The sequence below is a fragment of the Medicago truncatula genome, chromosome 5, assembly GCF_003473485.1.
Source record: "Medicago truncatula cultivar Jemalong A17 chromosome 5, MtrunA17r5.0-ANR, whole genome shotgun sequence".
Taxonomy (NCBI): domain Eukaryota; kingdom Viridiplantae; phylum Streptophyta; class Magnoliopsida; order Fabales; family Fabaceae; genus Medicago; species Medicago truncatula.
This window is the reverse complement of record NC_053046.1, coordinates 40233993-40366483: the sequence shown is the minus strand read 5'-3', so window position 1 is coordinate 40366483 and position 132491 is coordinate 40233993. Positions and strand designations below refer to the sequence as shown.

General features: G+C 31.7%; 9 protein-coding genes, 3 non-coding genes and 1 pseudogene across 20 annotated transcripts; 6 read left to right on the top strand and 7 right to left on the bottom strand.

The window, feature by feature from the left end:
• The first annotated feature begins 10934 nt into the window (after nucleotides 1–10934).
• On the top strand, nucleotides 10935–12363 carry LOC11423325 (zinc finger CCCH domain-containing protein 15). The gene is made up of 4 exons (XM_039834050.1): nucleotides 10935–11211; nucleotides 11306–11350; nucleotides 11908–12113; nucleotides 12229–12363. The coding sequence occupies exons 1-4, from the start codon at nucleotides 11173–11175 to the stop codon at nucleotides 12245–12247; spliced, it is 309 nt and encodes a 102-aa protein (XP_039689984.1). The 5' UTR covers nucleotides 10935–11172; the 3' UTR covers nucleotides 12248–12363.
• A 1072-nt stretch (nucleotides 12364–13435) lies between these two features.
• Nucleotides 13436–14568, bottom strand: LOC11433507 (60S ribosomal export protein NMD3-like; annotated as a pseudogene).
• Nucleotides 14569–19205: 4637 nt separating this feature from the next.
• On the top strand, nucleotides 19206–26715 carry LOC11429942 (probable magnesium transporter NIPA6). 2 transcript variants are annotated; one of them, XM_003617244.4, is made up of 9 exons: nucleotides 19206–19484; nucleotides 19595–19651; nucleotides 20755–20845; nucleotides 20952–21112; nucleotides 21188–21315; nucleotides 22604–22741; nucleotides 25317–25409; nucleotides 25509–25629; nucleotides 25736–26715. In XM_003617244.4, the coding sequence occupies exons 1-9, from the start codon at nucleotides 19355–19357 to the stop codon at nucleotides 25864–25866; spliced, it is 1050 nt and encodes a 349-aa protein (XP_003617292.1). In that variant the 5' UTR covers nucleotides 19206–19354; the 3' UTR covers nucleotides 25867–26715. The 2 variants fall into 2 exon arrangements, with proteins under 2 accessions (XP_003617292.1, XP_013454353.1); XM_013598899.3 differs by having other exon boundaries at nucleotides 19339–19484; nucleotides 20726–20845.
• Nucleotides 26716–27460: 745 nt separating this feature from the next.
• On the top strand, nucleotides 27461–30548 carry LOC11426738 (mitochondrial fission 1 protein A). The gene is made up of 5 exons (XM_003617243.3): nucleotides 27461–27657; nucleotides 28282–28423; nucleotides 28529–28650; nucleotides 29945–30008; nucleotides 30132–30548. Exons 1-5 carry the CDS (start codon nucleotides 27556–27558, stop codon nucleotides 30215–30217), a joined length of 516 nt encoding a protein of 171 aa, XP_003617291.1. The 5' UTR covers nucleotides 27461–27555; the 3' UTR covers nucleotides 30218–30548.
• Nucleotides 30549–39907: 9359 nt separating this feature from the next.
• LOC11437034 (GTP-binding protein At3g49725, chloroplastic) lies at nucleotides 39908–44499 on the top strand. Of its 2 annotated transcripts, XM_003617239.4 has the most exons (13): nucleotides 39908–40269; nucleotides 40343–40407; nucleotides 41010–41072; nucleotides 41443–41532; nucleotides 41636–41748; nucleotides 42185–42253; nucleotides 42686–42830; nucleotides 42910–42965; nucleotides 43061–43111; nucleotides 43230–43284; nucleotides 43398–43454; nucleotides 43660–43779; nucleotides 43865–44499. In XM_003617239.4, the coding sequence occupies exons 1-13, from the start codon at nucleotides 39954–39956 to the stop codon at nucleotides 44330–44332; spliced, it is 1668 nt and encodes a 555-aa protein (XP_003617287.2). In that variant the 5' UTR covers nucleotides 39908–39953; the 3' UTR covers nucleotides 44333–44499. The 2 variants fall into 2 exon arrangements, with proteins under 2 accessions (XP_003617287.2, XP_024638934.1); XM_024783166.2 differs by lacking the exon at nucleotides 43865–44499 and having other exon boundaries at nucleotides 43622–43762.
• Nucleotides 44500–44775: 276 nt separating this feature from the next.
• TRNAE-UUC (transfer RNA glutamic acid (anticodon UUC)) lies at nucleotides 44776–44847 on the bottom strand. Its single transcript has one exon. It is a non-coding gene; the product is annotated as a tRNA-Glu (tRNA).
• Nucleotides 44848–49123: 4276 nt separating this feature from the next.
• Nucleotides 49124–55189, bottom strand: LOC11431478 (GPN-loop GTPase QQT1). 3 transcript variants are annotated; one of them, XR_003012201.2, is made up of 11 exons: nucleotides 55080–55189; nucleotides 54800–54960; nucleotides 54625–54704; nucleotides 53944–54018; nucleotides 52201–52304; nucleotides 51963–52119; nucleotides 51772–51859; nucleotides 51419–51491; nucleotides 51199–51329; nucleotides 49455–49563; nucleotides 49124–49346 (listed from the first exon to the last, which is right to left on the bottom strand). XR_003012201.2 is itself a non-coding variant. In XM_003617237.4 (11 exons), the coding sequence occupies exons 2-10, from the start codon at nucleotides 54934–54936 to the stop codon at nucleotides 49506–49508; spliced, it is 903 nt and encodes a 300-aa protein (XP_003617285.3). In that variant the 5' UTR covers nucleotides 54937–54960; nucleotides 55080–55189; the 3' UTR covers nucleotides 49124–49346; nucleotides 49469–49505. The 3 variants fall into 3 exon arrangements, 2 of the variants coding, with proteins under 2 accessions (XP_003617285.3, XP_024639636.1); XM_003617237.4 differs by having other exon boundaries at nucleotides 49469–49563; XM_024783868.2 differs by having other exon boundaries at nucleotides 49469–49563; nucleotides 55086–55134.
• Nucleotides 55190–58102: 2913 nt separating this feature from the next.
• Nucleotides 58103–58174, bottom strand: TRNAE-UUC (transfer RNA glutamic acid (anticodon UUC)). The gene has a single exon. It is a non-coding gene; the product is annotated as a tRNA-Glu (tRNA).
• A 3399-nt stretch (nucleotides 58175–61573) lies between these two features.
• LOC112422316 (U1 spliceosomal RNA) lies at nucleotides 61574–61741 on the bottom strand. The gene has a single exon (XR_003012683.1). It is a non-coding gene; the product is annotated as a U1 spliceosomal RNA (small nuclear RNA).
• A 6865-nt stretch (nucleotides 61742–68606) lies between these two features.
• On the bottom strand, nucleotides 68607–78065 carry LOC11425815 (PH, RCC1 and FYVE domains-containing protein 1). The gene is made up of 10 exons (XM_024783865.2): nucleotides 77622–78065; nucleotides 77472–77523; nucleotides 75635–75721; nucleotides 74339–74428; nucleotides 73737–73817; nucleotides 73390–73584; nucleotides 71155–73287; nucleotides 70282–70428; nucleotides 69502–69875; nucleotides 68607–69130 (listed from the first exon to the last, which is right to left on the bottom strand). The coding sequence occupies exons 1-10, from the start codon at nucleotides 77633–77635 to the stop codon at nucleotides 68998–69000; spliced, it is 3306 nt and encodes a 1101-aa protein (XP_024639633.1). The 5' UTR covers nucleotides 77636–78065; the 3' UTR covers nucleotides 68607–68997.
• Nucleotides 78066–86858: 8793 nt separating this feature from the next.
• LOC11432917 (homeobox-DDT domain protein RLT2) lies at nucleotides 86859–92788 on the bottom strand. 2 transcript variants are annotated; one of them, XM_003617230.4, is made up of 8 exons: nucleotides 92487–92787; nucleotides 91680–91787; nucleotides 90948–91601; nucleotides 89321–89400; nucleotides 88367–88909; nucleotides 88188–88271; nucleotides 87978–88066; nucleotides 86859–87294 (listed from the first exon to the last, which is right to left on the bottom strand). In XM_003617230.4, exons 1-8 carry the CDS (start codon nucleotides 92491–92493, stop codon nucleotides 87225–87227), a joined length of 1635 nt encoding a protein of 544 aa, XP_003617278.1. In that variant the 5' UTR covers nucleotides 92494–92787; the 3' UTR covers nucleotides 86859–87224. The 2 variants fall into 2 exon arrangements, with proteins under 2 accessions (XP_003617278.1, XP_039690287.1); XM_039834353.1 differs by lacking the exon at nucleotides 86859–87294 and adding an exon at nucleotides 87355–87754 and having other exon boundaries at nucleotides 92487–92788.
• A 6713-nt stretch (nucleotides 92789–99501) lies between these two features.
• On the top strand, nucleotides 99502–104276 carry LOC25494937 (uncharacterized). Of its 4 annotated transcripts, XM_024784514.2 has the most exons (5): nucleotides 99502–99852; nucleotides 100453–101131; nucleotides 103196–103251; nucleotides 103460–103576; nucleotides 103731–104276. In XM_024784514.2, the coding sequence occupies exons 2-5, from the start codon at nucleotides 100958–100960 to the stop codon at nucleotides 103741–103743; spliced, it is 360 nt and encodes a 119-aa protein (XP_024640282.1). In that variant the 5' UTR covers nucleotides 99502–99852; nucleotides 100453–100957; the 3' UTR covers nucleotides 103744–104276. The 4 variants fall into 4 exon arrangements, 1 of the variants encoding a protein (XP_024640282.1); XR_005646335.1 differs by having other exon boundaries at nucleotides 100453–100524; nucleotides 103460–104276; XR_003012409.2 differs by having other exon boundaries at nucleotides 100453–102789; nucleotides 103460–104276.
• Nucleotides 104277–117799: 13523 nt separating this feature from the next.
• LOC11429877 (uncharacterized) lies at nucleotides 117800–118583 on the top strand. The gene has a single exon (XM_003617227.4). The coding sequence runs from the start codon at nucleotides 117850–117852 to the stop codon at nucleotides 118477–118479; it is 630 nt and encodes a 209-aa protein (XP_003617275.1). The 5' UTR covers nucleotides 117800–117849; the 3' UTR covers nucleotides 118480–118583.
• Nucleotides 118584–132491: the final 13908 nt, after the last annotated feature.

The window sequence follows — 132491 nt, the reverse complement described above, 5'->3', positions numbered from 1 at the left end:
AGGGCGGATCTAGTGTTACTGTTAGGCATGGTGTGGAGATCTAATAGACCGAAAAGATAATATATATCATATAATTGGACAATGTTTCACAAATCAATGCGTGGTTTGGTGGTAGATAGTCCTTTATCTAAAGTCACATCCGTCACCGTTTTTAACTTTTTTTTAAGAAGAAAATCATATTATAAGGAGAAAATCATCAAAAATGTAGTGGATGGGATTTGAGCCCAAGACATAGAGATGTAACAAACTTGCTTTAGCCACTTTGCTATAGTACTTTTTCTATTTGACTTTTGCATTATATATATATATATATATATATATATGTCTAGATCCGCCCCTGAGGGTATTCAATTGAAACAAAATGGATTAAGTATATGCTAAGGAAGACGGTGAAGATGGAAATGAGAAGCATCCAAAATTTCCGCGAGGTAGCTTTTGCTCTCATCATAACCCTAAAAAATGTTGTTCTAAATTTCCAAGGTTGGAGCCTATCATTGAAGAAGGATCCGAGAGCTTCCATACTATGCCAAAGAAGATGTTGTTTCTTGTTCCCACTTTCATTTCTTGTGTCACATACTTCTTGGGTTTAATTAATACCATCAATACCTGTTACACATGCTTCCTGGGTTTCAATGTGAGTATCACTCAAGCAGGCATGTTGGTTTAGCGTGTTTACGGAGAACGAGTAAGAAAATCTCACCGTAAGAATTATTATTACTAACTAATCATGATTCATGACCATTAATTAATAGGAAAAGGTTAACAAGTGCTCTTAGGGTATTGTTGAAGCATCTAAAATTAAGACTACCTACATCCTTATATATAAGATCATTTTGTCAAAATCATGGGAACTAAGAAAGTCGATATTTGTATTAAAGTTATTTGTAATCACTATTGTTTTTACAATTTTATCATTTATTTTTGGCTTAAATATGTTTTTAATCCCTGTAATTATAGGTCGTTTGATTTTTCATCCCTGAACTTACTAATCCTTCCATTTTGCCCCTGTAATTACTAATCATTTGAAAGTTCGTCCCTCTTCCCGGATAATCACTGCCACGTCATCAAATTAGCAAAATGGCATGGGAATTGACAAAAATACCCCTGGCTTATTTTTAAAAATTTAAAAATCTGAAAATAATTTTTTGAAATATGAAAAAAGTATAAAATTATATAATTTTTTAAAATCTGAATATATAATTTCGAAAATTATTAAAAAATCTGATTTTTTTAAAAATCATAATAATAATTTCGAAAAAATTTACAATTATATAATTTTAAAAAATATATTTTTTGAAATATGAAAAAAAAAATGGAAAATTATATATTTTTTTTAAAATCAGAATATATAATTTCGAAAATTATTAAAAAATCTGATTTTTTTTAAAGATTTTTTTAAAAATCAGAATATTAATTTCGAAAAAATCTGATTATATATTTTTTAAAATTATGTGAAAAATTATTTCATTTTTTTTCGAAAAAGTTATTTTCAAAATATTTTTAGAATTTTTTTATTTTTTAAAATTATTTTCAGATTTTTTAATTTATAAAAACAATTTTCAGAATTTTAAAAATAAGTCAGGGGTATTTTTGTCAATTCCCATGCCATTTTGCTAATTTGATGACGTGGTAGTGATTATCCGGGAAGAGGGACGAACTTTCAAATGATTAGTAATTACAGGGGCAAAATGGAAGGATTAGTAAGTTCAGGGATGAAAAATCAAACGGCTTATAATTACAGGGATGAAAAGCATATTTAAGCCTTTATTTTTTGATGAAAGGAAGGGCCGAAGCCCGGAAAAAGAAATTACATCTTAATCAAGTGCGGAAAAGTAACTCTCGCTTGATCAGCAGCTAACAAATGGTTAATTTGAGTCGGACATGACTCATAAAACATCATCTCATTCCTCATGATACATCTAATATTAGCTAACGCATCAGCGCACCTATTTGCTTCACGATACGAGTGTTTAACCTTCACTTCCCATTCCATTTGAAGAAGTTTTCTAATTTTTTGAACAAGACTCCTACCACTCGCATTGCTTTCCTTCCCACTCGTAATAATATTCACAACCACCAAAGAATCCACATTTAATTCTACTGCAGTGAACCCCATACGTTTCGCACACCGGAGACCTTCCAAAACTCCCCATACGTTTCATTATCATTTAGAGAGAGAGAGAGAGTTAATTTATGTTTTCAACATGTTATTTATTGATGATTTAAGAAAAAGATGTATAATAATTAGGGACATGTATGTAAAGAAATAATTAATGTAGTTGGAAATAACAAAAATGTTTTATAAAAAGGGACAAATAAAATTCTCAAAATGGTCTTATAATTAGGGACGGATGTAGTAGCTTTTACCTTGGAAATTGTGTAATTATAACTTTTATATATGTTTGACTTGTATTTTCAAGACAATTTTTTTTTTTTTGGGTTCCTTAAATAATGTCCTTAGGCCATTTGTTAAGAAGACCCTAATTAATATTACAATCAAAGGTCCAATTTTTTTTTTTTTTTAACGTTTATTAAAGGTCCAAATTTGAAGTAACGGAAGAGAGGTACTTCTGAAGTCAACGGATCCCTTCTCATATATTTTTTTTTTATATTTATAATTATAATCCTATAAATTCTCTCTAAAATATTTCCCTCCAAAACTCTAATTCTATTAATTAATCATTAAATTAGAAAAAATTAAATTTAAATAAAAAAATAGAAGAAAAAAAACTCATATATCTCCACTAACTCGCATTCCTAACACATACATCACGAAAAATTGGTATGTTATATTTTATCTCTCTCTTCTCTCATTCTCAAACCCTAGCCGTCACTCTTTTTTTTTTTTTTTTTTGAGAGGGGTGATTTAAATTGACCCTAAATCACCCCTCCGAATTATTTTTCCTTCTATTCTAATTGAATAAGTGATTTCACATATTTTCTGTTTTCTTTCGTTTGTTTTTGTGATTTCGTCGTCTCTGAACGACTCTGTTTGTTTTGATTTCCCATCTTTGTGCGGAGTGTTTTTTATTTCCCATCCTAGTGCGGTGTTTATTTGATTCAGGTTGAAAGACTAGCTTTGAGCAAGTGTAGATCCGATCAATGACAATGACTTTGGCGTCGTCAACGTTGCAAATCCGGATACATGAATATAGTCACATTAGTCATATTTGTAGATATATGTACTTTGTCGTTTTATGCTATTAACATGGATGTTGTGAGTTTGTTCATAAATTCATTCTTTTTGTTTTTAGCGAATTTGGATTTGTATTGTATCGATGTACTTTATCAATTTGAATGAATGAATATCGTTTATTTTTGTCAAAAAAAAAAACGAAAAATAATCGTATTATTCCACTAACTCACCATTCTCATGATCAATTGATCTACAAACAACATCACTAATAAATACACAATATACATGAGTAAAGTTCAACAACTTATTCACTCATTCTTATCACATGGTATTGCTTTCTATAATAACATCCTACAACTTCTACAACTTCTTATGTCGGAGAAGGCAGACTATCCATATATATTTACATCCTGCAACTTCTACGATAACTTTTTATCCCTTTCTCTTATTATATTAATTAAATTATATATAAAAAAATTAGTTATAATCATATAGAGACTCAACCTCCACTATCCATATATATTTACATCCTGCAACTTCTACGATAACTTTTTCTCCCTTTCTCTTATTATATTAATTAAATTATATATAAAAAAATTAGTTATAATCATATAGAGACTCAACCTCCACAATCCAATTATTATAATCTCACAATCCTTCAAAAAAAATTATTATAATCTCACAAGTTGTACCTTAATTTTTCTCTTTAAAGCTCTCATTTTAATATTTTACCTTTTTTAGTTTTTTTAAGGAAATTTTTAAGTTTTATAATCCTATAAATAATCCCATAAATATAAAATCATTTCTTGTCAAAAAAAAAAAAAATCATTTATCTTAATGTACTATTTAGTTGTGTGTGTAATTTTTTATTAAAGTCATATGTTCAATAAAGTTATGAAATACTGAAAGTTTTTTTTTTATTTTTTTTTATAGAAAATATACTAAAAGATTATCATATTTGTAATTTACTGTATGATACATACAGTGTATTCTTATTTCCTCATAAGATATAAAATATTAAAATGTTGCATATTTTTAATTACAAAAGTTTCTTATACGCGACAAAAACGATTTAAACGAGCTCTACAAATTTCATGACTTACCTTCTATAATTTAAAAAGTTTTGTTTTTATCCTATTTTCATTCCACTATTCTACCTCTCTTCTACTTCATTTATTTTTCATTTAAAGTGCAAGAGACATTAAATATTTTAATTTCATTTATTATTTAATTTTATTTGTTTAAGAGTGATTTATTTCATTTATTATTTAATTTTATACCATTTTTATTTTCAATAATCAAATAATGTTAAAAAATATATTAAAACAATTAACTTTAATTCTTGCTTAAAAAAAACTTATATTATAAGTTGAAAGCAAAATCAATATAATAAACGATTCATATCAATATCAATATTATATATAAAGAGCATGGAGTTTTGGGCTAGCTTTTTAAAAAAAATTCTAATTATACCCTTAAATAAATTTTCCTATAATAATGTTATATTGTTGATGTTATTAAAATAGATAATAATTTTTGTTATATTTGTTATATTACTGTTGTCATTGAAAAAGATAAATATGGTTTGTTTGGTTTGTTACATTTGAAAATCACAAATACATATACTTATAATTTATAAAAAATTATATAAAACATTTTGTAATTTACACACAAAATTAAAATGTTATATACCTAAATTTTTCAATTTAATTTTTATTTGTATTTTTTGAATTTTGTTTTTGGTACATTTCTACTTTTTTTGAATTAATCTACTTAATAGATAAACATCGGTTCAATAATTGTGTAACAAAATTTTGAACAATTTCCAACAAGGAAAATTTCACTCCATTTCACATTAATATAAGAGAAATGTTAACGAGTGCCCCCGGAGCACTGGTTAATAAATAGTAACTTTTTTATAAAAAGTTGTGCAATCAGTGTATTGGAAATTGAAAACTTTTAAATTTTGAAAGGATAATTACTTTATTTAGCATCTTAAAGAGTGCCTCGGAGACACTAGTTAACAAGACCGTTGATAAAAAAAGAAACACTAAGCAGGGTTGAAGAATTCATCAAGATATATAATGGACCAGAAGGGAAAGAGCGGAAAAATACATTTTGTTGTTACTCTTGTATGGGTTTAATCCACCATTTAGGCTTTGCCCTACGATTGAGAGAGTGAGAACATTCAAATATGTCTACAAACAGTTGGAGAAGATGGCATCCACCAAGTATTTTTCAAATAATTTTTCTGAAGCTGCAAGGCAATCTTTGTTCATATTAGACAATCCAAAATTCTGATACTCGTGCATTTGAAAACTTTCTTATACAAGACCGGTCGTGGCCAACTCGTGTAGAGGTTTTTGGGACTGTATAACGACCGTGGTTGATCGTCACTCGGTAGTTTTTTTCAACCCGCTGACCGGAGAGTATTTGACTGCACCGATTGTTCATTCATGCGATTCGAGATATTTTTCTGTTGGTCTTGGATACGCTGAACCAAAAAAGCAATTTAAATTTGTGTGAATCTCATTCGAAAAACTTGTGCAACCAGCTCTTGTAAGGTTTATACCATAGGCACAACAAAGAAAAAGGGAATTGACACTTTTACATGTGATAATGTCAGTTTAGCTAACATTAGTGATTCATTGTGTCTTGTCAATTGTATGTGTAACACCCCGATTTTAATATTAATTTATTAATATTATTATTATATAGTATTAGTATTAATATTAATCTAATTATTCGTATTTATTGGAAGAATAGGTAAGGAGAAAATAGATTGGTGGGTTAGTCGGTTAAAGAGCGAGAGAAAATAATGTTTAGGAAGAAAATGATTTTTTTAGAGAGAATAAGAAAGTAGAGTGCGAACGGAGGTGGATTAGTAAATTTTGGATAGAAAAGATGTGTAGTTAGTGAGTTGGGTAGTGTTTTAATGATTTAAGCGGAGGGAGGTGTGAATAGCTAGGTGGTAACAAAATTTAGAGGTACAAATAGTAATCTAAAAAAGATTAACAAACCTATAGTACATATAGTAATCTATTAGTAACAAACTCAATTAAAGCTTATAAATAGAGAAGAGAATTAGAGAAGAAGGGTTATCGAGAAAGAGAGAAACAAAGCGGCAAAAGAAAAACTAGGATTGTGGAGAGAAGATGCAAGGAGAGATTTCACCATAGAAAATCATCAATTTCGCAAAACTAGAGGTAATGGGGGAAGTCTCTATTCATCATAAGGGTTGTGTACTCATGTGGGTAGTGAAAGATTGTTAATTTTTATTGTTTTCTTAATCCTTTGATAAATCTATAATTAAATTCGTGTTCTTTTATGTGGTTGCAATTACGTGTTTGATTTTTGTTTCTGAAATATAATGTTTTCATGCTAAATTCGTGATTTAAAATATGATTATGTTTTGTTTTGATTTTTGTATCATCTTTGAAGTTTCAATTATTATTAATACTGTTGCTTAAGAATATAGGGGTTGTTATAGAATATTTGATTCGGCTTGACCTCCATGTTGCTATTAGAATTTTTGAATTTTGCTTGTGTTGGTTATAATATCCACGACTCTGTTTCATTAACTTCAGGATTGAAGGTGATTTTAGTGCAGTGGCGTAGCCAGGATCCTAGAGTAGGGGGTTCAGACCTTTCAACTTTATCAGAACTATGAAAGTTTTGTGCAGTTATATTTTTCTTTTAATTATCATTTATTTATACTACTAAATTTATAATTTTCGTCATTTTTTTCCAATCAAATATCTATTTATTTATTTTTGCATAAATGTTTAATTATTATTTTTTATATTTTCCATATTTTGTATAAATTTTAAATTTCAAAATCTATCAAATGAAAGTAAGAATTTGTGTAAATTATAAATTTATAATTCTAAAGCATAATAATTTGGTGTATAACATTTTGTGTTGAAATATGTTTTATGGAAAGAAGTAAAAATAATTTGCATAAGTTATTGGTTACGGAAAAAATGTGAGGAAGAGTAATTTGTATACACCTTGCATTTGAGTTCATGAAAATTGAGAATAAGTAAGATTTATTTTATTTTATTTGGAAAAGATGACATTTGAAACCAACTTGATTAAATAGGGTAAACATTTGTCAATTTTATTTATAATTTGGGACAAAGAAAGTGAACTTTTCGTTAAAATTTAGGATGGTGGGAGTATTAAGTTATGAAAGAATATAAAATATTTAGTAATATATATTATATTTGCAAGAATTAAACTCTATGACATACTTGGTTTAGTGGTAAAAACTTCTTAAAAGACTTTTAGGATTTGTGTTCTATCTTCAAGCACTTTATTTTTACTTTACAAGGAATTCAATTATTACAATTACAATCATTAATAAGAAAATAAAAGAAAACAAATGTAATAGGAAAAGCCAAATGGAGAGTTGGCCTTTTAAAAAAAATAAAAATAGAGTTATATAAAAAAGGAAGTCAATTATCTCTAGTTAAGCCAAATACTGTTGTGCTAACATAAAAATGAGACTCGTGTCATTCATAGGGTGAGAGAAACTTGGGTTATTGGTGCAAAATGTTTGGCTCAATTGCAATGTTAAAATATGAGGAGGTTCATCCTTAAAATATCAGGAGGTTTAAGCACTAATAAAACAGTGCAATCATGTGCAAATTTTAAAAGTCCAGGGAATGCAAGTGCATCCCCTCACTTATATGTGGCACTGGCACCGCCACTGTTTTAGTGGATCAAAATGTATTTTGTAATGCTGGTTTTTCTATCATTATGATATCAAAGAATATGTTTCAAGTACGGGCACACGTATTGTTTTGCTAGAAAAGACCCACTTCTTTTTATGAAAGTCTATTTCAGCAAGATGCATTTTTATTTTAGACCAAAATATCCATTTTTTGTTTTTTTGGAGAAGAGAAAAGTAAGGGTCAAAATTGTAAGTAATGTTTAAACAAAGACAAGGACCACAAGGACCTAATTGAGATTTTTTTTTTTTTTTTTTTATAAAGATAATGGCTAGTTTGAAATATTAATAGAGTCAGAGACGAATTTGAAAGTAACTTACAGAAACAGAGACCAATTCAATGATTTCTTTTTCGTTCTTTCAAGTATTATATATCATTGTAATGTATTGGAAATAATGTTATATGAATATATACGATTCAATAGGATAAGTAGTTTACACTTTTGTTATCAAATTGAGAGTCGGTAGAGAGACTTTAAGCATAAGTTTCAGATTTTTGAATCATAAATTAACTTTCAATAAGGCCATGGGACTTAGCACAATTACATTTAGCGGGCAGTAGTTAATTGCCATTGATAGCGGGCAACAATTAATTGCTACTGGGGTATTAGTGTATTTTTGAATTGTGAATGAGGAATTTCTTAAGTGAGGAACAATTTTCTTCTTTTAACTATTTACGAATGAATTAAATATATAACCTATCTGATATGATCTAAACCATATTTTTGTACACACACCCGATGTAATGGAAAATGGCTTAGAATTTGCCAAGTTGGGTTGATAGCTGCACCATACTGGCCTGTCCACTTCAAGTTGAGAGTTGGCCAAAAGGACCTAGGCGAAGACTCGAGTCTCCTTGGTACAAGACTGAAGGACATTGTGCGAGGTTCGCTTTATAGAGTGGCGAGTATGCCCCGTGAGCCTAGTCACCTGAACTACTCTAATTCCATTATGTTTCTTGATTTTTTTTTTTTTTTTTTTAAGGGATAGTTTCTTGAATTTATTTGGCCTAATTTATGCAATACTCCTATATACGAATAACTGTTCAATTACTATTCTTTGCTTTGGGTAGATAAATATTTATGTATTTTAATCTTAGTTTAACTCGAAATTTTAACAACCAATGGATTTAGGTTATTGTTATTTCAAGTTAAGAACATTTGTCTGGTCTAAGTTTTTATGAGTTGACAATACTTTATGAAACTCCCCTAAAAAATACTTCAATGAAACTGTAACACGTTAGAATCTCTATTAATTCATGTTATTATAGGTTTTGACATAATGTAATCTGTTAAAACTTAACATTTTAATAGATCTCATATAGCATAGCTAAAGCATCCTTATCTCATCCTAGCCTTCATATCTTTTATATTGTTCCACATGATGTGTACTCTATAATTATTAATGAAATGCATTAATTCTACTTTTGCTAAAAAAAATAAAAATAGATCTCACATCATGAATTGGTATACCACTAGAAACTAAAATTACTGTGATTCATGTATTCTATATCAACTTTTAAGGTTGTCATATGGAAATCCAAACACAAAATAATTTGTGTCATAAATTTATATGCAATTTAGATGTGATGATATACCTCCCCAGATATTATATTTTTATTTAACGTGCCATGTGTTATGTTATAATTTTTATCAACACAAACTGCATATTACAACTTTAATGATATAATTATCAATTCATAAATTTGAAATTACATGTGTCTATTTGGATTGACGTTTTCTTGTCCATACACACATTTAAAAGCCATCCCATCGTAAAAACCAGAAACATTTCTGGTTTTTGCGTAAACGTTATTTTTAGCTGCAGTTTTGCTTTTTGTGGTGATTTTTAAACACTTAATCAAACACAAACTTGGTATATTCTTTCAAATTACCAAGTTTTCTATTCTTTGAAATTCAAATCCCTTTTATTACACTTAACCATCAATAAAACAATTAATGATTTTCTCAAAAGAAAATCCATTACATATAGTGCTAGGATGAGCCAGGTTAGAGTCCCACATAGAGAGGAACAATCAACTTGAAGCAACCTCATCATCATGGTTCATAATCATAGAAAACATATCAACTTGAAATGTTGACCCCACACGTTACATTTGGCTTACATGGAATGATTCCCATATGCTTCTTCTTACTTTTTAGGAATAAGACACGTGTACACGCTGTCCAATCTGGTGTACTACCACACATGGCAAGTTTACCGTGAGCATGCACGGCAGCCATCCACTGCATCGCGTTCTCATTACTTTCCTCCAACAACGTCGTAATCTCGTTGGACAAGTTCTTTAATAAGTTTTCAAAAAAAAATAAGTTCTTAATAAGTTGTAATGTTGTCAATAGGTCACTCAAAATAAGTATATTTGACCAAAGGAATCTAAAGCAATTTCTCTCACATACCTACATATTTTTATTTTATCTCTCTATTATTTTGAATTTTGTATCGAATGTATGATTATTTTCAAAAATTGTCGTACAAATAATTGCTCGAATAAAACACTTCTTAACCAAAATTAATGCATCAAGATTAATTCCATGATATAACTTAGTGTGAGCTTATATATTACAAAATCAAAATCTACCTTAAAGCATGGGAAATTTTAAGTATTTATCGAAAGCGGAAGTAACACAAATGCAGTCATGGAAACATATCTATTTTTTTGTTGAACTAGAGATAATGTACCCATGATGACAAGTAAAAACCTATATACATATTTAAACACATTAACTTTTAAGACCGGAAGCAAAGTTAAAATTTTCCAAAACTTGAGAGAATTTAGCTTTAGAAAACTTGACAGCATCATCCACGGAAAAGAAAAAAGTGAGATAAGAGGTGACCATTTTTTGATTGGACCTCTTCATTGATGGTCAAGGATAATTCCTCTATACAAATCACAAATAGCTAAATTATTAGGGGGAAAAAGATTACATTGGCGCAAAACCTCCACTAGGATGGAAGAATGAAAGCTTTTTACCATTCAATAAAATAGACACAATGCATAATAAGATGCACATTAATGTTGAAAAATCCAAAATCTTGCCAGCATTGTCTTTTCTCTAAACAATGGTCTTTTAAATATTTAAACAGATTTTTGTAAATTCAACTTTGCAGAACTTTACATTGTTATAATTTAGGACTCTATCACTAAAGAATTTAGAATGTTCCAATGTTGAAAAAAAAATCGTACATTTCTAATGTTAATTTTTCAAACCGTACATTTCTACGATTTTGCAGAATTTAGGATCTTTAACATTATTAAAGCATCTTAATGGATGTTTGTTAATTCATGAGCAAAAAACTCATGAATTTAGATAGTTCCAACAATGTACGATTTATAATGTTTGTACTGCTAAATTATAATGTTTCCTCTATGAAATATGGTTTGTGTATTGATGTTGGTTATGGTTTCATGTGTTTAGAATGCAGATTGGGCTCAACAAGACTCTCTGAATCGTGTCCAACTGGTATGGGTTTTTTTGTTGTTGTAAATATGAGGTATTGTCCACTTTATTGATTATTATTTTGATTTAATTGTGTTTGAGGACTTTCTGTAAACACAGTGTATTGTGTTTTTGTTACAGAGGGATTTGTGATGGTCCGTTTATAAAGACAGTGCAGTTTATGTGATTATTTGGTGAATTTGATTAAATTGAACAGGAATGAAACTATAGTTTTGGACAAAATTGTTTTCTTTTGTTGCCCTTGATGTACACCTTCTTTGTAGATATTGCTGCTTGCTTGAATTGTTTGGCACCCGTTTATATCATATCATACTTATGACAGTGGAATTGGGTTTTCACAACTGTTTGGATTATAGGAGTTGCCTCAAAATGAATGCCTTTTACTCAGAAAAAACAAACATTTATTTAGATTTTTTTGCTTAGTAATATCATTTTCCTTGATCCTTGGAAATTCCAATATGTGCACTACATTTTCTCTGTATAGTAAACTGAATCATTGCTGTATTATTTGGTTATTTATTATTATTTTGAAGTACTTGAGATGGTTTGTGTACAACCAGGGGATGTTCAAGACTGGCACATGCCCTTATGGAGACCACTGTCAATTTGCTCACGGCATTGGAGAGCTTCGCCAAATGATCCGCCATCCACGCTACAAAACTGAGGTCTGCAGGATGGTCCTTGCTGGGGTTGTGTGCCCGTGTGGCCATAGATGCCATTTCCGTCATGCACTTACTGAACAAGAGAAAGCTATGTTTTTGTTGAAGTTAGTGTTCAAATTGTAGCTAAAGTTGATTGTTTTTGCAATATGACAGACTCAATTTCTTCTGTGAAAATTCCAAGACAAAAATTATAAATTAGTGTTATCAAATTGAATGTAGATGTTCATTTACAGTATAGCATGGTCCTCTTGGGTATGTCTTTAGCTACTCTATTGCTATAATTACAAGTTCATCTCTGTCAAGTATTGTAAAATGTTTAGTAACTTATTTTATAAGTGGAATTTGCATATGTATGCTTCATTGATTAATTTAATCCTCAAATGTAGCTTTCATTAGTGAAATTAATCCATAAAATTATTACCAAAATATAAACTTAGTGATTTTTTTTTTTCTTTTCAAAAATTTTGTTATGTTGAGAATTATAATATAATGATAATGCCTCATATATTTATGAATGAAAATGACTATTTACTTCCTAAGAATATCATGGCCTCATATATTTAATGGTTAAATATGTTTTTGGTCCCTATAAATATAGCAACTTTTTATTTTAGTCCCTCTAAAAAATTTCAACTTTTTGAAATTGACAAAAAAATTTGCAACTCACACCACCATGAATTCAACGAGGAACCTCTTTATGCCCTTTTCTAAATTCTAAGGTCATTTTATTCTTTTAATTTCAAACATATTTATTATTCTTTTCATTCATTTTCAACACTTTTAAGGGCTACATGACTTGCACTTAGGGTCCTTGATCCATTTTCTTATTCCACAAAACGATTCATTGTTTTTTTTTTTTTTTAAAGGATTATCATTGCTCTTGGATGCTTCTAATGTTTGGTTGTCCATTTTCCATTTTTCAATTCAAACTCAAGGTGGTCGATCAAGTGCAAACTTATCAAACACCATGGGTTTGTCTCAGATTAGTAAACTGTAGTGGGGAGACGGGCTTAGTGAGAAAATATGCATTTTGATCAGCAGCAAGGACATGATGTACTATGAGATTCCTAATTGACTACTTTCTCTTCATCAAAGATTTAGAGCTTCATATGTTTGGTCCTAAATATGAAGCACTGCATTATGTAAATCATGTAATAGGGATATAATACTTAGGTTGTCGCAATAAGTGATAGGAGTTTGGAAATTCACTTTTAAACTCAGTAATCAAGGACGACACCCACAATTTCTGCAAGCAGTACTGACAATGTTGATGTAATTTGACAATTTATTGCTTTAGCAGCGACTCAGTTTCAAATACTAATAAGTTTTAGCAATAAACAAATTTTGATAAATATTTATAATGTTTGTGCAATATTCAGTAATTTTCTCATTTTTCCTTCGGAACAAATTTTAAAAAAAAAAATTGCAAATTTAAACCACCTATGTCTTGTTCTTGTTATTGGAAAGTAAAAAAACATAAACATGAAACAGAAATTGCAAATTGAAAGAACCTAATATAAATGAAAAGCATCTTCTTGTTCTTATTATTATTGGAATAAAAAAAAAATCAACATAAGTTATATTTTTTAATCTTGCAACTCCTCCAATGGAACGGAGGGTCTTGTAAAGTGTTCTCTGATGGCCTCACCAGATGAGGGGTGGTAGGTTTGATTCCGGTACATTGCTGCTACTCTGAAGGTGAGACGAGTGTCTTGTTGTAGATCTTTTAAAAAGAGTTGATAATCAGATTCCCACTTACCCTCAACAACAACAACAATTCTACCATTTTCTTCATCATAACTACTCTTGGTAATCAAAATTGCAGCAGGAAGGTCGCCATTGATATTGGTGTTAGCTCCTCCTCCTTCTTTACGTCCAGACAAGTCATAACCAAGAGCATAGTCACCGGATTTTAAAATATGACCTAGATGAGTTTTGATTTGAAAAGTTGTGTCATTATTTCCAAAATCTTCCACACGAGCAACCACGGCATCAGCTAACCGATATTTTTTGGCAGCAGCAGCAGCAATCTCCTCCTCCTCCTGGAGGACAATATCAAGAACAACATATTTCACTAACTGAGTCCTAGTGAATGAATGCGTGAAGGGTGCATTCCAGTACTCATCAGCCTTTAAGGAAAAAGCAGTCAAGGTAAATGGATCAAGTAAAGTAATTTTTTTGGCAACCCTAGTGCATATAACAATATTTGCACCGAGAGTAGCAGCAATATTAGGGGGCAGAAAAATCAAATCTCCGCAGAAAATTGGGACGATTTCAACAAAAAAATGGTATTTAATCTCAGAAGGAATGGAATCACAACGAGTCTTGATAGGAACTGTGCGCCTTATACAATCCACAAGATGTCCAGCACGAGCTACACTACACTACTGAAATAGAAAGAAAAACCTTGATCGTTGTGAATGATTCTCCTAACACCAACAAGGCAACTATAAACGTTGGTAACGAGGATCTGCTCCAAATGAAAGAAAGTAGATGAGAAACATGTTGTTGACGAACCTTCACAACAATATCACACATATCATCATAGGGGTACTCCATCACCGCCTTTTTGTTTTTGACCTAGGCGTACGGACGATCGATCTCTTCTTTTGCAAAAAACTAAAAACAACTTCAAATAAATAATAAATAGATATTAACAATAGTTTTTCAAAAAATGGATGTTTTTAAAGGGGGGAGAACTAAGTAATTTTGTAACAAAAAATTCAGTTTATATATAGTTGTATTCAAAGAAATAAATTTTTCTTAAGTGGTGATTGTTATATATTAGGATAAACAAACACAAAATTAATTATGCTTTTACATAAAATCTCTAAACAAAACTCTAAATTATTGAAAGTCAAAAACATTTTTTTTAATCTATAGAATACAAGTCATGTATTTCATTTGCTTTGATAATTACACGCTGAATAATTATGAAAGGTAATGACTGGCAAAAACACATCATCTTAATCATTTGACACATCATCATATTTTAATCATTTTGTAACAAAAAGTTCTGTCCAACTGAGAGCAAAAATATCTATCAAAAGTTTGAGATTATTTTGTAACAATATTTTTTAGGGAAATGCTAAATAGTGCCCTTGGAACATTAGTTAAGATGATAAAAATAGAAACATTGTATTGGAAAATGGTGAAAAGTAAAAATTTAACTTTTTAAAAATCAAAACATTGTTAAATTCAATGTAAATATATTACTTTTGGTTTTCTTAACCATTGCCCTAAGGGCATCAGGGCAATGGTTAGCAAGACTTACAAAAGTTAAAGAAGAACAATCAACTTGAAGCAACCTCATCATTATGGTAGCATTTAATTTGGGAAAGGAGACTTCTTTCCCATCATGGGAAAATATTTTTTTACCATTAGATCAAATATAGACCATAATGTTATCATAGACACTCACCACAATATTTTATTCACTCTCCTCCATATCTCTCTCACTCACCACTTAGAGCAACCTACTTAACCCATTTAACAACATTCAATCCATGGAAGAAACCCAACAAACTCCTCCTCTTCCCTCCCCGGACATTCAATTCCTGCAATAACAAGATCCAATCATAATCAACAACAAATTCATCATATAATCATTTCAGAAAAGAAAAAAGAACAAATAACAAAATCTAGGTATTTAGATTCATAGGCAAACAGCAAAAATAAAAATAAAAAACAACTTGTGTAAAAGTAACCTCAAATAGAAAACTATTAACTTCTTATTTCAATCGTATAAACACATGTCCTTTAATTTTCTTTTATAATTTGATTCCATCTCCACTTTCAGCTATATATCACTCTTTTATATACAGTACTTTTGTAATTAAAGTACCAGCTAGTAGCAAGAAAATATTAACTAATAAGCATATTTCAGAGATCAATGATGCAAGAAGAGAAGCAGCACATAATTTATGGAGGTTCCAGTCCGTTGAACAAACAAGGATTAGAACATAAGAAAATTAGAATAAAAAGAATTCACAAGCATGAAGCCATCGTTGGATGGAGGGAGGCGAGAAAGAAAGAGACGGTGGAAAGGAGATTAAAACAGTCAGGTCAGGTGAGATGGTGCTGGGAAAAGGAGGAACATGAGTGGTTAGATTTAATATTGAGAGTCCATAATAAAGATGTATTCTACACTTAATCCAATGGTCAGAAAAAGCTTTTCCATAGTGGGAAAAAACTAGTTTTTCCCAAATTAAATGCCATGGTTCATAATCAATCAACCAACAATAACAAAACATGTGTACTGTACTTTTCATGTGATAAATGTTCAAATGTTGACCCCACGTTACATTTGTCATTTGGCTTCCACGGAATGATTCACGTATGCTTCTTCTTATTTTTTCATTGGCTAGCTCAGGGATACGACACGTGTACATGCTTTCCAATCTGGGGTACTACCCCACGGGTGCGGTTATGGTGCATAAGAAAATCCTTATGCACCCTGCATAAATTTAGAAATGGTTTTGGAGTATAACTCACAGAAACCATTTCCATAGCAAAATGGTTTTAGCATAATTGGGCTGGAATTTATGCAGAGTGCTGGAAACCATTAATTACATCTAATGGTTTTGGAGTACAGCTCACAGAAATCATTTCTGGATTTATGCAGGGTGCATAAGAATTTCCTTATGCACCGTAACCACAGCCCTACCCCACATGGGACTTCATCACATTCTCATTACTTTCCTCCAACGTCGTAACCTCGTTGAACAAGTTTTTTTCTATTTTTTTTTAGGGACTTCGTTGAACAAGTTCTTAATAAGTTGTAATGTTGTCAATAGTCAGTCAAAACAAGTGTATTTGACCAAAGGAATCTAAAGCAATTGCACACGTAATACATGGGATTGAAGACACAGCGTAATTATATGTACAACCATTGTATCACAATTTTCTCTCACATACTCTTATTATGTTTTTACTTTATTTCTTTGTTGTTTTGAATTTCGTATCGATACATACTATTCTTTGTAAATACATGGTTATCCTAAAAGTTGTTGTACAAATAGTTACTCAAATAACACACATCTTAGCCAAAGTTAATGTATCAAGATTAATTCCACGATATCAACTTAGTTTGAGCTTGAGGCCTACATTACCTCTTGATGAATTAGGATAATATACGTAAAAAGCTATATACATATTTAAACACATTAACTTTTATGAAAATGTTAACTTCTGCCGTTAGGGCACTTGTTAAGAAACTTAAAGTAGAAATTTTATCTAAAAAATTATGTTAATTCATTTTTTTAAAGATTGAAAATTAATATTTATATTAAATATTTACTATTTATATAATCCTTAACATGTGTTCCAAGACAAGCTAAAATTTTCAAAAGCTTAAGAGATTTTAGCTTTAGAAAACTTGACGGCATCATCCACGGAAAAAAAAAAAAAAAAAAAAGTGAGATAAGAGGTGACCATTTTTTGATACAAGAATTGGATGCCATTTTCTTTCTTGGACCTTTTCATTGATGGTCAAGGATAACTCCTCTGTAGAAATCACAACTAGCTAGATTAGGGTTAAAAAAGATTACATTGGTGCAAAACCTCTACTAGGATGGAAGAACGAAAGCTTTTTACGGTTCATTCATTCACGGTGTGTTTGGTAAGCGAGAGAAGCTGGGATGAGAAAGAATGCAGAGATTTTTTGTTTTTGTTTTGTTAAGTAGTTTAGTGACTAAAGCTCACACAATTTAATTGTAGAGTGTCTGGGGTTCGAACCCCAGCTCCTGCATATAATATGCAATATCCCTACCAACTGAACTAAACTCACGGAGATATAATGTTTGATCACCGTTCATAATGTGAAAAAATTGATCACTGTTCATGTTTGGCATATCAAAGAAGAAGTAACTAAGAGAGAATACACATGACTAGGTCCGACATGTTTTTTTCTTCTCTCCAATATAGCGAAGAAAGTGGAGAGAGCACCCTTCAATTTTTGTTTTTCCAATATTGTCCTTTTGTCTCATGTGTTTCCCACACATTGTTATGTAGTTTTTGTTATTAGACTTCAATATCACGTACCACCACAATATGATTAACCGATTGAAATAAAAAATTTAATATTCATTAATAGTTAACTTAATTATCTAAAATAGTTATAATTCAAATAAATAGAAAAAGGTAAGTCGAACAATTTTATATTAAAATTAAAATAGCAAAAAAATAAATAAATTAAGAAACGTTTTAAATCAAGGTTATTTTTGTACTTTTATTAACAATCAACATTTCTCTCCTCTATTTCTCTTATCCTTCTCTTATACTAAATACTACATCAAATCTATTCTATTTCTCATCTTTTTCTCTCTCTTCTCACTCTCTTTTTTACTTATTTCTCTCTTCACAACTTCTCTTTCTTAACCAAACACACCCTCAATAAAATTAAAAGAGAAGAGGATTGCTACAGAGTCACAATATGTAATAAGTTGCAAATTAGTGTTGAAAAATTCAAAATCTTGTAAGTATTGTCTTTTCTTTAAACAATGATCCTTTAAAATGTAGATGAAGATGAGGAAAAAGAAGAAAAAAGTAAATAAATTAGGTGTTGGTGATACACTATAAAATTTGATAGGCCTCCGTAATTCAACAGTCTTTTTTTTAAGGGATTAAAATATCAAAATTGGACCAAATTGAATAAAAGAAATAAGTTAAGGGACGTGTTTGATAAAGTTAAGACTTATGAGACTAAATTGAATAAAAAAGTTAATGGACCAGCAGATCAATTAAGCCTAAAAATTAATATTTAATTTCTTTTTTTTTTTTATAAAAATTCTAAAATATTATGTAAGAGATATTTTTATAAAAACATAGTATTTTTTAACTCCACTATTAGTATGAGAATCTTATTTGTAAATAAAATATATTGAAAAACAATTTTTATTTGATTGATAGATAAAATAATAAGAGTTATTGAAAACTCATACACATTGAAAACTCATACACATAAATGAAAGAATCGAAATTCAAACTCCAATCACAATGTCACGTCTAGCAATATCGATATTTGTCGATTGAGCAATGACATATGGATTTTAGAGCCAATTTTAAAAGAAATAAAAAATGAAGTTTGGTGGTCAAAGTTGAAAAGAATTTAATAATGTTTGCATTAAAATATATACCCAATAAATAAATGCATATACTAAATGGGTCCCACAAATGTGCTGACGGATAATTAAGTTGATTGAGGTTGTTCGCACCCAATCATTTCATTTCCAGCAAATAACGAACGAACGATGATGATGATCTGAGTTAACCTCGTTTGTCTGTCGGAGCTCATCAATGAAAGAAAAAAACAATCACAATTACAAGAAAGTAACGATTTTTCGAAATGGGTCTGTCGAATGAGAATGTAACAGGTCTCATTTTAGCGTTGGCTTCAAGTTTGTTTATTGGTTCAAGTTTCATTATCAAGAAACAAGGTCTTCGAAGAGCAGCTTCTACTTATGGTGTTAGGGCTGGTCGGAATTTTTCTCTTTCTTCTTCTGAATTCTGAATTCTGAAAAAAAAAAAGAATTTGTTTTTGTTGATTATTATTATGCATGGTTTTGAATTTTTATTTATTTTGTAGGTGTTGGTGGTTATTATTATCTATTGGAACCTCTATGGTGGGTAGGGATGATCACAAGTAAGCTTTTCCTTCTTCCTAGGTTTCTTGTCAATTGTTTTTTTCTTTCGGGTAGATTTTGTTGTTGTCTTCATTATTGATTTTGATTTCGTCCAATGAATGTATGAAATTAATTGGATTTAGTTTTATTGATATATACATGAGTTTTTGAATCCAAAAAGTTAGTTTTGAAGGAGAGGGCTTGAGATCCGGGTTCGAGCCCAACTAGTGCCCTTGGAGGAGGAAGGTAAATGTAAATACCTTGTGTAAATGCTCTTTGAGCCGGTCTTCTGTGCCTTGGACTGGGGCACCGTCCCATCACCCTAAATTTCTGTTATCAACTAAAAGTTAGGTTTGAATCTAGGTAGTCGATCCTGGATAGCAGCGTGGAGTGGCCGACCCCAATAGTGGGATTGCAGGATCCCCGGTAGCGGGGTCACAAAGGATAGATTGTATAAGAACAGAGGAGAGAATGTATTAAAAACAGAGGAGAACAAAAAAATATATGATAAAACAATTACTAGTTAGAGATTTAATGTAACAGAGGAGAGATTGAATGTGTCTTTTATTGTCTATTCAAGTAGTAGCTGATTCCAATGTAACAAACAAAAAACCATATGATAAAAAAACAGAGAACATGTAATGAATGAAAGGGTTTAGGGTTGAAAACGGTAAATTTCTCTTTAGACGGTTCAAATTTTAAGGGTAAAATCATGATTTTCTTGGATTGTGAAACATATGTATATAACGTGACCTCTTTTTAGCTTTTATCTAAGATTGTAAAACATAGTGTTATCAAATATTGACCATGGCAGATTGCGGCGCTCTAGCCAATTTATGAAGAATGGCAGTGCCATGACATTTTATGGTGGCTTTATATGCCAGATTTTTGGATTTCCGCCATCCACCACCAATAACACTGTCGTGTACACATATTTGCAACATTAATGGACTAAGAATGAAAGTCTGTTCAAATTAAGGACCTGTTTGAAAATTCAAATCAAGTTAGAGGGCCTCTGGTGTAGCTTTGCCTTTAGTTTATTTTCAAAGTTTATTTTTTTCTTTTCCCATTTTTGTGTTTCTGATTTCTTGCAGAATCTTTTTCTGTATGGTCTCTTGTTCAGTGATTGTAGGAGAAGTTGCAAATTTTATTGCATATGCTTTTGCTCCTGCTGTTCTAGTTACCCCTCTCGGTGCATTAAGTATTATTGTGAGGTATTCTTCGCCTTAGTTTTCTTTCTCAATTGAATTACGACAATATTGACTACTAACTTTGATAACATGATTGTTTTTTCAATGATGTTTTCATGGTATCCTCTAGTGCTGTTTTAGCCGACCTTATTCTGAAAGAGAGGCTACACAAGCTTGGGATATTAGGCATTGTGATGTGCATTGCTGGTTCTATCATTATTGTTATTCACGCTCCTAAAGAGGAACCTATCACATCTGTTCTGGAGATATGGAATATGGCTACTCAACCAGGTTAGATTCATCACCTTTTCTTTTTCAAATGCCATATATTATGGTTCTTTGATAACGGGTATTCTCTGCATGCAGCATTTCTAGCATATGTCGGGTCTGTAGTAGTACTGGTCTTCTTTATGGTTTTCCATTTTGCACCAACATGTGGACATACCAATGTCCTAGTTTATACAGGCATTTGTTCGTTGATGGGTTCCCTCTCTGTAAGTAAATTAAGTGCTGTCCTTTATGCTCACTTTTCCATTTCCCTTTAATAATTGATCTATACTTAGCAGATTTGTTTCCTCAGAGTTATTTAGTTTAAAATATACTCCCTTCGTTCCTTTTTAGTTGTCTTCTAAGATTATTTGTACATATCAAGAAAACAAAAAAGTTTGTTACTTTTGATCAAACTATGTCATTTTCATATAATGCCATTAACTATTTATTATCTAATTCCACATATTTCTCTCTCTGTAATAAATAGTTAATGGTGTATTATTAACAACTCAATAGTTAAAGTTGCATTAAACTTTAAAAACGATAAGTAAATAGAAACAAAATTTTCTACTAAAGTGACAATGAAAAGGAGCTGAGGGAGTATATGACAGGCGGAATATTATTTCTTGTTGCAAGTAATTGGGTCTTTGCTATTCGCTAACATTATCTCGCAAAATCTGGATTCTAAGCTCTAACTTATAGCAGTGAATTTCATAAATGAAGATTCAGCTTTCTTGTAACTTTATATGTTTTATTTATATGTACTATTATGTTTTAAGTTCTTTCACCAGGCTTTATTCATGTGGATTTGTTGGCCACTTATTTACAACTAATAGAGAATTAGGGAAGAACTGAAAGGTGAACCTAATTATTGAAATTTTAAGAATTGAACTTGAGATTTGAATCACTAAAGTAGGTTTGGTTTCTCGAGGAACAAATGAATAATCACAAAGATTAATGAGTTAATCCAATTTCAATTACCACGACAGTAGGATTTGGGTTAATTGGGCACGGTTCTTGTTTCTTGAAAGAGAACATTAACTACTATAGGTTGCCTTCAACCAGGGTTCAACATTAGCAAAAGGGTAGTCAATTTTGGATCATAAACTATCATTTTGGTAAACCCCAATCTTGGAAGCTTCCTTATTATTATAACAACCAAATTAGTTTTTCTTGCAATTTCGATAACTTTATTCTCTATTGATGCGTTACTTTTGTGATTGTTACAACTTTCAACTTCACCAAATTATTTGTTCTGTTTAATTTAATTGAATTATAACAATTGGTACTAATCACAGTCCCTGTGATCCGATATTTTACTAGACAAAAAACCGTACACTTGCGGATTTCTCACATCAAGTATTTGGCTTCTTTCACCCTCTCCCCCAGTTGTAAGGATAACTATGTCTATCCAAATAACTGACGATGTTTGCTGAAAAATGTTTTCTTTTAGTTACTAACTAACAATGCAATAATATGGTGTCTGATGTATGTGAATTTTTTTGTTGGCAGGTAATGAGTGTCAAAGCACTTGGAACTTCTTTGAAGTTAACTTTTGAAGGGAACAATCAGTTAGTTTATCCACAGACTTGGTTTTTCATGTTAGTTGTGGCCATATGTGTCGTAATGCAAATGAATTATCTTAATAAGGTTTGTTACTTAGCTTACTGGCCCCATCCTTCCAATTGTTATTTATTAGTATATAAGTAGAAAATCATTTCATCATTTTTGTGTTTTCCATCTATTATATCACAATCCATTCATTCTATAGGATCTCCAATTTTTTGTGGTTAAAGAAAGGTTTATTAAAGAATGAAGAGAAAAAACTAGGAAGGAGGGTATCAGTGAGCATAAGAGGCTCAAAAATGCAAATGTAACAAAGCTGGTTAATGAATATACATATCTAGGAGAGTCCCTATAGCGTAGCGGAATTTTAACAAACCACTATTGTTCTGTGATATGCAATTTAGTACAAAGCGTTGACAAATAGCAGCTATAGCGTTATAGCATAGCGAAATTTAAGCAAACATCTATTTTCCGTGATCTGTGATTGACAATATTGAAGCAAGGTCATAGATGCGCAGCAATCCCATCCAATAACACGTGTAAGGAAGTTAGGGCAGAGCAACCCTTTGAGAAATACACATCAGTTTTATTGTTGTGTGATATATATATATATATATATATATATATATATATATATATATATATATATATATATATATATATATATTTTAATTCTTGAAGGTACAACATGGTTGTGCTTAGCAAGATTGAAGATAGTTTAGGATTAGAGTGTAATTTGTTGACTTTTCTTTTTGAAAAGTTTCTTTCGTTATTGATGTGCATGCTAGATATTCAATGTTTTTTTCTCGTATTAGCTTAAAGATATGATTTATTTTTGTCCTGGTCCTTGTTAATGATATACCACACCCTTTAATATGTGACCAGCGGGTTATTAAGTGCATTTCTAGAACTTGTGGACATCAATGTATCAATCATTCATGTCATAAAAGTACTCGATGGAGTTTCACACTATCTATATGGACTACATATCACGACTCTACTTTTTATTCATGCTTGAGATAGGATATGTAAAGTTTGAGGAAAATGCTCAGCAAAGGGGAAGTTGTGGAGATAACCTTTAGAATCTAGGAGTTCTCAAAAATTAAGACAAAGGATACGAATTGTATGTTCATTAAGATGCGAGTCACCACTATTTCTAGGTGAAAATCCGAGGTCACGCCATCCTTTCACATCATACCGCAGGTTTCAGAGTTGGTCAGGATGTAACACAAGGCTCAAATTGGGTGGATGAAATAGAGAAATGCGTGAGCTGTGATTTGTGGTTGCTGATTACCTATCAATAAAAAGGAAAGTTTTAACAGGCAACGATAAAACCAGTGATATTCTTTACTGGTGAATATTAGGCCACGAAATGCGAACTATTGTAGGGTAAAAGTGTAGTGGAGATGGGGATACATATGTATGCAGTATGCAGGAAAAGACAAAAAGATTATTAAGGAGTAATACCAAATGAGTATTACTTTGGGGAAAGTTGAATTGTTGGAGCAGTAACGATAAAGGAGAATATTGTTGAAACTTGTTGAAGTTAGTTTATATTTGTGGTTCCTGTTCTGGTACGACTCGTTTGCAAGGATTGATGTTTTTTATTTTATTTTGTAGTATACGGTGCGCTAAGGAAAATAGAGACACCAAGATGAGAAACATAAACGACAAAAGTTGGCCCAAATATAAAGCCAGACAATCTCTCACTTTAAGCTTGAAACCCCCAGCCCACTCCACTCAACCCCAACATAGCCCACTAATTTTATGGCCTCAACTCCATTTGATACCTAGCAAAAATTGTACATATGAGCTCTCATAGTTTGTTTAGTCTTAGGCTCCCTAGCTTTAGGCCTCATTGTCCCTTGACCGGACCTAAATGCATTAGTGTTGGATGGATCCTGTACTCCCTGTATATCAATGATTCTTCTTGATACTGAAGAAAATCCTTTGTGAGATATATTTCACTGTGTTCGTACATAGTCTGATTGACTATTTTATGATAAGACAGACAATTAGCTTCAGTGATAGACCTCAGATCGTGAGAGATAGAGACATCCAAAACAAAGTCTATTTCTAATTGCGTATTTACTGGATATTTATGCTCTTCCTAATATTTTTCACATTAATACCAATAACCATAACCATTGTCTGTTGCAAAATATGTGTTTTGTGAACATGTAAAACAAATGCAACTACTTCATTTATGAGAGACACTAGGGCCTTCCTTAGCCCTTACAAGTAATCATAATTTACTTTTATACTAATAGAACGAACATGAACAAGTTCATTAGTTAGTCCTGACTAGATGGTAACTTTTTCCTTTTCTTTCGTTGTTTTCTCGTACTCTCTTTGCCTTTAGTGTTCTTTGACTGATTAATGACATTATTGTTTAGAAATTTAAAATGAAAGAAACGATGTTAATGAAAAATACTAGCATTAATGTTGCTAGATCAATGGTACTGGAATCGTTCCCCCTCGACTGAGTGATTTGTTGTATTCTGTGACTTGTGTGTGTTTCCCTTTTCAAATTGACGCCTCAATCGTATCCTATGGAAAAATAAAACTAGGCTCTATTTCAGATTTGTTTAGTACATTATAAAGTTTGTTTGAAATTCCAAACCAGATATGCTTCACTAACATGATTATAATATTTCAGGCGCTTGACACCTTCAACACGGCAATCGTGTCTCCTATATACTATGTCATGTTTACAACACTTACAATATTGGCCAGTATAATAATGTTCAAGGTACCGTCAACAAGTTTTTGCAATTTATGTCGGATGCATATGTTACTGGTGTCTATGAATTGTGCAAGAGTCTAATTACATTTCAAATTATTCTTGCAGGATTGGGATGGCCAAAGTTTTTCAACTATTATGTCAGAAATATGTGGCTTTATTGTTGTACTCTCTGGCACAATAATGTTACATCTGACCAAGGACTTCGAGAGAAGCCATTCTTTTAGAGGTATGGTCAAATTTAATCATATACCGAGTACTACTTAATTTAGCTGCTACTGACTCGCCAACCATACTTTACATTCTTTCATGTTACATATATGTTGAAATTGCAGGTGGCGGCTTGCCTTCTTCGCCTACATTATCTGTCCGGCTTTATACCGGAAATGGGGACTCGTTACTTAAGGATGATGAAGAGAACGAATCTCCTGAGGATATGTTCTCAAGAAGACAAGATTTATGTTAGATGGTTTTATATGACATAAAAAAGGTCTTAATTAGGGGAAGTTGAACCTTTCTCTGGGAAACTGAATGAGAATCCCATCAGATTGATACCAATACCATGCAGCTGCAGGTAGTAATGTAACCATAGAACGATGGGAGGTTTCCGAAGCTATTCTTTCATGGATTTAATTGATATGCACTAACAATGTAAATATTTTTTACTCTGTCAATCAATCATAACCATTGGATCAATAAAAATATTTGACTTCAATCATACATACCTTAAAAGTCATACAAATGATGGTTTGTGATTGGTTAATAGTGTAAAAAGTTTACATCGACGGTGTATTAAAATTAATCTCTTTCTTTTATCAACCTAAATTTTAGTCTGAATTTTGCAAGGTGCATAGTGTACAGTGTGTCCTCAGTTGCTTTGCTTGTGTTAGAGAAGGTCATTGGATTGATATTAGTACTATCTGCATATATACATTTTTTTTAGATTGAGATTAGTTTTCTTTTTGAGGCTATTTTTACATGAATGAAGAAATGGAGGATAGAGATTAGTATGTTAGAACCGTATACATATGGTGGTTTTGTATTGGCTTTTATAATATTTATGGTTTTGCAATTTGGCTTAGCATACAAGATTCATTTGTGGTTTGTAAGTAGACATATGTAACAGGAAACTAACTAAGAAATTTCTCTGTTTAGAATTGTAGTTTCCTATGAGTATAAGAAATATATTCTCATTTGTAAACATGTTCTAGTTCTTACATGCTCAAAAATCCTATAGTTTTTGAAGAACAATGATAATTGTACATTCAGCACAAGTAGATGTAAGGAACAATAAAAGGGACCTTCAAAGCTTTAACTTCTTTGAAGAATCCAAGATCCTGAAAAGGGTGGTCATGATAGTTAGGCATCATGCAATTTCCTAGCTGTCTCTTTTATTTGTATTAATCTGACTCTTTTATTTGTATGGAACAATAACATGGCCTTGAGGTAAGACAAATATAACATTCTTTTATTGTGGATGTTAAACGTTTCGTAGATCAACCATAAAAATGTTCCATAGATTTATTTTTTACTTTTTTCTAATTTTTTTTTTTAAGGAACTAACTGGAAGTAATTCAATAATTCTAATATGAAATAGCACTATATAAAATTCTTTTTTTCCAACGTACGTTAATCAATTGATTAAGCAGTGCCGAGCTTATGGAAGAGGACCATTGTTCAATCCCCGCATAATACATTTTTTCTTTTAATTGATTTTCATGGTGTATCATATTTTTGTTATAATTTTTTTTTTTAACAAAGAATATTTTAAAGAAAACTTTCAATGAAAAATAGTTTTGAATAATTTCTCTTAAAATATCATTTTAAGTATTTTTATCATTTTCTTTTAACTTTTTTAGATAATCAATTTTAAAAAATCACTAAAAAATAAATAAATTATATAGCTTATCATAAAAATCATTGTTAAGTCATTTTTTTTTTCATCTTAAAATAAATAAGTTTAAAATAATTTTTACTATTTTTTATAAGTTTTTACGGCTCTATAAACAGTGTGGTTCATGGTGGTAAATCTCTTAGCCCCAATGAAGTCAAATTATTTGCTTAACTAGTAAGACACCGTGTCCTAGTCCGAGTCGGTGTAGCGAGTAGTATTAAGTCTGTGTGCTCTCTCTCTCTCTCTCTCACAGGTTTATCAATGGCGAAACTCGAAGCTAAGCTAGGAATGATCGTTGACAAGGTTGGACAATTCTTCTCCGGCAGTGACCTTCTTCCCTCCTGCGATCCCGATATCATCGCTGTACTCTCTTCCTTCTCTATCATTTATTAAACGCACCGTTTCCCCTTTTCTTATTATAGACTTTCTTTTTTCTTGCATTAGACTCAGAATTTAGCTTCAATTTTAATTACTTTCTAACTTCTTAATTCAATTAAGCTGAAAAAAAAAGCTTCTCATAAGCTGTTTTCATAACTTCTCCCAAACTGTCTCACAAAACTTGTGAGCACTGACTCTTTGGGATTGCTTATAAGGAAAGCTCTCTAGGCTATTTTATGAACAAAATTTGATTTGATTTTACATTTTGTTATACAAAGCCCGTTTGGATTGTGGCTTATTTTTTAGCTTATGCAAAACAACCTATGAAAATAAATAAGCTTGTCAAGGTAGTTTATGAAAAAACTGATTATGAAGATGCAATTTTTATTATTGAGAACTTATGAATTAACACAAAAGCTTATTTATTTGCATAAGCTATTTTTCAGAAGTTCAATAATAAGCCAATCCAAACGGGGTCATAGTTTATACATAAGCACTTACATGACAAGCACAAACACTTAATAAATCTGCTTATTCAAACATGGGCCTTGATCCTATCCATTTCCTTTTGCTTTGCCGCTTTTAAATTTGATGCATGTATATCTGTAGGGATGTGAAAGAGAGGTTGCTGAGGCCGAGAAACAACCTGCCTCTGATGAGGCTATGCAAGAATCTCTCTTGCGTTTATCATGGGCTCTTGTCCACTCAAAACGTCCAGAAGATGTGCAGCGTGGGATAGCAATGCTTCAATGTAAACCAATCTATCTCTCTTTTACTTAACTTGCAAGTGTAAATTGATAAGCAAAATTGTGTTTATAACAATGACGTTGATAATAAAATTACATGTGTGTGGCAGCATCATTACCGAGTACTGTTGACCCGCTGAAACAAAGGGAGAAGCTTTATCTTCTGGCTGTTGGATATTACAAAAGTGGTGACTATTCAAGGAGCAGGGAACTTGTTGAGAAATGCCTAGAGGTATGTTTTTCTCGCTTTGGCTTTAATGTTACTTGGTATCTAGAGAAACATCAGAACTGAGCCTTAATGCTTTCATCAGTTCCTTTTGTTTATAAAAAAAATCATATCCGGGTGTATTCTTCCATTGTTTTAAATTATGTTCCCCTGATTTATGACAGAGAAACTGGGTCTGGTAATCTGGCTACTTTCTAACAATATTTTCAATTTTTACTTTATATGTGGGTGGATGACATTTGCTTATGGATCTTACTTTTTAATTGTGATAGTTTAAAGATGAAAGCTAACTAGAAAGTATGTGTTTCCGTAAACACCGAAAATAATGTTTTGATTTTTTTTTTTTCTTCTGAATTTTAAAAACTTTCATAATGTCTTCTCTAATATTCATTTTATTAGAGGAAATGGAAACAGGAAACACCCGAAATAAACAGCCCCAAGTTGTATAAGGTGTATGTGCCCCTAGCACCGCACTTGATATATCTGTAAATCTTAAATTTTATTTTAGGGTGAATAGGTCATTTTTGGTTTCCCCCCTGTAAAAATTTTATTTTATTTTGATTTACCCCCTGTAAAATATTTTTGTTTTGATTTACTCCCCTAATAGGCCAAACAAAAACCAATTTTATTTATTTTTTTTCAAAACATGTTCGTTTTTGTTTGGCCTATTAGGGGGATAAATCAAAACAAAAATATTTTACATGGGGAAAACCGGAAATGACCTATATTACAGGGGGGTAAAGACCTATTAACCCTTTATTTTATAACTAGTTGACGTTTCTATCCTGCATTGTATCTTCAAAACACATCAGATTTTTAAAAAGAATCTGACTTCTATAAATGCATTTTCTGTACATTTCACTGTAACAGCTTGTAGAAATAAGATATGATTTTGTAAATTTTGTTGTCTGTTAGGACTTTTCTCACTCGGTATCTCTACTAATTTGAAATTTAGTGAATAACCTTGAACATGTCCATTAGTGGTTGAAACTGGTTCAAACTCTCTGAAATTACGTAGCTTACGACAAGAATCATGTTTATCATTTTTTTCCCTCTTTTGTTTTTCCATATACTTGAGCCTTTGATTCCACTGTTTAATTGAAATTTATAGAGGAAAAAAAATGTCAGACTCGCTATCTATATATCTTGGCTTTTTTTCTTTACCCTCCAAATCTAACCATTAATTCTAAGTGAAGATGAAGTACACCATCAAATTTTTCATTCCAATTCCAATCTATCCATTAACACCAACACAACACAGCATCCCATGTGAAAATGATTACAATTTTTTCTTCTGCAGATTGCATCCGACTGGAGGCAGGCATTGTCACTTAAGGAGGCGATTGAGAGTCGGATAACAAAAGGTTCTCATCAATTATTGATCTTTCCCCATGCATTTTCTTCCCCTTATCATGTTGAGACCAATGGGAAGGGGCTTGATTTGTGCTCTAAATAACACTGACATTATTTCTATTCCTCCATTGTAGATGGTGTCATTGGCTTGGGCATTGCTGCAACTGCTGTTGGACTGATTGCAGGTGGGATTGCAGCAGCTGTGTCTCGTAAAAAGTGACATAATCCTTTCTATTAAACATATGATAGCAGCTGATATGTAAGAGGCAAACATATATGATACTGTGAATTTGCTGCATCTTACTGTTTATAAAGGAGGGAGCAAACAATGATGTGTACAAAGTGGTGGAGAGATGTTGTGTGTTTCATGTTTTAAAAGACTTCAATATTTGCATGTCTTTTTTTCCTCCTCTTCTCCATCAATTTTCCCCCATCTTTCTTATGATGCAATCATGTTGATCAAATACGAGTTTGACATTGCGATTAAACTCCTTGAATGATGATGTAAGAATAACCGTATTAGTAATTGCAATTTCCAACTTTGGACAATACATAGGTGAAAGATTTCACTCAAAATAAAGACATCTGTGTGAGGGTTGAATCCAAAATTTTGTTTATATCAAACATGAAAGATCATACCTATAAGAAATCTGGGAAATATTACAAAAGTTTGGCATCTCAGATTACGTGTCATCTATACTAGTGCTGCTGAGTCTTTTCTAGTTGTTAGGTTGTGATGTCAAATAATTGTGTAAGATTTTTACATACGCCAATTCAAGAAGTGTGCTAGACTTTTAATCCCTTTTGGAACTCTTATTATATATTTCAACCTAATGATTAATATTAGTATATTACTTAGTTCAGTAAAGAAAGAAATTCCTACGTTTTCAAAATCATATTTTTGAAGGAAACTACTCCTGCGAAGAAGAATTATGATACCATGACTTAGACCAAAGTTACTTTCTTAGGAGCAAGCTGCCCTTAGTAATTTCCTTGAAGCTACGCAGTAGCCTACACGAATCGACATATAAGGGGCACAATTAAACGAAGGAAACTTCCTAAACTAAAACCTCAAGTACATTGGCCATTATAAACCATGGTAAGAGTATATAGTTGTGTTTGAATAGGTTTTGAAAAAACTTCTATGAATAACTAATCATTTTAAGATTAAAACTAATTTTTGTAACCATTTAAAAAAAAATCGGAAACAAACACTATTAAAATAATAAAAATGAGATTTCATAATTAAAAATAATTAATAATAATACATAACAAATGGACTCTTTGTCATGTTTTTTTGTGACATGTAACTTTTGTTCATTATAGCATTTCTCTCCTAATTATTTGACATGTACATCTAGAAAAAGAAAAGAGAATAGAGAAAACCATGATAATTATCCATCAAAGATTCTGTTTTATATAGCCACTCACCAAAATCACCATGTCATCTTCTTAGCAATTTCAGTTTTGCAATCACAATTCTTATTTTTAGCCTAAATATTAAGAAATTGCTTGCGGTCCCGTGTATGTTTTACAACTTTTAATTTCACAATAACTTGTAAACAATTCAGACAAATACGATTTTTTTACTAAATAGTAATTTCTCTCTATTCATTTTCGACCACAACCATGAAACAACAACCACATTCATACATGATATATTCATCAACCATAATGTTATTATACAAATCATATTTTGAATAGACCAAACATTACAAAGAAGAGATATTTATTTAATACAAAGTAAAACAATGATTAAATTATCCAGAAGTCCTAGCTCAACTGGTAAAATGTCGAAATTGTTAGGCCGGATGCCATGACCGGGGTTCGAACCCCGGTACCTCCACTTGTGTGTGTGAGTTTATAATGGCTTTGACATTTCGTCTATCTACCAAAAAAAAAAAAAACAATGATTAAATTAGAGAAACACGCTTGATCATGCCTTCGCCATAAAAGCAATGTAGGCAACGAGAAAAAGAATAGAAAGAAGAATCATAAGCCCGATTATAGATCCGATGCGGGAGACTGCAAGGGCTGTGATGATGGAGAAGATGAAGAAGCTCAAGGCCAAGTACTGGAACAAGATGATATTCTCGGTGTTGTATGGGCTTGTGATTAAGTTCCAAACAACTGCTGATGCCATAATGGAGGAGTAAAATGCAATTCACATGTTTGATTAAACCAAATATCAAAGAGAAAGTCTTTCTTGGTTACAGATACAACACATTCTAAATGCTTTGCTTTTAATTTTAAACCAAAACGTTCACATTACCGATTCTAGTAATAAGTTGGTGACATTTACTATGGGCAGGTACTGTATTTTTCCTATAGTGGGAAACCAGTGAATGGACCAGATTTCATATAAACCAATGTTAAACCTGATATATCATAAATAATATACTCTCCAAAGTTCAGATGAAAGTTGTGCGACTTAAATACAAAACTGAAAAACATGACATTGTTGGTAATAATATGGTCATTCTATTTTTACCTCACAAGTCACAATTCAATTAAATATATGTGTGTGTATGTTTGGTCATGTAATGTTGCATTGAATGTTGTTATTTTTGTACGTAACATAATATAAATTTGTATAATTCATAGTTTTGAATGGGATAAACTAAGAACTAAATTTTAGAAACATTGCAAAATCCTTTCCATTATATTTAATTGGAAAACTTAAGCAAAGGAGAAATAATAGAGACAAATTAGAAAAAGATGAAACAAACCCTTTTTATTTCCTTTCGAAAAGCCAATGAAAAAATGTCATATTAATAAGAAATATGGCATAAGATATGTCTAGATCGGTAATAATTTTTTAAGGTTGTTTGACATGGTAATTTTAGTGAAGAGTGTGGAGTGTGAAGAAGTTAGAAAACTGCTAGCCAGGGTTTTGGTTTTGTGAGAAAGAAGCAAAAAAGGAAGAGTTAAGAAAGAGATGTGATAATGGAATAGAAAATTAAGTTTGAAAATTGCTCTTCTCCCATACAAATTTGTTGAGTTCCACATTAACCGACCAAAATGCACCGAAATGCTTCCAACTTAAATTAACTCATGTTTGGTATATCCAACGTGAATTAACACACACTAATATGTATATCAGCGTGAGTTAACGCACGCTGAATTCTAACATAAATTAACTCACGTTGGGTTGCATTCAAAAATCTTATAAGGGCTACTCGATCCAAAATTCAAGGTGACAAGTGATTACAAGAAGCAATAGATTAATTCTCTTACGCACTTTTCAGTCTCAAGATCTTTTGGCTAAATTTTGTCAATATCTTCATCTAATATAAAGTTGGTGGCATTTCACATGGGAAAGGTGAATCCTTTCCCACCATGGGAAAGTTTTTTTTTACCATTAGATTAGAGATGAACATAGATTTTATGATGGTCCTACACTATATATTTTTCCCTCATCATCTTCATCAATTTGCTCTTAAAAAACCCAAAATTATAATCCATATCCATATTCAGCTTCATCGGTTTGCTCTTAAAAAACCACCAAAACCAAGAGACTACAATCCATATCCATCTTCATCAATTTGCTCTTAAAATAAAAACCCAGAATATTAAAATAAAAAACAATCCAAAAACAATATTCATGTAATTAAAGTAAAAAAAAAAAACACGCTTTTTAAGGAACAACAACAAAAATTAAATTATAAGAATAAAACAAGCACAAGGTGTGCAAGTATAGGCAAAATACAAAGGTTTACCACAAAAATAGGTGTGAAATTGATTGATAGCGGCAGCCCCCCACAGAAAAATCCAAAAAAATTAGCCAACCTTGGGTAGAAATACACTGATTAATAGGAAGTGGGATGAGATGTTGGGCGGAAGCAGTTGGTGGGTTTGATGTTGCCGAGCAGGTGTTGTGATTGATGTTGTTGGTGGTGGGGGAAGGAGAGAAGGGTGGTGGAAGATGTAAAAGAAATAATATAGTGTTGCAAGTGTATAATAAGATCGTACTCTTCAAAATGATCTAATGGTTAAAGTGAACTTTCCCATGGTGGAAAAGAATTCACCTTTCCCATATGAACACACACCTATAAGGTTTTCCTAAAATAATAATAGCTAGGGAACTGTGACGTGTTGCTAAAATGAAAATTAGCCATTTGATTTTTAACTTTAGTGGGTTTGGTACCAAACATGAATGAATATTGTTTTTTTCCTCGGTTGAAATACTAAGTTTACTCCTATAAATCAATAAAATACTCCCTCCGTTTTAAAATATAAGCAAAATTTATTTTTTAGGTTCATTCATTTAATGATGTATGTGATCCATGAACCACATACATCATTAAATGAATGAACCTAAAAAATAAATTTTACTTATGCTGATATCCAACATGAGTTAACTTAAGTTGAAAGTATTTTGGTTAGTTTACGTGAGAGATTGAGAATGAGTAAATTTATATGGAGAAGAGCAATTTTATATAGATTATAGATTTAAATCTTGAGAGGCCATAAGAAAACAAAACTATGGTTTTGAAACTTGAAAATTCATATGCAAAAGAACCGAAAGAGCATAAATACAACAACGAAAAAAGATAAAGAATCAAATCATTATCTGAAATTAAGTTGAAAAACCATTAGTGTAATTGTGCCTATTTTTATTAATTTATATAAAATTAATCTATTTTAATGGTTTAAAGTATAATAAATAAATGAAATACTCTAATGTCACTCCATATTAGAATAAATTGCATATCATGACAATAGCGGATACTCATATATCATAATATGTCATGCCATGATCCAATAGCCATGAATCTAATTGTATAAATTTAGGACACCATACATAATTTTACGATAAAAAAGGGGTGAGAAAACTTATCTCTTGAATCTAATTGTTTTGATTGTTCTGTTAATATATTTTTGTTGTGGCCTCTTAAAAAAAATAGTTTACTGATACATTTTGCTTTGACTATGGTCTATTATACCATTTGGTAGTTATTTTTGTTGGTAAGTGGTCAAGTGGTTAGAGTTTATACATTTTAAATGCGGAGAAGTGGGGTGTTTGGGGTTCGAACTCCAGCTCCAACATATAATATGCAGTATTCCTACCAACTGAGATAAACTCACGGGGATGATAGTTATTACTCTACCATTTTTAGATTCTTTTTTTTTTTTTTCCTTTCTAATAACATTAATAAATGATAATTTTGTAAAGTAAATTATAATTTCTCTTTTTCATACAATATCAACAAAATTTGTGAGAAATTATTTCTTTGACATATAATTTGAGAAAGATGAAGAATTTTGTAAATTTGATTGACGTACTAAATTACTATCGTTTTCGTTCAAAATTATAAGTCATTTTATTTATTTCACATAAATTAAAAAATATAATTAATCTAATATAGAAAAGAGAAATTATGATTCATTTTACAAAATTATCCTTCATTAACGATATCAAAATATAAATAAAAAATCCAACCCCTGACGTATTCCTAAGAAGACCATCATAGCAAGAACAATCTGAGTTACCAATAGAGCTCTCATCCACATTGATTTTGATCACATTCTCATGTGGGTGTTTCCAAGGAACTAGTCGGGGAGTCTTGTCGAGACTAAAGTCACAAAATGTAACATCCCAGACGACTTTAAGCATTGCCGATTGACCCTACAAACCAACATGAGTCTTTCTAGCGTTTTTTGTCCTCTCTCGCACGCTTACTTTCCCAGTAGGTCACCCATCATACGACTACTCCAAGTCAAGCACGCTTAACTGTGGAGTTCTTATGGAATGGGCTACCAAAAAGAAGATGCATCTTGTTAATATAAGTAGTATCAAACAATTCTTATAAGTCTACCTTCAACCATGTAGTCCCATACCTACACGGCCTCATGATCCCTCTCATTTCGATGTGATTCAGTTCCTCTAGAAGTTGTCAGGAGCCGCTCATTGTCGTGCCTTGTGCACCGGCGATCACTCCCCACCCTCGTCAGCCTTGGGTGTTACACAAAACACCTTAGAAACAATTCATTTATATATGAGGAGTTAAATATGTTTTTGTCCCTATATAATTATATACTTTCAATTTAATCCCTAAAATTTTTTTATTCACTTTTAGTTATGATTTGCATTTAATAGAGACTATTTATAAGTCTTATTTGTTTTATAAGTTGGAAATATGTTGGTTGAAAATTACTCGGAAATTCTTTTGTTGTGACTTTGTCAGATTTTTTGTAACAAGTTTTCAAAACAATGACTATTCTTAAAAACTACGATATTATTTGTACAAAAAAAAAACTACGATATTATAAAAGATTAAAATTACAATAGCCTTTGAATCTCTTTTCTTTTAACGATTTTTCTATAAAAAATTATAAAAAGTAAAAAAAAAAACGTTTACAAGCCATGATGTAACTTACTTACGTAACGTACATGCCGAATTCGTTTTAGTTCAATTTATTTACATACATAAAAGTACAAAACTTCAAATGTTTGCTTCCTTAAACAATTTTCACAAATCCACAAACTATTCAATGCATGCAATTTCATCCGCAACTTGAATTTCTCCATCGCATGTTGCATCATTTTAATTTGTCTTTTTGCCATTGAATTGGATAATTAACCCTTCACCTACCTGAGATCTTCATTATGCAATAACTCTTATTTTCCATTTAAGTGTTGGGAAGGTATTGAAATACCTACTTTCATTCTTTATTTTTACTAAAGATTGAACACATTAATTTTACATAGCTTTTTTTAAGGATAATGTACTTCTTTATCACCCCTACCTATTTGAATCTTTTTTATTTGGGAAAAAACCCATTACTACTATTTTAAAAACTAGTCGAGTAAATAAAGGACACTTTCATACGAATGTTTTAGGATTTTTTTTTTTATGTTATTAAATAAATTTTCTCACTTCTTCCTCTAAACCCACAAGAATCGGAAAATGATGATATTCAAAGCTAAAAATGAATCACAAAATGCAAGATTGTAAGTAACAAACTACATATATATGTTAATCACAGAAACAAAGACTTGTTCATTAATTTGAAATATGATGATTATAACATACATAAAATAGTAGTGAAATAAAGTAAACCAACTAACCCTTTAAGTCCCCTTTGCCATAACATTAACAGCGGTGTAAAAACGGAAAGCAAGAAATGTGGTAAGAAAAGAGAAGGAAAACATAGCAGCAGTAGCAGCAGGGAAAGTGTGGTGTATCATTCCAAAATGATTCATTAGAGCCATTTGAACGAAGGAAAAGAGAAGGAGTATATGGCCGCACACGTATCCAATGTCGGAGACCACGAGCATATGGAGGCGGAGGCGGAAAACGGAGAGATGTTGTGGGAGGGCTGATGCGTAGGAAAAGATGAAGCAGCCAAATGCCATGAACGCGGAGAGATTAATGATGTTGATCATGGTAGGGATACATGTAATTGTAAACATGGAAGCACACACAGGCTGCTACTGATGAAAAAAATAATTTCATAGATTCTGGTTCATCATGATGGTGGTGATAGGAGATGATATGATACAATGTTTTGATTACACTTGTTTTAGTGCAGAGAGACAAATACATACATTTTATAGTTAAGACCTGGGGTCTTAAGTGAGAAAAGACACAACTCAACTATCAATAATTTTATATAATTATATATAAAATTTTAATATTAAAAAGGTGTGAATCCCACTTAAAATTGAGGATCTTAAGTGAGATCCGGGATTTTATAGGACCTCAAAAAAGATCTCCATAATAAGATACATATTAGGTACCATGTCTTAAATAGTTAAGACCATATGATTGTGGATGCTTTAATGTTGTTATTTTTGTACGTAACATAATATAAATTTGTATAATTCATAGTTTTGAATGGGATAAAACTAAGAACTAAATTTTAGTAACACTGCAAACTGCTTTCCAATATATAATTAGAAAACATAAGCAAAGGAGAAATAATAGATATAAATTAGAAAAAGATGAAACAAACCCTTTTTTTTTTCTTTCGAAAAGCCAGTAAAAAGATATCATATTAATAAGAAACATGGCATAAGATATGTCTACGATCGGTAATAATCTTTTTAACACTATGTTTCATTCGCAAGATTGAGGATGGAAAGCACACCGAAACCAAAAATTGTTTCACAGTTTGGTTCAAGGGAATAATGAGAAAGGAAAGAAAGTTATGTGGCACCCCCCATGCCTAAAAAACTTTCCGCTCTAATGTGGATGGAAAGATTGAGAAACAACTATATTCCTTTAGATACGTGTTTATGCTTTATTTTTTTATGGAACATGTTTATGCCAATTAATAAATATGGATCTTTCTTTCCTTTAATTTTCTATTCCACTTTCTTTTGTACCAAACAACCAAAACAATCCCTTTACTTTCTATTCTTTTTCTTTTCTCATATAATCTTTCCTAACTCTTTCTTTCTTTCCTTACTCTTTCTTTGATAATCCAATCAAAACCTTAAGGTTTGACATGGTAATTTTAGTGAAGAGTGTGGAGAAGTTAGAAAACTGCTGGCCAGGGTATGGGAGAAGAGCAATTTTATATAGACCATAGATTTAAATCTTGAGAGTCTATAAGAAAATAAAACTATGGTTTTGAAACTTGAAAATTCATATGCAAAAGAACTAAGAGGCATAAATACAACAACGAAAAAGGATAAAGAATTAAATCGTTATTTGAAATTAAGTTGAGGGACCATTAGTATATTTGTGCCTATTTTTATTAATTTATATTAAACTATTTTAATGGTTTAAAGTATAAGAAATAAATAAAATACTCTAATGTCACATATTAGAATAAATTGCACATCATGACAATAGCGGAAACTCATAAATCATAATATGTCATGTCATGATCCATTAGCCATGAATCTAAATGTATAAATATAAGATACCATATAATTTAACGATAAAAAAAAGTTGAGAAAACTCATCTCTTGAATCTAATTGTTTTGATCATTCTGTTAATACATTTTGCTTTGAATGTGGCCTATTATACCATTTGATAGTTTACTCTACCATTTTTTTATTTTTTTTCTTTCGTTTTTTTTCGTGGTCCGGGTTCGAACCTCAAACCTTACATATATTATGCAATGTCCATACCAACTGAGCTAAACAATGATCTCATTTATAATGTAAAACGACTTCAACATATGAGATGGATTTTTCTTATGACCCCGAATCATTATGCGTTGACTATACGCTGAAGTCGTTTTACATTATCGATGAATCATTAACGTAAGATCCTTTTTTTTTTTTTGGTAGATGGACGAAATAGCAAAGTCATTATAAACTCGCACACACACACAAGTGGAGGTACCGGGTTCGAACCTCGGTCATGGCATTCGGCCTAACAATTTCGACATTTTGCCAGTTGAGCTAGGACTTGTGGATAGATCCTTTCTTTCTAATAGCATTAATAAATTATAATTTATAAAGTAAATTATAATCTCTCTTTTTTCCTACAATATCAACTAAATTTGTGGGTAGCCTTCTATTTTGTTCATGTTTTGGCCTTTTGGCACTCTTGTAATTGACTCTTTTAGCTATGATTTTGGCACTCCTTATGCTGAAATCTCCAGGCTTTCGGTATTTTAATCCATTTTAGTTTCTTAAAAAAAAAAAATCTAAATTTGTGGAAAATTATATCTCTGACCTATGATTTTGAGAAAGAGGAAGTATTTTGTAGTAAATAATTGAAGTATTAAATTATTTAAAATTATAAGTCGTTTTATTTATTTTACATAAATTAAAAAATATAATTAATCTGACATGAAAAAGAGAAATTAGAAGTCATTTTGCAAAATTATCCTTCATTAACGATATGAAAATATAAATAAAAAATTGTGGAAAGTAAAAATAAAATTATCCTTCATATTATTGAAGGGTATTACTGTAATTGTATCCCACTGCGGTTCGAATTGCGTGGATGGAAGAAGAAACGCCGAAGCATAGAGCAAAGAGAAACTAACAATGTTGAGAAACTTGTCTGCAACACTAGAATCTACCAAGAGAAAAATCCTAACTTCTTCAAAATGCCGAATTTACCCTCCTCCTTCTCCCTACTCCACCGCTCCCGTCGACGACGCCCCACCGAAGCTTCTGGTGGTTCAGCCTCGTCTCCGTTCCGAAAAGCTCTTACAAGCCAAACTCAACGAAGCACTGTGTCTAGCCAATTCACTTGAAGATCAACGTGATGGTTATTTTCACACTGATTTCTTTGATTTGCCACTACCACCGCATGTTATTGTTCAGAATCCTTCTCTTAAAGGACATAAAGCTCGTGCAGGTTCGGTTTTTAACTTGTGTTTTTATTTTTTATTTTTTTATGTAACCCAATTTGGATATTTCATGTTTTGCAGATACTTATTTTGGTCCTGGAACAGTTGATACTATCAAGTGTCATTTAAATGCTGTAGAATCAAAGGTATTAACTTCGTGTTTCGATTTAATTATTTGAGTTTATAAACTGTTGGATATATATAGAGATTTATTAGATATTGTAAGACAGATGAACTTTAGAATTGAATGAATGAGAAAAAGTTGATTACAATTGATGTAGGAAAACACTTCATATAGTGATTATAACTAAACTTGTTAAACATAGTTATAAGTTGGTTAGTATTGGTTTAAAATTAGTTGAAGTTTGTTAGTATAGTTAGGATCATTGTGTAAATGGTTTCCTACACCAATTGTGATTAACTTTTTCTCATTCATTCAATTCTAAATTTCATTTTTTTTCAGCTCACTTTTCTACTTGTTGGGCTCTACCATGCTTCTGACATGAGAAGTTATGAAAACCGCTTATGACATGTGCATTAGTTGTTTTTTAAGTTATTCACGATAGCTTATGAAAACTGTTTATAGCTTATATGAAATTAATTTGACTATATTTTATGTTTTGTTATAGATAACTTGTACATAATCACTTATATGATGAATGGTTATGCTATAGGCGCTTAATTAGGCTATTTATTCAAACATGGTCTAATTTAGATTTTGATTGGTGTGTGTGTGTGTGTGTAACAGGGTGAAGTGGATGCTGTGTTTGTTAATGCAATATTGTCTGGTATTCAGATAAGAAATATGGAGGTGAGTTATGCTTGTGTAATTGTTGTTCAGTAAACAATCATTTTCGTTGTTGAATGTGTGAGTTATTGTCACAATAGTCCTTGATTCTATCAAAATTACAAAAATACACATTAGTGCATCTTTTGTTGGTTAGTTGGTATTCAAACATGTCTCTTGTTAGTTAGTTTAGTCATCGAATGTGGTTTCTCTTAGTCAGTTTGATCCTTAAAATTACTAATAATAAAAGACACGCTTTCGTAATTTCAATACATTCAAAGGACTACAGTCACATTGCATCACACATTTAAGGGACGAAAATGACTGTTTTCTCAGTTTTCATTTAGGAATTGAAAATTGTTAAATTTTGATAATGATGTCTTGTTATTGTTAGAGAGCTTGGAATAAACCGGTGGTGGATCGTGTAGGTCTTATAATTGAGATTTTTAATGCTCATGCATTCACCAAGGAAGCTAAGCTGCAGGTATGTTTTGTGGTTTCATTCAACAATTTGATTGATGCTTGATAGTATTATATCTTAAATTTGCCTTGTAACTGAGAGTGAGCTTTGACATCTGAGTGTGTAGGCTGAACTTGCAGCTCTGTCATACAAGAAGTCGAGACTTGTTCGTGTTTTAGGCCCTAATGGTCGCTTAACATTTGGTGGTTCTGGAGAAGCTGAAGTTGTCAGTGCCCGAGGGTTGGACTTCTCTCTTTTTCTTTCCACTAATTTTCTGTTGTTTGATTCTATTTTTCAATTGGAAGAAATGATTATTGTTTTGTTTTTCTAATGTTAATTGATGAATGGGTTAATTGCAACTATGAAATTTGAACTCTGATCGGATCTTTTACTTTTTTGCTTGGACATATTGTTTGGATCACCAAATATTTTATTACTTCACATACCTATTAAGTTTTCTGTTAACACTTTACATATTGCTATTATGAGGTACAAATGGGTTGAAAACTGAATTTAATTTCTATCACTTTCTTCACCCACTCTTTCTCTTATGCACAAATTTCTGGAAGAATGTGTAATTCTGTAAATCTATGTATGCACCTAATCTATAGTATCAGTAATTAGTAAATTGTTGAATACAATTACAGCATCTTACTATAATTCTTGTCAATATCAGGAGAGGAAGTGGAGGGCAAGGTTTTATGAGCGGTGCCGGAGAAACTGAACTTCAGCTTCAGCGGCGAAGGTATAATTGTCATACTAAATTTTCAAGATACATACATTTATTCTCAAGCAATCTATTCCTTCCTTTTCTTGGCATCTCTTATGGTTTCCTCATTAATTTGTGTTATTTTTAAAGCTGGTTTTTTCACTTTCTCTCTGCATTAAGTCATTGAAAATATTCACTGTAAACGTGTTTGTGGCCACAATAATATTTGGAAGGCACGAATGCCAAGAAAAAAATGTATGTTATGGGTTTTGTGGTGTTTCAAACTTCCATGCATGCAGATTGCAGGCTTATTTGACATTTACACGTTCTTGTCATTATAGTGTAGTTTTGCTGGATATTTTTGTCCTGTCTGTGATGCATGAACCACTTGTTAATGTGCAATTCCAACATTTTTTATGATCACCTTTTATTACATAATTTGGTCACTGAATTGTGAAACTCTCTTAGACTCTTAGATAGGCGAAACTATCTACTGACACAAATTGAAGAGGTTCGCCGTACCCGTGCTGTGCAACGTGCTGGTCGGAAGAGGCAGGGGGGTTCATCTGCACAACGCTTAGCCACTATTGCTGTTGTTGGATATACAAATGCTGTAAGTCGTATAAGTATATATGTGTTTGCTATTTACTGTAATTAGACAGCATCGCTGATATATGTCTTTGTTTTATTAGGGAAAATCTACATTAGTTAGTAATCTAACGGACAGTGATCTGTATAGCGATTGTCGGTAAAACCCCCTGTACTTGTATACATTTACATCCTTTATTTTTTTTTAATATTTACTTTATAATGTAAACTTTTTTCCTGTTGCATGTATTGCAGACTGTTTGCTACAGTCGATCCTAGATTAAGAAGTGCTGTTCTTCCTTCGGGGTAATGTGACCAGTAACTCAATATTCTAATCTCTTTTTCAGTTCTCTTCTTTTTTCGTACTCTGGATGATAACATTTGGTACACTTACATATACGTCACTGTCGAATTTTATTTATAGGAGGAAAGTGCTTTTTAGCGACACAGTAGGATTTATATCTGATTTACCTGTAAAGGTAATGACAAAGGCATGAGCAAATTGCCATGTCAGCATGTTTGTTTATTGATCTTGTCAATACAATTCGTTAACAATGACACAGTTGCCCTTTTTCTCTTTTAAATTTTGAAGTTGGTGGAAGCGTTTCATGCAACCTTAGAAGAAGTGGTGGAAGCAGACCTGCTTGTGGTATGATTTTGCATCTAATTCTTACACCAGTTACAAAAACTCACAAATCCCTTATTTGATTTGTCTTCATCACACACAACAGTCTCTACATCATTTCTAGCTTTGTGTGATTACTTTTGCTCAAAAATATATAAAAGATATCCTCTTGGAATTGGTCATTTGTGCAGCATAAGCAACACAACTGACAAATCTATCCTTTTTGAAGCATGTGGTGGATTCTACTGCTCCCAATCTTGAAGAGCACCGCACGACAGTGTTCCAAGTTCTTCAACAAATAGGCGTGTCACAAGAGAAGCTTCAGAATATGATTGAAGTTTGGAATAAGGTAAAATAATTCATCTCCCCTTCTACCAAAATGCAAGTAAAACAATCGAATGTATATATATTCACTCAATCTCTGAAACGTTCAGATTGATGCTGAAGAAGAGTTCACGGATGTTGATGAGAATGTTGATGAACATCTCAATGAAGATGAAGAGGCTGATGAAACTAGTAGCATTGATGGAGAGGAGGATGTGAACATTGAGACATTAACGGAAGAAAAAGAAGACTATTCTGATGGTTGGTTGTACGAGGAAGATACCGTGCTTAACGAAGGCGATTTTTGTTTGCCTTCATCTGCGGCTGACCAACAAATTGAGTCCTCTAATAAAGACAATAGTGTGGAAAATGCCGGCGCGATGTTACCGTCTAGTCCACATGTGAAAACATCTGCCATCACAGGAGTCGGTTTGCAAGAGTTGATGGAACTAATAGATGAGAAATTGAGTAGTCAGGATGAGAAATTGAAGGGTGCACAAGTGGTCGAAAGAAATTTGTTTGATAGAAAATGGAGGCCCTCACATACACAAGATTCTAGCATTGTAGTAGAAAATTAGCTTGTTTTGTTGTGTGCGTTGGTCGTAATTTTTTTGCTACATCTTTATCTTGTTAACAGTTTTGCCATCATTAAAAAAAATATAAATAATTTACGGAACACTTATTTTAGACGTTGCACAGGGCATTATATGTAATATTTATTAGATTGGCTTTTTTTTCTTTACTATATTATATGTTGATAGGTCCATCTATCCATGCAATTGTTTACATTTTTATGCTTAATCGTAGGATACTTGTATGATGTATTTGTCATATCCATGTGCAACTGAAAATTTGAACATTAAAAATACGGATCACGTTTCTCTGCATTCATACTTACAACATTTTATCAGGATCGAAACGGTCTTAATTTAATTTTGATTTTTGAAAATATAAAACAAAAATTGAGAAGATTGTACGATTGTCATATATGAAAAGAAAAAGAAATAAAAGTTTAAAAAGTTTCCATTGCCGGGAATCGAACCCGGGTCTCCTGGGTGAAAGCCAGATATCCTAACCGCTGGACGACAATGGAATTGATGTTAGATTCTGTATCAAAAATTATAAAACGAAATGAAAATTTGTTTTAAATTTTGATTTGGCCAATAATTTTGGCAACAAAACAATTTCAATTATTCCTTCAAAAAAAAATAAAAAAAAATTCAATTACTACCAAATTCAAACATATTTCAATTGTCACCTGAGCTGAAATTTCATAATCTTACTATGAGAATACTGTTTAATTTGATTAACTAATTGATCAATAAAAAATATTCTTCTCACCTATAGTTTATGCAGTTAATTTTTATTTACGGCATATTTATTTACTTCAAAGATATTGAAAAATCACAGTACTAATAAAATACATGTTTTCTTTTATCTAATTGATTAGTAAAGTGCAGTCTTCTAACTAATTGAGTATTGAAAAGCAGGTATCATGTATATGATTTTTTTTTGTTTCTTTTTTGAAACATGGTATCATGTATATGATTATAGAGTAAATTAAAATCAGTGTATTATAAAGTTGCTCAAATATTTTTAGAAGATATTGAGATAACACAATACTAATTGACCAATGATAAATATTTCCCTCATGTATAATTTATAGTCGTAGGTATTATAATTTGCTTCAATTTTCATTTTCCTTTCCGAAAAAAAAATTGCTTCGTTTTTCATGTAGACGATATTGAAAATATACAGTACTAATGACCTGCATATTTCTTATTAAACTAATTGAATTGTAAAAACCCATTAACGTTTGACCATGGGAATTTTTTATTTTCAATGTATGATTTATATATTAAATTATAATTAATATATTATAATCTTGTTTAAATTTTTATTATTTATTTAGAAGATATACACATGACACAATACTAATTAAATAAATATTTATTTTTAATTATTTGTTTTTTTTTTGAGAGATTTTTTAACTATTTGATTAAACACGGACTATTTTATAATGAATTGACTAATGAAAAATATTTTGTCTCACCTAATAAAAAATTAGTTCTATTCTTTACATATGAACAATAAAAATTTTCATTCTATTTTTTACTTATGAGTGATCTAAATTTATCTTCACCTATAGGTTGCTAAAAATTAGTTCTATTATTTACTTATGAATGATCTAAATTTGTCTTCACCTATAGATTGCTAAAAATTAGTTCTATTATTCACTTTAATTTGTGCTCCAAACCAAAACCTAAATCTAGTTCTTCTCAAACTCAAATTGTCGTTGATACTCATTCTTTTGTCCTAATCCTTCACCACTTGTGCCACCACGCCAGTCAACAAGACTAAAGCAAAGCATCAACCATCTCATTTACAAGACTATATTAAAGAGTCAATTGATATGAACAAGGCAAGCACCTCATACCATTATTATGCTTTACATAATGTTACTCATTAAATCTTTGCTCATGATTTGGGATTAAAGTCCATGGTAAAAAATAAAAATGTTCGCAGCTTAAAGCTCTTTGAACCATACTTTTTTTTTTTGACAAAATTGAACCATACTTATTTAGTAACCAAGTCCGAGAAAGATTATTGAAAAGAGGTTGAAAAAAAATCAATTAATGTGTATTTACTTTTAGTACCTTAAAAAGGTTTTTTTGTACGGATGAGGTAAAAATGTGTTGGAACAATTAATTTTGAAGACTAAAATCACAGTAGGTAGTATTAAATTGTGCCAATTTAGGTAAGTAATTATTCTAATTTTTCATATTCTAATTGTTGTCAAAGCATTTTTGTGAAATGGACCAAAACACCTACGATCATGAGAGCACAATGACAACTTTTGCTTAGGAAATGCAAGAAATTTTGTTCATAAGCAGAAGAATTCATGGAAAACTTCTCATAAAATCAGAAACCTCTGCAGATTTATCGTGAGAATGGGACGTGCCATAACTTCACAAACATCATTGCCAATATACCATCGCACAGGCTAGGAGAGTAGGAGTAATTACAAATTAATTCAATACTTTACCAGATTTTGAATTATTTTTCTGTTCATCTTTACACTATACTGGCTTGTATATTGTTTTTAAAAAGAGTAACTAACTTTATTCTCAATAAAAAAAATTGATAGTAGAATTTATTATAGTTAAATATACAGTTTATCCTTTTTCATCATAAAAAAAATAAGGGCATTATGAAAAAAGTCTATTATAAAAAAAAACTATTTCTTTAAGAAAAGAAAGATAGTAAAAATAAGAACTTATATTTTATTGGCTTAATAGATCCTCCGGTCCTTTAACTTATTTTAATTTCTCAGTTTGCTCCCTTAACTATTAAATGTTTCAATTTGGTCATTATCTTTGTTTTCCTCATCAATTTGGTCCTATTTTATTAATTTTAAATCCCCAAAAAAGTAGACCATTGGATAAAGGAAGTTCATCATATCTTACCGTGTATCACCAACACTTAAGTATCTGAAATTTAACTTTTAAAAATTCAAAAAATAATATAAATTCATTTATACTAATTTAAAAAAATTGAAAATTAATTTTTGAAAATAAAAAAATTCACGATATTTTTTTTAAAAAAATCTGGAAAATTACTTTTAATTTCGAAAGAAAAATCTGAACTTTGTCGGAATATATTTTCTAATAATTAGCCAAAATCGATTTTTGATAATTATAATTCAGATTTTTTCCGAAATTAAAAAGATTTTAAAAAAATTCTGAAATTTAATTTTCAAAATACACAAAAAGCAAAAATTCAAAATTTTTAAAAAAAGAGGAGATTTTTTTCGAAAAAATGTTTTTAAAATTTTTTTCTACAAAAAAAAAATTGAAAAATATTTTAACTTTTAAAAATCTGGATACCAGTTTAGAAAAAATTCAGATAATTTTTTTCAAAAATTTTATTTCAGAATTACGATTATTTTAAAAATCATTTTTTCTACGAAATTATGAAGATTTTACGATTTTGGCTAATTATATATTTTGAAAAAGTTCATATTTTTCTTTTGAAATTAAAAGCCATTTTCCAGAATTATTTTTAAAAAAATATGCAAAAAAAAAATCCTGAATTTTTTAGAATTCTTTTTATTTTTGAAAATTAATTTTCAATTTTTTTTATTTCTAAATTAATATAAAAGAATTTTTATTATTTTGAAAAATTAAATTTCGGATACTTAGGTGTTGGTGATACACGGTTAGATATGATGAACTTCCTTTATCCAACGGTATTCTTTTTTAGGGATTTCAAATTAATAAAATAGCACCAAATTGATGTCGAAAACAAAGATAAGAACCAAATTGAAACGTTTAATAGTTAAGGGACCAAACTGAGAATTTAAAATAAGTTAAGGGACCGGGGGATGTATTAATGCTATACTTCAAGAATAACATCATTATTAAATACATTGAAAATGATTAAATAAACTTTGTGAAATGGACCAAACACATACGATCATCATGAGAGTACAATGAAAACTTTTACTTAGGAAATGCAGAAATTTTGTTCATAATAGAAATATTCAGGAAAAACTTCTCAGAAAATTAGAACACTTTGCAGCTTTATAGTAAGAATGGAAATGCCATAACTTCACAGACATTATTGCCAACTCGATTGTATTTCATAAACAAAATTTACTAACTTTCTACTACTCATTAAAAAATTGATAGAATTTATTAATTGGAAAATAGTTAAATATACAATTTATTTTCTTTTGATCTTAAAAAGAATAAGTGCATTTTCTTTTATAATAACTTTTTCTTTTAAGAATAAAAAAGCGATATTTTTTTTGGTACAATAAAAAAGCAACATTTTATTATAATTTAAGAATAACACAGTGAAATTAATCACCAGAATAACATCATTTTTTTAGAGGACCAGAATAACATCATTCTTTTTTTTTTTGAAAGAAGAATAACATCATTCTAAAATACAGTGAAAATGATGAAATAAACATATTTAAAATAACCAGATACGATTTTTATTCATACTTGAACATATAATTAACATTACACTTTTGAAACAGCTAGCATGAAAAATCACCATCATCTTCTTCTAAGCATCATACCGGAGGCCATCCTCCGGCGCTGCATTCGCTGCTGCCGCCTCTGTCCTTGGTGGTGGAGCCGGTTTGCAACACTTGAAAAGGTTGGGAAAAGCTGCTCCTAACAAACAGATCATCAAAAGAAGCATAAACAAAGAACTTGCTACGATGACAACGATCCCCCAAGCAGGGATACCACAACCATGATGACCATTATCAAGATCTTTGTAGTGATCAAACCCTGGTGGGAAATGATTTCCAAACCATGACATGCCACAATAATTTACAGCAAAACTACACTTCGGAAAAATTCAAATGAATTGACTTCAAATAACAACAAAAATATCGTTCAATACTAAAACGAGGTAGGGATTCTATACAAAGTCGAGCCTAGTACGCTTATTCTTGTACTAGCCTGGAATTAGGTAATAATAATATCATGAAACTAACTGAAAGCTCTTCTGCTTCCACCATGTTCTCAAAATCTTGGATGAGAAAAATACAGATGCTGTCACAATAGTCGATGTCTGAAATGGGAATCACAGACTATTAATAATGTTCACATTGGTTTCAGAACTTACAGAAGCAGAAGTACAAAACACAAATGCAACTTAACATGAATGAAGTAAAATTACCAGGTGGTCATTACCTTGCACTGCTGCAAGAAAATAATAAGCGTTTCCACATCAATCATCATCAATATTTTCATCATCCTTCATGTACTTCTCTTGCACTGCTGCAACTGTAGATAGCTGAGTTAAGGGAAGCTCATCATTATTAAAAATTAGGTCCGGGAATAAGCAACATAGTGGAGAAACTTGTGATAGCCGGAACACTAATTAACCCTATAGCATTATCGGCTCCATTGCTCCAAAATGTAATCTAAATATTATTGTTATACACAAAGGACTACATAAAAACAAGGGCAAAAAGTACCTGCCTACCTGAACTAGTCACATAGTTCATTATTAAATTGAAAAGATGCTTAGAGAGTAAATACTAAATAGCACTACACAACTGCATAGAGCCATGCCTTCTTTCAAATAGGACTAATAAATAATAATGGCATTCAAACATTGGTTGGGAAAAAAATATATTTTTGACCTGTTTTCAAATGCTGCCTGCATTTCCTTATTCCATACAACGCCATCTCCTAACAACTGATTCACAAGTCTGGTAATCTTCCCATAACCATGAACGAAGTACCCATAGTAGCTCGTCAAGTCTAAGAACCCTCTGAATCCTTTTGTATATGTCGCTGTAGGCCATAACCACATACAATACAAAGCTTTGATTTAATAGGCTTCCGACATAATGTGTGGCCTAAATACTCCAAGATGGCTTGGCCAAAAGTACACTTATTTTCAGTACTCAAAGGCCCATTAACTTATTTCTATATATTTTGCATTTTGGGCATATCAAAATAAGAAGACCAGAATAACCCCTTTTTCAGAGGAAGAACCAGTTTCTCCACTCAGCCTAGCCAAAAAGTATTCACTGATCACTCAAAAATTATTACGACCCTTCTCGGTTTCCTCCCCCAATAAATATCTGCTATATCTCTAGATACTTTTTTTCCATCTGCCCATGCTGTTATGCTCTTCTCTCTCTCTTTCCTTCCCTCAACAGCAAATGCCATGTGTTTCTTTCTTCTTTCATACACAACACGAGTAAGCTTTGTTTCTTAGACCCAGTTATTCCTTCTACTATTCTCACGCCCCTTCTTCTCCCCTCCTATATACTTGCATCATGGACCAATTGTATACAAAGAATGAAAAACATTTCTGGATGGTTAAAAGATTCACAACTCTCTTAATTTCCTCACTATATTTCTTATATCCTTTCCTCTCCTAGCCTTGAGCCGTCGACCCTTTTTGTTCTTTCAGTAAACCAACTATAACATTAGTTACTAACTTACTGCCTGTAACAGTAGTTGGTTTGTTAAATGTCTAGAACAGTCACCTACTAAACCCCTTTAAAGACTATTATTGGCCAATACATTTCCCCTAACTCTCCTCTAATTAAGGGTCTCGGCCTATTGTCGTTCTGCCAGCAAGAACATTTTCTAAAGAGCTTTTACATAAACCCTTCAATTCAAGTTACAATCAGGCATTGCCGCCAACTAATGGAATGAACTTGGGAGTCCAAAACTATTGCGTTTATAATAGAATACCATCATCACTTTTGATACTAGAGAACTAAAAAAACAGTTCAAAAACAGTATAAGCATTCAAAGAAAGAGTCTATTCAGATTCCAAGTGTAGAATGGTAAATCTACAATGAAATTGATGAGCAAATGATGTTATTTACTATAGTTACTTATCACAATGTAAAAGATAAATCAGTCAGAATAGTTGCATGAGAAAAAAAAAAGGATATCTATAATAATCCCAATCAGGAGCTCCCATAGCAATCTTGCTAAACTCAACTGCACTTGCATCTATGCTAGCAAATATGTACCCATTGGTTTTGTCTATCAGCTTCACCAAATTCCCTACACTCTCTTTGTCCTGTAAAAGGAAAATCCAACTTAAGAATTTCAAGTTTCAACATAACGTTTGATACAAACAAATGAAAAAACTATGCATATCTGGCGTACCTGAATATCTAAGGTTGTAAAATTCACGAGACCGTAGTGTTCAACGACTTCACACAATTCCTTTGTGAGCTTCCTGCAAATATAACACATAATTCTTCTAAAACATTTGCTCAATAAAAAAAACCGTGTACGTAACCTAAAGGATGAAATCAACAACTATTTAACATGGCATTAAATGGCTAGCATAGTCAACACAAATAACGAAATACAACTTAGAAAGCTACACTTAAATAAAGAAAACAGTTCAAAAGTTCTAACAAGTACAAAACACAACATTCCTATCACACTCAGAAAAACTATTACACTCAGAAGAATGGCGAGTAGGTAAAGAATCTCCACACAACAAATCACACCTGAACTTAGCAGAGTGAGGATCTCTATCAAGTTTGTCTTGCAAATATGACAAGTCTTGCACGTCTGTATAAAAATCAAGGTTGAAGGCTGCAACAATCAAACAGAAAAATGAACATACAAATTTGTCAACCAAAATAACCAGCTTAGAAAAAATGCATTTTAACCCCTGGCACTCAAGTAATTACAGCACCTAGCTTTCCGTAGCTTTCAATTAAATCAATTTTTGACAAGACATTTATGTGGGGGAGTTCCATATGTAGCATTGTGGATAAGGTTAGAAGCAATGCACTGATGTACTTCTCAGGGTCACTACAAAGATGAGCATCTACCAAATGAACTGCCGCTAACTGCATATAATGAACACACAAATTAGTTCTTAAAATAAGACATGGTTTGACACTAGCAAGACGTAAAGAACAGAAATATACCCTCAAGTTTAATTTCTTTATGAGTTTCATGATGACATTCTTGGCATTTGAATGAAGAAAAAATAGTTCCACTTGGCCAGGAAAATCAAAGAGTAAATAATGATCTGAAACAGTGAAACGTGAATAATATTGTCAGCAACTATCACATAAGTGCTAAAAAAAACTCATCTAACTAACAATGCAATGAACAATATATAGATCATCTACTGAATGTTTAGCTAATATGCGACTAATTATCTATAGCTGAATTGTGACTTTTGTTATGGGACTTTCTGTGTATTTTTTTATCATTAGAACCTTACCATTAGTAAGAAATACATATAGCATAAAACAAACACTATATCTACTACCAAGGATCTTCTCTTGTTTTATGAAGCTTTGTATTTTGAGCTCTAGAAATGGGAAAAAGCTTAAACCCAATGCATCTTTTGAAAATCAAGTTTTGTAAGTCTGTCAAGTCAAATTGAAATACAAACACAGGATTCATATTCTCCTAAATTACTGTATGTTTGGTTTTCAGTTGATAATTTCCAAACATTCGTCCAAACAATATTGAATGTTGAACTCATTTTTTTTTAAGAAGTCAAACTAGTCCCACCGAAATTGGCATCGATGAGAATCGAACACGTTGAGAGGAACACAATCCAAAGTCCCAAGCCAATGATGAAACTCATCTTGGAGTGTTGTTTTTGCAGACTCAGTTTACTTCAAACATGCAGAATTTTGCAAACAGAGTTGTTTTTGCAAACTCATCTTCTCCTAAAATAAATCTTGTTTGTTTTTCATTTCAGTTTGATTGTAAACAGAATTTTTGTGTTGAAATTCATCTTGAAGAGTTGTTTTTGCAAACTCAATTTACAAAATGCAGTGCATTAAAATCTGAAATTTGCAAATTAAGTTCAATTCAAAATTGAACAATTCTACAAAACTTTACAAGAATCCCTATTATTTAAACATCATAACAATAATTTTAAGTGGTTGATAACTGAATTTGATCAATGACTAAAACTATGACTTTAGATAAAACTTGTTGGAACAACAACTAGTATAGAAGTATAAAAGAAACCAAAATTGCAAGACAATGAGACACAGTCTTTGTTCACGCAGTTTGACAAATGGTGCCTACATGGCTACATCTGCAACTATAGAGCAGTTATAGTTTCGTATATTTTTGTAATGAATTAGGTTTTACAGTGTTACAACAATACCCCTGAACCGTACCGTGGGGCATGATAGACCCCCACTCCCACCCCTGACAACAGTTGGGCCTAACACACGTTTGACCCAAACACAAGGGCATGGGTGGAGGGAGCTTCGCAACAGTACGCTAGCTCAGCTCCTTCACCACCCTTTGCCCCTCATCTGAGTCTATATACGAGTCATACTCAACGAAGCTCATAACCTCTATTAATTCATGAATAAAATTTCACCAAAATTTCCAATGATTGACACTTGACTATATGCAATTGACTTTTCTAACTCAGTTGCAAATTGTAGTCCGTAACTACAATTGTGGTCACAATACAAATGTTTTAGAGATCTCAACAACAACATCACAATCACTATTTGCGAAGGCATCGATAATAATTTAGTGCTTTAAACAACAAAATCAAAGTTCACATCCTAGCCACAACCACAATTTAAAACCACACTATAACTATTAAAATTACTAGTAGTTTGTGAGTGTATTTAAGGATGATTTAGGCTGTAAATCTAAAAGATAAAGTATAATAATGCAATAACCTTTCAGAAGAGGTTTCAATTTTGCTTCCAACCAGTCAATATTTTTCTCTAGATAATCCATACAGTATACAAGACCTGCTTGTACAACGCAAGTGAAACTTCAGAATATGAATACGGTAAGACACGAATGCCTAGTACTAGTGAGATTGTTGGATGAACTTATGGAAAACAGTTAATGACATGTTCATAAGCTGATAAGCTCTCCATAAAGCTTATAAAAATAGTTTATAGTTTATTTGAGAACAATTTGACTTTATTTTATCTTTTGTTATAGAATTAGCTTATACATAAGCACATATATTAAAAAAGCTTATGCTATAAGCGCATAACTAAGTTGTTAATCCAAACAGGGTTACATTGACATGTAAACACATGTAATAGTTTTAGAAAATAAAAGTGAACGGACACCCAACACGTGAATGTAACTACATGTGTCGGTGCCGGACACTCAACACACTTTCAATATGAAGTGTCGATGCTATATACCACCTCCCAATAGTACTTTTGGACTTTGGTTATGACATTAAACAACAATCAAACCATATCCCACTAAGTTAGGTCGGCTACATGTATCAAACGGCGCCATAATGTTGTATCATATATCAAATCCCTATCCAACTGAGTAATCTCTAGATCCTTCAAACATACTTAAATGAACAAAAAAGGAATAGACTTAGTTACCCCCATTAGGACCAAGAGAATGTTGCATCATGACATCACTAAGTTTGACAAGATCCTCAATGTTGACAGCACATTCATATCTATATTCAATAATATCAACTAATTTAACTAACTATATACAACTGAAAAAAGACAAGTTTAAGAATAACAAGAATGTCTGAAAGAGGACACATACGGTAATGAATCATTAGCTGGATCCAAATTGATAACAGCAACCTTCCTTCCAATAAGATTGAGGAAATGAGAGATGCCATTACAGTAAGTAGTTTTTCCAGAACCAGGAGGACCAATTACTACTTGCCCAAACACCATTTTTGTTCCTTCTTTTCAATTATGCTGCAACAAACAAGTATGAATGAGGAAATTGTATTAACTATATACATGTTCAATTCAATTAAAAAATGGTTAATATCACAGTTATTGGGATTTAGGGTTTTTGAGAGAGAGGAACTAACCCTCACCGAGTTCTAGCGCGCTCTCAGTAGAAGTAGAACTATCCAACATTTCAAACTGAGCGCTACCTCCTATACAATTCAAAAAATGTTATTATAAAATCCAACATTTTATACACATTTGTGTCAAAAAATTATATGAAAAATCGATTTGAATAATTTAATTTCAACTGTATCAACGTAAAAATTGAATTTGTTTATGATAGGGATAATCCGTTTAATAATCATTTTAACTCACTACTTTAATATGTTTATATTTTGTGTGTTTTAAGTCATTGTTAATAGTTTCTGCTGTGTTGCATCTGAAAATTTAAATTTTAGGCGATTTTAATTATTTACTTCAAAACTTACATAGAAAAATCCGAAGAAGTAAAAAAAAAAAATCAAGGAATGGAACTTTTTTTCTTCATATTCTCATAAAACTTTTATAAGCTTTATTTGTTTTTTTATTTTTTGGTATTTTTATATTTTTTTAGAATTTATTCGATAACTTTTTTCGGTTTTTTACTTTGCTTTATGTGATTTTTAAAAGTCAAATTTGCAACAGTTAAAATAACACGAGATTTTGATTGTTGCTTATATATAAGTATATTTCAAAATATACAATTTGAATCGTATTTTTTATTCGGATAATAAAATTCAAACGAGTAAAAATGAAAATTTTGGATTAGCTAACAAAATACCTGTGCATTGGCTCATTTTTGCTTGATAGTTAAGACTTAAGACTGACATTATATCAAAGTAGACAATATAAAATTGAGAGTGGTAATAGACTTCACTCAATTTTTATTTAGGAATGAAAAATTGTGTAATTTTGACAATGATGGTTGGAAGGGGATAAATAACTCTGTGAATCAACAATTTACTTATTTCTATATCATGAAAAAGTTAGTAAATTGTTGATTAGAATAAAAGCATTTTTATCTTGATACTTGAGAAGAGGAAGTGGAGGCCAAGGTTTTATGAGCAGTGCTGAGAAACTGAACTTCAGCTTCACGGCGAAGCTATAACTGTCATACTAAATTTTCAAGATACATACATTTATCCTCAAGCATATATAAACTTTACTGTTTTAATCCCTGTCTCTTTTGAAGCGTGTGGTTTATTCTTCTGTTCCCAATCTTGAAGAGCATCACACATAATATTGAATGATGCTAACCAGTTAGAGATGTATGTGCAACAAGCCCAGAAGCAGATTTAATTGGATCAAATAACCAGTTACTTGCAAATGGATCAAACACATTCATTAATCACAGCATGGAAGCCATGGTATGAGACTTGAAGACCATTGTTAGGTTTTAACATGAGCAGTTTTAAGTTCCATTCCGCCGTGAGTTTAGTGGTGTTGGTTATCGTAAAGGAGTCGAGTGAAGAAGAAGTCTCGACTTGGACACCAGGGTTTTGCAGATCCCGCGGCAATGTATATCCATGCAAAGGAATATACCAAAAATATGATGAAGAAAAGAACACAGCAAAAGCGAGCTCTGGTACTGGCCATGGAAAGAGGTTAGGGTTAGGGATAATGTTTAGCCTTTGATAATGCAAGAAAGAGTAATTGATATTTCTCTCTTCAGGTATACTCCCTCCGTTCCAAAATATAAGCAAATTTTACTTTTTAGATTCATTCAATTAATGATGTATGTGGTTCATGAAAAGTAAAATCCCTATACATCATTAATTTAGATTCATTTTAAGACTTTTGAAATTTAAAGGACTTGGTTGAGACTTTTGAAACTTAAAGGAACACTTTGGGAAAAACGAAAAACTTAAAGGATCTTTAGATGCATTTGACCTTAAGTTTAATCCCTATGAAGTTTTAATTGTAATTTTAGTCCTTCATAATATTATATTTTTCAAGAATAGTCCTTACTTTAAAAATTTGTTACGAAAAATAGATACTTTTAGTTTTTCAAAATAGTCTCTATAAAATGTAAATCAAGACTAAAAGTAAATATATTTTTTTAGGAACTAAACTTGAAAGTATATAATTTTAGGACTAAAAACATATTTAACTTTTAATATATAAATGAATTATTTCTAAGGTGTTTTGTGACTCTAGTCTCGACAAGGCTTCCCGACTAGTTTCTTAGAAACACCCACCTGAGAATATGATCAAACTCAATGTAGATGGGAGTTCTATTAGTAACTCAGGTCGTTCTGGTTATGGCAGTCTTCTTAGGAATTCGTCAAGGGATTGGATATTTGACTTTTCCGAACGTTGTGGTTTTACATCTAATATTAATGTTGAGCATCAAACCATATCCCATGGTCTTGATCTAGTTTGGACTCATGACTATTAAGATATAATTTGTGAATTTAATTCTTTCTCCGCGGTCAAATTTATCAAAGAGGGAGTTTCACATACACATCTATGTGTTGTGATTGTTGATTACATTCGATCCCTCTTGAGTAGGGACTGAAATATTGTTCTTGTGCACACTTTACATAAGTGAAACTCTTGCGCTGATCAATTGGCCAAATTCAAAGCTGTTCTTGATAATGAGATTAGACGTTTTCAAAAAAAAAATCAACTTTATTGATTAATATCTACTTACCTGATATCGAAGTATCTTTCATCAGAACTTAGTGTTAACATTTTCTACTAGTTACATTTAGAATAACTAATTCTTATTTATCAAAAAAGTGTTAGAGAAATAAAGTTTTGCTTTTATGAATTTTTGATATTTATTATACAAGTGTTACTAAAATCTTACTCTTATGAAGAAGCATTTAACACGGAAGCAGAAGAAGACGATGGGTTGAGCTGTTGAGAAAGACATAGTTTATTAAAGGATCGGTTGCTTTTTAACTCATATCATCACCCTGCTTCTCCTTATCTTCATTTTGCAATAAGTTTTCAATTCAATTATGTAATACTTCTAACTCAATTTATTGTACATGATCAAGCAAGCATATTGAAGGAACGCATGTATTCAAGACTGATTGTACTTGCTAAAATTATACTCTGTATATCCTCCAAGAAAAAAGTGAAATTTCTAAAAAAAACAAACAAATTGTAAAAATAGTTCCATTGCCGGGAATCGAACCCGGGTCTCCTGGGTGAAAGCCAGATATCCTAACCGCTGGACGACAATGGAATTCTTGTTAGATTATGTATCAAATACAATACAATTAATCAAAAGTAGTTTTAATATATGTTGATATTAATAAAAACAGGTAATCAATCAAAAGTTGCGATCTCTAATTCAACTATTAATATTTTATTTGACAAATAATTTGATTATTTTTATTCTCTTAATCATGGTATATTTCAAAATTAATTTATTTTTAATATTCAACATCGACTTACTTTTGTCAAAAAAATAAAACATCGACTTACTAAAACATGAATTTAGATTGTCTACAGTAATCCAAATAAAATTTGCAGCACAAAATGAACATTTTGAGCCGTTTAATCTTGTTAAAAATCAAACGATCTACATTACAAATTTAATAAATATACATCTTATCGTACAATCAAAATTAATAGCTAAGTTTTTTTTTTGGCACATATCAAAGGACCTTCCAACATTTTAATGTCCCTATTCAAATCACAAGCAATTGGTTAAGATTGTGAATTGCTTGAATGTGAGTATGTGTAGAATACTCGTGTAAGATGTATTTTGTGTTCGCTTTCGCATTAGAAACAGCTTGAACGCACATTCAAAGTGATAGTTGTTACTTATTAATTTAGGCTTCTCACTGAACCATAACTTTGCAAGATGAGGTTGACATCACCAAGGGTGGTAATTGACTAGGTTACCCACAAAAGTATATGAATTAACTTATTAGAGTTTCCAACTACACCAATTTTTTTTCTTTAAAGAGAAATTGATTAGGTTGAAACTTTTTCAGAAGACTATTTACGTAAAAATAAATTGCTTAATATTACGAACAATAATGACAAGAATGAAAAACAAAGAATTGATTGGCAATTCACTCTTGATTGAACCCGTCTCCAATTGTTTTAAAAACATGCATGCATCCATTGTGTTATGTAACCTCTTTGTTGTTTTTTTTTTTTACAAACATGTAACATCTTTTTTTTTTTTTTTTTTTAAGGAAAACATGTAACATCTTTGTTATCTATCATAAATCTAACTAAAATGAAAATGGATCATCTTCATTTTTTTTAGCAAATTTTCTCAAGTGTCGATATCTCTGCCCTTAAATCCCATTTCTCTAAATCTGTTTTTTTTCTCCTTTATGATGAAAATTTTAATGGACTCTCATGATATATGGGAGAATCGTTCCCAACCAAAATAGCGTTTTAGGAAGTTGTTTAATTTACCATGGAGAAAAAAAAAGTTTTGTGAAGGACATGGTGTTAAGAATAAGGGTTGAGGAAGGCTGTTGGAGCTGGAGAAGAAACTTGTTTGTTTGGAAGGTTGAGTTGGTGGATGAATGTAAGTTTTATTATCTAGCATTTCTTTGTAGAATAATGTGGAATATACTTGGTTTGAGATCTTAATCTCGATGGTATGTATTATGTTATAGAAGTTTATAACTTGATATTTAATTTTGAAGATGTAGCAAATTTTCTTCTATATAAGGTCATTTGTAACGGTTTGGTTCCTTTAAGATTTTACTCTTTGCTAGGAGATTACTTCATAATCATCTTCCCACAAAATATAATCTAGTAAGAAGGGGATGCAAAATTTAGTTATAATATCATGTGTGGTTAGTTGTAATATGACCGAAATAACTAATCATTTATTCATTGATTGTTCTGGTTCTAGAAAGTTGTGTGTAGATGTTTTATCATGGTTAGGAATTAGTTGTGTAATGATAAATATTTTTTTTGTCATGCAGTTCAATTCATAGGTTTGGTTTCTCAAGGAAAGAAAGTGAATGAATGATTTCATGCGATTTGATTGATAAACATTTACTCAATTTAAAAGCATCGTAAGTATGTGGTGTTTAGTAATTAGGATTGTTTAACTCATACACACCTGAACACAGTATAACTCATATGGTATGATCATGGATTAAGTCAAAAGCTGAAGATTTTTCATATGATTTTATAACAATGAAGCACTCAACCACTCATATTCCTATGAATAGTTTATGTGTAGTTTGATTTTCTTTTCTTTCTTTTTCATTTGGAAATTCCGTTGTTTTCTGTGTTGTCTTTGTATTAGTTAATGGTGTAGCCTTTCAATCCTGACACTTTTTGTGCTTGAATTGTGTGATTTTAATATAGGAAACTATTACATGAACACCTTTTATTCATACATCTAATTAGACACCCATGTATTAGGAATATTTTGGTAAATTCATCTCACAACTACACTTTATCTTCTATTTGTGTGGGGTTTAGGTTGCCACATGTCAGAATCTTGTGTGGATGTAAATGATATATTGTCACACTTTATCTTCTATTTGTGTGGGGTTTAGGTTGCCACATGTCAGAATCTTGTGTGGATGTAAATGATATATTGTCACATGGGGTGGTACATGTATCACCACTCTTTAATATATGATCTTTTTGGCATTTTCAAAAGAAAAAAATATTAAGCAAGATTTGTAGTTAGTTTTTAGTTCCTTAAATAATGGTGTGGATTTAAATTTGATATAATAAGTAAGGTGTTAAGAGTAAATTTATCCCAAAAAAGTCCAACAAAAATTAGTTTTCAACTGTAGACCATTATTCTTTTAAAAAAAAAAAAAAAAACTGTGGACCGTCATATTATTTTGACAAATATAAGCTATACTAATAATGTCAAATAATTCATACTTTTTAATAATAAAAATAGGGCAATGCTAACCGGTGTCTCCGGGGCACTGGATAAGGAACAATAAATAGTAATTAAATAAATGAATCTCACTTAATTTATCTCAATTAAAGTATAATATATGTCAACTAATTAAAAATAATAAAAGTTATATTCAATACTCTTTCGATATTCAAAGGCACAACCATTATTATAGAGACGCGTCATTTCCATTCCATCTGTTTACACAACCGTATGACTGCTATCTATCATCTCTCTGCCATCATCAGTACTACTACATCCGTCCCTAATTATAAGACCATTTTGATAATTTTTTTTGTCCCTTTTTATAAGACTCATTTTCTATTTCCAACTACATTAATTATTTCTTTACATACATGCCCCTATTTATTATACATCTTTTTCTTAAATCAGCAATAAATATAATGTTGAAAACATAAGCCAACCCTCTTTCTTAAAGGATAAAATTGTAAAAACAATAGTAATTATAAACATATTTAATACAAATGTCCACTATCTTAATTCCCGCTATTTTTTTAAAAGAGCCTTATAATTAGGGACGGAGGTAGTATATTCTATTCTACAGGTATTATTCAAACTTTTTTTTTCTTGTTTTTATATGTTATTGTTTTAACATCACCTAAAAAAAAATCCCTTGAGTAAAGTTTGTCCTTATCCAGTGCCTAGCAGCACCCATAAAAATATATCATGTACTACCAACGCGGGATCCGCATAATAAATGAAATGATTGAACTGAATAAGAGAGGGATCCGCGCGGACGCAGCACCCTCACTACCACAAATTACGACGTAGGTACTACCAACGTTGGGTAGACCTTAGACCAATTCCCTTCCTTTTTAGTGCAATGGAAGTCATCAGTCTAAGTCATGGGCTTCCTTGATCACCCAAAGACTCCGTCCAGGTATGTAACTATTTCTGTATCACTAACTTCTTATTTATAACCAACCTATCACACTCTTTCACTTGATCTTCCCAATGTGGGACATATAATATATACGCTGCGCTATGCTATGCTATTAAAATAACACACTACTTCACTCATTCGTTTCTTCAGTTTTTATCTCTTGCTTCTTTCTCTCTCTTTTTCCTTCAACAAGTAACAGCTAAAATGCTCTCTATGTAGTATATAATAGTCTGCAAATGTGAAATGACAATAAGGTTCAAGTTCAAGAAAACCATGTGATGCATATACTCTCCATAGTTCAAAAATCACATGTTGTGTGTGCTTATCACGTGGTAGCAAGAATGCCTAAAATGGAAAAATGAAAAAAGTCAGACATTTCCTTGTTGGCTTAATTTGGTTATTCCATATTATATTTTGACCTCATAATTCAGTTAAATACTTATTACTCAAAGTTTCAAATGAAAACTATGTTTTAAGGAATAAATAAAATATGTTTGAAACTATGTTTTTTAACAGATTAAAATTGGATCACCTAATACAATGGTTTTTCAGGTCTGGTTTCCTCCCATAACGTATTTTACTAGTGGCTGGAAGTTCAAGTTCGAATGCTACTTTTCCGATTTGCTGCAGTAGCTAAAATGGTCTGTGGTAGCATTTGGCATACTTTTGCAGGTGTTTTTCGGAAACTGATGACCTTAACTTCACAAAAAGAAAGTCGTCTGGTTTGAATGTGTGAGCTTCGCAGTGTCGGTCTGCATACGCTTTCATATCAGATTGAGCTTTTATGAGCTTTTTTTCAGGATTTGTAGGACTTCCTCTTGGTCTGATAATTCTTGGTTCAGGACCTGCTGATTATGGAGTTGGAAACATAGTGGGACAGGGTCAGGGAGGGGGGTTTGCGACTATATACAACCTGAAACGCAGACAAACTTGTGGCAGAGTGACTTGCAGTATCGTAGTGCCACTCAGCCCAATGTAAGTATCGCCCCCAGAGTTTAGGCTTGTCGTGCACAAAACATCGTAAGTACTGCTGAAGCGTTTTGTTGATGATTTCTATCTACTATCGCTTTCTAGATGATACGCAGTGGACAGGCGTAACTTTGTGCCACTAAGACGAAACAGTTAACGCCCAAAATGACTGAGAAAAATCGGGTCACGGGCAGATACAAGTCTGCAACTTTGACAGCAGTGAAATTGGTCGGCAGCATACCAAATTGTGAAGCCTTTGAGAGTCGACCGACCACCACTAATATCACTGTGTTATTTTGAAAAGAAGGGAGCCCACCACCCCAATCATTTCATCTCAGCTTCAAGGTCTTTCTGTAAAGAAGGCTCAATGGTCACATTCTTAATTACTTTTTTTTTACTATCATCGTTTGGTCAATAATGTTTCTTATTATTCAAGAAAGAGGAAAGACAATTCAATTAAAAATCCAACATAACAGTTAACCACCAGAAACGTAAATTTTTTAAACCTTTAAACTCTAACAGAACTTGACTCCTCAACATCTTGCACCCAATAACACCAGCACTAGACTCATCCACTTTAAATTTACTCAAGTCACGTGTATAATTAAATTTTTGGATCATCAAGTTGAATGAATTTGGACTGTGACAGTAAAGATCCTCTCCATTTCTCAAAAGGAATGGAAAGTTCCATTACTATAATGAGAGCACCATGATTTTTGGATCCTTTTGTGGACGCGTTTCAAAATGCATGTAATGCAGATACGACATATTAGCATCAGATTCAAATAAGTGTGGTCATTTGCCTATTTTTCGATGGAATTCATGATTATTCACTTTGTGATTTATATTAGTTTTATGCCTCTTATGTTGCTAAGTTAATTTTAATGTGTTGTATGTACATTTTTTGCTTGACCTTATTTGATTTGAGCCTTGATAGAAGATATACACCCTTATTTGTATTAAGTCTTTAAATTTGATTAGTTTTTTACCTCTTACCTCTCAATTCTGAATCTCTTTACCTCTTCACGTCCGTCGGCACTTGAATTGCTAATGAGATTAATGTTTTTTATAGTATTTAGTGGAAATATCCAAGTCTGTCTCTAAGCTAAAATATGATTGTTGAATTGGACGGTGCTATCTGCTTGCATAGAACTTGTATTTATATCAGGATTCTTTCTAGGTTAAATTCATGTTCAGTTCAAGAAGAGCATGTTTATTTTTATTTTTTCCAGACTACATTGGTCTTTTAAATTTCAAATGTTTTTAATAAGGCAAAAACTATAAGATGGAGAAACTTATAAAGCTCATTTCCATTCTAAACTTTATAAAAAAATTCTAGCCTTACACATTTTTTAATTTGTTTCTTTTTTGTATAGATGGTTCTTATTGAGTTTCTTTGATTGAAAAAGATTGCTCGCATCATTCATTGTACTTCAAATTTTATTTGTGTTGTTAGGAGGCAAAGAATCATATGGATTAAGAGGAATCTGACAAGTTGAAGTCTTAAGTCAATGACTTCGATGCTATGCAGACAGCTTTCTTAGTGTATTTGATATTATTATGATAATCTTGCTTCAAATTGAACAAAAAACATTTTCCCATATTTTGCTGCATGATGATTACTATTGGCCACAGCTTCTCATTTTAGTACTTATTTTGAATCCTAAACGTGATTTTATTTTTGATTTGCAATTTGCATTCAATACAAGCCCTCCGCTCAGTATCTTACTTCAAAAGTATACGATCTGCAACTTTTTCTCATTCTATGGTATTATTTATCTATGTGATGTTTATTTGTTTTGTTAGTTCAAAGATTTTTCACAATAGATAAGCAAGTGTTAATTTTGGTAGTGCTAATAGAGTGGTGAAGCCTGTGAGCTAGCATTTTTTTTTACTAGCTATGGTCTGCAGTAGCGTTTGGCAAGCTTTTGCAGGTGCTTTCCGGACACTTATGTTTGTCTAGATGACCTTAACTTCACAAAAAGAAAGTCCTCGGGTTCGAATCGCGATGTTGATCTGCATACGCTTTATGAGCTTTTTTTTAGGATTTGTAGGACTTCCTCTCGGTCTGATAGTTCTTGGTACAGGACCTGCAGATTATGGAGTTGGAAACAGAATGGGACAGGGAGGGTGGTTCGCGACTATAAACAACCTGAAACACAGACAACCCTGTGGCAGAGTGACTTCCTGTATTGAAGTGCCACTTGGACCAATGTAATTGTATTGCCCCCAGAGTTTAGGCTTGTCGTGCACAAAACACCGTAGCTACTGCTGAAACGTTTTGTTGACGATTTCTATCTATCCATCACTTTGTGGATGATACGCAGTGGACAAGCGTAACTTTGTGCCACTAAAATGAAACAGTTCACGCCAAAAACAACTGAGAAAATCGGGTCACGGCCAGATGTACAAGAGTCTTCGCCATTCTATGTAGCTTGCATATATTTGAGCAAACAACTTTGCAACTTTGACAGCAGTGAAATTGGTCGGCAGCATACCAAAGTGTGAAGCCTTTGAGAGTCGACCGACCACCACTAATATCACTGTTATTTTGAAAAGAAGGGAGCCCACCCCCTCGGTCATTTCATCTCAGCTTCAAAGTCTTTCTTTAATAAAGACTCAATTGTCACATTCTTAATTACTTTTCTTTTTACTATCATTGTTTGGTCAAATATTGTTTCTTGTTCTACAAGAAAGAAAATTCAATTAAAAAAAATCCAACATAACAGTTATTATCCATCAGAAACTTAAAAAATTTAAATCTTTTAACTCTAACAGAACTTGACACTTGAACATCTTGCACCCTAACCTCCATCTCACCACTACTCTCGTTACCTCCCTTCCGCCAACCGCACCTACCTCTCGACCACAAATCTTCTAGCTCTTCTCAAATAACTTACTACACCCTACACCTAATACTACCTCTTTTTTTCCCTCATTCACTTCTTTAGACACACCATCCCTCTCCACCAAAATCTTTTTGCCTTGTTTGTCACTCAACCAATTTTTTAAATCATGTTTCTCACTTTTCACCCAATCTTCATTTAATTCCTACACACACCAAAGTATCAATCTTACCCCCTTCTTTATCCAAACCACAAAAATCGAGATAACCAAGGCTTTAACAAGAAACATAATCCAGATAAACTCCATGTTGAAAAAAAAAGTGCAAGATTGTACAAACTATGATAATCACACAAACAAACTCTTGTTCTTGTTCATTAATTTAAAATGATGATTACATAAAATAGTAGTAAAATAAAGCAACTAACCCCATAAGTCCCCTTTTACAACCTCATTTTGCTATAAAAACATAGTACAATCGGGAAGCAAGAAATATGATGAGAGCAAACAACGATAAGAGAGCAACAGCAGAGAAAGTGGTTAATGAATTCCACTAAAAGACGAGTTGTTCATAAAAACCTTAAATTAATTTTTGGTTTGATAATTCTTGACCAAACTTTACTTACTTCAGGATCGAACTTTGAATTATTAGTGCATCTTTCCTTAAAAATCAAAGTGATAACACCCAATAATTTTACTTATATTTTATTGCAAAAATATGAAGTAAACTTTATTTATAATTCATTCGGGAGTAACAATTTTTAAATGTATTTATTATAATTACACTTAGTCAAAATATAACCGTTATAATGAGACAAAGAGATCTTTAGTCAAACGATATCTTAAATTATATAGTTACTCCTTCAACTTGAAATGCCAAACATTTTAGCCGGACTCGTTCGTCATGGTTCATGGTAACCCTATAAAAAATTCAATTGTTCTAAGCACTGCATTTAATATCAAAGCTCTCATTTTCTTCACTTTCCTGGTTTTGTGGTTTGTATGAAAATGAACTTGCTAATCAATTAACCAACCTAAAAATGCAAGAATGTTATTAATCTTAAGAAAACTATAATACAAGTGAACCAAGCATGTTATTGCAACCATTACGATGGGAATAGTCCATTTTTCTTTTTATACTTATCTGTTCAATGACTCAATGAGCATCAATAATCTTTCTTACTCAAACTTTTGTATAGTAATCAAATGAACCGAATCAAAATTAAATCACATGATTTAGAAGGTTTCATTCATTCAAAAAAGGGAGCAGATTGGCATGTGCTTCTTATACCAATTTTTGCTTGATTGAAGGAATATGCCAAAGACACATTTCAATTCTCTATTCAACAAAACAGAACAATAGCATAAAGTGTATTATCACATACTCAGTCAAAAGACACATTCCATGGCTGTCTTTGGTTCATCTCTTTGCCACACCTTGCCGCCACATCTCTTCGATCGCCTTGCCGAAATTTCAAATAATGTAGAGAATGAAATATAAGGTTCCTCTATAATATAAATGAAAATCCAAATAATCATAAGCTAACAAGGATATAAAACCTTAACACAAAGAAGCATCATTAATCAAAGGAAGTAACAAACAAAATAATTTCATAATAACACTCCTTCCTTAAGGATATTCAACTATCTCATGTATTTAATAGATAAATTTGAGTGTGTTACAAGTATACAACGGAATAAATAAAAATGTGCTAACTGTGTAACAGAATACAACAGAAACCTAACTCATTATCTCCTATATGTCAATTATAAACGCTATCACAGACACCAAAGACAAAGTTGCACACAAGTGGAAGTCCATTGCTAGCCTATAGTGGTCTAATATAGAGATCTACTGTCACATTATTCAAATCAAATTATACAAATGTGAAGTGAATGGCCCATGGTGACAAATATAATGCAACCTAATGAATAATTAATAAGCTAATGTTCAACCACAGTCCTAAACCACAACCACTCATCTTTGCTGATCCCAACCTGAAATTGCTAATGCAACCTTGTGCTTTCTGTTGTGCCCAACATGAAATTGACTGATAAAGTCTTTGCTCTAAATTCTAACACACAAAATACAAAAACAGTTCAAACTAGCTTTGAAAACATATGATATGTATCAGAAATCAGAAGAGTGCACGAACGAAATAGGAATTACGACAAAATCTGAATTGCAAACAAATGAAGCAAATACACCAAACAGAAAACAAATTGTGTGCATCAGTCTACAATGCTACAAACCAAGCAAATATTCACATACTTATTCAACTAACTTATTTGATTTCACTAAATAAGGGTGTTATTAGAATAAATTGCATGCATATTATGTTTGTTTTTTACAATAGTCAAGAGTTATTGTATGAGTACATTAGGAACCAATTTGTGAGTGAAATCTCTGAATTATTTCAACTTGAAATATTTTCTACAAATACGCTGGTAGAATTGTTTATAATTTTGACCACGTGCTTGACAATTGTCTTTATTTTGGAAGGAAAAAAAATTAACATGATGCATTAGCTATCATGTTTAAGTCATATAGTTTCAGGTACTTTATTTAAGCGAGTGTAAATTTTGATTTAAGTCGTAACATGAATATGTACAAATATTTTTCATTTTTTACTGTGTTTATGTGCATTGTGAGAATTCTCATGTGCACTTAGGTGTGTGTCGCTCTTAATAAAAAAGAACAGTTTTTTGTTAGACAAACCAAGTTTTCTAGTTAAAATTATATCTTTCTTTAAATAGTCATGAAATATCAGATATCCTTTGAAACATAACTACATAAACTAATTAATCAAACCAGATAGGACGACATTGTACGACAAAACTCTCCCTAACAAAATTTAACCCATGGACTTTAAGGTAATCTCAAAGTGACATGAATCATCTCATCCAAATGTTCTTGGATATATCAACTTTTAATTCAACCAACAACTTTTGGTCTTTGGTTATGTTGTTTAAATTTACTCAAGTTATGTGTATAATTAACTTACACCATTCATTAGATATTATCCCTACTAGATATAGCAATTTTGAAACAACAAATTTGCCAAGACTATTCTATATCAACTACTAAGTGTCATGGCTGGAGAATTTATAATCCCTGTAGTTGAAAACAAATTTGTAAATGCATTTGCTTATGAAATTTACACTGCAGCTCCTTTCAACCAGAGCCTGTAACCTACTAAGAATTTACATTTCTCACCCTCAACCCCCACACAAGGTACATATAGGGGGGAAAAATGGAAAATGAAATCAAAATGAAAAGAAAAAAAAAATACAAAATCACAATCAATCCCTATTCTCTTCTAACTATGCCAGTCCCCAGCTTCCTTCAATGTTTTATATTAGATGGAAACCAATGTAATTGATCCGTATGATCTTGCTCTAACTCAAGCCGAAATGAGGAAAAACATCTCATTTACAGGTTGTCATGTCAATTAGCCAGGTCCTCACTCCCAACACCAACACTGGACTTGTCAACCATGCGAACATTGTATTGTTCATATACTCTTACGCGATTCTCAGCCCACCAATTTTCTGCTTGTTTCTCACTAAACCGCTTCCGACTGCATTCAACAAAGTTAAAACTCAGATTATAAAATTGCTAATCATGAAATACTGTATAATTATCTTAATTTGTCCCACCAGATACCAAATTGCAGAATAAAACATTATGATTTTCAAGATATGTTGAATATGGCAATAACTACCTGTATATTCTTGACATTATTCTGTCCCCCACAGATTAGTGTTTGCTGAGGCAAACAGTGGGGAACTGAGCAAAGAAAATGAATCATGTTGCTCCAAAAATGGCAACATGAATGTCATATTCTACCATTTTTCCTTTTTCTTAGAAGTATATCTTATTCTTTAGTACCAAATTTTGCAGATGACGTTCTGCAAGTTAACAGCAAAATGTCTGCAGAGCAATACATACCTGAAGCGAACTCTCTTAAGATCTATTACACCTCCTGGTAGGGACGTGAGTGTAATATATACACCAGGTTCATCTTGCTCAACCCATTCAGTCTCACTACGGGATTCACTATCCTTTGTTCTGCTCCCATTTCTATTAGTTGAATCTGATTGGCTCTGTTTATTCTGACCTGTACTGCGATTACTAACGGTGCTTGATCCATTCGAAAGTAACTGAGTATTTGATCCAGTTAAATCTGCTTCTGGGCTTGTTGCTTGAATATTTAATCGATCAATGGCAGCAAAGCTAAGTTCATTGGAACCAAAAGAAGCAATAGAAGGTGATTTGACACTCTTAGCTGTCCCAACAGGTAGCCTCTCAGCCATGTCCTTCAACTATTCAGCGCAAGAAACAAAAATGTTGGATCAGTAAGCCACAAAACTAGAAACGACTAAAAGACATAAGCTTGAAAATTAGAAGTTGCATTATTTTGGCTTAAAACTGATATTGGGCCCGACTGTATTGTCTCTTATTCTCATGATTTTATAATCTTATTTTGGTGTCATTAGTAGATCAGTGAATCTTAAGACTAAAATACATATTGCTTTTGAAAATATATGTTTTTCTTGAGATAATGGCTGATTTACAACAATTACAACAAGAAAAAGACAAGGTTCCCCGTTCCCACCGATTATATGAAAAGTTTTTGCTCCCCTTTCTGTTTACTTCATGAGTGTATTTGGCTGCAATAGCAGTCTAATTGTTACTTGTTAGAGTGGTTCAAGGGATTAAAGTTCCTACCTGGGCAGTAAGTGACTTGATCACTTCCTTTGCTGCTTTACATTTGGCAGTTTCTTCCCCAGCAATTGCTATTGCATCTTTTAGTTGTTTAGAAGTTCTTTCCAACTCGATTTCTTGAAGTTGGGCCTTCCGTGTCAGGCTTTCCACCTATAAAGGGAAAAATAATTATCAGGCCCACGACAAATAGACAACCCAGTGAATTTACATCCTTGTTGCAGGTTCAGAAAAATAAAAGGGGGAAGGAAGGAGAAATCAGCCTATGAAAGTAAATTATAGATATCAGTCATCCTTGGTATCAAACAATCAACCCTTTATGATAAAAAAAATGTATTATTGACAGGTGATGGGAAGAAACTCTCTAAAGTTGAATAACTGAACCATCTAAAAACATGAGGGCAAAGAAAAAAGTGCACGGTGAAAATCAAAATCAACTCACTGTTGATCTAATTTTGAATTACGAAATAAAAGATTGAGCCACACTATCACAGAACTGACTACCTTCACAACAGTGACAGTGCCAAATATTCTGCATTGTAATTAGTAAATTAAAATTTAGATGGAAATACTACATCTCTAACATGCGCATTGCAATTGAACATTGACCTGAATTCTAAATTGCAATTAAGCTCTTCAGTATTACCAAACAATCCAACAAGTTACAAGTGAATTACTGAATTATAGTATGAATTAGCCTATAATTCCCTTGTTGTCCTTTTTTCTACATGTTGTTTGGGTCATTTTACCAGACACAATTCACATAAGTTTATGTCATATAAAATAGGGAGCCAGCTATACATCCATTTTCGTAAAATTCAATTTAAACACTTATTGCAAGAAAGGGGATACTGTCACTGAATGCATAAAACAAGATACCTGTGATCTTAATTTAATAACCTCCTGACTGAGGCTATCATTAGTCTTCTTAGCATCATCCACAACAATTTTTGGGGTTGTAAGACCTCCCAGTGTTGGGGTTGGAGTAGTTGAACGAGGTGGGCTAGGCCGTCTAGATATTGGGGATGTTGCCCGGGATACAATTCTAGATCCAGGAACAGAAGCCGAGAAAAATTTCTTTGACGATCCAAAAACAGGATTAAAGGATTTAGAAATATTCAGTGCTCCCCGTTGTGAACCTCCATTTGGAACAGGAGAGACACGGCTACTGTTGAACTCCAATTTCTTGTTTTTCTTTGAAGATCTGCTTTCCACTTGTTTGAAGGATTCCATCGAAGAAAATCTGGCAAGTTGATTACGAGATCTGGTATCCAATTTATCATCCTTATCAATCAACTCAAGAGACCCCTGATTAATACTTCCTCTTCTGCTAACAGAAGAATGAGATGAAGAATCAGTTTCTAAAGTTTTCCTAAGTTTATTAAAACAACCATCACATACACGATAAGGTTTGTTGGGGTTTGGAGCCATTGAAGCCTTAAGAGACTTCTTACTGCTACATGAATGGCAAAAAACAAGTCCACAATTATAACAATTGTGACGTTTTCTTTTGAAATTAAATGGCAAACGACAGCCTGAACACATAGACTGATCAACACCAGATACCCACTTATGTAAACAGATAGCTGCAGTGAAATTAGTTCCACAAGCAATACTTTTTACATGTTTGTCTTTCAGAGCATCTACTAGTGTTGGATTATTTCTATCATCTGTATCCCCATGGCCTAAACGTCCATTTGCACCTTTCCCCCAGGTGTAAACTTCATTCCTTAAAGTTAGAACTGCAACATGATATGCACCACAAGCTATCTCCTCCACAAAACTCTTCAACAGTTTTCCTTCCACACGGGTGGGTAGCTTCCCATCAGCTTGAGGATTTCCTAACTGGCCATAGACAGGACTTCCCATCGCATAAACGTGGCCTGATGTGGTAAGTGCAACCGTGAGACTGTGTCCACAAGCAACTTGACAAAAGTTATGTTCAACAAGGGCAACACAGGTTGGAACAAGTTTTGCTTCCTTATCACCATGCCCGAGTCGACCTTTGTCTCCATCACCCCAAGTAAACAGCTTCCCTGAAGAGCAGTTGCTGGAACTTGAATTTCCAACCATGACTTCCACAACAGCAGCAGTATGCCAAACACCGCAAGAAGCCCGCATAGTACGAAGACCTTTGAGGGACTCGACTTCCCTTGGCAATGAGACACTTTTTCGGTCACCATGACCCAAAGCACCAAATGTGCCGTCGCCGAAAGTGAATAATTGCCCAGCAGATGTTACAACAGCGGTATGCCATGGTCCACATGAAATATATGAAACGTGTATGCCTTCTAGGGGGCCATTTACTCTCTTTGGGACCCAGTGGCTCACTTGATTTCCATGCCCCAGAAGACCATAATTGTATGCACCATTACCCCATGTATAAAGATCACCTGAAAGTGTCACAGCACATGTATGATACTCCCCACAAGCTACAAGCTCAATGTTTGTATTACTTAGAGCGTCTATAAGCTTTGGATGGAGAACATCAGAGTCTACACCATGCCCAAGCCTGCCTCCCGATTCCTCTCCCCAAGAGAAAATTTCACCTTGTTTGGTCACTAAAGCCGCATGTCGTCCACCACAAGCAATATTCTGCACATCGAGAACTACCGCAGATTCTAAGGCTTTTGGGAATAGAGAATCAATTTTTACACCCAAACCACTCCCAACTCTATGATTACCACCACCAACAACACCATCACCTGTGCCTTCCCCCCAAATGAAAACATCCCCTAAAGCATCACCATCATCATGACCAGAACCTTGGCTAGATGAGCTGACAGCACTTGATAGACTAACTCTAAAAGCATCCATACCCATTGTCTTCATGTGACCATGCATACTGTCTGATCCTCCGGATGATATAGAGTGGACAGAAGCACTGGCAGAATCCAGAGGGAAGAAACTTTTTTGAGGAACGGCATACAAGACCACATCTAATGCTTTATCCAAACCATTTTTAGGGGGGCTCTCATATGGGCTATGAAGGCGAAGGTGATCCCCACTATCCTGAATAGAACAAAAAAAAAAACATTCTCTTAACAAACATCTTCAATAGTGAAGGAGTAATATGAGAAGAAAATATAAGGGATGTAGATAATATGTTAATACCTTCTGAGAACTCTCATTACTACCAAATGGAGAATGTAAAGGGGAACTTCTTCTTGTGTATGTTCGAGGACTATTAGCTTCAGACGGAATACCATCACTTCTTGACTCTGTTCTCCACTTCCGGTGATGGCTACGTGAAATTAATGCTTTCAAACCACTGAACCAAACCTCAGCTTCATCTTTATCCTTGCATATCTAGTAAATAAGAATCAGATAGCTAGATTGTGTTAAGCTTTTATCGACAAACTACATTGAAACTGTTCACGATATCAATGACATGTAAAAGCAAGGCAGTAGGCCACCCGCAGCTAAAAACCCAAAGGGGGGAGAAACAAAGAAATTCGTACCAAGTCCAATGACCTATCATTGTAGATAAGAGAAAATGACTGGTATTCCTTCTCAGGTCGCGGATATCTTTGAAAGATAGGCTGAAAAAAGCAGGAGCCTTGTATTATCAATCATGACAGAGAGCATTAACACTCGAAAATGTGTCAATAAGGAACTATGAAAATGTGTCAATAAGGAACTACGAAAATATTTATATTTATTTAACACACCCATGCACATGAGTGATGTCTTTTTACATTAAGTTTCAGAATATGACACTGAAGCAATACAAAGCATCGGCACATTTCTAAAGTAAAAGACAAGCCAATAGCTGCCGTAAACAAGTATTATATTGGAAAATATTCATAATACCGCAAAAGGCAAAGCCTTTTTACCAGTAGATGGATGATAAAAATGATATCACATTTATATGCTTTGACTGCAAGCAAATAGAGCTCACAAGATTGCATACAGAAACAAGCAATGCAAACTGTATTAATCATATAAATATCAAGTAGAACACTACTATCTAATATCAACTAATTGTCTAAGCAGGACATGACATTGTTGGCTAAATGTGGAGAAGCAAACAGTCATGATTTCTAACAATTTAAAAACCTACCGTGCGTTGTCCAGATATAATTCTAGAGACATGACTCAGTTTAAGGTGTTTCTCTTCTTTCCCTGAGAACCATATCAAAACAGATTCATCCTGAAAAGAAGAATAGTAAAAAAAAATTAGCAATTGGAAAATATTTAAAATCAAACGCCCAGTGTAATAAAAACAAATAATTAATGAAAAAAATAGAAAATAAACCATGAACACTATTATGGCATTAACAATAACAAAATAATCATGTGACTTTCATACCATAAAAATAGCATGAAGATGATTCTATTAGTTGCATGCATAATCACCAAATATAGTTAGATATATGGTGTGTGTGTGAGGGTCAACAAATAACATCTTGCTATCCTTCAAATTTACATTCTAGTTGTGTGGATTAGAGTGATAGCAACAACAAGATTTGGCAAAATAATTGGAAGGAAATCTTTCCATGTTTTAATATTGGTCAAATGGGTTTCTTAAGGAGATCAAGTACACTGATAGTAGTTAGGCACAACAGTTAGCTCAAAAGATAGATCTTCCTGTAATATTTTCTTGTATCCTCCTTAATTATAAGCCCCTTTCAAATTTCTAGATACATCTATAATTTTTTCCAAGTATACTCCTTTTTTTTAATGGCAAATGTTAGTAATTAGTTGTTAGAATAGTTTTTCTCCTTCAGTTGGGTTTGAAAACCCAGGACCTCCAACTCCTTATCCCAAATATACTCCTTATTAATACTAGCCCACCCCAATTGTGGGATAAGGCTTGGTTGCTGTTGTTGTATACCCCTTATTAATACTACTAATTCATCTTGGGAGATGAAAAGTTAGAGTTAGGTGCATTTGTACATAAAAGGGTATTTTAGTGATATTCATACATAAAATAGACATAGACACATTAAATACATTGCTTACTGTTCGCAATATATGTGAAAAAAAATAAAAAGGGGCTTATAAAAAGGGACAAATGTATTTTTCACTGTTAAGTCTGTTCGATGAATACTTTGCAATTCACTCCTCTCTACCACAAATTATTCACACTGTTTGACTTTCAGCTTTGAAGACCCATGCTATATCTCTCCCTACTGCTTTTTGAAGAAATATTTTCACCATTATTTACGGAATAAATAAATGCAAAATAAAAAGTAGAAAGACCAAGACTCTAAGCTTGGTTTTAACTTTTAAAAATATATATAGGGACCAAGTTACTACTGTCAAATACATTATACAATTCTTTAAGAAAAACAAAAATGAGACACACTTTAACAAAGATTCATTTAAATATAGCAAAAAGGAGTGCAACTCTCACATTCGAAAGTCGAAAGGGGCAAAACTTGGGCTTTCCCCTTCTTCCATACTTGAGCAAGCAAGCCCCTTTTTTCAATGCAGTAATGGCCTATCATCAAGATCAACAAAGGATTTCAGTAAGCATAAGAAGATTTATAACAGAGAGGAAACAATGAATAAGCATAGCACATGGATAACATTTGACTGATGAGAGCCAAGAGTATCCTATATCTAACACTCTTATCTATAAGTAATTAGTAAATATTTTCATTACAGAACACTACATTCACCCTGTATTTCTGTCTGTAAGGAAAAAAATAACCAAATACTTCCTTTGCATCACTTTAATCGTTACTCTTAGAATCTTAACTTGTCCTGGATTATTTACAGTTTTTTTCAATAATATGCTTATTTAACGGCATCTCAATCCACCCTGTATTAATTAGACCTTCTACCTAAATCCTAGTTCAATAAAAGTATTTTTATTCAAAAAATATTATTTCGCCATGGAAAGGAGTGTAATTAATGATTTTCTTCAGATGTGTACAAGGGCGAGTAGAAAACACAGAGCATATAATAATCCACAAATAATCCTATTAGTGAGACATAGATATAAAAGGGTGGCCCGGAGCACAGGTTCCCACCTGGTGGGATCTAGGAAGGGTAGATGTATGCAATCTTACACCTACAAGCAAGACAATGTTTCCAGGATTTGAACCCGTGACCTCTAGGTCACTAAATTACAACTTTACCGTTGCAACAAGGCTCATCCTCCAGTGAAACATAAATATGAGGGGTGCCGGGGGTAATGCCCGTATACTCAAATTAGCATCCAAAACTTTGAAAAGCACTAGAAATCCCAACACATACCTAATGTTTATACCAAAAAAGCCATAAAGTAAATTATAATTAAAAAAATATATTCCTAGTGAAGGCTAACAATCAGAAACTTTCACTGCTATTCATAACACCGAGTTCTGTCCAAACTTGCTGAAGCTGATGATGCAGTCAAATATTTAAAAAGCACTACAAATCCTAACACATATCTAAAATTTAGATCAACACTCCTTAAGTAAATTATAGTTAAAAAGAAAAATTCCTAGTGATGGCACATAACCGGGGATTTTTCACTGCCATTCATAAAATTGAGTTATGTCTAAACTGGCTTGAGCAAACGACGCACGCGCATAGCTGGCAGTCAAAGAAAATTAATGAATCAAACTTCTGCAACTAGACTTCAACTAACATGCCAGAAATTTTGCACTCCAAGCAAAACTATGCCAATCACCTATTCCCTCGTCCCAAACTTGTATCAAAAACCGAATTGCGCACAACCGTTATCACAATTAACAGAAAATAAAAAAAACATCACTAACATTGTACACTACACAATACGCAAAATCCAAAAGCAAAAATAAAATAAAAAAATATATATTAATAAGAATTAAAAATTATATATATAATTCTATTGCGTATAAAATTTATGGTTTCGATTGGTGCAAACCAAATCACCTATTCTATCAACAAAAGCAAAAAAAAATAAAAATAAATCCAAATAAATGTTCAAAGCAAACTATGAGTCAGTTTGGATTGACTTATTTGAGTTTATCTAGGGGTATAAGTTTTATGAGACTTTTTTGGGAGAATTTATGAAAACAGCTTATGACATTGTTCATAAGCTATTTTTAGCTTATTTTCATAAGTTCTCCAAGATAGCTTATGAAAACAGATTATAGCTTATACGAAAACAATTTAACTTCATTTCATATTTAGCTATAGAAATAGCTTATACATAAGCGCTTATCATGATAAGCACTTATGCTATAAGCTGCAAATAAGTTGTGCCTATACATATATACCTGCTCAATGTCTCTTTCAACAGCACCAGTTCTGCTAAGATCCGAATTCATTCTATTCACCAAAAACAAAAACAGAAACACTAATCAGAAACAATTAATTTCAAAATTAAACACTAATCAAATGCATAATTATTCACTACATTTTCATACCCGAACCCTTCCATTCATCAATTCAACTTCAGAATATCCACAAATTTGGCGCGCTTCAACAGCTCAAAGTCTTCACCACCGCTCAAATCCACCATTCGTGAACTCGCCGCAACCATAACACTGCTTCCGAACTTCACGCAACACTGAAACAACGACTCTAGCGTGTAAACACGACTGTTACTTCAACTTCCGGCGCCGATTAACGGCGGTGGGAGGTGGTAGGTAGCGGATGAATGAAGCGATCGGAGAATGAACGGATTCCGGTGGTTGAGAGGTCGGAGAAGTCCGGAAAGTGCGGCGGGGGAGAAAATCGAGGTAGGAAAGTGCGGGAAAAACGGAATGAGAGAATCTAATAGAGAACTATGATCTGTGAAAATTCAGTTGCAGAAGAGAGAGAAAATGAGGTTTAGAGAGAGAAAGTGAAGGAGAATTATTATTATATAATAAAAGAAATGAATGTAAAAAGGAAAGAAAATACTGTGTTTCTGTTACTGAAGAAAAAAAAAATCAGAAAGAAGATAAAAATGGAAATTAAAAGGAAAAGTGAAAAAATTGGTGGGAAAATTGTCCTTAATTTTGAATATATTTTCCATTTTTGCCACTGAGTCTCAACTAAATTGGTTAAGTTTTTTTTAATTTTGCCACTGAGTCTCAACTAAATTGGTTAAGTTTTTTTTAATTAGGAAGTGTTTAACTAAATGTTTTATTAAAGATAATTATCTTATTTTAAAATAGGTTCCCTTATATCCACCTTGAAAAAAGAGTCCAAACATAGAATATTACTATTTTTAGTAAAATATCGCATTTCTTTTTTTTTTTTTACAAAATCTACTTTTTTACTAAAATACTCTCTCCGTCCCGTAATAGATGGACCTATTTAAAAATGTGTAATTTTGATATAATTTAATTTGACCATATTTTTCTACTAATATACAAAGATAAATAATATCATATAAGATATCGTTAGATTTGTCTCGATGAGTATTTTCAAGATATCAAATTTTCATAATTTTTTCTAATATATTATTCAATATATTTAAGCTCAAAATTATGCATTGGCATGCGTAATAAGGTCAACTATATCAAATATTATGGAATAGAGGGAGTTAAAGTTCATTTACATTTTTTGAAGTTCATATTAGGAGAATTTTTAAAATAACGATTGCAAATGATCTGGCTTATAAACATATAAAAAACAGGACTAGAAAAATCTTTTATTACAAGAAAAAGGAATGGAGGGATTTGAGATTAAGACTAATTAAATGATTTATAAAGATAATTGCCTCTCAAAAAAGATAGTTATGTTATTTTAAAATATGATACCTTAATAGTATATGAAGTATTTAAAATATGATATCAACCACTATATTTAGTAAAATATCACATTGATTTTTCCTTTTTATGACAAAACCCACTATTTTACAAAAATAGTAATAGTTCATATACCATTGTTTGAAGTTCATATTAAAAGAAAATTAAAAATAACGTATTTGCAAATGATCTAGCTTAAAAACAAATAAATTGTCAATTATCCTCTAATCTAAACTAGCATAATTTCTTCAATTTAATTTCTATATGAATATATTAAATACTTTTTAAACTATATAATTTGTCAACTTAATCTCTAAAATATATTAAAATCTGATAATTTAATACTACCTAACATCTAAATAATGGAGACTAAAATGATAAATTTTAAATACTTTAGAATTATTTATAGGCTTAAATATGTAAATCGTCCTTGTAATTTGGCGTGTTTTTGGTTTTCGTTCCAGTATCTTTTTTTGTTCTAAAACAACCCGTATAAGTTAATAACTTTTTGCGTTTCGTCCCTCCCGTCAAACTCTATTACAAAAACGCCTTGCTGGCTAACGGTGAGTGACGTGGCAGGTGCTGACTTGGCCAAACACGCTTATGTGGACTGACAGATGATCCCTGACTATATTACAGGGACCAAAACCAAAAACGAAAAGGTACAGAGGGACGAAATTAAAAACACCTAAATATGAAATTTATGTGGCCTTCCAGAAGATTCCTGACTATATTACAGGGACCAAAACCAAAAATGAAAAGTTACGGAAGGACGAAATTAAAAATCACGAAGTTAAAAATTTGAAATTAAAAACCCTTGCTGTTTCCATCTTCTTCCTCTCTCTTTGCCATATCCTTCTTCTTCTTCTTTTGTGCTTCTGAAATCACATGGCTGGCAACAATGTCTTCATCATCCATTGTTTTTTTCTTCAATTGAATTTCACAGCTTCTTCATCGTATGGAACGAAATTAAAAATCACGAAGTTAAAAATCTCTACCATCTTCTTCATCTTCTCTCTGTTGTATGGATTCCATTCCAACTTGTATTGATTTTGTTACGATAATATGGAACAAAGATGGATGTACCAATTCATATACCCAATTCCTTCCTTGGTCACCCCACATGAAAATTAATAATAATAATAATGTAAAGCACAAGAATGATGTTTCCATTGTTCTTCTTATCCTTACAATTGTAATCTCACCCTTCTCATTTCTCATGTGCTTCAAACTTTGTCATAATTCCATTAACAAGAAAGCATACACAACGACAACAAAGAATGAGAATTTGTTTGACATATGGAATTATGATGGAAAAATAACATATGATGACATTATTAAAGCAACACTTTGACATTAGATATGCATCGTGACATAAGCATATGGAAGTTTATACAAGACTCAATTATCATGTGGCAAATTTGCCTCCTTAAAGAACTTCACAACTATTAAGCAGATGTGTCATCTTTTGATGCGAGTTTTAGAATTGAAGTGAGAATATTATCAAAAATAAAGCAGATAAATATTGTTAAGCTTTATGGATTTTGCTTGCACAAAAGAAGCATGTTTTTAATATATCAATACATGAAAAGAGAAAGTTTGTTCTCGGTTTTGTATGAGGATTTAGAAGTTGTGGAATTCAATTGCAGAAAAAGACTTAATTGATGATGAAGACATTGTTAGCCGGGCATGCAATTTCAATGGTGCAGAATAAGAAGAATATGGCAGAGAGACGAAGAAGATGGAAACAACAAGGGATTTTAATTTCAAATATTGTAACTTCATGATTTTTAATTTCGTCCTTCTGTAACTTTTCGTTTTTGGTTTTGGTCCCTGTAATATAGTCAGGGATCTTCTGGAAGGCCACCTAAATTTCATATTTAGGTGTTTTTAATTTCGTCCCTCTGTACCTTTTCGTTTTTGGTTTTAGTCCTTGTAATATAGTCAGGGATCATCTGTCAGTCTACATAAGCGTGTTTGGCCAAGTCAGCACCTGCCACGTCACTCACCGTTAGCCAGCAAGGCGTTTTTGTAACAGAGTTTGACGGGAGGGACGAAAAGCAAAAAGTTATTAACATACAGGGGTTGTTTTAGAACAAAAAAAGACACAGAAACGAAAACCAAAAACGCACCAAATTACAGGGACGATTTACATATTTAAGCATTATTTATAATATAGTTAATGGGCTAAATTAAATTGAATGTGATAGTTTAGTGACTGAAATGATGGTCCAATCGTTTATAAACGTATGAAAAACAAGATTCAGAAACTATTTCATTACAACAAGAAGATAAAGGAACAAAGGGATTTGATTATTTAAGAATAATTCTTTGATATTTTTTTTAAAATATTGCTCCCTTGTATCTCTTTGGTATTTTACATAGAGTAAATGGACATTTTAATCATTGAAATTATGGTCAATTTATCTCTCAAATTTATAAAACAACAATTTAATTTTTGTTTCGGACTTGCCCAACCTAAAACTCAATTCTTCATCTAAAAAATAGACGCAATCCAAAGAATTAATCCATTCAACATTAGATTCCCTCAATCAATCTATAAGAGGTTAATATTATTTTACCAACATAACAATTTCACGACTTGGACATTGACTAGTGTTGTATATAACGACCCCTCCTTTACTCACTTCCGGCTCCATCCCAACATTGTATAAATATCTTCATTCAACAACAATGCAAGGTATACTCTCTTATTATATTTAAAACTTTATGTATTTTGCTCTCTTATCCTGATTTAAACTCCATAGCACTGACGTATATCAACTCACGTTAACAACTTCAATGGAACGGTGCTCCAGTCTGATCAACATTCTCGACATGTTAAGATATGATCTCTAAGTTGAATAATATGATTCAATTTAGTTAGTTTGTTTTTTAGGTTAAAAATTTAACACCACAATTTTAAAGATTTTATGTAGATCACTCCTTAAAAAAAAAAAAATGTATATATATATATCATGATGTAGAAAGAGACTCTATTCAAAGTCAACATTATTCAGCTCTTTGGTGGTTTTGAAAGATGATTAAAAAAAAGATATTTTGAGGAAAAAATAAATTGATTGATGTTCTTCAATTATTTCATAAGTTTGGTAGCAAGAATGATCAACTCTTATAGTTTCAATGATATTATATGATAATAACTAGATTGAACTTTGAAGAGAATGATATTTTGAACATTAAATTAAAGATAAATTAGTTATTTTGATGAAAAATAAATAAATGAGTTTAAAAATGATAACTATTCTTTCTAGTATGACCATGAAGTATTACTTTTCTTAAAGTGTGGTTTTTGAAGGGCATTTTTTCAAATAATGGCACTGCTGAAAATGTCGGAATCACTTTTTCCTGGTTGGCTGGTGGTGACAAAAGAAGATTAAGACCATGCTTCTGTTTTCACTTTTAATTTGCTCGTGCTCATAAGAATTATATAGATAAAAAATAATAATATAGAATCCTTTTTTAGAATAAAACTTCAATTTGACTGAGTTTGCTTGTTCAACTAGGTAATCAGATGTGCACATTCTAGGAAGAATTATTTCATAAGAGATACATACTCTACTTGCTATTGTGGTAGAATCTAATTCAATGCACCTCGAACATGGAGTAGCATTCAAAGAACTTCATTCTGTATAAAACATGTTGTATCACGTAAAACCCTTCAAAAAATTCTGTATCTGCATGTTGTACAAGGTGGCAACGGGCAACATCCTCATTTTATTATATCATCCTCCTATTGTACAGAGTCTTGGTTATGCACTTTTTTGTGCATGTCTTGTGTTTGAATAGATGTTTAATAAATTTTGTATTTATTTTCCTTTACTATCCGTAAAATATTAAAATAGGGAAATGTCAACATGTGTTTTTGGGATACTCTTTAAGGACTATAATAAGTGGTAAGTATTTATAAAAATATGTGTATTCGATGCATTGAAAATCGAAATATTTGAACTTTTTTAAAGGAATAATTGTTTATTTTAAAATGTTTGAACAGGGGGAACAACACTTGGCCAGTGCACATGCCTCTACGCATGAGCCGGATTAGTCGCCCACCTTTGGTGGGTCGGAAACCGGTGCAAAAGCCAAAAAAAAAAAAAAGTTTGAAGAGTGTTTGGGACACTCGTTAACAAGACCTCAGGTTGCTTTTACCTTGTTTGATGAGGTTGATATCTCTTCAAGTTATAAAACTCCATACAACATAAACTATATAAATAGATGTAAGTAACAAGATTAAAATGATCTATCTAATTATGGGGACATACAAAACCAACTATTGGCTAAGTAACCGATCAAAATCCATGAATATGGCATGTGCAAAATTGTTGGAGTTCACAAACAACCATGATGCCCTTACCAATTATACTTTGTCTTTCCAACCCTTTGTTAGTGATTGAGACCAACACCAATGTGATACACTTTTTTACAAAAGTTGAACTTAGCCACAATACACAAAAATTATGGTCCCCTTTTGCGATAGTGGTCCTAATATTCCCAGACTTTCTAACTTCTCTAGTCCCACGTCAATGGGGTGATGTACCTGTGAAAAGGGCTCAAATCCAAAACTATCTTACCACATGATGAAAAGGCTTTGCTCTAATTATAACCCCTCCTCAATATTCATAACAGTGATGTTGCTTTCATATCATGTGGGATGTGTGTGTATGTGTTGGAGATGTAAATTAAATTGAACCTGTGCATAAATACTTGACTTGACAACAAAACAATAATATTAATAAGATTTTTATTTGGACTAAACAATATTTTAATGAAATGGTCCTTTCCACGGTCACTTTTCAATTTATCATCTGAAACCATTCACAAAGTTCGTGAACCCACCGATGCTCTATTTGGTAAAAGACTAGCGGTTTGGACTTACCAAACATAGTAATGGTTTTCTCTAATAAGAGAAGAAAAAATCAAAATAGATTTTAGTTTCATATCATAGATGTGGAGTTAAAGATGTTAAATATCATTGATTATTGTTAAGGTAGAGAAAATTTGTTAGCAATATGAAGGAAGCGATGAATATCTTCCTTTATTGTTCTTGATATGAACTATGTGTTGCCATATATCAAGTGTGAGTTCAAATCTCATATTGAATGAAAGATTTGAGGTTGAGCAACATATAAGTGGGAGAATCCATAAACTTTATACTTTGAAGTTTTGGGTGAAGACGTGATGTCCAATTTCACTTGTATGGTCACTCTTATCTCAATGTGATGATCCAACCTAGTTAGGTTTCTCTTCATGGTCCAACAGTGGTATCATAGTCCTGAATCGACTTGATGGGGAAGTGAGAAAGATTTCAAGTGTTAGATAATGTACGCGAAGAATCTTACACTTGATAAAGAAATGATGTGATATGTCAAATGTGAGAAAAAGTCATAAATTGGAGGTAAGAGTTAAAGTTGAGCAAAATATAAGCAAAAAGGTTCATAAATTTAAGATCTTTAAGATTTTTGGTGAATATGCGGTGTTCAACTCACTTATGTTTTGTTCTTAACCCAATATATTAATCCAATTCGATGAGACTCCTTCTCATAACCCAATTCATTGAGATATTCCTCCGGAACAATAAAAGGGATTATGTTTCTTATTATATTTTTTATAAGAAAATTACTTTTTATGTTTTATTATATTTGTTTGTAAGCTTATTTTAAAAACCATTTGGGTAAAGCATGATCTTATGCTAAAAAAGACAAATCTATTTTGATTATTTTTTATGAAAATCATTTTTAATAGAAGATATAGAAAAATGTATCTTATCGTGTCTATGATTTTTCAACCATATTAATGAAAAGTTATTTAGACATGTATAATTTTTTAACTTGAATGTTTTTTTTCTTCCATCCATCGTTTATAATATTCTTAAAAATCTCTATTATGCAAGTATTAAGGCTAACATTATAAAAAAGAAGGATGGACACTATTATGCAATCTGAAAGATGGGGTAACGTAGAGATATTCTTGATATTGAAGCAACTTTTTGTTTAATAATTTATAGATATAAAGAATTATTTTGAGAAGTCGACCAAACCTTTTTAAAGTTCATTTGTCAATTTTAACCAATATGGGAGAGAACCTATCATTCACCCAATTGTTTGCCAGAGTGCTCATCTTTAAGCAAAGACTCGTGTGAGGAATTATTCTTTCACTCTATTTTGCATGCGTGGCAGGTTGTGGTCCTTACAATTATTAAAGGGCTCTATCTTTTGTGTATTTTCATACTCAACTTAGATGCACATAAGTAACAACATGTTAGATAATCCTCAAATCGCTGTTGAAAAAAGTGTCACGTTTGATGAGATAACAATACTTGAATTAATTTTGTAAGGATGAGTTATGTGTAACATGAAATTTTAAGGTTATATCAAAGTTTATTTAAAATGTGTTGCTTTAGGTTGCTTTTGAAGCTAGATTGTTTGTGTTTGTTTGGTTCAGCAGAGATAATAATTGATTTAGAGTGAATTGATTATATAAAATTGAAGTGGATTGAATGTAAAGTGGTTTGTGTTTTGATTCATTTATGTAAAAGTAGGTTGAACTTTAAATTTATGTGTGAAAATCAATTATATAATTAAAAGTTACAAATTTTAGCTTCAAGTAGAATCAATTCTACCTGAAACCAACCAAACATGTCAAAATCAATTCTACACCTCTATAATCAATTTCGGTCTCTCTAAAAGTGAAACCAAACATATATTTATTAGCTTTGAAAGCTGTATTATTAGGTATGAACATAAGCATTGTCCATTGGATTGTGATTATTTGTCAATTAATCAATCAATTAATATTGATGAAAATAAAATGTATGTACTACTAGAACATAAAAAGCATCGATTTATAAGTCAAACAGTTCCTAGCCAACTGCTCGATGTACAAATATTTGGTTGTTGATGAAAATAAAATTTAAAAGTAGTGTTTGTTTCAAGTCTAAGAACTACATTCTCATGATTACATGGCTTTCATTACTAAGCAGTGTTTGTTATAAGGTTGAAAAACAAATTATTTATGAATATAAAGGTTCTAAGAAATAGAATAACTTTTCATAACTTCTATAATTCCTATAAACTTATTCCCGTGTGAGGTGAGAATGTGCATGAAATTTTACATAGATTTTTTAAAAAAAAGTTATAACCACCTATTTTTCGAAGAATGTCAAATTACATGTCAAACACTTTAAAAAAAAAATACCAAGAATCTAATTTCAATTTTTGTATTCCCAGGTGATTTATTCTTAGATATAATTTTTTAAAGTCGGTGAAACAAACACACCATAAAACCAACTCATACAATGATATATCAAACACCACATGTTTATATTTTTCCATAACAATTAAGGACCCAGTCTTCACACCTTTTTTCTAATTACATAAAAATTAGGTAACTTGGAATAAAAATCTAGAGAAAAAAGTAAGAACAATATTCACTTTTTTAAAAACAAAAAATATGTTCCTAAACCAAACATGTCTTAAATTTATTGTTTGAATGTTTGGAAGAAAAGAGAAGGGTTTGAGAATAAAAGAATGAGTAAAGAGAATGATAAGGGTGGGTGAGTAGTCTCTCCATCTTGCACGTGATTCTATTTTTCTTCAATAGACTACTAAAATTCTCCAATAAACGTGAACTAAAAAAATGAACTAGGTTTCATTACTCCTCTTGATAATACATACTCATAAATATTTTCATCCAATTCCCTTCAAAAACACTCCTAAAAAAAGTGAAGGATTCCTCTATATTTTCATTCCTCCTTTTCCCTCTTAACTTCAAAAGAAAGCCTTAATGGTTCAGTCACAAGATTTTCATAACTTTTTTGAACAAGACAAGATTTTCAAAATTGTTAAGAGATCATTAGACCAGTAGGTTATAATTCCATCTAGATTGACATGAATATGAGGGTAATCAATATACAATTAATTATTTTAAATTTATTATAAAGTAGAAGTATCTAACTCTTCCAAACATGGACTAAATTGGATCAAATTTGAATGTCAAACGCACTACCACAATTAAAACTACCAAGAAAAATAATGTATATGTGAAGCACCTACATCAAATGCCCAAAAATAAAATTAAAAGACCTAGGGGGGGTAGGAGTTCTACACCAATTTCTTTTTTCAAAGGCAATAGGTGAGCACAACATACAGCAAATTGAGTCATGTAACTAGTTTTGCTGCTAGAAACAGTGCTTCCAATGTTACTACTGCCTTAACTAGTAAATTGCATGTGTCTTTTTAGACTGTACACACTTCTCAACATCTATCAACAAAACAATCAATCCAATGAGGAACTGGTATCAGCAGTTTCATCCTCGCTAAAGCTAGACGGCATCTCTGCAGCAGATCTGCATCATCATCGTCGTGCACAATGTTGTTAGAAACAGGGCCATATCCAGTAAAAAAACTAAGTAAAAAGATAAAACTGTGAAGTTGGTGTGTATTTGGGTGAGAGTTAGTCAAACATGATTCCGAATGAAATTAATTTGATTAAAATTGAGTTCGATTTTTGCTGTTTTTTCCAGCTAACCAAGGTGTCCCTTGCGTACGACTGCAGCCATAAAAGCAAGTTTGATGCAAAACTTTCAACTTAAAGTGAATGCTACTTTTATTCACTTGTAGTCAAACTGAGGTTTGAAGGCAAAATCACAAGGTGTGGGATGGGACTAAACTAATCCCTGCTAGGGCATACCTTTTTACAAAGGTGCTTCTAGTGGGATTCGGATACTTGCATTGCAAGTGAAGTTTGTCCACGTTGAGCTCAATTTACCAACTAAACAGCACTCTGCGCTTGAAAAATCCTCTTATCTTCATTAAAGAGGGAAAAGGTGGTTTTCAAGAATGGATTAGCTTACGTTGCACTCAAATAAAGTATTTAGCCGAAAGCTTACTATTAAACATTTTGATTATATACAATTTTCTGAAAGCATAATAAGCATCGAAGAATACACAACAATTGTATCAACAGATAAGCTCCAAAACTTCTAAGAGGATGTGGGTGTCGGGTAAACAGACAAATAGAAATGCTCACCTCTGAGTTTTCCTTGGTTCTATCTCAGCAACAGGAACCTGTTTCATATTGTATGGTTGAAAGGTATTTGCTTTAAGTCGTTTTGCAACCTATACACATACCAAAGTAAAACATCATGTGTGCGTGCGTGGAAGGAGGAAAGTCAGCTCAATAGAAAATCAAATAATCACATTCTAGAGATACGGGTAAGTGCACACATCGAAAACTCACCATAGTCTCATTTGAAAGCATCCCTGCTCCACCTGCATCGCGATATTGCTTTTTTGACTTCCTGTCCCCCTTAAACAACTCATCCTGCACACATGCAACAAAATATTATCATTTGAAACCATTTGTAAGCAGAATAAATTCGTCATTACAAATAGAGCACAGCAAATTTATTAATGAACCTTAGTCATCCTAGAAGATAGCCCTCTTTCTTCAGTATCCACAGAACCTCGAGAATTGTGGATTGAGTTTGAAGGTTTAGACTTTATGTGTTCACTCCTTGGCGCTTTCTTTGGATTGACATTATCATAGTCATATTGAAGAATGTCTGCATGAACACTCCTTTGCACATTCTTTTGATTGGTGTTTTCATAGTTATATTGTAGGAAGTCTGAATGTTTGACTGGGAGGTTTTCTTCATAGCGATCACTATGGTTAGAAGTAGAATCAGATCTTATACCCTCAACACCGCGCTTGGCATCCTTCCTATGATTCTTAGTGATGTTATAAGCAGCTTCTCCAGTAGAGTCTTCGTACAAATCTAAGGAAGAGTTCCTGCCAGGAAAACGACCGGCATTACTCTGAAAAGTTTGTCTATGTTTGGTACCATGCAAAGCTTTCTTATCTTGTTTATCCTGAACATGAACATCATGCAACGAACCAAAGTCAACTCCTTCCATATGAGTATCTTGGGAACCATGTTTAGTATAATATGAATCATATCTCTGCACATAAACAAGTAAAAGAGAGTGAGAAAGCAGGGGTATTGACATCACAGTAACACAGTTGCTACATTTATGAACAGGATAGTAACAATTAAATTACTATGAGCACTTATACGGCAAAGCACAACTTCTATTCTGTTTAAAAGTTTCTCTTGCAATTAAATGACTTGAAACAATGGAATACTTGCACCTACAAACATCATTCACTTCTTATTTCCCTTTAAGCAAAGGTAAGAAGTTAAAGGACTGCATATAGTTCACTAAAGTAATCATTCCATTTCAGCTGCATTTAATTTTTCATTCCTTGTAAATCATCATTGATTTGTTTAACGATATCAATCCCATTCCATGGAAAAACTTAATTACTAGGCTCATCAAAAAAATGAGAATGCATTAGAAAGGTCTACTTACAGAGCTAAGACCAGGTCGACTTTTCACTGTGGAGATTTCTGGAGAATTCAGAAGAGCAGGATCAGCAATATGGTACGGTTCTGGCATAGCATCCATAACAATACAAAGGTAAGAATCACAAAGTAGTTATAAAATATACTGAATGGAGTTTAAAATGAGATATTGAAAGCGAAAATAAATCGGAATCCTTGCACCTTAGCTACGATGAAATATTTCTAGAAAAACATGGAAAGAGCAAAAATAAATTATCTTGGCCTAAACAAGCAAAACAACACCTTGCACAAGATTATTATGCTAATACACTGTGCCGTGAACCTTAAGTTAAGACCCCACATCGAGTGGGCATATGGACAAAGTACTCCTTATAAAGACTTGAGCAAACGTCGCCCCTTAAGCTAGCTTTTTGGGTTGAGTTGAGCCCAGATTCTAATATAGTTGTTGAGAGACTCTCCCATCGACTAGAGTTACGACATATTTGATGCTTATAAAGCTTGGGAAATCCTTACCTTACAAGACGGTTTTGTAAGGGTTAAGGGTTGAGTTAGGCTCAATCCAAATTTTAAGAATAGCATCATAGTCTATCCTAAATATGATACTGGGACACTTGTAGACGTCCACTACTGCAAACTTCACGATCCAGAGGTCCAGCCTAGAACCTCCTATATTCTAATGCTAATACCTTAAAAACACGGCATTAACTTTAGGAATAAGCTATCCAATTTTAAGAAAACTAATTAAAGCCACAAACCCTCAAAATATGGACTAGATAAAACAAAATCTGCATGCAATTATGAGAAGAAGAATACCGGTTGTATAACATTAATGAATGGTCAAGGTCAGATTTAAGTAAAAACAATCTTGACTATTAGTGTATCGTGGCATGGTCAAGATTAAGTCCTCTCATTTTCTCACTATATATGATATATCCTACCTACATATCTGTCTATTTATATGTCATGTGTGCCTGTAAGCATCTCCAGATCAAGCAAATACTAATTCATTAGCCAAATACAAATATTACAAAATTGAGCTACATCAAGGAATCAACTACTCCTTACAGTTTTGAAAAATTAAATTCTTGAAAAACTTAGTCCTGGCACTAACACTAAAAGCTCATATTCAAAACTACAAATTATAAAATAATTTAAATAACTGGCTTATAAGTTATGACATAAGGCTTACACACTAAATCATATGTGAAAAGAAGAAATCTTCTCACAAATATTATTAATGATTGAGATCTAACCTTATCAAGTTAGCTGGCATTGGCCTTGGTAGTATTAATACTAAGAACACATCTGTCTAAATTCTTAAAAAACAACTCTATCATCCCAATGCATAGCACATAAACATGATGCAGGTTAGATGGAAAGCATTTATTTGCCATTCTAGATATGACCTACCCCAGGCCCATAGCAAACCCAGATATATCTTTAAGCAATTCACTGTAACAGAAAATAATATCAAACCTACATTTTTACAATGTGATGGGTACAACATATTCCTTTATCCTAGATGATCAGCTATATTGTTCCAAGTTTCAACCTAAACAACCTTTTAGTTTCATATAACTAATAGAACAGGAACTGGAAAGAAAAAGCGGGAAATAGGGTAAATAACAGCCTACCATGAACTGCTTCTTCAGTTTGGCATTCAAATGCCCCTGGAGGAAGTGGATCAAATTCTACACCAAGTAGTGGACCATCTTCCTGATAATTCCTTCCTAATTGCTTCTTAACAGCAGTTATAGCAGCATGTTCTATCTCACCCTTCACTTTCAAATATCCCGATGGTTTATATCCCATGTTGATTGCACCTTTCGGATTTAAGGGTGGAAGAGCTTTACTATATCTAGAAGGCTCCATCTCATATGGATCTTGTCCTTGAGGATACATACGTTCTTGCAAATAAGAGCTACTCTCAGATGACGTGTCATCATCCATTCCACTGACATTTTCAGAAAAATGATTCCTGCGTCCGTACGTCATATCTGCAACAGACAAATCACGATTGTAGAGGCCATTGCTCTCAACCTCTTTGGGATCCAGATACTTGTAATCACCATGTTTACTGCTTCCACACGAATCTTGCCCAAGTCCACTGCCACGATCCTGGATGACACCGCTTGAACGATCTTGTCGTCCATTAGCATTTGCTTCTTCTTTCAACAATCTTTTATCCTTTAACCTTCGGTGGCAAAACCATCCAGAAACTTGCTTTTCTGTCAACTCTAACTCCTCAGCAATTGCTAATTTCAATTCCTCTGTCGGATATTTGTGCTCTGGAAACAAAGGCAAAACAGTATTTCAACAAAAATCATCACTTTGGATAAAATGTATTAACAAAAATGTATCCCTACCCGTATAAAATTTCTCCAAGCCCTTAAGCTGTGCAGGCGTTTTGAGCTTTCTTTTCGGAAACTTCTCCGCGGAGACTTTATTTTCTTCTGGTTGCAACTCACTTGATTCTAAACACCAACCGAGAAGCAAGAAGTTTAGTTTGTGCATTAGAATGAAAAAATAAATAACAACATACAATAAGATATACAACAATCACAGGAAACATCTTGTGCTATATCAACAAATCAAATTGATCCAACATGAAATCTCATACATGATTATCTGCTGAAATGATATAGCAATCTGAGAATTTTTCATAAGAACCAGAAAGCTTATTTCTTTAACTATTGAATCAGACACTTAATTTTGTCCAAATAATCATAACAACAACAAAAAAGTTGCTTAATATTGTAACTACTTCAATAACATAGATCCTTCAGTGCAAACCCTTATCTCACACAGAAAGTAGATCCAAGTGGTTTATAGTCAATGACAGAAAAACAAAAAAAAAGATCTGAATTAGGTTTTTCATATGAAAAATGTATGAATAGCATAAAATCCTAATTTCAATTATAATCAAAATTAACCAAACCCCTTTCATACCCTTAAGTTTGACTCACTTTCTCATAACCCAAAGACCCCAAATTTAAATCCTTTATGTCAAATCCACCATTGCAACAATCTACCCAGTAATGCAAACAATCTCTAGTGTAGATTCTAACCTAACATTGATTCAATTTCAATACATGAAAAATTGCAAAAATTAACCACAAAATGAATGACCCAAATCGCTAATAAGAATAAAAATTGAAACAAAAACACAATACCTTCCATTGTTGTGAAGAATTTGGAATTCCGATCCTGTTTTGAGATTTTGGGGTCAAAAAAGGTGAAATTTTTGTTCAGTGAATTATGAAAAAAGAGAGACCCATTTAACGGAAAAGAGAATGTAACGTAAAAGAGAAAAGGGTTTTCAATTTGACCCTTGAAATTGGGTTAGGAACAAAGAAAAACAAGGAGCTTGTGATTAAGGCGGAAAGACAAAACACAGAAGAAGAAAGAAACAATAACAATTTGTTGTGTATTTTGTTTCAATCAAACTTTGTTCACAATTGTCACAAAATATTATTATTAATTTAGGATGATGGTGATGATGATGATAAAATGAAAATATAGTACTATTTTCTTTCTTATTTTATACGTCATATTTTCAAATTTTTAATTTGAAAATAAAATGCTTATATTTTGAAGTGGTTAGGATAAAGTGTTCATTAATTTTCAGTTCAAGTTGAATTAATAAAAAGTAGGGTTAACGGTGTTTTACCCCCTGTAATATAGTTCATTTTTTGTTTTCTCTGTAAAATATTTTTTTTTATTTATCCCCAAAAAAAAAAAAAAATTTGGAATACCCCCTAATAGGTCATAAAAAACGAAAAAATTCAAATTTACAGGAAAAAAAAAACCAAAAATGACTTATATTACAGGGGTAAAGCACCATTAATCCAAAAAAGTATAATCGAAAAAATTTGTAATGGTACGTGTCTAAAAGTATAAGATAAATGATATTTGAACTACAGCTGTCAAAACGGGCCGGCCCTAGCGGGCTTCGGGTTTTAGCGGGCCGGGCCAAAAAGCCCGGTTGACAAAACGGGCTTGAAATATACTACCCGAGCCCGGCCCTACACGGGCCGCGGGCTAAACGGGCCGGCCCGTATTAAAAATTATATATTTTTTTTATTTTAAAAAAGTACTATAAAACACTGCTATAATTTTTTTATAAATAATATTTTTAATATGTTTAAATAATGTCTAGCACAAAAGTAAATTGTAATCATCTTCGTACAAACGTCGTAAACTAAAACGACGAGGAAAATGATTTTAAATAAATTAGATATGTTATGGTTATAGATATTTATATATTCGATATTTAAAACTATAAATAACAAATGAATAAATATAATTTTATATTACATTTATATTTGTGTTAATCCATTGAATTTTCACTTTTGTTTTTTACTTTGATAATCAACTAATTAAATAATTATTTGAAAAATATATATAATTTATAGAATTTTTTTATTATGCGGGCTAACGGGCTACCCGCGGCCCATTCGGGCTAGCCCTAACGGATACCGGGCTTTTAAGGGCCGGGTTCAATATTTTAGGCCCAAGCCCTATATTTATTCGGGCTAAACGGGCCGGCCCGTTTTGACAGCTCTAATTTGAACATTGACTTAGGGACAACTTTTGCAACAATTTTCTCTCTCATACCTCACATTATTTTTACTTTATCTCTCTATTGATATGGTTTCCATGTCAATACCTTTTTTTCTTTGTAAAATATCGTTGTCAAATAAGTTGTCACTAAATTGGTTGTTCAAATAACACTACTCAAAATACGATTATTTTTTAGTGTTTAATAGCAAAGTTTACGGAAAAATATTGTATGAGTAAATAGATCAAAGTCTAATCTCAATCTACTGCACCACTGCCTATCAAAATTACGTTCGTCGTTATTCTTTCATCCGCTTCAACCTGAATGAAAAGAGATTTTAAGTGACTTCTCTCATCTTTTGAGATAGTTGGTTAAGTAATGTAGATCTCCAAATTGATTTGTAAATTGTCCTTAGCAAAGCAATCATGCTTGGACCCTGTTCGAGGTCAATCTTCTCAAATTCTTCCTCTAAACTTGAAACTTCACCAACGAGGTTTGTTGGTAATACAAAAAATCATACCAACTTCACAGATGACTCGAAGATCGTCAGCAAGACCTTCTTTGAAATTATCAGTAATTTTTTCATCATCATATAGATTATAGCTGTCAAAACGGGCGGCGCGGTCCTAACGGGCTTCAGACTTTATCGGGTCGGGCCAAAAAGATCAATTAAAAAAAGGGCTTGAAATATACTACTTGAGCCCGACCCTACACAACCGCGGGCTTAATGTACCGGTCCGTATTAAAAATTACATTTTTTAAAAAAAAAAAAACTATAAAATACTCCTATAAAGTTTTTTATAAATAATATTTTTAACATGTTTAAATAATGCCTAACACGAAAATAAATTGTAAACATTTTAGTACAAATGTCATAAACTAAAACTGCGAAGAAAACAATTTTAAATAAATTAGATACGTTATTGTTATAGATATTTATATATTCGATCTTTAAAATTATAAATAACGAAACGAATAAATATAATTTTATATTACATTTATATTTGTGTTAATTCATTTTATTTTTTGACAAGTTGTGTTAATTTATTGAATTTTCACTTTTAATTTTTACTTTGATAATCAACTAAGTAAATAATTATTTGAAAAATATATATAATTTATAGGATTTTTTTTATGCGGTCTAATGAGCTAGTCCTAACGAGTACCGGGCTTTTTAGGACCGGGTTAAAAAGCCCTATTAAAATCCGAGCTCAATATTTAAGGCCCAAACCCTATAATTAATCAGGCTAATTGGGTCGGCCCATACGGCCGGCCCCTTTTGACAGCTCTAATTTAGATAAATAACTAGCTTAACATTTGTTTGTTTGTTTATTGTTTCAAAGGCTTTTCCAACAAACTTTTGCTAAGTATTTTGCTAAGTAATAGGTGGAGTTTAACATAGGAAAGGTGAATCCTTTCCCACCATAGATCACATAAAATAAATGGTTAGATTTTGCATTTCTATAAAACCTTATCATGTTCTCCCACACCTAATCTTAATTGCTTCTCTTTCCAAACTTTTCTCATCAATTACATCGCTGCATCCCCACAACCTTTCTACAAACCCATTTTTAATTCAAATCTTATCATCAACCTCAAACCCATTTCATATGGAAGAAAAAATTATTAAACGGTCAGCATTCAGTTTAAAATGCAGTCACAAGAGGGGAACAAAATCAAAGATTTTTGTCAAATCTGTAAAGTAATTTGTGAACAGAAAAACCAAAATAGAAAAAACTCAGAGACTTTAATAGAGAGGAGATAAATGGAAAACCCATAAATTTGATGGAATGGGTTCATATGTTTGGTTTAATCATTCATTTTTAATAAATTTCAAACAAGAGGTTTCAACAAGCAAGTATTTGCAGTGATTTCGTTTTGATTCATGGGTTGTGGAATTGAATGTTGATTTTTATTATGATTTATGGAGGAAGCAAAAATATTTAATTTGGATGAGTTATTCTTTAAGATACTGCAAGAACGTATGCACATCAAGATTTTTTATTTGATTTTTGTTTAGGAAGTAAGTGTTTTTTGGGTTGTTTTCATGGTTGAAAGGTTGGAGATGAAGTGCAAAAAAATATAGTGTGAAGAGTCTATGATAAGATCAATGTTTCTCTTTTATCAAATGGTTCAAACTTACTTACCTTTTCCATGTTAAACTCCACCAAGTATGATTGGCTGCAGTTATGGTGCATAAGGAAATCCTTATGCACTATGTATAAATCTAGAAATGGTTTCTGTGAGCTGTACTCCAAAACCATTATATGTACTTAATGGTTTTCAGCACTCTGCATAAATCCCAACTCATTTATGCCAAAACCATTTTGTTGTGGAAATGGTTTTTGTGAGTTGTACTCCAAAACCATTTCTGAATTTATGCAGGGTGCATAAGGATTTTCTTATGCACCATAACCGCACCCAGTATGATTATGTTATCATTGTGTTTGTTACTACATCCATAATTATGAAAAAAATTATCTTCGAGTACGTTGTGCTCTTCTAATATGCGTTTTATACATGTTTCCTCTAGACCAATGAAGGTGTTTAAAGACATATGACATATAATTCTTTTACTTTTCGAATGGTCCTAATAAGGTACTTTTAGACTTTTGATTTGGACCAACCTTCCAATATAATTAATTATTGTTCTAACCACCTATAGAGCATTCTTATACCATCGCCCACTTGAAACATTGGAAGGAGGAACATAATTTACAAATGAATGAAGAAATTGATTTGTGTTGAAGACCTAAGTTGATAAATGATTGGTGGAAGTAGGGTTTGCAGCACTGATGGATGGCGATGTAGCTAAATTATTGGTTATTAATAAATCATTGTTCCACATCAACACATATTAAATCAATCTCTTAATACATATCTCTTTTTTTTTTTTTTTTTTAGCAAAGGCAAGCTTAGGCCATTTCATTAAATATCAAAGAGTACAAACGAGAAGATACATCATAGAAAACATAGGACTAGGGTTGGATAAGGATGCTCTTGCTATGGAATGAGCAACCTCATTTCCTTGCCTCCTAACAAAGTTCACAATAAAACTAGTATGAATGGACAATAAATCCTTACAAGTAGATAGAATGTCTCCTAGCTCATTTTGTGGCAAATGAGAGGAGTTTGCAATGTCAACAATGGCTTTGCAGTTAGACTCAAAGATCACATAGGACATGTCTTTAGCAACAGCAAATTTAATAGCCTCTAGAAGACCCCATGCTTCAGCTTCGACATGCATGAGGGAGCAGTGTGAAAAGTTTGACATATCGGCTATAAATTGGCCTTTTGAGTTACGGATGCACAACCTGTAGCCTGCCACTGAGTTGTTGTTGAATAGTGCACAATCGACATTGCAATTCAAGAATGGAGGTGACAGCTTTGTCCACAGAACTGTGCTATGTACCTGTTGTCCCGGATTCTTATGATGTTGCATATAATGTCATTCATTAAGAGAATCCTTCGCATTTTGCACAATGAAGGTGGGGGCTGAATCTGAATTCTCCCATACCTTAGAGTTACGGTTTTTCCACAAGCTCCATAAGACCGTTGACACCATAGATTGTTGTTCGGTTGTCAACCTATCAAAGAGATTAAATAAAAGAGTGAAAAAATCATACGAAATAGGAAGCAAGTCACTGATGATTGCGTCAAGTTGCAGCAGCTCCCAACAAGTAACACCCTTAGGACACATAAAGAAGAGATGTGTATGCGTTTCTGCTAGAACATCACAATGCACACATGTATCGGAGCAAGGGACACCTTTTTGGATTAAGCCGGAACGGGTAGGAAGACAAGTATGTGCTGCACGCCATAGAAAGGAGCGCACCTTGGGGGGGGGGGGGGGGGACTTTTTGCTTCCAAATAATGTTCCAATTTTAGTCCGGATCAGTAGCGTTCGACATATTAACTGCAAGTGTCATACAATACGTGTAGGCTGATTTAACGGAGTAAAAACCATCCACCGTGTGCTGCCAAACATAAGTATCCACCATAATAGATATTTCTTAATAAATATCTGAATTCGTTAGTTATTACATTCAATTTGTATTGATTTGCTTTAAAATATTTTAACACGTAAACATTACAAACATTAACAATGACATAATAAACCATATAAGGATTTTGTGTACCAATAATATTTTAAAAGTATATAAAGCTCAATCGTTTTTTTAACAAATACATGTAAAATAGTTAAGTAAAACTAATATAAGAAAATATATAAAATAGGGTTAATTAAGTTTTTAGTCCCTATAAATATTCACAGTTTTGTTTTTAGTTCCTACAAAATAAAATCACACTTTTTAGTCCTTGTGACATCTTCCTTAAGAATTTTACGGACCAAAACTGTTGATGGAAATTTTTGACAGGGTCTACAAGTGCTGATGGAAAAATTTATAGGGACTAAACATGCTGATGGAAAAATTTATAGGGACTAAAAAATGTGATTTTATTTTGTAAGGACTAAAAACAAAACTGTGAATATTTATAGGGACTAAAAACTTAATTAACCCTATAAAATAAAGGTATTTGTACACATTTATATTAAAAAAATGTTTAAATATGATAATCGTCCCTCTAATTTGGGCCAATTTTGATTTTCGTCCCTGTAAAAAAAACAAAATTGAAATACATCCTTGTAAAAAAAAAATTGTTTGAAAAAGGTCCCTGACCCCACTTCATGTTTGACTTGGCATGGTTTTGGCCACGTGGCAGTGTGCAACTTTTGCCACGTGGCGTGCCACATAATTAAAAAAACAAAAATAAAAATAAATTCTGAAAATTATTTTTTAAAATTTAAAAATCATAAATATTTTCGAAAAAAATCTGAAAATACTTTTTCGGAAAAAAACTTTAAAATTGAAATTTTCGAAAACTTAATTTTTTGACATAAAAACTGTTAAAATTTGAAAAAATGTGAAAATTAAATTTTCTAAAAATAGATTTTTTTAATTTGAAAATTATATATTAAATTTTTTTCAAAAATAATGAGAATTTTATTTTCAAAAGTTATAAATTTTAAATTTTTGAAAATAAATTATAATTTTTTTAAAAAATCTAATTTCTTGTTCTTTTACGAAAATTTTAATTTAAAAAAAATCATTTTTTTCTGAAATTTCAGAATATATAATATTCAAAAAAATTAATTTTATTTTGTAAATTATACAAAAAAATAAATCAGAAAATTATTTTAGTATTTTATATTTTTAAATTTTAAATACAATTTTCAGAATTTTATTTTTTTTAAAAAAATTTTAGTATTACGTGGCACGCCACGTGACAAAAGTTGCACAGTCAGCAGCTCTCACGTGGCCAAAACCATGTCAAATCAGCTGAATAAAGTAGATTCCTTGTACCCACATGTTTTATTTTTTGTTTATTTCATGATTGAGCATATGTGATTGGACTAAAACTGTCATTTCTGTGTGTTTCTGGAGTTGGAAATATGGAGATATGACTAAAACTGCAAAAAATATATATAGTTTAAGAACAATTTTGTTCGATTTAAAAAAAATAGGACCATTTTCGTGAGTTGGTCAAAATGATAGGATCAAAGTGTAATTAAGTCTTTTTAATATTAATTTTACACTAACTGATATGAGATTGATTTCCCTCTCAAATCATCACCCTCAACTCAACACTCATCCTGCACATCCCAATGTCAACCGGTGGCGGATCTCTGTTGAGACCCCCGAAGTGCCACAACATCCCCTAAAAAAAGAAATTGTATATAGGAAATTACTATAGTACCCCTGAGACATTTTAGTTCACGCTTAGTCTGAGTCTCTCCTCTCCATCCTCAAACAAAATGCGATTCTCACCTCTCACTCACAGTCTCCCCACTCTTCACCATCGGCGACACGACGGAAGCAGCACGGCGGCGAGGTGGAGGCGCGACGCCTCTCACCTCTGAACTCTCATACACGGATACACCTCACTTCAGTTTGTTGTTTCCTTGATTTTCAATTAAGGTTTGTTCTCTCTATCATTCCATGTTTCATTCCTTTGATTCTGATTCCTTTCACTTTCACTTGAGTTTGTTCTCTTAAAAGTTATAATTTGATTTAGTTCAATGTTGGTATGAAATTGCTCTATGTTGCTTGAATCCTAGAAATAAAAAATTGGGGAAAATTTTAATCTTTGATTTTCTATATTGTTTGATTCAATATTATTTTCCTCAGATTGATTCTAAATTTCAGCTTTCAAATTTCAATAACTTTAAAACAAAAGTGAGTTGTAAATAAAAGCTTTCAGCAACTTTAGAAGTTAGAACACAGCGGCTTAAGAGTTGTTGGTTGTACCCATAAGCACATAGGAAGTAATCCTTAATGCCTACATCATAAACAAGTCCAGTTATCTCATTTAAGTAATCCTTTATCATGAACATGCCCTGAACCATAAGGGAGTTACTAGTTTTTTTTTTCCGAATGCATCCTGAATTGGCATGTTTGTGTTCTTTGATAATGTGTGAATTGTGCATTTTAATTACTTGCTTAAGTCATTATTCATATTCACCCTTTATAGTTTGATTTTGTTACTTGTAATTTATGTGTGAATTGTGCATTTTGTAGGAGTATGGTCAAACATAAGAAACTTGAAGCATTTTATAAAAGAATACTTATTTCCTAAGGAAGATGCAAATTGTATAGCTTCAACATCAAATCTCGAAAAGAACCCTTCTCGGATTTGAGCTATTGCGGTGATATTTTTTGGATGAAATTGTATATAATTTTTATGAATTTCAATTATAATATTTAATATATATCAGCCACTTTCCTCAGTATTTTCGGCAAGATCCGCCACTAATGTCAACAACACTAACTTTTTCCCGACACACACATTTCCCTCTCAGAATTCTCACACACACCCCCCATCTCATCTCACACACCCCGTCCTTCTCCTCTCTCCCTCTCTCACCCTCTCTCACCCTCTCTCACCCTCTTCTCTCCCAAACGCGCTTTTAATCGATAAGCTTCTTTTCCGCTTAAAACAAAACGACTTCTCTTCCCTCCGTACCCATCTTCTCCATTCCAATTCAACCCTAACTCTAACCCTAATCCCTCAACTTCTTCAAAAATGCCAAAACTACCCTCTCCTCCTTCCCAACTCATCCAAACCATCGCCTCCACGTCTCCAAATCCATCTATCATTGCCACATTGATCCATTTTCTAGTTCAATCCAAGAAGCTTCCAGAAGCTCAATCTCTTCTCCTTAGAATCATTAGAAAAAGCGGTGTTTCGCGTGCCAAGGTAATCGATTCTCTCATTTCGAGTTCGAGTTCAAATTTGAATTCTAACCAAAATGTGGTTGTTTTTGATTTATTGATAAGAACTTATGTTCAAGCTAGGAAATTAAGAGAAGGTTTTGAGGCATTTCAATTGTTAAGAAAAAGAGGTTTTTGTGTTTCGATTAACGCGTGTAATGCGCTTTTAGGTTCAATTGTTAAGGTTAGGGTTTATTTGTCTGAGATGGAGGCAAAAGGTTTTTATGCTGATCTCGTTACTTATAATACTGTGATTAATGCTTATTTCGGAAAGGGTTGAAGCCGGGGCTTTTTACGTATAATGCTTTGATTAATGGTTTGTGTAAGGAGGGAGGCTATGAGAGCGCGAAATGTGTTTTGGATAAGATGTTGGGGGTTGGATTTTGTCCTGATGCAGCGACTTTTAATCCTGTGTTGGTTGAGAGTTTTAGGAAGGAGGATGTTTGGGAGGCGGAGAGGGTTTTTAATGAAATGTTGCAGTGTGGAGTTGTTCCTGATTTGATTAGCTTTAGCTCGATTATTGGGGTGTTTTCGAGGAATGGGGAACTTGGTCGGGCGTTGGCGTATTTTGAGAAGATGAAAGGTGTTGGGTTGGTTCCTGATACTGTTATTTATACTATTCTTATCAATGGGTATTGTAGGAACAATGATGTGTCTGGGGCGCTTAAAGTGCGGAATGAGATGGTGGAGCGGAGTTGTGTTATGGATGTGGTTACGTATAATACTCTGTTGAATGGATTGTGTAGGGGTAAAATGCTTGATGATGCTGATGAACTGTTTAAGGAGATGGTGGAAAGGGGAGTTTTTCCTGATTTTTACACTCTAACAACTCTTATTCATGGTTATTGTAAGGATGGAAACATGACTAAAGCACTTAGTTTGTTTGAGACTATTACTTTGAGGAGCCTTAAGCCTGATGTCGTGACATAATACTTTGATGGATGGGTTCTGCAAAGTAGGTGAAATACTTTGATGGATGGGTTCTGCAAAGTAGGTGAAATGGAGAAAGCAAAGGAGTTGTGGCGTGATATGATAAGCAGGGAAATATTTCCCCACTATATATCGTTTAGTATTTTGATAAATGGATTCTGCAGCCTAGGTCTTGTGTCTGAAGCATTCAGGTTGTGGGATGAAATGAAAGAAAATGGTATTAAGCCCACCCTAGTCACTAATAAAAGGCTATTTGCGTGCTGGCAATGTGTCAAAGGCAAACGACTTTTTGAACACAATGGTTTCGGAAGGAGTTCCTCCTGATTGCATCACATATAATACTCTTATAAATAGCTTTGTAAAGGAAGAGAACTTTGATCGGGCTTTTTTCTTGATTAATAACATGGAAGAATGAGGGCTGCTGCCTGATCTCGTCACATACAATGCAATTCTTGGTGGATTTTCTAGGCATGGTAGAATGCAAGAGGCTGAGATGGTATTACATAAGATGATTGATAAAGGTATCAATCCTGATAAATCAACTTACACATCAGTAATAAATGGATATGTCTCTAAAGACAACATGAAGGAGGCATTCCGTGTCCATGATGAAATGCTGCAAAGGGGATTCGTCCCAGATGACAAATTCTAGGAATTTTACCGTTACAGCCGCCAGAATTTTACCGCCATGTGTTATAAATTTTTTATATGAAGGTTGGGCATTCTATCTTTCAGTATCTTTTAGTGTCATCTAAATTTGCTTCGTTAGGTTTTTTTTTTTTTGGGAAGGGTGAGCCTTGGCGCAACGGTAAAGTTGTTGTCATGTGACAGAAAGGTCACGGGTTCAAGTCTTGGAAAAAAAAAAAACTCTTGTATAAAAAAAACAGGGTAAAAAAAAATCTTGTGTACAATACACCAAAATGGTGGGACCCCTTCCCGGACCATGTGTATACGGGAGTTTTAGTGCACAGGGCTGCCAATTTTTTTATTTTTTTTGGGTACAATTTGCTTCATTATGTTGTAAACATTGATTTCATATCGTTGTGATGATTTATTCAGATATATATAATTATGTGTTATGTATAATTGTTAACAATGATTCCGCCTTTCCTTGCTCCAGGTTCCGTGGATCGAAAAAAATAACAACTCCGGTTCATGCCATTTCTGCCGTAACATGTAAGTTGAGCCTTGGTTGGTCAGATAGGAAAAATAGAGAGGTGTTTGTTTCTTTGTAACTGTGCAATTATGAAAGCCTTTGTGCTTCCTTTTTCATGCTTGTAAACATAACATTTATAGTTCATAGGTTATCGGGCATGATTATTATGTATTTTTGGTAGTTGACTCAAACTATGAGATTACATATCGTTATTTTCAATTTGAACAGAAGAAGCACATATGATTTCGATGATTGGAAGCCGTCCATCCTTGTTTCCAAACATCTAAGCGTATGGTTAACCGGAGGGAGATTCGGCCTTCTTTCACGAACTTCACAAACTGTTCTGTAAGTATGCTTAACCATGAATTCTGATTTTTGAATACTAATCATGGAGGCAATACAGTTTGGTAAGCTCAACCGTGGGCTGGGACTACTGATTTAAGAACTAAACTGCTTTAGTTAAATTGATTCTCTTACGAATTCACCACAAATTGATTAGGCATTTCACATGACGTTGCATGAGGTTCATAGTTTCAATTTTGTACAAACGGAAGCCTTGAAGTCATTGCAATTATGAAGCATAGCATGGGAGTTAAAGTATCAATTACGAAGCTGCAGCTCTTTTCAAAAGCAAACAATGAGTCGTATTGGGTCATTGTTTTAAGGTGATCCATATGGGGTTGCTTTTCCAATTTTGAACTCGTTCTGAAATTCGATGATCAATCATAAATTACATGATTTTGGTATATTTTTAAAGTCAAGTTGTTGGTATATCTCCCTAATTTAGAGGGATGTCAATTTTTTAGTGCCTAGATTGTGGCACGAGCTGCTTCTAATGCTTTTTCATCACTTAGCCCCTGCTTAGAATTGTGTACATTGTAAGCTGTGCAGGTTTTAGTTCCTGTATTTGCACACACATAGATAGTAGTTTGTCCATTAAAAAGTGATGTGAATGGATGAACAATATGCAGATTATATCGTGTATTAGATCAGAAAAATCCTTCTGAAGCAAGCTGCAGATTATTGCGGTCTTTTTGCAGAAAAATCATTAGCAACTATTAATTTATGCAAATAAAACGACTCTTAAATCAAACCTAAGATCAATTCCATTAACCTGCTCATGCTTAACGAAAAAAATGTAATAAAGGTGTCATTATTCCAAAGTATTTATTTATTTATTTTTTAAATTCCTTTGCTTCTTCCATTGGGCCATCTGACCAGACCCGATTATAATTTCAAGCGCCGGATATATGATTTTAATTAGATAGCGGATCAATTCAAATTCAAATAAGATAAAAAAGTGTATAGAAAATATATATAATAGAACTGGTCAATTAGCCTTGCCAATCAAGTCTACATTTTCTCATTTTGGACAAACTCATCCTAAGGTTTATACTGTAAACTTAGAATGTACGATAAAATAAGAGAATATCGTAATTTAAAGTTTATGGTTTGTACTGTAAACTTCAATTAAGGGTATATATTACAGACTTGAAGTTTAACTTTTCAAGGTATATATTTTTTAAGACTGGTTTACATTTTATTACTATAAAAAGCTTGAAGATTACGGAATGAAAAATGAAAAGATATATACGTATGAGAGAAAAGAAAATAGAAAAGAGTATTTTACCAATTCCTATACAAAATTATATTTCATTTCACACGACACAACAATACAAATACAAATACAAAGAACGGGTGGAGCAGTTAGCAACAAGAGTTTTTCCTTAAAAAAAAGTAACGAGATTTTGATAATACAATGTACCATGCACAAGATATAAATATATTAATTAAGTCAAAAAGGGTTAAAATATCTATATCATCATCATTGTTAGAAAGAAACAATAGCAACAACAACAAAACACGTTTAATTTATTTTATCAGCAAAGGGAGTGTCTGCTTCTCCTCTCTTTTGCCCTCTTGAATGCTGAGATTAATAATTCATGAATTAATCATGATTATCACATACATGAACCTAATTTGTCTTATGGGTTTGCAGTTGAAGTCTTAGAAAGCCTTTCAGATTAAAGTAGCAGCCACATTGGATCAAAAATAAAATAGTAACATAAGCAACCACAAAAATGGGTTATAACCAGAATTAAGGGTAAAATTCATTCAAATTTAGTTTACTGTCGTATGATTTAAGCATTATTATTATTATCTGAAATTCATAACTATACATTGTTCATGTAACTAAACCCTAAATGTCCAATGTAACTAAACCTTAAAATGTCCAATGGTATATGAGTGGAACTATTTTGAAATGGAGAGAATTTTTTTTTTTTTTACTTTGATCGACAAAACGGAGAGAGTATTTTATACTGTTTCAAAAGATAATTGAATATATATGTAAAATATTTGATCAATCTTTCAATTTAATCCTTAAACTATCACTTTCTCACTAATTTATAGTAATTCCTAAGCTTTATAAATATAATGAGTAGTCTCTAAAGTATATATACTCCATAATCTATCAATCCATCAATTTAGTCCGCACTATTAGAATGTTAAAAAGCTTTAAAATTTCTTATACACTTTAGTAACTATATGTGTTTTTTTAGTTCACCTATCAAATTGAAGAAATAATGATAATTTAGTTTTTTTTTTTTTTTTGAAGAAAATGATAATTTAGTTATTAAACTATCTCTATGTATGTGTTCCAATATCAAATGAAATTGAGCCAACATATGTTGGTCTAGTTGGTAAGGAATTGAAGAAATAATGATAATTTCGTTGATTGATAATTTATTCATATATTTATTAGCATTCTCTGAATCTGAGATTTGCTCTCGAGACCCATCTCACATAAACATTTTCCTATAAAAAAAAAAATGAAAAATGCTAAAGAGTGCCCTTAAGGTGTTGGTTAAGAGAACAAATTTAGAAATGTTGTATTGAGAAATGGTAAAAAATGATAGGTTTAATTTTTTAAAAGTTAAAAAATTGTTGAATTCAAAAAGTATTAAATGAAATTGAGTTTAATTTTGCTATTAACATAATTAATTCTATAATTTTGTTTTTCAAGGATAAAGTACAACCCAAAAACATATTTGGTCAACTTTGAAACTCATCTCAAATTCCCAATTAAAATGTCAATCCACGATTTGGCCACGGTACTCAAACACTCTAACGACATCATCATTGCATTGTCTAAACATTTACTTGCACTAATTTGTTTTTAATTGACTAAGTATATGCAGCTCAACAATTATGCGAAGAAAACACTGAATGAAGACTTATATAGTTAAGCAATTAATGTCCATGCATTTAGCTTGTTAAGACAAATTCATATTTGTTCGTGCAATCGAAAAAGCTTTTTGTTCAACCTGCACTTGTTTTACTTTTTCATAAATGCAAAAAAAAACTGCGGCTGCAATTGGTCTTAGATAAATGATGAAATTGAAAATGATGGTGATGATGTTCAATGGTTAAGCACTGAAAAAAATTCAAACCATTACCATTTAAAGAAAACAATGGGCAAAAAAGTCAACAATCATTTTCATTGTGGATGATATGATCATTATGAGATCTTGGTTGAGAGCCAATTTAAGAATTTATATATAGATAAATATAAATAAATTGTGGAAATGGATAAGTATATGAGATCATATACTAACTAAGCTTATAAATTAAAATACACTACTAGTATATATCTTATCTTTAATTTCCTTGTTTTTGACTGAATAATCATCTGTTCCTTTCAAGTTTCAATCATATGATTATATATAAACTGGCAGTAATAATAACAATTATTATAATAATAATAACCACTCTAATAGAAACTGCTAAAACAAGTATTTTTGTGCCTTAGATAAGGACTTGTTTTGAATTTCGTACAATGTTTGGACTAGGGTAAAGAATCCGTTAATTAATTAATTAACTACTTGGCAATGTAACATAATTTGATCGAGAATACAATACAGACAACATAAGAAGTACTCCGTTTTTTTTATAATGAAAGTAAAACATAGAAATACCTATAGTAGCAAGTTATAGCTAATTATAATGATAAAAGTTAGAATTATTTGATTGTTGATATATGACAGGTTAGAATGCAAAGACTAGTAAAATATTAAATATTTAAGCATTAGAAAAAAAGAATGCAAAGACTAGTAAAACCTTTAGACGTAAGTATCTTCTTTTTTTACAATAGCCTTTAATATGGAAGTATTAAACATGAAATTTTTTCAAAATTCATTGTGACTGAAATATTATGATAGTAGTTAATCTAGAACGACATATTTTTTTTATGAGCTAGCAAACATGACGTATGAAAATACATGCAATAATATTTCCTTCTCTCAACTATCCCTCAAAAAAAAAAAAAAAACTCTAATCAACTTGATATTGATTTTGCTTAAGTAATAAAAATAAGATGAATGCTAATGAGTATCCTTGAGGTATTGGTTAAAGTGTTAATAAAAAAAAGGTTTTGCTAGACAGTGTCTTAAGGGCAATGATTAAGGATGCCAAAAATAGAAAATTTTCATTAAAAACAACTTTTTGACTTTTATAAAGTTAAACATTCCACCTTTTATCAATTTTCAATGCATAATTTCTATATTAATCTTCTTAAAAGGCACTAGTTAGCATTTCCAAAAAAAAAAAAAAAACTTACATATAGTGGTTCAAAGTTTTTACCAACTCCTTTAATTTGTGATCTTCCTGTGAGTATTGTGGCACTGATGTTACCTCAGCTATCTTTTTGATTGTTTGTTACTTTCTTCCTTGATGATGTTTGCTTAACAAAAGTGATGATGTTTGCTTAACAAAAGTGATGATATAGTTTACTAATCATATATATAAATTCTTTTGTTTGAAGTTATGTTATTGATTCCAGCATAAGGAGATAAACTACATGATCAAGGCATCACAATTCATAGTGAAAATTGCACAAAGACGAATTGTCAATATTTCTTCAATTCGAAAATCTATGACAATGATCAAAGTTTGGTCAATTAAATTTTTCATGAAAATTTCTTGTGAGTGTAGTTTACATACATTTTCATGCGGTTACACATTGATGTTAAAGAAGTGATAAGTTACGTCCTACTCTCAAGTACATCACACCGTGTTTTGAGGTATTGCTTGCTTTGGGTATAAGCCTTTTATGGTTTTGTCATTTATAAAATACGTCTTCTTAAATTGAGGAGTGTGAGTGTTATATATAAACTAGGGCATTGCTATATCTCCCGACTGATTTTGTCTCAAGAACTTCCCGAAAACAATTTCAACCAATTAAAAAGGGCTTTGCATGGAAAACAAGGAGGGTGTGGTGTGTGATGTGGGTCACACCTTTTATAGCAATGCCATCGTGATTCCCTCGTGAAGCAAGATTTCGGGATAATAAACATCATCCTATAAACTATCATTGATCTTAATTATCAAATAATGTGAGACTTTAAGGTGCACCATAACAATTTTCTCTCCCGATTAAGGCTAAGGGAGAGAGAGTTCATGAGCCGCTCCCCACAAGTACGCCACACCTCGTTTCGAGATATGGTCCGCTTTTGGTGAAATCTTCATATCATGCAGCAGAATTCGAACTCATTGCTATGTAGAGTAATTTGGGTTGAATCCTTGCCATGTGAATCAACATAGGTCAATCTTACAAAAATATGAATGATGTGAATCCAAACGCGTATTCAAAAATTAAGTTCCTACGATCTATATTATTAATTTCGGTTATAACGCGTACGTTCAATTTTTCAGAAAAGAAAAACCATAGCTTATTACGTTCACACAAATATATTATCAAATTTCAACCATAATCATTGCTACTCTAACATATAATTGTTCATCTCATAAAAAAAAAAAAAACTTGTTCATAGTTAACATTGCTGATCATTAATATTCACGCAAAGGGGAGAGAGCGAGTCAACGACTCTACTATGTCATGTCTTAAATAAAAAAAGTTCATGAAAATGAAAGAAAAGTCAACATATTGAATTTTCTTTAATATGTAAGTACAATATAATATAATAAAGAAAAATAATATAAGGTGCCAATGTTTTAAAGATTCAAACTAAATTAAGTAATAAAGTTTTTTATTCTAAAAGAAAAATCATTATTTGTCATGCTTCTAAAAGAAAAGTAGAATATTATTCTTTGTGGTGGCTGAAAGCTAGACAAGTTACTTTTGTTTTTGGTACTTAGTTGTGGTGGTCAAATCCCTTCATGAGTTTGGGTATCGTTCAGCACCGTTATGTTGTTACACGCTTGATTGCTTGTACATTTAGTAGTCTTTTTAGCACGTCTTATGCTAAAAGGATTGTTTAATCAATATGATATACTACCTCCGTTCCTTTTTAATTGTCACATTTTGATATTTTACACAAACCAAGACAATCAACAATTGATACTACTTTTGATGCAATAAGCTATACTTTTACTATAATAACCTTATTCATTTAATATCTCATTTCATATATTTCTCACTTCGCAATAAATAACTAAGGATAATATTGGTAAAACAACATTTAATGTTGCATTGAACTTTGAAAATGACAGTTAAATAGGAACAAATTTTTTTTCCAAAATTGACACTTAAAAAGGAACGGAGGGAGTATATATATATACAAGAACACAATTTATCAAGATTTCAAGCTTTTGGCCAATATATAAGTACATCGACTGATCGACATGTTATTATTCGTAACCAAAAAATATCAACATTTTGTTAAGCCTTCATATGAATTGCTAATGAGAACGATAATGATTGCCAAAGTAGGAGTAAGTAACACACACATACACACTTGTTCATGATAACATGTCACACTCAAAATCAAAAATAACTATAAACTTAATTGGCCACCGAGTCAAGGAGGCCTATTTTTTCCTAAATAACGGTTTTGGACGTTCCTCGAATATCATCAATACTTAAAAACATTTGTAAAATTAAATAAAATGCCCCAAAAAATAAATTTATTATATTATTTGTCCAAATCACAATATATTATAGTGTAATAAAATACTAAAGTTCTCAACTATCGCTTTACTTTTTGTCACATGCCCATAACAACTACAAGAAAGATGAGACAATTATTTGAGATCTTAATGTACGTACTTTACAACAATTAATAATTGGAAGTCTTACCTAAGCACACACATATATTGACCTTAAACGTTTTCTCAATTTTAGATAGTAGTAAATAGTAATATAAAGATGGGAAATGAACCACTATAATATAGTTGTCCACGAGGAAAAATCATTTTCAACCGTTAGATCAATTAGGATTGAAATGTGGTGAGGTAAAAACATCATGCCTATCATGAATGGCTTATTGAACCATAAAATTTTGTCAAGAGAGAAGTTACAATTCTTTTACTCAAATAATCTAATGACTAAAAATTTACCTTTTAAAGATGAATAATCAGATGTTCTAAATGTATATGCCAATGTATTGTCTCTATCAATCGAGTTAATAAGCTCACATAAACGTTACAACTTATAAATATGGACAAATATTTTTCATATCAGGAATGATAAACAGACACAAAACAACAAACACAAATACGACACCATATTCGTATTGCATTGTTCTGTTCACTAATGTTTTTTTTTCTTTCTTTCTTTTTTTCTTCCTTTCTCACTCACCCTCTTCCTCTGTTACTCTATCATCTTCCTCTTCTCTGTCACTCGCCGGCGACCTCTCTTTCACCGTCGTCGTTCTCCGGCGGTGTGAAAGAAATAACCCTTGTATTGTTATTGAACGAATCACTATGGGAGAAGATCAGGAGAGTCCGATCCAAATAAAGGAGAACCAATAAACTTCGATTCCAATTGCACCGGCGGTGTGAAAGTGGTTCAAGAGCACAGATCTGAAGGGTAGGGAGTATTTGGCCGAAAAGCGGTCGACATAGATGTGGATCAGTATAGTGAAAACGGAAAGAAGAAGTTCTAGGTAGTAGTCGGAGTCAACACAGGAAGAAGTTGGAGTAAACTCTGAAAAAGAAGGAGAAGAAGGGTGAGGAAGAAGTTCCGGTGGTGGTGGAAGAAGAAGAGAAGGTCGCAGAAAATAGGGAAGAAGAGGAGGATGGGAATAGAATGACAAAATTGTCCTTGTATTTTAAATCCGAAATTACTTAACTGCCCATGGTGTCTAGTATTTGTCCAAAAAGTTGTGTTTATTTATCATTTCAGTTTTCATATTTACTATATATAAATTTGACAACTTGTACTTTATATTAATTAAGAAAAAATGTCTGTTCTTTTAATAGAAAAACTGAACCCCTTGACTATAAACTTGTTGGTCGCTACATGCTTCCATGGAAAGTGCTACACAACCTTTGAGTCATAGACAACGACAACAAAAACAAAATCTCCCTTCGCTCTAAAATCAAGGTAACTAATATGGATCAACCGATGGTAATTGGAAATCAAACATATACTTCATTTGACCTTAATTCCTACTCGCTCTCTCCGATTCACAATACTTGTCTATTTTTGAGAATAATTTTGTTTCACTTTACTTGTCACTTTTAAGTATCAATGCAACATTAATTATTGGTTTATCAATAATCCACTTACCTATTTATTGTAGAGAGAGAAATAATAGAATGAAATAATAAATGAGTAAGGGTATTATAGAAAAAACACAACAGATTTCATCAAAAATGACAACATTTATTTGATTCCTTAATATGTGTAATTTCTTCAAAATGAACAAGTATTGTGAAACGGAGGGAGTATAAGACATTTTACCTAAATTTTTTTAGTTTGTAAATATAAGACTCTTTACAAATTTTAAAATATATTTATTACTTTTTTCCTTTAAATATATCTCTTATTAAGTTTGTCTTGAAATATAAAAAAAATCAACATTGAATACATCAATACATACACTCTCTAAACAAATTTATTACTTCAACTATTTTTCTTAATCCAACAATCTTTGTAGAGTGTTCTTACAAATCAATTTGCGAACAAATATTAAACAATTTTTTTATATTTTTTATTTGCATGAATTGTTTTGGAGAGCCTTATTTCAACCGAACGAGAGTCAATCAATTCTTTCTCGACCTATTAAGGAATATGAAGGTTCTGAAGACAACAAAATTAGTCAAAAGTCAAAACGCACTAGAACCGGGCAATGAGACATTTGACCAGTGCTCCATGTTTGTAGCATCTTTAACCGAAAGAAGTGATGAGCACATATGCACGTTTCAAGGTAGATTGTGCACATTCGACTCTATCCACGGACCACGCTGTTAAGTAGAAAGTTGTTATCCGAACGTGGGGCGCCACATGCCCCCTCAAAGAGTGATAACTCACACACTTTCCGCGCAATTAATCGAACAAGTCTAATCACGATAGATCATGTCGTTTGTCTAGTAGGACTAAAATTTGCTTATAAATACTCATCTTGTACATTTCATTGGCCACACTCAAGCTATTTTTGCATGTTTATCTCTTTATTATGTGTTTTATTTTATTTTTATTTATTTCTTTGTTCAATCGCTCAAAAAACCAAAAAAACATTATATTTAACAATCTTTAGAGTAGTTAAAAAACCGACGGCTAAGTAACAAAGTTAGTTTCTTCCTCGATGTAATCATTTGAAGAAAGTGGATCACAATAGAAAGTTATTAACCAATGCTCAACTAAATCTCTAGTTCAACAATACAATCTAAAATTGCAATACCTAAAAAATTGTCGTATCTAAAGTTTTATTTTAGAAAACAGAATAGAAAGTTTTATTTTATGTCATCCTGGGGCAAAAGTGCCACGCAGATTAAACTGCCATTTGACTTTTCTGAAAAAGAAAGGAAAGACTAATAAGCTTGGTCTTAAACCGACAACAAAAACGTAGATAAGTTCGACTAATATGTGCCTATGACGAATGGAATTACTCATATAACTTGTGGCTTGAGTGACTTACCCAGACTTTGTCTATGGAAAAAAAATGTAATTAGTTGGAAAAGAACCAAACGAACAACTACTTATTTTGAAGGGTCTTGCTAACTAATATCTTCAAGGTAATGATTAAGGAAACTAAAAATAGTATATTTAAATTAAGGGTCTTGTTAACCGGTGCCCTTGGGGCGCATATCATAAAAGAGAATTATTACCATAAAAGGAAATTGTTTTTCACAATTATTATATAATTACACAATTTTAATGCATTAACTACTATATAATTTCCTTTTCATACCCTTAACCAGTGCCCTGGAAGCACCGGTTAGCATTTCCCTTAAATTAAATTCAACAATATTTTGACTTTTAAAATGTTAAATTCATCACTTTTCACAATTTTCCAATACAATGTTCCTATTTATCATCTTAACCAATGCCTCAAGGACACTCTTTAACATTTCCATATTTTGAAATATTCATTATAGTTTTAATTAATGATTATTAAATGAATTAGGTGGGCTCATAGATTAATTTAATTAATTAAAGCTCTCAAATCATGTGTTGGAGAGCGTCAACTATTAAGCTTACATAGATTTGTGGATGACTTTTATTGGGTTGATTGTTTATATTTTTTGATGACTTCAGTCATGTGGTGGTTAATTGTTTACATAAATAAATAAATATGATAATGTGATACTAGTATAACCCTTCAAAAAAAAAAAAAAAGTGATATGTTATAAATGAACTGACTGGAGGAGTCGTTGAAAAGTGATAAAATAATCATATTGAAAAGTCAATACATCACATGTTACTTGAGTTTTAAATAGTTATGATTAAGTAGAGATTTTTAATTTAGGTTTGAATATTTTGAACCGCGTTTCTCGTAATTATCGAACCATTGTTTATTTGTTAACATGAATTATGAGTCTACAAGTTAAATCTATGTGATTATTCGTATTAACTTTTTTAATTCAAGAGTGAATTATAAACGGCTACATTTTCATATGGTTATATGCAAAATAAAAAATAAAAAAAGTGATAAGATATATGCAAAATTGTCTATGTGAAGATATTAGTATGAATAATGCATTCTAATATACTGAGGCCGGAGTTCAAATTCTATACACCATATTTATTCACATTAAAAAAAGAATTTTAACTATTAGATTACTTAACAAAAAAGTTATATGCAAAATTATAAAGACATGTTAAAACTTTTTTTAAAGGAATTAACTAAATACTTAATAATCCATTGGCTATGAATTTTTTTAAGGGACTTATTTATCCATTGGCTATGATATATTTAGAAAGAAATGCAAATTCAGTTTAGATAGCTAGCACCAAATACAAGTTTATAAAATTATTAAGCTTGAACACATTTCATTTTACAAACGAATTTTGTTGGAATTGAATTGGATTCAAAATCTTTTTTTGAACAAGCCACAATGCAATATATTATATCAAAGAGAATGATTCATCTCGTAAATGGCGTGCAAAAAATGAATCACCCAAAAGTTTGTACAAGATAGTTACATATATCTCATAATAGTGCCACTCACAAAAACAAGGAAAAACAGACAATAGCTAAAGCATAAGACCCATACAAGATAATGGATTCCTTCACGAGTTATGATAGTTGAAAGCGAAAGTAATGAGGCTCACCTTCAACCACTGGAAAGATAGCATTTTTACCTTATATGTTAAGTGATGTGGAACCAATTCCTTCTCATTAAAAATTATGTTATTCCTTTACTTCCAAATTACCCAGACACACGCGAGCCATATCAATTTGAGAAACGGATATGTAAACCGCGGTAATCCAAACAAGTGACCAAACTGAAGCAAATGTTCGCCGACCGCATTTGGAGCAACGAAAGTGATGCCTAACCAATGAAAGAGATGATACCAGACGATGCCAAAAGTAGTGTAACCAAGAAACAAATGACCGGCAGACTCCTCACAACCGCACCCTCCAACACATCCAATGTCGTCGTTTTGAAGTACACATCGCCGCTGAAGGTTGTAAGTAGTCGCCAAAAAAAAATTGACACCTTTGACGAGACATTCTTGTGCCAAATGTCATCTACCAAACCCCTAGTTGTAGGTTCGACAGCTGTTGTTAGAAATGAGTAAGTTCCCTTGACGGAATAACCACAAACGGGATCAAGAAGTCATCGCCACCTGTCAGGTATAGGATCCTGCAAAACCATATCACATAACAGAACAGAACACTCACTAATACACTCCTCCTCCCAAGCGAAAAGGCGCCTCCTCCACACCCACGTACTCCTTCCATCCTCCCAACCATGCCTCGCCATATCCTCAACTGTCACCCATCTATCTACTGCTAAATCAAAGAGGCGAGGAAATCTCACCCGTAAATGAACACCACCCACCTAATTATCCGTCCAAAAGTAAGTGGTACCTCCTCTGCCCACCACACGACGGACATTAATATCAAACCAAAATCTAATACTAGTTGAACGTCCAAATTCTAGTGGTAGGCCATCTACCATGTAATATACGGATTAAGCACACAAATATTGATCGAGCACAAAAGGAATGCATATAAAAAGATATAAAAAAAATTATATATAGAAAATGTTAACCGATGCCTCAAGACACTGGTTAAGGATATGAAAAAAGAAATTATATAATTAGTTAATATATTGAAATTATGTAATTAATTTATAATAAAGTCAAAAACAATATCCTTTTATGGTAATAATTCTCTTTTATGTTATGTTTTTAACTAATGTTCCATGAACACCGGTTAGGAGACCTAAAAAATATAACATCAAATACTAGTTGATTTTACGAGAATAGTTCTTTATTTGAATATACGTCAACGTTATATTCCAAATCACTTTATTATGCAGTTCAATCACGTGATAAAAATGAGAGTACTTCTGACCAAAAAAATAAAATGAGAGTACTTATTACTTACTACTAAAAGAGTAAAATCCTTTTTTTATTTTATTTTTTTGACAAAAAAGGAGTAAAATCCTAAATAGTAATACTACTGCTATATGGAGGTATAGTCTATGAAATTTTAACCATTGGTCAGTTTACTCTTTCAAATTTGCAAAATGTTATATGGTCCCATAAAATTAATTTTTATGTATTCAACCAAAAACAATCGATTTCGTCGTTTTTTTTTATATAAAATTTTTGCAAGTTTAAAAGTTGTATGGTTGTTTTTTTAAGAAGGTAAAATGGAATTAAATTACTAAAGGACTGAGACTTCTCGATACAAGGTGTGTCAGAAAGAAAAGACTAAATCAAAACTTTACATTGTCATCAAATGAAACCAAAAATGAAAGAAAAATACAAATTAGGTTATAGCTCCCAAACACATAATTGGGCTAAACCGCGAGGAATGATAATCAAAAGTGAAAGTAGCATATTTCGATTTCAACCATCAAAATGACTAAAATTTAATGTTGTCGAGTAGTTGATGTAGAGATTGCTATGTGCTTGAAAATAAGATAAATTTTTACATTTCATATCACTCATATGCAAGAAAGTCATAAAAGATGCATGGTTTGCTGATGATGCTTTGGTGATCCTCATAAATGGTTGAAAATGAGATTGGAAATCAATGTAACATAACCTAGCCAATGCGAAACTAATATCCTCATTATACCTGTAACCACCCACACATAGTTGTTGCTGATTCTGAAGTATGTTCCGCTGCAATTGATCATCTGTGGTTGAAATGTGATTCTGAAGAAGGCACCAATCAAAAACACTGGATTTTAATGGAACTCCCTTGTGTCAAATGATGTTTGAAGATTCTTGAGTTGTACCGTTTTTCAAAGAAGCCAAGTAGTGATAAGCTAAGCTGGTTGTATTATGCTCGTTTCGATGTATCAAAAAACTATTATAACAACCTAGTGTTCTAACGAGTCGTCTATCCGATGTTTTTATTGTGCTAATGCGTATAAATTACGAACATTAATTTTTATGAAAATTTCGTTAAAATTATTTTGATTTTAATAAAAGTTATATATATAAATATTTTGAACTTTCATATTGTAACTTTTAAATTTTAAATTTTCATATTATAACAAACTATATTTAACTCCTCCAAAATCTTCATCGCAAACATATCATCAAGATTTTTTTGTGGAAGAATTAAATTGAATATCATTCCTTAATTTAAAGAACTATCCACTATTTTAATCCATAAATTGGAGGGACTAATTGATTGAGTATTGTATTTTAAATAATTAAGATGATTTTTTTCTTCAAATAGTCTAATTGATGGTTAAAACTTCATCTCTTATGATAAATAAATGTGAAACTTCGATCTACACATATTATAATATCTTTATCAACTGAATAGGTTCCCGAATATTAATACGTATTTTTCTTTTCTATGCATTATATTATTAATTAGAGAGGAAAAGGGTAAGCAACTTTAGGTATGAATATATTAATATAATGAGAAGAAATTAGCCATGGTCAAAGGTTGTGGTTGTGATGTGCGTGTGGGTTGCTTTTACAAGCCTGGCACAAGATAGTGTGTCCTAAAAGTTCCTATACAAAGCCGACATAACTGACCAGACCACCGACCCCATCATCAAATCAACTATTACCCCACTACAAAGGGTAATAAACTAAAAAACAAAATAAAATAAGTTAATATTATCTAAATTAGAAAGTCAAATTATTTTTCCATCATCCCTATATATACCCTAATAATCCTTCTTTCCATTCTCAAAAGTCTCAACACATATCTCTAATACATATTTTGAAAATGGGAAATGCATCAATCACTTTATGCTTTAATCATAACACAAACTCATCATCATCAATAGTGAAGCTCATATTTTGGGAAGGAACATCAAGATCATTGAAAGGAAAACATATAGCTGGTGAAATAATGTTTGAATTCCCTGAAATGATGGTTTGCCATGCAGATTCATTCTTTATAGGACATCCAATTCCAGTTTTATCCATAGATGATGAACTTATGTTAGGTCAAACCTACTTTGTTCTACCTATTGACCGTTTTGCTATTGACACCCTCTCCGTTTCTTCAATCTCAGCCTTTGGATCTTGCCCTAATAAATCTCCCATCAAATTTGGAAAGTGTCCTTTTGAATACTTGAAAGGTTCCAATGGAAGGGTGGTTATTAAGGTCATGCCTGAGTTCATAACTGGTCTCATCTATGGTGACAAAGAGATGAATAATAATGGAACACCTTATAGCAACGGTTTCCTTTGTAGTACTCCTGAGTTGAAAAAACATTATGAAGCACTTGTGAAGTCTAAGGATCAGGTTTGGTCACCTAAGCTTGAAACTATTACAGAATACAAGGTTAGGTTTTCACCATGTAGGTTCATAGAATGGAAAGAAAAAGAGAAGCCAATGGAATTGTACTAGAATATGATAATTCATGTAATTTTAAATTTACTAATTGTTAATTATACATATTTGAAATCTTATACTGTGATTATTTCTAGTCTCATATTCAAGATGATTAGCCACTCGTTTTCTCCTTAATTTTGTTATATTTTTTGTTGTTGTTGAATTGATCTTCTTTTTACTCAACTGTTGATTTATGATGAAGATTAATAATAGTAAATCACTACTAGGAAATTAGTAACGCTCTTCAAGAAGAAGAAAATAGTAACTGGTTTTTTTCTTTTTCTTTTCCTTCTCATCCATCCATTAGAGTAACCATATTCAATACTTATCGGAAATTAAAGATGAATATCTCTCTTAACTAGAATTCAAATCTTAATTCATCATGTTGTAGATGTCTAGTTAGTTCCTTCCGCTAAATTCCAACCCATCAGTTGATTTTATTTTTTCTACTTGTGAATATTTATATTTTAATATACAAAAGGAAGGTTACCAATCATGGGTCATGTTTTTCGTAAAAAAAAATGAGTACACCTTTCAATTAGAATTTAAACTTTGGTTTGCTTTGTTGTGGAAGTCTAGCTCATTTCGCTTAATTCTAACCATATTGGACCTATTCGTTGATTCTATTTTTTTTACTAGTGAAAATTGATTATTTGATATACAAGGAAGCTTACCGTTCATGCATCAGGTTAAAAAAAAATTGTTTTCAATAAGTTTCTTCTATTTGAGATAATTTTATTTTAGCCTATCAAATACTAAATGTGGCGGTCTTTCAATTAGGATTTAAACCTTATTCACCATGTTGTAGGAGTCTGGCTAGATTCAACCCCTATGGTGGGTCGTGTTAATTTAATTCATAGAGAATAGCCAGCAAATGTGCACCTAATTTATTGTACGGTCTTAATTATCACACACTCAAACTACACATGTTAAACTACATACACCATTCAATTTCTTGTTTGATATGTCATCATGAAACTATGTAGAATCAAAACAATTTAGGAACAAAATAATCAAAACTATATGTAGGTACAAATTGGAGGTTTGGGGAGTTTTGCAACAAAGGATTATAATCGGTTACTATCATCTACATTCATACTCCCTCCAATCACATTTATAAGCAAAATATAATTTTTTAGATTTATTAAACAACTAATGTATTTATGGTCTATATATAGGTCACATACATTAGTTATACAATGAACTTTTTTTTTGAAGTAAATTATTCAACGAACTTAAAAAATTGTTTTTTACTTATAAATGTGACCGAAGAAAATACATTATAAAACAAAATACAAAACTAGAGCTATATACAAGTGTCTTAGACTCTTGATACACAACTTTCTAAGAGATACATGCAGAGGTGGGCAGCAATGCATGTTCTCATGCAAATAATATTTGTAGAACATCTCCTAACTAACCTAAGATTTAGGGTTTGTTTGGTTCAACGAATTAGAGAAGAGAAGGATCAGTTTTAAAGGAGGCGAGGGAAACAAAGGTGAGAGAGGAAAGATTATTGAAAAATTGTGTTTGGTTCGACAAGGGGTGGAGAGAAATTTTAATTGAGGTAAATATGTAAAGTTACTTTTTTTATATATATAAATGTAATATTTAAAACGATGACATGAAATAAAAGAACATCATGATGAAGTTTTAAAATGTAAAAGAAATATTATCTCCCCTACAGATCCTCTAGTTTGGCGGAGAGCTAAATTTATCTTTGAAGAAATTTTGATCACTTTCCCTTTTGATAAGTAAATCAAACACCTTAAATTTAGGTCATCTTATTTGACGGATATAATTGTCATATTATATAGTTCCTCTGTTACGAAACATAAGTTTGCATGAGAAGGAAATTAATTAATTATTCATAAAACACACTTAGCTTAATTATTCATAATACCTGAAAATTGAAATAGCGACAAAAATTTAGAAGGAAAAAAAATTGAAATGTGCCACATTACCAGTTTATTATTATTATCTCTGATTTTTGTAGTTAATTGAACTTTTTCTGTTAAAATTAAAAACAAAACCAAAGACATAATATGCAATAAGAATGATCATCACAATTGGAAATGAATAAGAATACAAATGTTAAGATTGATGATATAAGAGATAAAAGCTTAACAATTGTTGTATTGAGAAGAATGAGAAAGATACAAGTGAACAAATTGGTTACAAATAGATCCAACTTCTATCATATTCATATATATACTAACTAACTAAAATGAATATAACTACGTACCTGTATTTCAACAACAAACACACATTGCAAAAAGCCAAAAACAGTGGTTCGGTTCGTAATTAATTATGCACAACGTTCATTTTGAAATATGAACTTAATTATGTATTCCTTGTACCTTTAGGAATCTGTATTGCATGTTGACTGTGATTTCTTTTGTCATCATTTGTGGGAGGTAGGTGTTGATATAGTAATTCCTCACAAGTCTCGCAACTTGTTGTTAATTTCACCACTAAAAGAAATTCAATTAGAGAAGGAAATTTCAATTTTGTCTCTAATTTTGATAATTAATAAGTGATAACCCTTATAAAGAGGTACTTTAGACACCAGTTAGGAAGGCATGGCATGTAATTTCAACTATGCTATATCTATCCCGAGACATTACATGTCTTTTTTTTTTTAAAGGAAGTCAAAATTTCAACTATGCTATATCTATGGGGAAAATAAGAAAGTTCTTGCCCTTTCTATTAGGGGGATTTTTTTTTTATCAACTTTTATAAAGAGGTTTGTGTTTGTGTTTCTCAAATTTCACAATTTATGTGAAAGGTTTTTTTTAAACAATGAAAAGTTTAGGCTAGTTTGATTTTTGGGTTCATGGGATTAAGGTATGTCTTGAGATTCAAAAACATTTATAAAGATGCTTAAACATCACTATTAGAGAGATCTTATTCCTCACATCAACAACACAAGTTAAATCAGCGTTCTTTTAGAATAAGAGTCAATTCTTTATCGATCCAATCAAACATTAAATTAGAGTTTAAATTAGAAAAGTAATATTATTGTTAATTGATAACCAATACTAGCCTAAAGATCAAGCGGTTTAAATTAGAGTTTTAAGCCTCAAAATTTTGGGTTAAAAAAATACATGAAAAATTTTTGGGTTAAAATTTTTGGGCTAATTATCAATATATAATTTAACATGCTAATTAATTACTTCCTCCATCCCATAATAACTGAATCATTTACAAAAAAATATTGTCATAGAAAAATTGATTCATTTCACTTTTCAATACAATATTAATTAAATTTTTTTAATTATAACATTAATTAATATTACTTTCACCACTCCTAATTCAATATATTCTACTTTGCATTTATGATAAAGAAGAATGCACTAGTGGTTGACAAGGACACTCAAACTCATTTTTCTCTCTCTTTCACTTATACTACATTTTTTCTTAATAAGTGTGAAATGAGTCAAAGTCTAAATTAAAATGGGACGGAGGGAGTAGTATTAATGTATATCTAACTTTGTTGAACACGAGGAGGGTCTCATATCATTCTTAGAGCATGATTATCGATGAGAATTCACCGTGTCTTCACAATTCCATATGCCACTATCAGAGAGGGACTGATATTTGGCATGGTAAGAGAGTAGTTAAACTCAACAAAGTGGTAATGTAGTGCTACCCACTTAGTGCCTTACATTTGATTATTTTTTTCAATTGATAGGTAAAATATAATTTAAAATACTCCCTCCGTCCCATAATAATTGAGTCATTTTCAATAAAAAAAAGTGTTTCAAAATAACTGAGCTATTTCACTTTTCAAATACAATATTAATTACTTTTGTCCAATTATAACTCTACTTTCACCACTTCCAATACAATATAGTCTACTTTGCATTTATGATAAAGAAGAATGGACCAATACTTAACAAATGCACTCAAAACCATTTTTCTCTCTCCTTCACTAATATATTTTTCTTAATAAGTGTGAAATGAGCAAATGGTTCAATTAAATTGGAACGGAGGGAGTATATTGTTATTGTAAGATAAGTGGGACCTATTTTAAAGTTTTAGAGGAGTGATATGGATATTTAGAAAATATAGTTGAGTGGTTTAAATAATCGAAAAGTGTGAAGTAATATAATGTATTATGTGGGACCCATTTATACCACCCATATAGGTGATATGTATGTGGGTGCTCTTAACTCAAATTCAAACCTAGAATTTAGCAAAACTTAATTTTTATATTTCGTTATACACTTTGTGTTATACTCCGTATTTTTTATTTTAGGAGAATGTTAAAGATTGTTTCAGAGATAGTGTAATTATTACTTCTTCCGTTTAAAAATGAGTATCACTTTAGCCAATTGTACATAGATTAAGGAATGAAATAATCATTAGACATAACACTTTTACTAAACTACCCTTGTTTTATATGAAAAAAACAAACTTAAAGTTGCATTGAAAATTGTATGAGAAAAAATTTGGAGTATTTATTGAGGGTAAAGTTAGAAGAAAAAATTAAAGTTGTATTGAAAATGTAAAGCAACATTCATTTTGAAACAATTTTTTTTAGTTAAGCGACACTCATTTTAAAATGGAGGGAGCATTTTGTCAAAAGTAACAATTTATATTTTAAAGATAAAATTTCTATTTATAAATTCATTACTCAAAGTTTCAGGAACATTTGTTAGCAAAACCTATTATTTTAAGTCTCACTATAAAATTTATTTTAAACCTCAAAACATTGAGCTGGCCCTTATAGATAACAACGGTACAAATGAAACCTAATATAGCATAACAATCCATCCTGGTCCATCATTAGACCAGGATCATATTAAAGCATCCCGTTAAAATTATATGTTTTATATATTTTTGTTGCGATATTTTTTTATTTTTATGAAAGTGTTTATATATTTTGCTTATGAATTAGCGCAGTCCTAATACTTTCTTTATTAAATAATGAATTCGTCTTTATCTTTTTTTTGAAGAGGTTAAAATGAGATATATTGTCAAATCAAAATGTTCTTCCTAACACAAGGTATAACAACGAAGAACAATCGAGTCAATACAATATGTACAAAAAGAAAGAAAGCACCAAAGACCAAAAAACAAGAAACAAGCTAAAGTGTTCAAAATAGTTAAAGAACTAAGTTACCATCCATGTAAATTTAATGGAAGAGAGATAAATTTCCCCTTCAACCACTCATAGGAAAGAGCCTTAATCTTATCAACCACTTGTAAAATGGAGCACTCTTTTGCATTGAAAATCTTGTTGTTTCTTTCTTTCCAAATTTCTCATACCGTAGCAAACCAAAGCACCTGCATAACCGATCGCCTTGCCTTGGCTCCACCACCAGCATAATTAAATTGGTTAAAATGATCCACTATAGAATAAGGAGTAACCAGAGTAATATCGATCCATCTATAAAGAAAATTCCAAACGGATCCAAAGCTGCGGCAATGCAGAAATAAATGAGATGAATTTTCCAAAGAGCCACAACCAGAAGTACACTTCCGAGAATCACAATCAATGATGCCACGCCGAAATTCGTCTTTATCTTGTATTAACCTTCATCAAAGCCCCAACTTCCAAGTTTCATGCCTATGCCGTTTTAGTTCAAGATGTTAAAGACTTCGATGAACAAAGTAACTTTATATTATGTTTATACTCTTAGAGAGGGAAATTAATGTTGGATTTTTTAACTAAGCTTAAAGCCTCCTCGGATAATAATTTTATGGGTTAAATATGTTTTTAATCCCTATAAAATCACAAGTTTTTAAGTTTAACCCCTATAAAATTTTAATGGTAATTTTAGTCCTCCATAACATTGTAGTTTGTAAGAATAGTCCTTATTTTGAAAACTTTTTACAAACAATGGACACTTTTAGTCAGGGGCGGAGCGATGTTGGCTCTTGTGCAAGCAAGTGCCCCCATTAATTTTGAAATTTTTATATCCATCCTATATAATACTACATCATAGATTTCCAGCACCAGCACATACATATACACATAGTATTATAAATATGATGATAGAGTATGATAACTAGATTGCATATTATAAATAACACATGCACCTCTTCTCTATGTGTTGTTTCTTTTTTTTAGCTTCATTTTTCGATAACATTACTTCTATAATTATATAATTATAGGTGCTGTTAATTTACACCCACCTAAAACACTAAGGTGTAAATTAGCAAGCTGCATCCACCTAAAAATACTAAGGTGTAAGTTAGCAACTTACACCCACTTGATTATATACACTCATTTTTATAAATTTTATCAAATTGTTTACAACCACCTTACTAATTTACATTGATCAGTTTCATCATTCTAAATATTGTTTCCTTAAAAGTTTTTCTCTGTTACATGTTTTATACCTTAAGCATGTCTTTGTTTTTTTTTTTTTTGTTTCTTTTTTTAAGGATCTTACTTAAGATAGTTACGAAACTGCCCTTCTATTTAAATTTAATTAAAATTGAAACAAAAGGGTGTTTTAGTAAAATATAAGTGTGTGTAATTTACACCTTAGTGTATTTACGTGGGTGTAAATTAGCAATCCCCAATATTATATATATATATATATATATATATATATATATATATATATATATATAAATATATATATATATATGATTTATTTATTATTTAAAATAATAATAACAATTATAATACTTCTTTCTTTTTAAAAGAAAATGTTCTTGTCAATATATTTTTGTAACACTTATTTTATTCCATTTTTATTTTAGAAATTTATATGTAAATATTGGCTCCACTATTTTAAATCGCTGGCTCCGCCGCTGCTTTTAGTCCTCCAAAATCAGGGTCATTCCTTGCCATGCACAAGGAGCTCTACGAAGCCAAGCCTCCAATTTATGGGGGCCTCTATTATTTATAGGGGTATGAGTGTAATTGTTGGGATATAGGATAATATTTTCTTTTGCTATGTAGGTCTAAATCAAACAATTATTATTTGACAAAAATAAAGAGTAAATAGACAAATTAGGTCAAACCCACGCATCTATCAACAACAAAAACAAATTAAAATCAAAATAATGCTTATTGTTAATTTGCAATTATTTAAATTATCATTAATTATTTTTATTAGGGGCCATTTTTAATATTAATTAGAGTCGAGCTTCCAATTTTATTGGAACGGCGGTCCTGTCCAAAATAGTCCCAATAAAATGTAAATAAGGATTAAAAGTGAATAAATTTTTTGTAGAGACCAAACTTAAAAATTTGTAATTTTGTAGAGACTAAAAATATATTTAACCATAACCTTATTTATCATGCCTCTTTTCCGGTTGATCTCTTGTATCTTCTAAAATTGAATACAACTGAAACTTTATTTTTTAAAGAGTAGTCTGTGTTTGTTTTCTCTTTTGTTTTTGGTTTTGTTTTTCCCTTAGTTGTTTCTTTTAGCATCGTAACCTAAAAAACTCGTCATTATCTTTCAAGAAAATGCAAAAGCACAGCCCATGCAAAAGTATACTTTTTCCATCATGAATTAATAATTCTCACAAAATTCTAGATATACAAAGAAACTCATAACCACTGGAATTGGACGGTATAATATGCGAACACACGTCTTAAAAAACTAGAACTGTTATAATTCATTTTGAAATCCAAGAACTTATCTAACTAGAACTTGAATTGATGTATGTAGTAATTCATTTTGAAATTATCTAACTGTAACTAAAATGAAAAGAAAAAAAAAGTTTCACAAAACAAAGAACTTAAAATAAATCAATCTCTAAGATTTGAGAAACAACATATTAAATTTTAACGGACTAATAGAATATGTGAGACTCTTGAAATAGACGATTAATAACGGGTTGATAAGAAGGGCAAAAGTTATTATGCATAAATCATTTTCTTATGCACCCTGCTTAAACACTTCACAAAACCATTAGACAATTATTTTGGTTTCTCATAGAAGACTATCAAAACCATTAAACCATAATTATGGTTTCAGTAATAATTTCAGTGTATACCATCTTAATCGTTATTTAAAACCATGTCACAATAATCATTTCATTAAAAACCATTACACAATTATCTTGGTTTCACATACAAGACTATCAAAACCATTAAACCATACTTATGGTTTCAGTAATCCATACCCTGAAGTTTGTTTCAATTCAGCAACAACCCTTTCTGCAAATCAAGTGTATCGTATGACGACGATGGAAAATGGAAATTGATGTGGTGTGTTGTTGCTGCTGAGTGTTCCTCATTTGATGTGTTCGTGTAGGTGTCGCCATGGACACTGTATTGTTATGCAAATGTTGACGGTTACCAAGTTAAGCATATGTATATATTGTTTTGCTAAAAGCTTAATCCAAAAATTAAAGACTTGTGCATATATGTGTTGCCATGACCACATATCAGAAAAGTGAACACGTGAATTGCATAAATAAACTGGCCATTAATTAATGAAAATCAGGTATCGTGCCGGAGAAGATGAAGAAACGGAATTGTGGTTTCGCTTGGGAGTGTATGACAAAATGGGTTGAGGTGTACGAAGCAATTATGTTGGGCTACCGGTTAATGGGCGGGGATTTATGCAGGGTGCATAAAGATGCTTATGCATGATAACCATACCCGATAAGAAGATGTGAAACTCTTGAAATGGACGATGATGAAAATATAAATTAGCACTACTTAAAAGTTGATACATTTTTGGTAATAATGAAAACAATACTTTGACATTTTCAATGTTTTCAAAAAATGCAAACAATTGTTCATTTGAAAAGTCTTACTATCTTTTTGTTAACAATTAAAATTAACACAAATTTTAAGAAATGAAAATAGAAAATGCTTTCACAAACAGAATCGAAAGAAAAATCAAACATGAAGGGTATGCTATGAATGACAACTTGCGAAATCCAAAACGTGCCTTTTTTTACTCCAAAATTCGTTATTTTTGTGGTGTTTGACACTTTTTCGGATTCTATAATCCTAACTGTTTAAGGGATTTCGGATTATATAATTTGAATGTAGTTTTTGATGAGACTATACAAACATCTCTAAAGTGCTTTGTCTTCCAACAATTTCTGATGGTTTCGATTATATAATCATAAATCTGTTTGGATTATTTAATCCGAACAAATGTATTTTTAGAAAAAATAGGGTTGACAAAGTAATACCCTTTGTCTTTTATTTTTGGGCTTAGTAATCCTTGTCCAGTGGGTTAGTCGAAAAAATAACAAATATAAGGCCCGGTTTGGTTAATAGATTTTGAAAATTGCTGTTGACACTCTTGTGAAGACTAAAAAATATCATAAAATAATGAATTTAACCCCAATTTTTTTGACTGTTAACTACCGTCGGTTAAAATTCATCAGCATTTTATTGCCGGTAAAGTTATTTTGATATTTTAACGGTGTTTCCTAGCATCCTTTGATGTGGTTCGCAGATTTTTATGCACCGTTAGTGTATATAAGTTAAACAATACCAAATGCTCCAAGTTAATGGATTTTTTTTACATCAAAATCGATATTAATTAACTTCATGTTTTAAAAATGAAAATTTTACTGTGATGAACTTGGTAGAAGTAGCTGGGTGAAAAATTTATGCTTCACTATCGTATAAGCGTTGTGTTATTTGAACATCCATTTAGATGACAACTTTTGTGATAATCAAAATTTTGCAAAGAAAATGATATATTTGCACAAAAATCAAAGCAATAGAGAGAGAAAGTAAAAACATAATGTGAGTGTGAAAGAGAAAGTTGTCAAAAAAATTATCAAAAATAATTGTTCAAATATCATTTCTCATTGCATAATACCAAACAACCACAAAAAAGTTACACTTGTCGTATACATACAAAAAAACTATTTATAGAAAACACAGTCATGTGATTGACTGGGGGAAGTAGCATTGGGTTCTAGCAATTTGAGCAATGATAGTGAGATTACATACACAAGTCTTGATATACAAGAAAGCAAAGGTTTTTCCATTTTCTTTTGATTGTGATGGACAACTCTACATTACATAATACAACATACAAATTACTTTATATACAATAGTACATGGTACATGGACATTTAATGCATTGCACCCATCCACATGAAGGGTATGCTATGAATGATAAGAGGACTATGTTCATAATTCATTCTTACACCACTGGCCCAACCTCAGCCCATCCACATGTCATGCCACCACAACAATGACCAAAAACAATCTTGACTTTATGATTTGTACCACACATTTTGCTTTTAACCTTTTTTTGTAAAGAAAATATTACTCCCTCCATTTTGGATTAAGTGTGCCAAATGTTCATTTCACATATATTAAAAAAAATATATAAATAAATGAGAAAGAAAAAATGTTTTAACTCTTGGATATGGGACGGAAGAAACTTTTCAACTTGATGGAATAATTAATGATATGGTTTTTTTTTTTGAGGAGTGTGACCTAATATGATGTTAAAACTAAATGTACTTTTTTGGGATGTTAAAATTTTTTTTTTTTTTTTTATTGTGAGGTGATTAACAAAACCCTCTAATGTTTGATTCAACTCTCAAAAGATCCAAAAACTAATCGTAATATATTTGCAAAAGCAAATAATAACACCATGTTGACATGACATGGCCTTAATCAGAACCATGAAATTACTTTTGTTTTTTTAAGGAAACCATGAAATTACTTATTTAGTCAGTGAAATGAACTTTAGAAAAACATATCCATCATTGATGAACCAAATTACAAGCTATTTTTTTGTAAATAACATCAATAGAGTTTATTTTTGTTTTAAAAAGATGAATAGGGTTTATTTTGATACACAATCAATGTAAACATTTTCAAGCAAATCATACATGTAACTTTAGAAGTAATTATGACTCTTAACCAAAAAAAAGTAATTACGACGAAATCGAAAAACTAAAAACGTTTTTAATAATTTGACAATTATTATTAGTTGACAACGTAAAAAAATCTTTGCACTAGCAATTAATTAAATGCAAAACAATATAGATCGACAAAAATAATCTAGTTTCCATGAAGTCAACAAAAAAATCATAATATTTACAACATATTAGTTTCTTTGAGCTTAAGTTTAGTAAGGACAAACAATTGAATGAATCTAAAATCTATTTTTTTTTTTTTTTGTTATAATAGTGAGTAGAAGGTGTAAAACAAACAATTGGAAATCGAGATAGAAGCAATAGAGGTGTTAAAAACAAACCAATCCAATAGAAAAACCAGAAACTGAACCAACTCAAATCAAAATCGTAAAAAACAGCATTTGTTTTGAATGTAGTCGAATCATTTATTTACTCAACTGCGTGGTTTGGATCGGTTTGTGGTTTATATTTTACCAACCAAACCAAACAACAATATAAAATAAACAATCCTTATACATATGTCATTTAAACCAATACTCATAGAAACTCAGTGAAAACTTTTATAAAATTATATATTTGTTCTCTTGTTAAATTTCTTCTTTACATTTTATTTTAAAAATATATTTATGTGCTACTTGAACTTTTATAGTATGATAAAATCTTAATCTTATACATTTCTTATAAGATGTGATTATTTTTTATCCCCGTTTTTAATTTAAACTATGTTGGGTGAAAATGAAATTTTAATATTCAATAAAATATAAAACATTGCTGGAAAAGGAAATATTTTATGTTTTACCTTTTTATCATGATTTTAATATAGACAAATGTTAACTTTTAACCTTAATGGCACATGTAAATATACGTAATAAAAATCATTCAATTAACTTTTAAAATTTAAAATATTATATTTTTTAATATAAGATTTTTTTTTTTTCTTCCTTAACATGGACCCGCATAAGTTCTAAAGGAGGAGTACACGCGCCGCAAACGAAAGAAGAGTATAACTGAAACAGTAGACCCCACAAAAGAAAAGGACAAGAAAAACGCGTGAGAAAGTGTGTTGTGTTGTAACAACACGGCACGAACACCAACAGTTACAGAAGAAGTGTTGAAAAAGAAGAAGTAATTGTACCCAGAGAGAGAGAGAGAATGAATGAATTATGAATAAATGTAGTAGATTTACTAGATTGGATCGATTGATGAGTTTGGTCTGATCAACTTTGTTTATTTTTAAGGGCTCGAGGTACCTCAATATGTGTACCCTTCCAACACGCAATAACAGAAAAATGTAAACAAACAAACACCATTTATTATTACTTCTCCACTATCAACCAAGATTACTTGCTAGGTGGCATCCACTCTCATGGAGTGAAATTAGATCTCATAATCTCATGTTAGATCAAGACTCTTTATCTAATCAATACTTCCCTCCGTTCCAATGCCCTCAAGAACATTGTTTAGGAAATCACAGAAATATAGTTTTAAAATTCGGTTTGATCATCAACACAGCAGGGGTATAAGGTCACTGGTCAATGGTCGAACTACTGAATCATTGTTCGAACCGCATGACTGAACCATATCAACTTGAATAACTCGGTTAGATATCTCGGTCTTAAGATTAAATTTATATAGCTATTTAACTGGATTAAATCGGATTTAATCGGTGACTGTTCACTTAAAAACTAAAAAAAATGACATGTAATATCTATATTAATATTGGCTTAAATAATTATTTGGTCCCTTAACTTAATTCTTTTTTTCGAATTGGTCTCTTAACTATTAAATGTTTCAAAATGGTCCTTTATCTTTGTTTTAGTCATCAATTTGATCCTATTTTATTAATTTTAAACTCCTCAAAAAAAGACCGCTAGATAAAGAAGGTCCATCAGATCTAATAGTGTATCATCAACACCTAATTTATATCATTTTCTTCATCTTCTTTCTCATCTCCATCTTCTTCATATAACTAACATTCATGAATCAAAAACCAAAATCTTGAATCAAACCCAACAACTAGCAAACACAAAATCAAACTTCGCTACCCGATGGTGATTGCGTGCGTGAGATTCGGATGAGGTTAACATTAAAAACATCATCAATAATCTTACTTCTCTACAGCTCACAAGTACCAAACTACCTATAATGATCAGCAAAATCAAATTGCAGTTTTTTCAAAAACAACGTAACCATAACCAAATTAAAAACATCAATATCCTAAAAATCAATTATTGAAATGAAAAATAATTAAATTTTATAATTTATCATCTCCAAATCATCACATAGATTTTCAGTTATACAAACATAGAAAATCATACAAAGTAAAAAAAAAATCGAAGACAACCCACATTTCATCAAAATGAACTTGGGTAAAATTTAGAGATAGTTAAATGAGTTTTGCGACTCATTTACCAAATTAAGAGAGAAATCAATGGCTTCGGACAGAATGGACGGGTTTGAAACGGTGGGTCGCAAGCAGAATGGGTGGGTTCGAACTTCTAAACAAAAACGGAGAATTGAGAGAAACCATGAATGGGTCAGGATCACAGTGATGGGTCGCAACATGAATTGGACAGTGGTTCAATTGATTTTTCAGAACGGATAGGTTAGGGTTGGTTGCTTGAAGAAGATGAAGATGAGGAAAAACATGATGAAAATGATATAAATTAGGTGTTTGTGATACAGTCTTCTTTTTGAGGAGTTTAAAATTAATAAAATATGACCAAATTTATGACTAAAATAAAGATAAAGGACCATTTTGAAACGTTTAATAGTTAAGGGACCAATTTAAAAAAAAGAATTAAGTTAAGGGGTCAAATGATTAATTAAGCCTATTAATATTTGTACAACTATATTTTATTGACAGGAAATATATCAATATTAATATAATATGTAGATTTTCTTCGAGTCAAATTTAATCTATTGACTATAATACAATTACCAATCAAATACAAAAATTAATTTTAAGCACAAAATTGATTTTTATAAAAAAAAAAATTCCACTATTTTTATTTTTGACAAAAGAAATATGCTATTAATCACAACAATATTTACAAGCTAGTGTAATTTTTTGGTGTTAAAAATAATTGTATATAAGTTTAAATATAAATTGCAATATATCATTAAGCTAAAATTAAGAAAAATATCATTGAAACATTAAAAATAAGAAGCAAAACAGTAACAAAATTATGAAATATATCATTAAA

What these genes read in the sequence shown, in the direction of transcription:
- LOC11423325 (XM_039834050.1), top strand. Translation starts at nt 11,173, where the DNA reads ATGAGCAAAAAACTCATGAATTTAGATAGTTCCAACAAT. An exon ending in ATTTAGATAGTTCCAACAAT is followed by an intron (nt 11,212 to 11,305) that starts GTACGATTTATA and finishes TCATGTGTTTAG; the next exon opens with AATGCAGATTGGGCTCAACA. An exon ending in CTCTGAATCGTGTCCAACTG is followed by an intron (nt 11,351 to 11,907) that starts GTATGGGTTTTT and finishes GTGTACAACCAG; the next exon opens with GGGATGTTCAAGACTGGCAC.
- LOC11429942 (XM_003617244.4), top strand. Translation starts at nt 19,355, where the DNA reads ATGGGTCTGTCGAATGAGAATGTAACAGGTCTCATTTTAGCGTTGGCT. An exon ending in TACTTATGGTGTTAGGGCTG is followed by an intron (nt 19,485 to 19,594) that starts GTCGGAATTTTT and finishes TTTATTTTGTAG; the next exon opens with GTGTTGGTGGTTATTATTAT. An exon ending in GAGAAGCCATTCTTTTAGAG is followed by an intron (nt 25,630 to 25,735) that starts GTATGGTCAAAT and finishes TTGAAATTGCAG; the next exon opens with GTGGCGGCTTGCCTTCTTCG.
- LOC11426738 (XM_003617243.3), top strand. Translation starts at nt 27,556, where the DNA reads ATGGCGAAACTCGAAGCTAAGCTAGGAATGATCGTTGACAAGGTTGGA. An exon ending in TGGGATAGCAATGCTTCAAT is followed by an intron (nt 28,424 to 28,528) that starts GTAAACCAATCT and finishes TGTGTGTGGCAG; the next exon opens with CATCATTACCGAGTACTGTT. An exon ending in TGAGAGTCGGATAACAAAAG is followed by an intron (nt 30,009 to 30,131) that starts GTTCTCATCAAT and finishes CCTCCATTGTAG; the next exon opens with ATGGTGTCATTGGCTTGGGC.
- LOC11437034 (XM_003617239.4), top strand. Translation starts at nt 39,954, where the DNA reads ATGTTGAGAAACTTGTCTGCAACACTAGAATCTACCAAGAGAAAAATC. An exon ending in GAAGTTGTCAGTGCCCGAGG is followed by an intron (nt 41,749 to 42,184) that starts GTTGGACTTCTC and finishes TGTCAATATCAG; the next exon opens with GAGAGGAAGTGGAGGGCAAG. An exon ending in TGGAAGCAGACCTGCTTGTG is followed by an intron (nt 43,455 to 43,659) that starts GTATGATTTTGC and finishes TCCTTTTTGAAG; the next exon opens with CATGTGGTGGATTCTACTGC.
- LOC11431478 (XM_003617237.4), bottom strand. Translation starts at nt 54,936, where the DNA reads ATGGTGTTTGGGCAAGTAGTAATTGGTCCTCCTGGTTCTGGAAAAACT. An exon ending in CCAGCTAATGATTCATTACC is followed by an intron (nt 54,705 to 54,799) that starts GTATGTGTCCTC and finishes TATTGAATATAG; the next exon opens with ATATGAATGTGCTGTCAACA. An exon ending in TGAAAGCTACGGAAAGCTAG is followed by an intron (nt 51,860 to 51,962) that starts GTGCTGTAATTA and finishes TGATTGTTGCAG; the next exon opens with CCTTCAACCTTGATTTTTAT.
- LOC11425815 (XM_024783865.2), bottom strand. An exon ending in TTATATCTGGACAACGCACG is followed by an intron (nt 73,818 to 74,338) that starts GTAGGTTTTTAA and finishes TGCTTTTTTCAG; the next exon opens with CCTATCTTTCAAAGATATCC. An exon ending in TTATTAAATTAAGATCACAG is followed by an intron (nt 70,429 to 71,154) that starts GTATCTTGTTTT and finishes TTCCCTTTATAG; the next exon opens with GTGGAAAGCCTGACACGGAA.
- LOC11432917 (XM_003617230.4), bottom strand. An exon ending in CTTGGAGAAATTTTATACGG is followed by an intron (nt 91,602 to 91,679) that starts GTAGGGATACAT and finishes CTTTGTTTCCAG; the next exon opens with AGCACAAATATCCGACAGAG. An exon ending in GTCGACCTGGTCTTAGCTCT is followed by an intron (nt 88,910 to 89,320) that starts GTAAGTAGACCT and finishes GTTTATGTGCAG; the next exon opens with AGATATGATTCATATTATAC.
- LOC25494937 (XM_024784514.2), top strand. Translation starts at nt 100,958, where the DNA reads ATGCCAAAACTACCCTCTCCTCCTTCCCAACTCATCCAAACCATCGCC. An exon ending in GCGGTGTTTCGCGTGCCAAG is followed by an intron (nt 101,132 to 103,195) that starts GTAATCGATTCT and finishes TCCTTGCTCCAG; the next exon opens with GTTCCGTGGATCGAAAAAAA. An exon ending in TGCCATTTCTGCCGTAACAT is followed by an intron (nt 103,252 to 103,459) that starts GTAAGTTGAGCC and finishes CAATTTGAACAG; the next exon opens with AAGAAGCACATATGATTTCG.
- LOC11429877 (XM_003617227.4), top strand. Translation starts at nt 117,850, where the DNA reads ATGGGAAATGCATCAATCACTTTATGCTTTAATCATAACACAAACTCA.